The sequence below is a fragment of the Mugil cephalus genome, chromosome 9 (assembly GCF_022458985.1).
Source record: "Mugil cephalus isolate CIBA_MC_2020 chromosome 9, CIBA_Mcephalus_1.1, whole genome shotgun sequence".
Taxonomy (NCBI): domain Eukaryota; kingdom Metazoa; phylum Chordata; class Actinopteri; order Mugiliformes; family Mugilidae; genus Mugil; species Mugil cephalus.
In genome coordinates, this window is record NC_061778.1 from 19101796 (window position 1) to 19245974 (window position 144179).

The 144179-nt window shown below is 42.9% G+C and overlaps 6 protein-coding genes and 1 long non-coding RNA gene across 12 annotated transcripts; 4 read left to right on the plus strand and 3 right to left on the minus strand.

Annotated features, from left to right (window-relative positions):
• Window positions 1-12859: 12859 nt before the first annotated feature.
• Window positions 12860-15184, minus strand: kcne4 (potassium voltage-gated channel, Isk-related family, member 4). The gene is made up of 2 exons (XM_047593214.1): window positions 15052-15184; window positions 12860-14593 (listed from the first exon to the last, which is right to left on the minus strand). The coding sequence occupies exon 2, from the start codon at window positions 14553-14555 to the stop codon at window positions 14007-14009; it is 549 nt and encodes a 182-aa protein (XP_047449170.1). The 5' UTR covers window positions 14556-14593; window positions 15052-15184; the 3' UTR covers window positions 12860-14006.
• Window positions 15185-16629: 1445 nt separating this feature from the next.
• Window positions 16630-44441, minus strand: acsl3a (acyl-CoA synthetase long chain family member 3a). The gene is made up of 15 exons (XM_047594936.1): window positions 44266-44441; window positions 37423-37916; window positions 35177-35354; window positions 29929-30038; window positions 29140-29278; window positions 26376-26526; window positions 25915-26038; window positions 24969-25040; window positions 22073-22212; window positions 21781-21953; window positions 19997-20071; window positions 19315-19506; window positions 18748-18862; window positions 18359-18516; window positions 16630-18274 (listed from the first exon to the last, which is right to left on the minus strand). Exons 2-15 carry the CDS (start codon window positions 37795-37797, stop codon window positions 18117-18119), a joined length of 2160 nt encoding a protein of 719 aa, XP_047450892.1. The 5' UTR covers window positions 37798-37916; window positions 44266-44441; the 3' UTR covers window positions 16630-18116.
• Window positions 44442-48350: 3909 nt separating this feature from the next.
• On the plus strand, window positions 48351-64437 carry farsb (phenylalanyl-tRNA synthetase subunit beta). The gene is made up of 18 exons (XM_047593405.1): window positions 48351-48497; window positions 48935-48990; window positions 49382-49536; window positions 49871-49943; window positions 50058-50173; window positions 50860-51010; window positions 51103-51211; window positions 51352-51422; window positions 51501-51562; window positions 52124-52175; window positions 52289-52350; window positions 55561-55768; window positions 55869-55949; window positions 56048-56140; window positions 56717-56834; window positions 57124-57276; window positions 62947-63094; window positions 63494-64437. Exons 1-18 carry the CDS (start codon window positions 48440-48442, stop codon window positions 64272-64274), a joined length of 2547 nt encoding a protein of 848 aa, XP_047449361.1. The 5' UTR covers window positions 48351-48439; the 3' UTR covers window positions 64275-64437.
• A 313-nt stretch (window positions 64438-64750) lies between these two features.
• sgpp2 (sphingosine-1-phosphate phosphatase 2) lies at window positions 64751-77186 on the minus strand. The gene is made up of 5 exons (XM_047593406.1): window positions 76771-77186; window positions 74682-74843; window positions 69309-69488; window positions 66141-66230; window positions 64751-65767 (listed from the first exon to the last, which is right to left on the minus strand). Exons 1-5 carry the CDS (start codon window positions 77092-77094, stop codon window positions 65222-65224), a joined length of 1302 nt encoding a protein of 433 aa, XP_047449362.1. The 5' UTR covers window positions 77095-77186; the 3' UTR covers window positions 64751-65221.
• On the plus strand, window positions 76909-81200 carry LOC125013101. The gene is made up of 2 exons (XR_007113362.1): window positions 76909-76980; window positions 79953-81200. It is a non-coding gene; the product is annotated as an uncharacterized LOC125013101 (long non-coding RNA).
• On the plus strand, window positions 77438-81200 carry LOC125013100 (E3 ubiquitin-protein ligase rnf152-B). The gene has a single exon (XM_047593407.1). It carries the CDS (start codon window positions 78303-78305, stop codon window positions 79071-79073), a length of 771 nt encoding a protein of 256 aa, XP_047449363.1. The 5' UTR covers window positions 77438-78302; the 3' UTR covers window positions 79074-81200.
• Window positions 81201-85514: 4314 nt separating this feature from the next.
• On the plus strand, window positions 85515-109935 carry pax3b (paired box 3b). Of its 6 annotated transcripts, none has more exons than XM_047594993.1 (9): window positions 85515-85974; window positions 86490-86725; window positions 86887-87016; window positions 87454-87597; window positions 100173-100372; window positions 101019-101184; window positions 101678-101895; window positions 104647-104931; window positions 108204-109935. In XM_047594993.1, exons 1-9 carry the CDS (start codon window positions 85890-85892, stop codon window positions 108219-108221), a joined length of 1482 nt encoding a protein of 493 aa, XP_047450949.1. In that variant the 5' UTR covers window positions 85515-85889; the 3' UTR covers window positions 108222-109935. The 6 variants fall into 6 exon arrangements, with proteins under 6 accessions (XP_047450949.1, XP_047450946.1, XP_047450952.1 ...); XM_047594990.1 differs by having other exon boundaries at window positions 104647-104926; XM_047594996.1 differs by having other exon boundaries at window positions 86887-86944.
• The last annotated feature ends 34244 nt before the right edge of the window (window positions 109936-144179 follow it).

Sequence of the window (144179 nt, forward strand, 5' to 3'; positions counted from 1 at the left end):
ATAAGTTATGTGGAACTTGCCCAGGAGCACTGTTAAAGTTACTTTGGAGGTAGAGAATCAGATCAGTGCCAGTTCATCCTTAGACTGAACTGTGGGTAATGCATTTTCATAGTTTTAAGACCTATTTACCATTTTTGTTACCTGGTTTCAAGAAACTCTGACATTATTATTTATTTGCTTGATATTTTGTTGTTTATGTTATTTAATTCTGTCTGTTTTGTACAGTGTAAGTTATTATTGTTATATATCCAAGTAATTGTATTTGTTGTTGCACTTTATTGGTGATCTTGCACTATAAATTACTTTTGCATATTTAAGTGGTAATATTTTGTTGGCGATATTCATGAATTTCTTCGTCATATATTAGGTCAAATTCATTTAACCTAAAATATTATGTTATGTCTAATTAATTCACGTTGCCACACCAACCAGTGGTGCATAATGCAATCAAGCCATCAATAAGAGCTTTATAAGATTTGAGATTTAAGCATGAAATCTGCTGTAACCTCTGTAAGAAATACATCCTTTTTTTTTTTTGCTTCAGTGAGCATAACATCTGTCGTTCCATTTCAGTTTGTTCTTGGTGAAAAACCCAGGGAATTTAAATTCCTCAGCAGCTCTATCTCACAATCTGCTCCCGAGAGGAACAGCATCAGTTGTAGACCATAACAACGTCTGTCACTATCGAGCACAAAGTCAGCGCAGAGTGAAAGTCGGGGTGGATGGATGGGTCGACAAAACACCGTGCTTGAACAAAAAAGACAGCTGTTAAAATATTTTCTTGATTTCTAACAGCAGCATTGGCTTCCTTTTTTAGTCCTTACCACATTCGTTAACCCACATTACTGGGTCAGTATAACCACAATGACAACAAATCTCCCAATCTTCCAGGCTGTGAGAGTTTGGGACTTTCACTGTGTACATGTGGTGTTCTCTTTCAGATGAGCAACCTCCGGGGGCAGAAAAAATGCAGCTGGGAAGTTACTCAAATGACCACTGATGTTGACAAGTCAAAACTTGACCACAGCTTAATCACATGGTTGTTGTGATAAAACATTAGAGACTTTGGGAGGTGCAGATAATTGGTGTCTAATTACAAAAAGCTTTGCCATTTCACAAGCCATGAACAAATTTAGTGTTGTGTTTTTTCTTGAAGTTTGAAAGACTTATCTTCAACCAAAATGAAAGAGATGCAGATTCCACATGATTCTTGCTCATCAACATGTGGTTTCCTTCTGTTTCCCCTAAGTCTCATAAATGAAGTTCCTTTTTTGCATCTCCCTGCATTGGTTCCGTTGCTCTTCGTATGTACGGGATGGTTGTGGTGGTTGTTTTGTTTTCCTCTTCTGTGTCTCCTGTGTTTAATTTTCCTTTATTGATGGCCAATAGTGGGTATTGAATAGTGGGTGAGTGTGTGTTGTTTTTCCTCCTGTCTGTCCTTCTCCTCTGTTATGAGACTGGCCCGTTCATACAGAGTTCTCACCACTGACAGTTTGTGCGCTGTGGGGCGTTCAGAGGTCCGGAGCAGGCATCGATCGGTATGTGTTGCTTTCAGGTATATTGTTATTGTGATGCTGCCGTCAAGTCTATGATGTATTTTCATGTCCAGGAATGGTATGGTTTTGTTCTCCTGTTTCTCGTGTGTGAATTTTCCTGTTTGTGTCCTTTTTATATTTTCATAATTTTTTATAAAATCATATTTTTATATTCTAGGTTACTGGGCCTATGATGCTGGGTGTAACGGGGTGTCCTTTGTGTTTTTTGGTGTTCCATAGATGCAGGGCGTGATGCTCGTATTAGATTATCACATCACATCTGCCACATGACACCTCCGAAGAAGACTGCAGGTGACAGTCGAAACAAGTCAGGCGCTTAAAACAAATCGTACTTATTCCTTTTTGTCCCGATGTGTGACATCTTCCCTCTTGCAATTACTGCTGTTTTGTCCCTCTGTCTATAAATACACGGCGAGCATGAGTCACTCAGTGCAATCCATTCACCGCACGCCGAATCTCGCTCTTTCTCTTAAATAAACGCTGCACACAAAAGCTTTAATTAAACAGTTACAGCGCTGGCAACAGTAGTACAATAACCATGAAATAATGAGTCGCCTGTTCTGACTTCTCACTGCCACTTTCCCGTCAGACTTAGAGTTGCCGTTCGGGTTATTTGCATTAGCCTCTGAAGCCACACGGATAATAAAACCACAGCAGCAGCCAGTCAATTATCTGTCCAGACAGATGGAAGCAGCCAGCAGGAGGATATGCTGGAGACGCTCTGGAGAGTTCAACTAATAAGGCTGTTTGACTGTTGACGTTTAAAGCTTTTTATTTAATCACTGTTCAATAACTGATATTCAAATAGATGCAGACATGAATGGAAAAGATGAAAAGAGACACGCAGAGAGCAGGTCCCAGGTTGTTTTCATCATCTTTATTACGTCCTCTATCTACAGCTAATCGTACCAGCAACAGCAGCCGCATGTCTATGATGGATCTTAGTCATGCCATTTCAAAAGAGAATCAAAAGAAATTCCTCTTATTTCGGGCGAGTTTCTGGTTGTTCTGGACATACGACCTTATATAACCCAGTAAACCAATATGTTCCACATTTGCCTATGTAGCAACACTTAAGAACTGAACACATCCGAGCAATAATCGCTCCACTGTGTTTAAAGGATAACCTGCAGAATAATAGCTCACCATGACAGACACCTGTCACGTAGCTCGAAACAGGATCCCTTATAAATATATGCGCTCAGGAAACACTCCGCTGGAAACACCTGCGCTCTTGCTTATTCATGCAATAACCCAGTCAGCTGACCAGGTAGCAGCAGGGCAACGCATAAAATCCTGCAGCATCGCTGTTGTCGTGTCGCTGCCGTCGCGCCAGACGGCTGCTAATCGCCTGGGATTTGTCCGGGTGTTTACTCATTATTGTGTGAAACTGGAGTTCAGCCTCGAAGTAGATGAGTTACACGAGTAGGACCACATGTGGTTCCACTCCTGTCGGTCAAACGCAGAAACGAAAGGCTGCCTGTTGAAGACGGCATCCTTGTCTGATGAAATTTCATTTTCTATTATGATAGGGTCAGGGATCCGATCTGCCTTGTGTCATCAAGCGTTTGGGTGTTTTCTTGGGCTTTACGTCGCTCAACACCAATCATTTGTGTCCGAATGTTTCAATCTGAGCAGGATGTGCCAAATGTTCCTAGCTATAAGGCTTAAAATTTGTCATCTAATGGCTCCTTTCCTTCCAGCGGGATGATGCTCCACGTCACAAAGTGACAATGAGTTCAGCTGATTTACTGTAAGTGGCGTCCCCAGTGACGAGGTCTGAATCCAGGAAAACAACCTCCGGGATGAGGTGGAAGAGGAGAAATGATGTGATGCAACCTTGTCAACATGGAGCATGAATCTCAAAGGAAGGTCTCCAACGGCTTGTGGAATCCATAGCACCAAGAACCGAGAATAAACCCCTCCGCAATTTGCTGGGGGAGGGAAAAAAAAAAGAAGAGGAGCAATAAAAGGAAGAAGAAGAAAATGTGCGATTGGGGGATTGCGGACTGATTGAAAAAACAACTCAGCTCCTTTGCTGTCTTTGCTGTCAGGTTTATGTTTTCCTAGGTGGATTCAACCTTAGTACTCTGTCCAGCTGAATAAATGTGTGTGTGTTTGAAATGACTGGTGACTAAATGAGGAAAAGGGGAAATAATTAAAGCGTAAAAAACACGTTTGCCTTGTGAGAAACATATACGCTTCTTTCAAATGGAACCCATGAGCTGGAGGTTACCATATGGGAACTTATTAACACTGGCAACATTGTGAATAGCACTACAGAACCCCCTCTTGTGATACCCATAATCTTCTCTGTAAACATGACCCCATTTCAAGGCAGAATAAATCACAAGAGACTAGTCGAGCTACTTTATCAGATAAAAGTTATCTAGCAAATTTGCTAAATAAGCCCCTGGTGGAATTACAGTGGCACAAAAACATTTTTAAAACATCACTGGTTTTGAACTGACGCTGTATCTATTCAGCCTGGTGGACCTGCTTGATCTCAGGGTGATTGACTTCATGCAGCCACTATAAACGTCCACGTAACTGCAAGTCGCTGCCAGAGCGTAAACCAAAAAACTTTGACCTTCCGTCCTCAATTTAAATTTAAAAATGAAAGACTTGTGACTGAGAGCAGTGGGCGCACACTCAGACGGAACAACAGACTGGCATGCATAATTGTGAGTAACATCGTGAAAAACAGGCGAGAAACAGCTTGAAGGATCACACTGCATTACCAGATACGACACAGTTCAGTCGAAACTGGACCAACGAGCATGTGCACAGGCAGAGAGTCACGATGGGGACCATTCATAAGCTTAAAGAACTCCTTTTCAACGGCAAAGGGATATAAATCCAAAGAAAAAATACAAATTCAGTTTAGACGTAGGTGATGACAGAAACGTTGCGTGCAGAAAGCCAGGAGAAGGATTCCAACCAGATGCATGATGGAGAGTGGATAGTTGTGGTAATCTGTCATCTTTCTTATAATTTGTATTTAACTTTTTTTTTTTTCTGTGGTAAAATCAGTGAAGCAAATCAAATAAAACTGGATGTCAGCCTGAAAGAAATCTGCTGAAAATGTCTGCCAGTACCAGGCCGTTCGACGAACGAAGATCCAAAGCATGACAGCCAAGTGCTGAAAGAATATATTGCCCGGGAGAAAACCAAAGGTTTTCAAAGCTGTTCATACAATAACCGCCAGTTAATTGAAAACCGTCTCAAAACGTAATAGAACTCTTTTGCTAAACTTGTTCGCAGTGGTATAACATTTTCAGTTAATAAAATGCTAATCATCCGTTGATGAAATAATACGGTGTCATTAGGTGCATCATTCAAGATGTTCCCACGTGAACAGGCTTTATTAGATTCTCAACCGGCGCAGAATCAAATTGTGGCTTATAATTACTAATATTATAAGGCAGTTAATACACACTTTGTCGCGTCGTGCAAGGTGTGATTCAGAAGCTGACTGACGGAGAAACTCTGCAGAGGTATCGGAGCCATCTACTCACTCTGCAGGTGAAATATTTCCTGTGTGTGCAGTACGAGTCCTTAGGACACTATGTACCGGTGCGCGCCACAGCAGGCTACATGTGACTCAGACTCAGTGGAGAAACACCACACCAGGCACAAGATCTGATTTCAGCTCAGATCACTGACCACAGGACCCAACTCTTACTTGTTGCAGTTGTGTTTATTAGCGACACAGTGCAGCTTTCACACGGATAATGATGGAGAATCTCGCAATCGGTGTACGGTTGTCGTGGCAACAAGCCTATGGGGGACAGCTCCGTGAGTGCTTAATTAACCGCTGTGGCTCAATTTGCCATTCATTACACAGGTGTGTTCAAACAGCCCGTAATAAGCTGCGTCTTGTGCTGTCGTCTTTGTTTGCCTTCAAAGAAGGCGATGGCAGCGCGCGACTGCACGGATCGGTTTTGGTCCAACGAGGGGACGAAAGGAGGGCGCTTGCTTCTTCGAAACCTTGACAGTGAACCGTGACCGTGCTCGTTGGTAGTAACCCGGGAATAAGTGGCAGGAAGGCGCAACACCTCCTACTGACTTAATGGAGCTTTACACACAGCGCTTACAAAGCCGTGACCAAGTATTTTCAGACCTGGGTGAGACGGGCCATGTTTCGCTTGATGTCTCATGTGTCGCCACGCACGCGCTATGTGTCACATTAATCAGTCATTTATTAAGCGAACAGCTCATGCAGTGGGTGACATGATATTTCAAGGCGCACATGTACTTTTGAGAGAGATTGAAGGCAGAAGTTAGAAAACTACTGGTTCTAATGCGAGGCCTTGATGGATGTGATCTTATTAGGCATCAATAACAGAACGAGTACAACATCTTGTTAGATTGATACCTTATTGTTTCGGTAGTTGAGAGTAAATTGATCCAACACGAACCAACCGGACAGTTAAATGAGCTGAGCTCGCTCACATTAGGCTTTTATTTTTATCAGACAGATTTAAAGTAGTGTCATTCTCCTTGTATGACTTTTGACAAGAAGCGTGAAACAGTTCCTTTAAGTATTACCACATGTCATGATTCTATCATAACAGTTTAAAACACCTTTTGATGTGAGCGCGGGAGATTCTAGACACTGTGGAAACATAAACATGTCTTGACAGACAAAAACGTATTATTATGAAGCCAAACTCAGACCTAGCAGAAAGGGACACAAATGACAACTAGTATGTGGGATCTACAACTTTTTCCTTCCATGCTAGCAAAACAGGTACAGGAATATGCCACAATATCAAGTTCTGTGAAGCCTGTCTCAGATGGTGACTTCATCGCTGTGTGGCAAATTGAAGACTTGTCGATTGCAAGTGATGAGAGCACACATTCCCCAGACACCACACAGCTGTTTGTGTTACTGGGAAGTTGGCAACGACTTACTTTGCATTAAAGAAAAGTATGCTGAGAACCAGAAGGATCATTAGTTACCTCTGTCCTCAGCACTTCCACCAACAAACTTACGGCGCTTTTATAGTACTGCGGGACCTGGACACCGTAAAATACGCACTTAGCCAACACCTGTGTGAGCCCTTTATACTTGTACCTCGTAAGTCTGGCTCACTGTGTAACAACGCACAGCTCCTGCTAAAATATATTGCACAGATGTTCCTGTTGAAGTCTTTAGAACTGAAGGAGCTAGTTGGACGGGTGGTGAGACTCCTTCAAAAACCCCAACAAGTCCAATTGCCCTCGTTTCACCCTGCATGTTTTGCAGCCCCAAAGGTTTCTTTATGTTGCTCAGATGCCACCTAATCCCACACTGTTTGAACCGTTATTGAACATCCAAAGGCCCATGCAGTCAAGGCACCATAGCTGCACAATGCAATCAACACAAAAAGGCAATAAGCCACGGGTCCCTCTGTAGATTCATTAAAATTTTACAAGAGATTAACTGTATTTTCCCTTTTATTCAGCATTTCAGAGCCTCTCTCTTTACACGTCCAGTAGCCGTGATCCGTTCAGACTAGCAGCACAGATGCAAATTAGCCTTTGGCTCACGTTTCCATAGCAACCCTCATTAGGTAAAATGTTGACTCCTGACTGCTGTTTGTGTACAGGAAAACAAGGCTTGTCGTGCCCTGGAAGAAACGCATTTATTTTCCAGACAGGCCAATATTCAAGCCTGTTTGCTTTTTCCTTTTGTTGGGGCTGAGAAGCGCATGCGTGCATTTCCTAGATAAGGAGCCGCTGACGAAAAAATGACAGAACGACAGTTTATTCAAAGAGGAAGAGGTGAGCCCGGCACAAAACAACAATTATTGTGCTTCAAGGAAACACTGGAAGAAGCTTCTTGCCTTGAGCTGAAATCTCATTAATTTGGAGATGGTGAAAAAAGGAGAATGACACTTCCGACAAACACTGCATAATGAAAAGCTTTCTGGGATTAGACGCTAATGGTCTCTGAGATAAAGATCTAAAGGTCAGAGTTGATGTTTGATATCCAGAGAAAATTGTGGTTTTCGTAACAAGATAAGTACATTTCCATCGCTGCTGCTTCCAAAGGCCGTGCTATTAACTTTGCCACGAGGCTGCGGGCGCCGGCGTATTACGGTAGGATTAGGGTGACATGTGGAAATGCAACGGAAGGAGACTGAAAGAGCTTGGAACAGAAGTGTTAAGTAATCTTTTTAAGTCTCTCCACCCCAATCAGGTCAAAAAGGAAGGTGAAAAACACTTTATGAAAGGGAAGCAGCAGAGATTAACTGAACTCTGCACACACGCACGGACATTAGAGCGTCATTAAACTGTCAGACACTCTTGACCAAGTAAAATTATCTCTTGGAGAGATTTTCAGATTGTTCCCTAATAATACCTACTAAGAGCCTGGGTGACGCAGACCTGTTACATTGATGTAATTGCTTTGACTCTGTATTATAATTCACTCCGTCTCCATGTCCCAGAAAAGGTCTGGTAATTTATCACAGCCCGGGCAGGCTTGCATATCAGCTGAAAATTGATTTAGAACTCAGATATCAAGTGGACAGAGCCAGGCAACCAGCTTCACGTTAGCTAAAAGTGGATGTAGAACAAAGGGCTAGAGGTAGTTTGAGGTACTTGCTCAGTTGCTGTTGACAGTAGCTGACAACAAAAGCTGTAGATAATAATAATAATATGCCACATGTTCAAGATATAAGTCAGTACTTTGCTTTAAAGAAATAACCCTAAAATCCCGTCTGAAAGAGAATCACTAATGGTTGAAATACTTTTTAAAGACGTTTTAATAAATTTGCGACCACAAGGGGGCGACAAAATGCACTTGATTACAGAGCCGTACATCAGAGAGTCTGGCCAACTCAAATCATGGACGCCATGTTTGAGACCTCGGTCGATTAAATTTGTCTGTCTACATGGACATAAATTACATGTACACATGGGTTTCACAGTGTATATGGCGGTAGCTGCTATTTTTCTAAGCCTTTAGTCTAGCTTACTAGCTAGCATAAGGCTAGCATAAGGCTTGGTTAACTTCAAACTTAATTCGTTTGGAAAGAGGTGTTGGTTGTTTTTGAGATCAAGGGACATATTAATGACGGTGGGACTTTATTTTTCCTATATAATATCTTAACAAACGTCAAAGAGAGAAGTTGACATTTACCTCACATAACAGGGAGAATTCAGTTGCTATCCACTTCTTCCTTCTAATCCTATAACTTTCTCCGTTGTTTTCCCGATCCTGCACTGGAGCCATGAAACACGTGACCAGCTCAGAACCAATCAGCATTCCATTCCCTAGCCAGCCAGACTCTCTCTAATATATGGCTCTGGTTTATTATTCTATTTAATTATAATTCCCAAACTTTAGCTTTTAGCTTTGGTATCTGCTTTCAACATTCAAATATTTAGTTTCAAACTAAATATTTGAATGTTGAAACTAGCTGGAAACTAACTTAAGTATTTTTGGGTAATGATGTTTCACTACCCAAAATACTGAATTCTTTGTTGCTGTTTTTCATTAGTAGGGGTGCTCTTTGATCCTTTGTTAATGTTAATATTATGATTACAGCAGCTTTAAATCTGCATTGTTTTGTCTCTATTTGCTGCCCAGTTGTCTGTTGTCTCCACCAGCATACATTGTCACGTTGGTGTGGGGCAGGAGGTCAACTTCGTGGGCGGCTGATAAGAGCAGAGACCGAACTGCGTTGTTACACGCCAGAAAACTAAAACATTCAGCCACAACAGCCTCTACAGATGTCAGAGGACCTGCGGAGGTGGCTAATAATAGCTACTAATTGCTCACATGATAACTTATATATCTTACCAATTACTTATGTGAAATATATCCAATATTTTATGCAGCGTATATACATATACATATATATATATATATATATCGTGTAGTTCATACATACACTCATGTCTTGAAACTGATGTGTTGTACACAATATTATACATTTTATATTAAAAATATTGACAAGTGCAGCTTTTAATTTGGTGACATTTGGTTGATAACATGAATAATTACAGCGTTTCACTAGAAACACCGCTACTTACACTAATTTTGTAGATCTTGTAGCTGTTGTGGTTTAATGGCAACCTGTTTTTGAGGCGGCCCAATTACACTTTCTTACAAAACCCTATTTTTTGAAAATATCACTCCAAGTAACGAGGTTTAGCGAGATGACAGAAGGGGGACGGGGGGTGGAAGCAGGGAAAAAAAGCGGCAGCTTTCGAAATGACTCACTTCCAAACTCATTAATGGCTTGTATGTGTGAGGCAGGACGCAGGCCCCACCATCGACTCCCACAGGGGGACACTAATGACAAACATCCTGCTACACGGGGCAGGAGACGCTCCATGCATCACATCTGCTTCTTACGCTCTCCCTCCTCACTCTCACTCGTATGCCCCCTTGTTTCCCGTCCCCCGCACTGCTGTTGTCGCACCCTAAAGGAGGACATGCACAGTCCGGAGACATATTTCCGGATGCTTGTGCGTTGCCTTCAGCTTCCTTGTTGATAATAAATGAATGGTTCAGTATGTGGTCGGGTGTGCTTGTTGAACATGAATAATTCAGCGCCGTGTTTATGTTGTGTGAGAAATAAGATTTAAAATGCTTCAACAAGTCTGCATCCGTGTCAAGCCGACAGGAAGTTAAGAAGATGTCACTGCTCTGAGCTTGTGGGTATTGAAATGGTGAAAAAAAATCCCTCATATGTGTTCTACAAACCCAAGGAACGTGTCAAATACGATTTTCAAAAGGAAATGACATAAATATATCCCACTTGTTTGCGTGTATTTACTGAGACAGACCTAAATCACTGCTCAGAAGTTAGGATATTAATTAAATGTGGATCATTTTAGCGCACACCAACATTTGGTGAGTCAGGATTGAGTCAAAGAGAACCGTAACCATGACACACATCGCACTGAAAATGTTGAAGCATGGAAGTAAACAATGAAGCAGGTAGCTATTCCTCTCTCTCTTTTTTTTTTTGTAGTGGAGTTGAAGAAGGTGGGCGACGCGGAGGCAGACAGTTAGCAATCCGAGACGGAAACCGCCTGTCACTCAAAATTAATTCAAATGGGTGATTTGCATCCAGAATTTTCAACATTTCTAATCATAGAGGTTGTTTTTTGCCACTTCTGTCTTGGATTCATCTTTCATCCCTGGAAGTTGTCGCTTGCTGGCGCCTCATCCTCGTTTTATTGCAGAGTCAAAAATTAATTGACATGGTCTCAAGTCCATTAAACTGACCACATGCCAGTTGGACATGCTGTATATAATCGTGATGGCACCCTGAAGTTTACAGAATGGCTTTATGGTCAATGACGTCGTTTCCATTTGGAGCCAAATATAGAAAGCGGTGTGCGGAAGGACTGAAACATGATGAGGGCACAAACACTAACTGGCAGATACAACAATATTGGTAATATTATCAGTAAAATAAAGCAACATTTATTTGAACAGAATCTGCCGAGGGTTTGTGAGTACCATTAGCTGAAGCCATAAGAACTCTGAACCAAACCTGATTAAAGCAAGCTAACAAGAATCCAAACTGTCTGTGGAAAATATATTGTCTCCAGCACCAACAAATGATAGCAAGCAGTCAATATAGCACAACTAATTCAGTGACCCAAGACCAGAAAACCCAATCAGTGTCACCAAATAATCCTCCCTTAAAGGTCTAATATCCACATACAAATGAATTACTATCAAACGGTCCATCATCACACTGAACAAGAAGTAATGAATGGCACCTGGTTTCAAATTGTAGTTGTGGTTGTTGCCATTTGGACTAAATGACATTTTTAGACCCCAGTGCTGCTGTACTCAGAAAAAGCTTCAGACTCATGTCGATGTCCTGGGGTCAGCGTCAAAGTCGAGGTTTGTAAAGAAAAATCTGGGCACGCAAACTTCCCGAGCTTGAGCTGTTCAACAAAGAAAAAAGGATGAAAAACTGACGCCGGCCTCATCCTGATCTACCGAAGGCTATGTCACTGTCAATGTCAATTTATTTATAATGCCCTTTGAAAAACAACAAATGTTGGTCATAGTTCTGGAGAGGAAAAACATAGTCAAGGCATATAAATAATACATCAGGCATAATATTATGACCATCTTCCTAATATTGTGTAGGTCTCACTTGAATCCTGCTGGGGATGGCTGCTGCCATCAAGGAGTCTCATTGCCATGAGGTGGGGGTGCCTGGTCTGATGTAGGTGGGTGGTACATGTCTAAGTAACATTCACATGAATGAATTCCAGGTCCAAAAGTTTCCCATGGTCAGTGTTATTTACTTCTGCTGTCCTGTATATATGTTAAAACGCACTTAAAAGAAATGATTTAAAAACAGCCATGTCTGGGGAGAGTGTTGGGGCTGCAGCTGAAGAACAATGTGCCCTGTGCTTCACCCATGTTCGTAGGATAACCATAGGACAGTGGTCAGCAGCTCTCCAGATGACGCTCCAACTGGAGGGGTATTGCCAAGTGGTCGGCCAGGAAGCAAGGAATTGGGGTTGGGCCAAAGACTTTTACACACACATTCAAAGTCAGAGACCAGTGAATATACTCAGGCAGTGAAGTCACGGTTTACAAACCTTTTCTTCATATGAACTAAAAGAGAGGAACAAAGAAGAAAAATGACAATGTTACAGATTTCCTATCTTTCAATTCACTGAGATATATCTACACTGTTCCTGAAGCTGAACAAATGAGAAAAACTGACGCACACGCAACTGACCCAGACCCTTGCAGACACCTTTGGGTCCATCCGAACTGCTACACTGTCAATACACGTACGTCATCAAACCCAGTGCGCGTGTTCCCTCTGGCCGTGACTGTCGCTAACGTTGGCGTGGCGAGCTGTCACCGCAGAGAGCCCACAGCGCCACTGACAGCCTGTGTTTGTGTGAGCGTGTGTGCGTGTGAGAGGGAGGAAAGGTTGAAAAAAATGCACAAAAGTAGTGCATTAGGAAAACTTGGAAGTGCCTCTTAGCATATTTTCGGTTTCAGACTAATATCTGTTGAAGAAAAGAGAACGGCCTGGGTGAACCGTTTGCAGCTGTGGCCTCCTATGTCAAATCAACATGTGATGATCCAGTCTGATAGGTCTATATATGTAGTCCGGGGTCCCTCAGGGGGCTCTTGTATGAGATTAAATCTCCAGTTTTAGAAATAAATGAACAAACAAGCCGAGTTCTCATTTTAAGCACAGGAATTGTGTCTTTGTGTACTGTGTCCGTAAGAAATAGAGGATTAGAGGTTCAAATGAGGGTAAAAAAGATCAGTTAGCAGGCATTCTGTTAATCACATGACAACAATATAGTCAGGCTTCTCTCCATTTCATCTTTTTAATGTTCCTTATTTGTAAGAATCAAACACTACAGCACTGCCCTCCACTGGCGAAACGTCATAGCACAGGACAAATTGAAAAAACAAAAAAACAAAAACAAAGGTTGTTTCAATTCAAAATGATTGATTTATTTTCAGTAACACTACACTCTTAAATTACAGAGTGACAAATACAAACTATATGTACAGTGCATTGCTTTCATCAAGTAAACCTAACTCACTGATTGTGTATGAACAGAGTGTGTGTCCGTCATGAAGCTACAGCTAATACATCTCAACCTTTCAAGTGCTTTCCAGGTACGTTTTTTTTTTTTTTTTTTTTTTTTTTTTAAATACTCGCGACCGAGTGGGCAGGAGCGAGTCAAGTTCAGTTAGAGAGCAAACAGCTCAGGAAGCCAGTCTTCCGCTCAGTCCCCTGCAGGGTGAGTCATCAGCCCAGACCAGTGCAGTGGTTCTCAGTGCAGCGTCAGGAGGGGGCACCAGCAGGGAGGGGTCACCACAGAAAGAGGCAAAGTCATGGATATACAATCAAATTGCACAGAGTAATAGTAAATAATCTGCTTTACTTCCACCCTGTCTAGCTATGTTTAATATTTAGATCAACTGACCTGCCTGTATAGTGTCCTCAAATATAACATTTAAAATGACATTGTGACTTATCTTCCCATTTAAAAAAAACCTAAAATATCCATATGAGGCCTGACTGCATGTGTGGCTTCATACTGGGCACGCTGAGGTTTGGCACTGAGTAAGAATGTGTTCTTATTGTCATTAATGTGGAGAGCAGCGATTATTCAAAACACATTACAAAAAAAAAAAAAAAAAAATGATCTGAGCAAATGCCCCAACCCTGTCCAAGTCTTGGTCTTCACCCACGATCTAAAACATTTCACACTTAACCGTCTTTGGCAGGTTCCACTCTTTCGTGGATGCCACGTCCTTGATGACATTGTTTGGGGAGCTTTTATTACAGTTGGAGGGTTTAACAACTGATGGTTGGACTCTCTCAGATATGAGGACCTCGTCGTCTTCTCTCCAGGTGCTGCTCCTCTCTCTCCCTCTCCCCCTCTCTCTCTTTATCTTGAAGTGGATAAGCAACACGCAGTTTTTCGGGGCAAAGTTCAGCCCGAATCGTCTCCGCTGTTCTCAGGGCCCCCCTTCGCCGTCTCCTCCGTCCCCTCCGCCGTGCCGCTGTCCGACTCCTCCTCCTCTATGGTGATGCGCGTGTCCGCGGAGGAGCACAGGGAGCTGATGCTGCTCTGCTCCGTGCACAGCGCGCACGCCAGCGGGGAGGGCAGCGCGCCCTCGTGACGCAGGTGCCCGAAGTGGTTGCCGTGGTTGCCGCAGAAAGGCAGCGACACCTGCACCGAGCGCAGTCCCGACACGGCGGCGGGGAAGGTGAGGCTGTGCTTTTTGGGCAGCGCGCCCCACTCCCGCTGCTCCTCCTCGTGCACCAGGCGCGTGAAGATGTTGACCCTCCTCTTCTCCCTCCGCTTGGAGCGGAAGTAGCCCAGCATTATGCCACAGAGGAAGATTCCGTAGAAAGACATGACTATCAAAATGTACAGATACGCGTTCCCGTCGCTTTTGCCTTCCGCGGTGTTCTGTGTGTTCTGTGTGTGCAGGGAGAGGCGTACGGGTGATGACGTTGAGTTCTCCATGTGCTCCATTTGTAAGTGCAGGCTTTGCGGATGAACTACAAAGCGCGCTGAAAAAAAAAGAGAGAAGTACATGAATAAATGCTATGGTATTTGCGCCTTTACGCACGCTTTACGCACGAGGTTTCCAGTCAGTAGAGCTCGTCTTTACGCGCGAGCTTTACAGGTTTCCCCGAAGAAACTATTATAAACAATAAAAGAAAAAGACACATTTCGTGGAAAGACGAGCGGTGTAATGGAAAGCAAAGATAATGCAAAAAGAAAAAAAAGAAAAATCAGTTCTGGCAAGACATCTAGTCTAGTGGCATTCCGTCCAGACACGCAAAAGTTTACACGTCTCATTTATATTCTGGGATATATTCTTTTCCAAAAATCTATTACTGAGTTTATTTATGTGCTCAAATATTAACTTTTAATTAGACATTTCTGTTCAGAAAACACTCAAGAAGTTAAGAAAAAGTTATGGCAAATTAAATTAAACATCAAGTATCAGGATTTGTCAACTCACCGAACTGAAGAGCTGTGTCCACTGCGAACCCTTTACCACTTGTGTCTTCTCACGGCTCTTCTGGAGTTTGGCAGGGCTACTAAATGGATGAAGTTATTTATACAAAGACCCTGGAGTGTCATCATAAGTCACGTGGTGTGATTGTAAGACGATCCCCGAAGGGGTGTTATTTTGGAAAAAAAAAAATGTAATAAAGTACACATTTGAACATTATTCACACCTCTGGGGAATACTTATGAAATCATCACATGGTTATGAGTAAATCACAATACTGACTTGTTGGGGAGTCCAAGAGAGAGAGAAGTCCAGAGGGGACGTAATGGAAAAATACAGACTGTTCGAAACTGGTGCTGAATTCATCCAGTCGCCCACTAAGATTCTCTTTGTTAGATGGTATGGGCATTACTGGAACAGTCTTTTTTTTTTTTTCAAGCTTCTGGCCCACAAAGAAAACATAGATCTATTTGTTTTTGTCTATCACACGTGTTTTACAAATCAAGAGAGGCAGCGTTGCGACCATACCACCCACTGACGAACATCCTGACCTTTTGGTCTCAGGGCTGAATGAATTGTTTTAAGCCTTTTAGCAGGAGCACTTCGGTGGAATTACAGACACAGCAAAGTAAACATGCTCCATTAAAACCAACACACGTGCACTCAAAACCCTGCTTCAGCAAAAGTACATCTGTATTAGCAAGATGTTCTCAAAGCAACAAAAGAACACAGCCTTTTAGGGGGCAAGCTGCTGGCATTGCTACTTTGGACTTGTGTTATGCTGTTGTGGATACTGCACATTCATGCTCCTCTTGTGCACCCAAAGCAGCTGGAACTAATTATCAATCCCCTCTGCTACTGAACTGAACACAAATATCCCAAAAGATGATTTCATTTTATCCTATACTAAAGCTATGAGCTATAAATGTGCCATCCAGCTTGTTTTTACTGGTTGTCTCCTATCCGGTACCAAGATGTCTTCAGGCCTTTTTCCTCTGATAACAACATCCTGTTGTGGAAGAATGATGCTATGAATTTTTCGGAGTGAAATAAAACTAACTCCAGTGCTGGAGTTGGTTTTACTTACTTACTCAAAACCCAAACCACAAAACTATTCATTTATTAGTTTCATTTAATTATTGTCTCCTTGTAGTTCTGTGTCAATTTCTATCACCATTTCACTGAACTCGTCATGATTTTCTTTCTTTTTTTTTTTTTCTTTGGGGGTGGCTCTTAAAGTGTCTGATGATTCAACAGTCCGACTGAACTCCACCTTTTCAAAAGACTCAGCCCTCCCGACCCCGGGTATCCACGCCTCAGTGACCGCTGAGCTAATATTGATGAATTGAATTAGGCTCCAATTAGTCGCTGCAATTATTGAATCAGTGAAGGTTGATTTCCCACATTCACTGGCGCTCAGATATAAATGAATGTCATCATCGGCGCGTCTGCTGGTGAGACAGGCATTCATTTCACACCCAGTGAGGCTCACGTGCCCAGGACGAAAGAATTATGAGGCTTGATCCTTTCAGATGGACCGATTGGACGCGGTGATTGTGGCACAAACGAAAACGCTCTCACACGTAGACCAAACACAATCTTTATTTACTTCATTTGAGTACGTTTTCAAAGGCAAATTACAAATAAATAGTCGGATGCACTTACAGTATGTTACAAGGCAGATTTTCTACAAAGAGAAAGGGAGTGGAGCTCCAAAATTGTTCTCTGGTCATTTAGCTTAAGTTAAAATAGACATTACACAGCTGCTTCCTCTGCTGATCACAGCTCCACACGAGTGCGATTATGAAACAGATTAAAAATCGGTCAGAAATTACGAAGGCGCAGTTCGGAATCACAAAAAAGGCAACAGGTGTCACATTGTGAGGGATGCTGGGGCCGTGTTTGTGCTGTGTATGGACATGATGAGTCACTGTCATTCTCATGCAAATGACAGAAAATAGGCACGGAGACGAGGCTTTAAACAGAATAACTGATTTGTGCTCATTATTCAGCTACCGCACCACACACACACACACGCACACACACATTTGGAAAGTTGTGTTTATGTCCCGCCTGCCTGACAGGCAGAAATGGCACATTTTCCTATTGCGCTGTGATTTATCAAATGCCGCGATGATTACACTGTAATTTCCATTGTGAAACAAGCAAGTAAATGTGCACACAGAAAAGTCTAATCTGTCACAAGGAGAATTCGATAGAGTAAACAACAGTGCATCTCTGTTTCTTTTTAAATAAGCCGAGCAGTTGCAAGTGTTTGTCATTTTCCTAAACAAGACTCGCCGTCGAAGGGCGTGAATCATTCGAACGCAGCTCAGGATTTTTTTTTTTTTTTTTTTGACCGACCTGCCCTTATTTGCCCTCGAACGACTTTGCGCTCAAGATGTGCTGACGGGAGAGACGTCCCACGAGTGTGAAAGTCACACTCTTGACTGTGGGTGGGAGACAAAATAAACCGCTCGCGGAACTCAAAACAAGTAAAAGGCAAGAAGACGAAGAAGAAAAAAAAAAGAAGAAAAAAAAAGAACCATCTCCTGACCCGCAGGAAATGCAAACAGAACACGAGAAGGAATTTAAACGCTATAAGTCGAGAGCTCTGAGGGGAATGAAAAGGAGACGTACGCGCGTGAGAGCAAAGCGATGAGGCGACAAACCGACCTGAGCTTCAGCTGTGGCAATGACACGAGTTCAACAGGCGACTTCAGCCTGTTTCATAACTCACATCTGGAACAATAAAGAAACAAAAAAAAAAAAACGCAGGGGTCTCACACCTTGACAGTAAGCGGACAGGGACCTCGTGTGTTTTTCTATAAGCATTTTGTCAGCCTGCCTTTTTGTAACAAATTCAAGTAAAAGCCGCAAAAGCCAGTTAATCCTTCTTTCTTTGAGATTTTAGGATTATTTAGATTTACCACAGATTTTTGGGTTGCTGTGGCTCTTTCACTGATGGGGTAGAGAGTAGGAGGAAGGGTGAGAGAGCACTGGGTTTCACAGGAAAGTGTTGTTCAGATCTGTGCTCTGAGGGTAAACTACGCCGTGCTGGTCCTGGTTCTCTATTTCCCGCCGTACATCCTCTCGATGTCGTCCTGGTAATGCGTTTTCAGCTCCTTGCGCTTGAGCTTGAACGCGTCGGTCACCAATCCCGTCTCAGGGGTCCACGGGTCGGGGCTCAGGCGGATCTTGCGGGGGATCTCAAAGCGCTCTAGCTGGGCTACAAGGGAAGGAGGCAAAACGTTAACTCGGCAAAAGGCGACCCACGCCTGGGGATCTGGGCTGAAGTTCGACTCCGTCTCACCTGCTAGCGCAGCCTCGGTGATGACCTTCAGGACCAGCTCCTCCATGGCCTTGCTGTTGCACAGATCCTCCACTGACCCGCGGATCCCGTACTCACCAGCCAGAGCCAGCAGGTGCTTCTGATTAGGGACCACAAAGCCTATCACGTACGTTTCATCACTGGAAGAAAAGCAGGGAGAGAGGAGAAGAAAACTGAGTGCGGGAATTATGTTGAACTAGTCTCTAGCATCAGTTTTATTAGCTGGGAACACGACAGAGCAGAGGGGGAACAAACTGAAAACAGTGTCAGGTGCAATACGACAGAACTGAATAAACACTTCAGGCTGCAGTGATATGTTCTGATTTCTGAGTCAGAAAGGCAAAGCATGCCACCTCCAACACACCACACACCTGTTGGCATAGGCACAGATGTTGTCGATCAGAGGGCAGTTCTTCAACATGGCCTCCACCTTGCCCAGGGACACGTACTCTCCCGCCTGGAGCTTCACCAGGTCTTTCTTACGATCTGGAAACACAGCACAGTCAGCCCGCCTGCACAAACATATGGCCACGTGCGCACGTATGCGTGTGGAAGCGTGTGTGTACATTTCGAAACGAGAGGGAGGAAGGAGCCATTTGCTACTGAGCTGTACGCGTCTGACCAGTGTCATGGAGATAAAAGAGGAGAGCTGGGAGGTTCTGGCTCTGAAGTAAACAGGACAGAGGAGTCATTTTTAAAACTGAAGCACGATCTGATTTGTTAAAAGGTTTCCTGCCAGAGAGATGAATGGAAGTGGAGCAGAGAGGTTGGCTGGAAGAAACCCAAAAGTGAGAGGGACAATGTTGATAATTTGTGCTTTTGATGTATTGGTATCCAAACCAAGGTAGAGTTCCTGAAGAGCACTTTGAAACTGTTTATATAAACCGTCTGAAGCACGCTCAATCCACGTGTCCCCCTCCCCCCTCGTGCCACCTCACCAATAATCTTGAGGCACCCGTCTTCCTGAATCTCTCCGATGTCTCCCGTACAGAACCACCGCTGGCCGTTCTCGTCCACCAAGAAGTCGTCCGAGTTTTTGCCCTCCCTCTTGTAGTATCCCATGGTCACGTTGGGTCCGCCAATGAGGATCTCTCCTCGAGGATGGGGCTTGTCAGTGCTACGGTAACCACCTGAAAAACAGGGTAAATAATCAGCGCATCGCAGGCGAAAACCGCCATCAAACAATCCGTCAATCTTTTTGATTCTGCTTCACAACAATTTGGTGGAGATGAAGTCCAGATGGTGCGTTTGGTCGAAATTCCAGTTCTGCTCTGCAAGCCAAGAAAGCCATAAACTCAACTTGATAAGTATCAAGTTTTAACGGAGCGCAATAAAAATGAGTAATGATCCATTACGCAAAAAAAGATGGGAGTTGTACAGGAGTGGGGAGAAAGTGGGATCCTTCCCTTACAAGGTTATGGAGCGAAATCTCCCCTCAGCGTCTCGCTAGCCTGGGAAATGTTCAAATCAGCGGTGGATGCACTGGTGTTTGTGTGTGTGATGAAATATTACAAACAACATTTGCAACGATGCGTGTCCTGGCGAATCCATGTGACATGGTGCGTTTCATCGTGATAACTGTGTGTGTGGGGGTGTATCGCCTCTCCCGGTCTCACTTACCCTCCACCCAGTCTTTGAGCTTGATCTCACAGCAAACCAGCGGGCCGCCCACTCTCCCAGTGCTGTAATCCCACACTGGAACAGACAACACACACACATACGCACGATTAGGAAGCCCACTAGAATCGAGGCACGACATTTATTGCCTTAGCAACACGACCTCACTTGCTCCCTCGCCATGGAAACCCCATCCCAAAGGAGCGTTCACAACACAGTGTTTTCCTGGCTCGAATGACCGCAGCAGACATGACAGGCAGCGAGGCTCTGTCGGTTTAGTCTGCCTGGGAAAGACTGGGAGGACCGCTCCTATTTGACAAAAGGTTTGGCCATGAAGGCCCGATACTGGCTGCATAGTTCAAAATCTATTACCGAGGCGAACATCAGCGCCACTGATAAGAGAGGTTCTTCTGAGCACATTAATGGGAAAAATTGGTTTGGCGTTCTTGAGGAGCTCTTGGGAACGTCTGCATATTCCTTTCGGGGAGACATTCTTTTTTGTTTATTTTACAAAGAGAGTAACGCTAGTTGAAATCCAGATACTAATCGGGTTCTCGGCCTACAATGATTTGTTGCTAATGCGGATTTGCTAATGTGGATTTTTCCACACCGCCCTGTCTCTTTTGATGCAGATAACCCGCTATTTTCTGGGTTTTCTGCAGCCCGTGCACAGTAGATCTGCTGATTACTTTCCTCTCATCCATTCTCCGGTCCTGGCCCTAAACCACTCCTGACTCCCTTCCAGTTCCCCTAATGCTTTTATCTCTGCTGTCAGGTTTGGGGGGGGGGGAAAAATAATCGTTTTGGTAACTTCCCACAATTACTCAATAATGTGCGACTTTTCCATTAATGAATCTTCATATGGAGCAAAATAATATTTTTATTTCCTCCTAGCGACAAAGCAGCCGTTACTGCTGACGCAATGCTGAACTTTGTGCTGATCTACTGCAGATAAAGAAGTCCAACGGCTCTCAACTGTGCTAGTGACATCGGCTTGCAATATTCTCACATACACAAAGCTAACATGCTAATGTTTAGATGGTCCAGTGCTTATTTTGATCACCAATTGAGTTATTAACATTTACTAATTAGCATTTACTAATGTTAATTAGTTACTGTTAATTACTGTTTCTGTCATTTAGTGTATTGTACTTTACATAATTAGTGTGGTGAAACTGTTAAAAAAAATCAGAATTCAAATAAGGATGCTCAAATAGCGATGCTAACATTGGGCCAATACTGGACTATACTCATAACCAGCTTTGAAACAACCTCACCCGATACTTTACAGCAACATGACGGTATCTTCTCACGTGCCATGCCTTTTCAGTAAACCCAAACAAAGAAGGCAGTAGGTTATCTGGAGGGTTTCTTATGAACCACTGCTATAATTTCTCATTTCTCAAGTAGTGATGCTTTTGGGTACAAGTAGGAGCTTCTGAAGAATCTCAGTGACGACTAGTGGATACACAAGAAAGATGGCCTCTGCTCTGATCCACTTCGAAAAATAAACAGAGTTTATTTGAAGGAATCGCACGATGACTGTGCCATCGCAAGAATGAAGGCACTGAAAGCAGCAGAGATCAAAAGACAACTTACTGATTGGACCTGCTGCTGGTGCTAGGTCGAAGGCGAGGGTATTTATCATGAGGGATAAATGGATGCTTGACACATCGGTGATATGTAATATATTTCATTTCCCCCCGTTGTGATTTATAGGGATATTCTTAAATATTCTGCCTGTATGCCTGGTGTGTCCTACTAGAAACCTGTCATTTTCTGCTTACGCTCGCTGATGGTTCCAGCACCGCAGGTCTCCGTCAGGCCGTACCCTTGACCGACTGGGCAGCAGAGACACACATTCATGAAGCGCTGCGTGGCCGCAGACAGTGGCGCTCCACCTGACAACAAGACCCGCGTTCGACCTCCCAGCAGAGAGCGAATCTTCTTGAACACCAGTCTGCGCAGATAAACAAACGAGAATATCAGAGGGAGGGTTCTCCTACCACGTTGGGAATTTATACAACTTTCGAAACCTCTTCAGAAATGACATAAATGCGACCGCAACGGTTTACATACCTGTCACACAGTGGTGTGCTGTGTCCTTTGATGAGCTGCTCCAGTTTGTAGTTGTACGCCAGAATGAAGAGTGTTCTCTGCACGAAGCTCATCTCCTCGACTTTGGTCATGACGTTCTTATAGATACGGTCCATGATCTCCTGGAGGGAGGAGGCAGAGCAGAAGACACAAAATAAATGCATTAAAGAAAACTAGCAGAGGCAACGGACAAAAGCAAAATGACACGGTAAATGATGGTGAGGAGATACAGTTTTTATACTAAGCTACTTAGACGCAAGTCATGAAGCTTTAAAACTACAGATTCTGCTGTGGCCTCCTATAAACTCAGAATTTAAGTCAACGTCATACAATAATTTAAGTATTAATAACATTTGTGCCATTTTTCTGTAAAACTGGAGAATTTAGGTCAAAGAAGCTGAAACTAGGTCTGTTCTCTGGAGGTATTTATTCTGACCCAAGCTAAAGAAGACTGAATGCTATATTAGTCCACTGGGAGACAGTAAAACGTAAAGAGCACGACTTTATCTAAACACAAATGCATACAAAATGTGAAGAGGTGCTCATTAAAAGCTCCCCAGTGGATTTCAGACAGTGAGTGACCCACAAAACATCTGAGTTTATTCGAGCTAACTGCTGTGAGATTCAATCACCCTTTGCCTCCTTTCAATAATATGTGGTAGAAGGAAAAGGTACATGTGACTTGTGAATGTATCGTTTGGTCTAACCATTAAAACATCAGCTTCACAGCTTTTCATCTTTAGGCAATTTGATTCTTTACTTTATAAGTTCAGTCTATTTCATACTTGTTCATTCTTACCCACTTTTAGAACAGCGGCTTTGGCCACAGCAGGAAAATGTTTCAAGTACACACAACACATCTTTAGTGTAAAAGTCTAATATTTACACTCTGGTTAAGCTTCATTTCCACCAGTTTCTACCAACGTGTGAGAAAATGGCAAAATGTGGGAAAATATGATGTTGAACAGTACGAGTAAGACGTCAAACAGTTCTGGAGAGCAGCGGGGCTGATAATGGTGAGCAATGAAGCCTTGACATCACATACAAAATGTGTATTTAAGTTAATTTCCTTATTCATCAAGGCTAATGTAGATGAAATGGAGTGAGCGCAGTGCTGGGAAGAGGCATATTAATCATAGGAAGTGGTCATAATGTGTTCTGTCAAAGGAAATGCAATGGCTTGAACTGAAGCCCACAGATTATGAGGAATTCATCATCCACATCAGCAGAGTGTCTTCAAAAGCTGGACTAGGGGAAAGGGCGCAAACCAGAAAAAACAATAAGAAACAGCTGGTCCTGGTGGGTGCGTGTATGTGTGTGTGTATGTGTGTGTATTATGTGTGTGTGTGTTTGGAGCTAAAGCAGTGAGAGAGGAAGTGGACGCAGGATTCATGCAGCAGCCCGTTGTCATATCACAGCAAACAATTTGTATGTGTGTGAGTGTGTGAGTGCGTGTCATGGGGATAACCACATGGGGCTTTCTCACGTTCTGTTTACAGCTGTGAATGGTTCCAGAGACTGGGGCCCTCTGCCCTTTACCACTACGACCACTGGGAGATGGAGCGGTCGGGGGGGGGGGGGGCTGTTCTCGTGATGTGTGAGAGAGGCAGAGAGCAAAGAGGCCGGGATGCAGCGTCTAAAACTAGCCGGTCGAGCCAATACGGGACAAAGGTATTAAAGTATCCCATCATTTCAGAGTTCTTCGTGGAATTCAGTTCACTGGCTAATGTAGAAACATCACTCCAAAGTCTGGATTTCACAGTTTGTATAGGCCTTGACTTCGAGTTGATAAAGTTGGAAAATATTAGAAAATAAGATAATGGATGGAGGCAAGTTGTAAAAATATTCGCTCATTTTATTGCTAGCCAATCATAGGTGTTTATTGCAAATATTTATGCAAAGGCAAACTAACAGGCTACAGTTGATCTCAATGAATATGTAATTAGAATCGATGTAACTGACCATTTAAATGCAAACAAGCAAATAAACTTTATCACTTCATAAAACTGAAGACAGGCTCAACTTAAGACCCAACAAGCATCAGCTTTCATTCGGTAATAAACAAAAGTTGCTATAAAACCAGATCACTAAGTAGAGAGACACTAAAATGCAGCATTACGCTGAATGGGACTGTAGAGGTGCATGCTAAGTCCTTCTGTTGCACAAAAAGAGTTAGGGTTAAAAAGTTACTGCTTCATGCATTAACTGTGTGAATGAATGTAATGGTAATATACGCACAGTGACCATGTGCATTAAAACCCTCTGAGGTCATATTGTTGGCAACATTCAGAGTGAGTGCAACCTTTTTCTTTTCAGTTCACACTGCCCTGCTTTTTCAATTCCCTTAACTGTGAATTTAAAGACTAATAAAGCACTCGGTGGGAGGGTGGAACAACTGCTCTGCTCTTTCATTAACAAAATAAATTACAACAAAGTTCTGAGTTAAGCCAGTATTGAGCTTCCTCATATGCTGAAAAATTAAAACGCACTTCAAAGACCAGCCTAGGACAGGCCAGCCTCCAATACGCCACGCCAGCCTCCGGGCGTCTCACGATGTCTCGTGATAAAGAGCAGCGCTGCTGACTGGCGGCAAAACGCGCCGCCGTTAGTCAGCGTGAGGATGAGTATTTACGTCATAGTCAGTTCAGACACAAATCCAGCAGATCCAGACATGCTGGACTGTATCAGTGCTAATCCGCCCCTGGACCACGAACAAAGACGGGCGGAAATCTGAATTACTTGTGATGCGGCCAAACAGAAGCCGACAACACTGTCTGACACACAGACATGAGGGAGAGCGACTTAGTGAGAGATGCTGCACATGTCTAACGCACATGTCACTGTGTTGTGTTGTGTTGAGTGCACCGTCTTGACGTACCGGGACAGCTGCCATCAGAGTGGGCTGCAGGACGCTGGTGTCTCCCTTGCTTCCTGCCTTGATCTTGGTTGACTTTGGGTGGGAAAAAACAACAACAAACGTCACACAAATGACCACACACATTAGATCTCTAACTCAACTTTACTCTGTACAATACACTAATGAAGTGTATGAGTTTGACATTATGCAGAGGCACACGGAGTTAAACAGCATGTTTCTAGTTCGTGTAATAATATGAAACACGCTTCAACACTTTGGTTGTTATTCACTTTCCTGCCTAGAGTAGATCTTGTGTCTCTATAGTAACTTACAGGTGGAGGCTGCTGCCAAGTAGCTTAGCTTAGCTTATCTTAGCTTATCTTAGAGCATGGAAACAGGAGAAAACTTATTTGCTGCACATAAAAAACACATGTAAAACATTGTGCATACTGATGAGTTTTAAAACCCAGACACACCAAACCAATCATCAACTAGCGGCGGGTGGCTGCGGTGTCGTCTCATGTCCCGCGGGTCAAAAAAGTTGTACTTGAACACACCGCAGCCAACTGGCCAATGTACTGTGCGGCCTTTGGCTGCGCAGGAGGAAATGACTCCTCATACCAGCAGGTGGCAGTAGTTTGTATTTTTCATTTAAAGCAGTTGAGCAGCGGGGTCTTCAGTGCCTTCATTCGAGATGGCCATGTCATTTTGAAAATATTGGAATACATATACAATTCCAATACATATTGGAATGTAGATGAAAATAATTTGTGTGCATCTTCTTGATTTTGTCACTTGCTTACCACCATCCCTCTAGCTTGTCTTTTCTACCTAAGGTGTAGATGTGATGTATGTGAATTTATCAGGCTTCAGTAGGTGGATTTTGTTACCTTTGGACAGAACCACAGACACATTTCTTTGGAGTCTCCTAATGTTCATAGTCTGCTTCAGGTTTGGAGTTATTTACCTGGTCAGCAAGAGTTTGAGGTGAAGAGTAGCCGATCCTACAGCCGTGGGCAATACAGACGAGCTCTGCACTCAGTTCCAGTACGTGGGCAAGAGGCAGGTAGCCAATGTATGTGTCCTCCTCACTGTAAACACAAAGACACTCTAAAAAAAAACTCAGATGTGGAATATTAGGTCATTAAAAAGGGTGTGCTTGAAAACTGACTTTATTATGTAGGTCTGCACCCTTGACTTAATTTCATGTCCTCAAGCATCTATCCCATTCCCCAGAGAGATGCTTTTTGTTTCCGCGTTAACACTTGAGTTTTATGATGACACTGTCTGGCTGAACCAGTGTATTTTCCATGATGTCAAAGTTTGAAACTGACACAAGCAACAGCAAGAAATTTGCTAATGGAAACGTGTCCAGTCTTTCTGTGTAAGTACAAAAAAAGGCTAATATAGACTGTTTACGGCCTTTACCACAAGTTGGGTATCCTCTCCGCCATTCCCGTGATGCCAGCGATGATGTTGCTGTGGGAGATCATGACGCCCTTGGGAATGCCCGTGGATCCGCTGGTGTACATGATGACCGCAATGTCCGAGGGCAGCGGCTGCTTACGCTCACGTGTGGCTGTGACGGGAACAGAGGAAACACGCGCACGCACAAAAAACACACTTGAGCCGAATGTGGAAAAAAAAAAAAAAAAAAAAAAATGCATGACAAAAATGGCTGATAACATGACAATGTGATTTGTGTGCGTCTATATTTACTAACAACATGCACATACTAGAACGTAGACTAAACAGCAAAAAAGCGAAACATGCGCCGCTGTTTAAACACCGTCCACATTCTGGGACTCAACATGAGATAAACTGATTGAATAAATAGATTAAGTTGGATAAATTAGTGTTGCGATGTTCCTTTTGTTGCATGTGTACAAGATGAACACATTTGACAAGGGCAGAAAATAAACTGCGGTTAAAAATGCGAAAGGAACAGTAATTTACAACACATGGATGGATTACAGTTAACGCTGATGTCAAACAACCAGGCAGCTCTTGGCACGGTGAAAAGGTTGTCTCCGCGTCTAGTTGCCAAACACACCATTTCCTCTCCTTCATTCATCTCGCCTGCTTCTCTTATCTTGCACTTATTCTTTGGCATTTTGGCCACCCGGGTTTTTGGAGCCAGAATTGACCAGATTTGGCTCAGACAGTGGAATTAATTTTTAATTTTTTTAATTAGAGAGGAGAGTGGTGTGGATACATTATGTATGCTCATATGGTGGCATATCCTGCGTCGTTGTCCATTTTACTCCAAATGCGACCATTATTAAGAAAATTAAATTTATGCTGCATCAAAGAAGAGAACATACACTTACTAGGACAATGATTATTAAGGAAAGTGAGAGATTTTCTTGTCTTGAAGCCAGAGTTGTTGCCCCCTGCTGGCCATTGGCATAAACTGCAGGCTTAAAGATATTCTATGGTACTACTGAGTCATCTGGGCCTTTGATTTTGAACCCAAACTATGATTCTGCAGCCAACACTAAATGTTGGTAAAGGTGTGCAGGCTCCACTGCTGCTTTTGGGGTTTTGAAAGTTACCGATATGTCCATGAAAGTGTTTGTCCTGCGACTCCCAAGACTTCACAGCTTTAAAATGAGCAGCAGAGACAGAGTTTGTGCATAACTATGTAACATGCAATACTTGAGCCAGACAAACTATTTTGGGCACTGCGGTTTGTTTGTTTTTTGCTAGAGGCTGGCGCTTAGTGGGGGAGGTTTCAAACAAATGAATGCCACAGGGTTTTGGTGGAAATCATAGACATCGATGAGACAGTCTCTATCAGTCTACCACATTATATCATTTAATTCTTAACAAACAACAAGCAACGTTAACTAATTTGGATGATTAGACTACCCATACAACAAATTGAGTGCAGTGTGGTTATTCTTGGTCACTTAAATATGAAGAATATGCACTGACCTCTTAAAAATCTATAGCAACTACCAGGTGTGAAGAGGATATGACGCCTTTTACAGGGAACATAATTGCAACACATGCAAGAAAAATGAATAAAATGAACATTTTAGTAAATATCTGGTGCATAACAGTCGTCAAGGCCAGTTGGGAAACAAGTTTTATTTCCTGTCCAAGTAACGTGTGGAGTAAAAGCAGGGGACAGTACATCAGCGTGACAAAGGTAGGACCTGTCTCCTTTCCTGTTCGACTTACTCACATTGAAGCCGTGCTGGATCGTGTGCTTTGAGAGTTAATGTCATGTGAAGTTAAGAGCGCTGTGTATAAACATGACCCCGCATTGTATCCCACTGCTCCGTCCTCCCTTCCTAACCCTGACTCCTTCTTTCTTTATCTGCGCAGCACCAGCTAGCCATGTTTTGGGTCAGTCGGTTCAAGGGGCCTCAATGCAAAGCGAAGAGGGGGACGGGGACTCTTCCTCGGCTGAGTGTGCACGGCATCGACCTTAATCTCACACAGATGTCTGCACTTCCTCATTCTCATGACCTAATGGGACTGATACCAATCCACCCCCGTACAACATGAAAACCTCCATCATGACAATTTAATTTATTGAAGGAGTGGGACAGTCTGACGGTAAAGCTGAGGGCTTTTAAAATACTACTTCAACAAGCTGGTTCACATTGCATAATGTTTGACCTGCTGCCGTTTTGAAGGGTTGATACGTCGAAAACGCATAACAAGCTGCTAACAAATGTGTTATTATGACTTTCAGCCTATTTAGTTGACGGCTTTCAGTTTCTTTATGAGGAGTGCTTGAGCCAATACAGAGAATAAAAATAGTTTTCCAGGCGAATGAGCCATTTTGATGAAAACTAAATCCACAATCCACTAAATCCAGTCAGATGACGTGTATGGCTACGTTACTGTTGCTCTTTTGTCCATCACCGCATAATAGCAGCCCAAACGACTTGATTGGCTTGGCAGATATTTGCCAGAGGATAATCAGCTCCCAACGGACTCCAGACCACCTTTTTTAAATATTCAAGGTGTGGCTTTATTGTTGTTTGTACAGTTTGTATGATGAGAAATCTAGTTAGATATAGTTACATATAGGATAAGTAGCAAAATCTCAGTCTCAGGTTTTGTAAGAGCCTCAAACTATTAACTCTACTGAACTTTAGGGAGTAAAATTAGCAAACTAAATGACACTTCGCATTTTAAATTGACAAACACGCATTTGCGCACACGCACAGCTTACCATTTTCAGTCTGGGCTCCCAGCTTTCGAACGGCGGCCATGTTGTGGACAGTGATGCCACGTGGGTAGCCGGGCCATGTGGTCGGCTCGTCGTCCACTACGATGATATGCTGCAGCCTCGGTACTTCGATCAGGATGGCCTGAGGCGCACACACACACAGAAACACCAACAAATCTAATCACGGGCTAAAAAATGAGAAGCACATTGTGTTTACACTGATCCGGCATAAAAAGCAGGTTTATCTTTGATGAGTAACAGGAAGTCCCATGCACATCGTCACACACAATATTTGGGCTGAGAGGGGGGGGTGTGTGAGAGTGAGCAGACGGGCTTTGTGTTTATGTGACGGTGATAAAAGGAAGGAGATGAAACGCCAGGATGCATTTGTCTTCGGGGACTAAACCAGTCCAAAACTTTCCATAACACCCAGCATGTGCACTTATTATTCTTCCGTCTCTGCGGCGACACACTCGTCTAGTCTGTCCTGCCCTGGTGTGTTCTCACTGATGGCTAGCAGAGGCTGAGAAGTTGCCTTAATGTTCTACTTAGAAACCAGAGGCGTGCGATATCTGGCTACAGATATGTGATCATTCCCATTCATCACTGCCTAATACCACAGAGTTCATCATTCTGCTGCTCATCCTTGCGTTACAACTGTTGCTAACTCGACACATCTAAAAACTGTAGCTCGCCAAGACTTTGTAATGCACATCCTATTTCCCGTGAAGCTGAATTGTGTGCAAAGAGGTCTGAGGAGCATCTCTGCAGGAGCCTTTTGTGTGTTTTCACCTTGAGTCTCGTCTCCAGGAGCTCTCTGCTGGTGATGATGTGGCTAACCTGAGCCTCATTCAGCCCGTGGGCAATGGCGGGACCTCCCAGCGTGGAGTAAAGGGTGACCACTGCAACACACATAAAAACAACACATCATGTTAAGAGCAGGAGGTTCATATTGCTAAAATAATCCACTGAGAAAGAGGGTGAAATCAGCTCGCAACAAGACTACAGGAAGTTTTTTAGTTACTACAACTGTTGGAGGAAGAACCTCTTCTTCAGCATGAACAGCCGGCAGGAACTGAGAACGATCATAGGTCTTAGAACTTTTTGTGTATATTTTTTTAGCTCCTACTTTAAGATTGGTACTTGCCCAGAACAAGAGGTAATTGGATTGCAGTAAATTTATGTTGCTTCTTCCAGAGGAAAAAAAATGGACCAATGGTGACGTGCAGGTTTTATCTAGACTATGTGCGTCAATGTTGCATGATTCAACTTCCAGAGGTGGCGGTTATGTCACTTTAGTGTTCCCACTGGTGGTGTGAATGTAAACATAAAAACATTCCTCGCAGATGTGTAGATCTCGAGGCTGCTCCCCAATGAGTAGCTATGGGCGTTTTGAGAAAGATTTGGTCATGACGCACACATTATAGTAAATCTAATACTGCAACTTTACTATTTCAAAAAACGTACTCAATGGCCACAAGTTTCAGAAAATCAAGGTTCATTTAAACTTATAATGTTGCATTCACGATCTGAAGCACTGCAGGAATTTCTATAGAAACATCTGCAGACTCGCCGGGCCACTTTGCAAGTGCCTCTGGGCCGCATGCGGCCCGTGGGCCGCTAATTGAATAAGGCTGCCATAGACAGTATGAGAAATGGAGGCCATGACAGCTCCTCAAAGGTGTAGCCAAAGTGAGCAGAGCTCCCCCTAGTGAATGACTTCAGTATAGGTCATAGAGTCCACCTCCTCCATATTAGGTTGATGCTGGCCCACTTAACTGACTTTCAGCTTTCACTTTCACTTTCAGTGGGGTGTATAAGCGGTGGACGGGACAAGGAGGAGTATAAAGGACTGGTGGACAGATCACCTGCTTAATGTGGACACGACCTAAGACATGGTGATTGACTTCAGAAAGGGAACAGCTCATCAGCTCCTCAGCATCTTTGGCAGGGATGTGGATGTGGTGGAGGAACACAAGTACCTGCGAGTGACCATCGACAACAGACTGAACTGGAGGACCAACAGTACAGCTGTGTACAAGAAGGGCTGCAGCAGACTCTACTTCCTGAGGAAGCTGAGATCCTTCAAAGTGTGCAGTAAGATGCTGGAGATCTTCTACCAGTCTGTTGTGGCCAGCACCCTATTCTCTGATGTGGTCTGCTGGGGGAACAGCATTGCAGGCATTGATGCCAACAGACTGAATAAGCTGATCAGGAAGGCTGGCTCTGTCATTGGCTGCAGACAGGAAACGTTTGAGGTGATGGTGGACAGGAGGACACTTGGCGAACTGTTATCAATCATGGATAACCCTGACCGCCCTCTCCACCTGATGATAGACAGACAGCGGAGCTCGTTCTCCAAGAGACTCAGACAACTCTGTTGTCTCAAAGAACGCTGCAGGAAATCTTTCCTGCCTCAAGCCAAACGCCTGTTTAATTCCTCATCTGCATGTGACAGATAACACTCTGTACATTAATTATTTTCCCTCCTTGTATACACTTTTTTGGTACCAGTTCACTTATTTTTACAATTCTGTAAATAACGTGTATGTAGTAGATTGTGTTCTTCCTGTTATATATAGTATGTATGGTGTTGAGTGCCTGTACATTGCTGCTGCAATGGTGTAATTTCCCAGTTTGGGATCTATCTATCTCTGTCTATCTATATTAGTGGATGGGACTCGGGTCAAACTAAAACACTACAATACATGTCAAATAATGGCTTCTGTCATTTTAGATGGTTAAATCATACTGATGAATGTTCAAGTGTTTCTTTTAAGGAATTACATTTTAGTTCTCCACTCTCAGACAGTACTGTGCAGACTCACTCCAAACTCCCAAGAGGGCAGCGTTCATATCCTTGGAGTTCTAGCATCAGTTTGACAAATGGAAGGACAGGACCACATTAATAATAACAGAGTATACTAATATGTCTCACTGGCAAATTGCATCTCTGCAAACTAGCTTTGGGACAAGTCTGCACGTGGACACTGAGCGAAACACGTACGTGCACAGCCTACACCACTCAGCGGTTCTGTGTCGGCTCCTCCCGCTCACATGACATCATCGGGCACCTCCAGAGGCCTTGGTCGAAACTCTCAGCCAAAGGGACGCGAGCTCTCACTGCCTGATGAGCTCTCCGTTGGGGATATAAACACTACTGGTATGCGAGTGGGTCTGGTGTTGTGACTAAGTGCATATGTGTGACGGAACTCTGGTTACATCCACTCTGGAGTGTCACCAGCTGGAGCAATAGAAGGTTCCTGTTTCACTTTTTCTTTTAAAAACTGATACCAACAAGAACTGTCTGCATGTGATTAGTATAGTATAGTATAGTATATAGAGTTTGAAAACACTGCATTGTGCTTCTTTGCAAAGACCTGATCTGAAAAGAGAAAAGCAGTGGGCACTTGGATGCTCACAGTCTGCATTCCAGTTCATCTCAGAGGTTTTGCATGGAATTAAGGTCAGGGCCCTGTGCAGGCCAGTCGAGTTCTTCATACACTGGGCTCATGGACATGGAGGCCAAAGGCATGTTGAAATAGGAAACAGTTTTCCCCGATCTGTTCAGAAAGAATTGGTAGCTTCCTAAAATATAATATGCTTCAGTGTTAAGATTTTGCCATAATTACTGAAAGCACACGAGAGCATGAGGGGTTTGATTCAGTGGCAGCTGCATCCTCCAAAAATAATTGCTTTTTCCGTGGGAATTCATGCCTCTGGACATTTCATAAATGTGCTACATTTCAGTTCAACTTTCAGTCATTATTCATAGTTATTTATTCATTGTGAGGAGAGTTGGTTCTACTATGATGCATTACAGGAATCCCTGGAACATGAATGAAGTGAAGGCCCCACACTGTATTGGAAGTAAAAACTCAATCAAATATGAGTGTGTGTGTGTGTGGCTAAAAGACCAGAGCACAGGGACGAACGTCAGGTCAACTAAAAAAACAGACAGAATCAGGGAAAAGGGGACGTGAGTGAAAGAGAAGGAGAGCAAGGTGTCAGGGGGAGAAAGTGCACGGCGGGAGGAAGAGAGGGACAGGCCTCTGACCCCGTGTCCTCACTCTGACACAGACACATGTGTTTGTGGGACAGGGCTTTGCGCGACGTCACGTTTTTGCGTCACAGAGCCTCAATACTTCCTGCGCTGTCAACTGTGTGTGTGTGTCTGAGCGCGTGTGTGGATGAGGGCCGTGACACCTCTAGCCGTGAGATCTAAACACCAGATTGGGCCCCAGCTTTGCAAACATACACAGAGTCGCACACCACTTGCTAAAAGTCAATTTAGTACAGGAAACACAGAAAAAGTCTCCACTCAGCAGGAACCGACATGGAATTTGGCGCTGTGCTGATTTGCTCTTTAACCTTGACCGGTCAGATTTTTTGCTTTTTTCTTTTTGACCAATAGCATCTTAAAAGACTGCAAAAAGTCAAGACTTCTTGATTCCAGGTTGTGATTGTTTTCGCTGTGCAATAGCTGTTAGTTACAAGTCCTCAATTTAACACGTTAACGAGTGCAGACAACTCAATAAGTGCATCTTCCTTTTGACACTGAGCCAGTGTGCGGTGGACGTACAACGAAGTGAACACACACACCAAGCGGCTGAGTCCACTGGGGGCCCTTGGCTGACTCCTTGATGCCTCTGTCAACATCAGATGCTCCCGTAGACTCTCTCACTCCTCTTCTGACGCCATCCCAGTTTCATTCTCTTGCCTCCCCTCCGTTCCCTCCCCCGTTTCTCTTTCCAACCCCAAACTCCCCTCTGCCCCCCGTGCTATGCGTTATCCGCTGCCCCTGGCTTTTCCACTGTTTGCGTTTGCAAGGGAGAAAGATGCTTTATAAAGATGCTTTCTTGGCTCGCACTCGGTGGCGTATTTTAAAACGCATGACAGTTTAATGGAGCCCACTCTGAAGCACACGGACATAATGAAAGGTCCTTCGTGACCAATCAAAAAGATTTAATGGACTGCTGAGGATGCTTGTAGTAAATAATGTAGTAAATAAAAAGTGTAATATTTGCTACACAACATATTAAAGAGTAAATCAGTGCAGAATACCTCAGGGTGGAAAAGTGCTCCAGTATTACTCTCTATAGGCAGGCACATTGTACCAGGAGGTCATAAATCTTCGTGTTCCCAGAAACACTATAATCAGCTTTCTCCCAATGTTAAATGATTCATTTCATCCAAATATGTGAAGAACCATTTTCTGTTACACAAGGAGCCTTTTTTGTATGTGGCGTATGTGGTGTAAGTGGCGACGCCATACGTGTGGAAAAGTAAAAATTGAATTCTCTTGTCATATTTTCGTGTATTTCCTTTACAAGAGCATGAAGGAACATGGCGGAAAGAGAGCGGGAAGGGGGGGAAATGGGACACTTATGTAACAGCGAGGCAGCGGGGACAAATTGGCCTTCTTCTGTCTCAGCTGGGGCCCTGCATCTTTCAAATCGGACACTGCAACCAGCAACATGCGCACGCACGCACCAGCTACAAATCAGGCGAACTCAAACACATTCGGAAGCTGCTTAGCGGGACATACCAAACAGAAGAGAGCCTTCGAAGTTTCGGCACAGCACAATCTGTAAAGTACAGCTCAACTGTGGGTGCGTGAAATAAATTAAATCCATTCGTCCTTAATCTGTTCTGCGTCAGGCACTCACATTATTACAGTATAACGGGGTTTTAAATCCTCCAAGTTAAAGTATGACTTTATTATTTGAGAATGACGAAGGGTATACGAATGTAAACTGGTCTTGTATGTTAAAAAAAAGACTAAATGTGAGCCCATACTGCACATAGAAACTGCACTTGCAATATCATGAATGTTGAAAAAGACAAAAAGCTAAATATGAGTCATGGACATTGTAGAGAAATTGCAATTTGTAACTCGTTTTAATCTTAGTATGATCAACTATTACTTCACTTTTTGTGATACAATGTAGGAATTTAAGTATTTCATATGAGGCAGCATTTGTAATCTTCCTCCTAAGTGTCAGCTCTTTGTCAATACTCTTCCACGTCTACAACTTACATGGGAAGTTGTAGGTGAAGCAGGCCTGGGCCGCTATTATCCACTCTGCTCGTGTCTCACAGAAGATGGCGATGTTGGTCTTTGGCCTCTGCCCCAGCGATGCCAGACCGCTGCCGAGCTGCGTCGCTGCTGTGAGAGTCTCCTTGTATGAGAGCCAGTGGTACTCTCCTAGAACCACCTGCAGGGAGTAAAACTTTTGTTACTGATGGAGCAAAGTTTGAGTAAAAAGGCCGACGAGAACGATGAGAAGCAAACAAAAGGAAGGACTGATGCAAATCTAAACAAACTAACTCTGACCAAATCAGCCACGGAAACACGGGGGAACACTGTTGCTATTATGTGTCTGCTTCACATTAAGGAGTTACAGGAAGCACAGTTCGCTATTAACTACTTCCTCCTTTACTGTTCATGGTCATCCCCATGAGCAGAAGATAAGCACCGGCTTGTGGAAACACTCGCCAACACTCCTAATCTGACGACATGAGGGGAGCCTCCTCCACGTGTGTTAGTGAGGCTCTACCGACTCCTGATGGTTCATAAATGCCAGTGCACACAAACACACGGAGAGACGCACTGTGACGCTATCCACTGTATATGGTGCCGTTTCCCACTTGTTGGAAACAACATGCAGGGGCTAAATAGCTAAGCAACGTGCTCTTGCAGCAGTAAGTGTTTCAACAGCGTGCTTTAAATGGATTAGAAGGATCTGGTTTGCGGGATTAGTATAAGCAAATGAAAGGCAAAGTTGGCCAACTCCCGACTGAGCCGGCACTGTGCATACTGAAAATCATAAATAACACTGTAAGTGTTCTTCTTGGCTAAACCTTAAGCATGAAACAAATCATGAAAAACTAAAACTTTCCTCCACAAATCCCCGATATGCTGCTGATGACAAAAATCCTTCCGTCCTTTTGGTTTCCTTTCTGTGCTCCATATTCTTGTCTCTCTCGCTCCATCCTCCCTCACAACACTTGTAAGACTAATGGAACCCAGGCTGTCTACTAGACTAATGAGCTATCAGCTGAAACAGCCGAACATTTGAACATTTTTAACATTTACAAGTGATCTGTGGTAACAGCAGGCGGAAAAAAGGTCACAAACAATTCAAAAACCATTAAAGCAGCTTCCACCTTTGTATTGCCCATTACTTTTTTTTTTTTTTTTTTACAGCAACTTGTCCGTGACCTGCTGAAATGGTGCTCCTTCTATTCGTTTGCTCATTTCTGTGGACGAGGCTTGTTCCAGTGCATCCCACAGACTGTTTTGCACTTGATCATTTTGGGATTTTGTTTTAGTTGTTCCTAAGCAGTTTTTGTGGTGTGGCACATAAAGGGCCTCTAGTGTATTTAGTATCCTTCTGATGATGGCTGTTGTTGCCAGGAAGTGTTGTTGCTATGGGGTGGGGGAACCGTCTTATCCATATGAGTATCAGAACCAGAGTTTTCCCAGCACAATGTTGGAGATGTAAATACCCTCTAAAACAACAGTTCTCCAGAATTAAAAACGTTTGTATTTGTATTAAAAACTACAGAGGTCAGGGGCTTTCAGAAGCCTTTCAGCTTCATACTGACTGTATGTGAGTTTTGGCCTCAGAGACACTACAGATACTGTGCAGATGGAGCCACATTATATTGGTGACAATATGGTATTAACTAGGCTATCTGTTATAAGGTGGACTGCATTGTGTTCTGCTCAGGTTATTTTTCCTGTTTCTGTGACGCTTGCTCTGGGGTCTTGGGTTTAAGGTACAGTGAAGCACATTGAGGCAGTTCTTACTGTTTTTGACACAAAATAAAATTGAACTGAATTCAGGGGTGGCAGTGCTGCTCAGACTTAAACATTTATTTAGAATAATCTTTCTTAGAATGTTTGTTTATAATTAGCAAGTGAATGAAAAATGTCTTGGTTGAAGCGTTCTTTAAGTTGCTGGGGATTTTCCAGAGCCTACTTGGAGGAACTTTGCTATAATCCAGTCAATCCTTCCTTTTCTTTTTCTTGCCCAAGATCGCTCTGCTCTGTGTACATTCTCCATCCATCCTTACTGCACAATCAGTTGTTTAGTTTAAGCACTTCTACACAAGGAACCCTTTCACCCCTTGACTATAAGTCCATATATGAGAGTGGTATATTTCTTTTCTCAAATTGTCCTTAAAGTAACTTTGATATATTTTTATTTTCCCCTTTCATCCCATTTCCTTTTTTTTCCATGACGTAACAATGTTGCTGCCTTCCACGTCATAGCTTACCTTCTTATACACCTTCCCGTTGTCCTGTTCCACGTCCTCCTCACTTATCACCTCCCTCGTCCCGAGACAGTCTCTGTGGGGGAACCTTTTGGCCGCGTATTCAAAGACCTTGTCTAGAGTGTCCACTCCGGGGTGCAGCGACGCAACCAACCTCTTGGTGGCGCACACCGCCCGGTAGGGTCCCTCGGGACGTCCCAGCACCGATCGAGCCTTCGCCCTGTTGGCTCGCTCCTCCTCTGAGCCGTAGAAGCTCCTGTCGGGGCCGGAGACCAGGCTGAGGAGGTAGGAGGGCAGGAAGGTGACGACTGTGTAGATCGACACCACGAGATGGAAGAGGAGCAGCAGCAGAGGGTTCAGATCCTCTTTTAACTTCATCTTTGTGAAGCTACGACGAGCAATGGGGGAAGAGAGTGAGGAGGAAGCTCCTGCTCTTGCGGCTACAGTCGTATCCTCTGTTCCGTTTTAAAAAATGGCCACAGGTCTCCACAGTTCTCCTGGGGAAATAAATAACACCAGTATGTCATAAGAGCAACAACACTTTTAAAACTGGTTTTAAATTATCCTGGTGTTTATAACAATATGTTTTGCCGGAGAAGAAACCAGATTAAAACAGAACGTCACATGTACTATTGCACTTCAAAAAAGCAGAAGACACTTAGTTTAGGTTATTAGCAGAATGTTTTTTTTTTTTTTTTTTAAATTTCCCTTTACTTCTCTGCAACTCCTGTGTCCAGTGCACTTATGCCAACGAGCACAGCACAAACACAGCACATCAGTGTCACCTAGAGTTAGTATCAAGCACGAAATAAAAATGTCAAAGACAGACAGCGAGAGAAAGACAGAAATAAAGCAAAAAGGAAAATATAAGGAAAATAAAGAGAAAGGAAGGCAGGAGAGAAAGTGAATACGAGGTCCGTCTCTAACAGACGTGAAAGACAGTAAGTGTGAGAAGGCGTCTCACAGGTTTCTGAATGAGCTAAGGGAGCATGTGTGAGAAGGCACAAGCCACTAGACTGAAGAGGATGTCCAAGACAGAAGCAGATGAGACGCTGTAGCTCAAGTGTGTATAGTATAGTGTGTATATTACTTTATCCACCAGCTGCACCATACCCATTAAACCCATGATACAAGATTTAGTAACGGTGCTTCAGTGGGTGGGAAGTGTGTGTATTACACAGGTATTTAATAAAGTTGGTTTCATTCCAAATTTTAATTGTAAGACTCTTTGGATACACACATAAACCACCACCGTGGAGTTTGGGAGCTGTCCAGAGTTCTGAACAAAGATCAGCTTTAAAGTCATCTTACGACGTCAGGTTCCACTGTTGACTTTAGTTCTGTTAGCTCTAACTACTTATTATCAACAAGACTATGTACTGCCTAAACTATTTATTTTTTATTGCTATATTGCCATTTTTATGACATGTACCAAAACTGACGGACCCCCACAAAATCCTATAATACATGATTTCCAAGAAATACTTGGTTTTATTTGACAAAGAACCCAAATTTACTAAATAATGTTCAACGGCAAGTGGTCAAACAATAAGCAAGAAAGCATTAAGTTTCACTGTTAACCCTAAGAATACAGAAAGTAAAATGAACTTAACTCAATCCCCTTTGAATGTATGAACGGCAGATAGTACATGTTAAACAAAAAAGTGAACCCTCAGTTAACTTTACCATTGCTTGTTTCTTTTGTTGCATCTTGTGTCATTTTCTTATTATATATGGGATTCAGATAATTTACAGAAAAATGTTGTGGATGTAAAATTTTCATCTAAAAGTAATAATTAGAGTTGCACTGTACAAGACTTAACACAGACCTTATATATATATATTACATATACACATTATTATGTGTCTGTTGGGTATAGGTTTCTAAGCACCCGCTAACCTGCTAAGCTTCTGCTAACTTTCTGGTTTTACATTGGAGAATTCTGTTTCCACCAAGAACAGCAGAACCTATTCACCACTATTCCCCCCACCAGGGCCAGATATTACATCAACTCTGGATTATAGGATTATATGGTTGTGAAACTAGCCAGCGTGAGAAATAACCCTAATATATACACTACCAGTCAAAAGTATACATTGACATTTCTATTGAGGCTGAATGTATTTACAGATGTAAAACTTCACTTGTCCAAACACGGCAAGTGTACACATACATATATGCACATCATTTTATTAGCAGTTATTCATTATTCATATAAGGAAGAGTCTTGCTCTCCTGACGAATTATTTCCTCACTCCTCCAAAAACTGCCCGCTGACACATACAGTGTAGCCACCTCCCTGCTGTAAACTCTCATCCCTTAAGTTTCCCTGTGAGACTCATAAATAAATCAAAGATTCTACCAGCAGTGCTCTCCCTGGCTACCATCTGTTCCCTGTGGGATGTGGTCTCTCAGCTCGGCCGCGCTGTTGTTCTTTTCGGTGTCTTGTTACCCAGGCCGCCTTGCTTCATCACACGATGCTGCAGCTTTCTAAAACGGTGCAGTCTAGTGGAACAGATGTTTACTCCATCTACCGCTGGTATCCAGCGTGTGTTTACTGGCTTCGCGTCTATTTGATTTGAATTTTTGTCAGCAAGTCAAGGTCGGTTGAGTAGTGAGGCCACAGATTAGCAACGAGGTCAACTGTGTTGAAGAAATTACGAGAGAAGAGGAGAAGACAAAGTGGAGCAGGGAGCTGCTGACAGAACTTAACTTCTTCCACTGCTGCTATTGCAAAGAATGAGCAGATGTCTGCTAAATATATTAAGCATAAACGAACTGCGTGAATGTGCCAACAATTTTAACTTCCACTATCTTCTGCCAACCTTTTATATATATATAAAAAAAGAGAGAAATCACCTGATTCTGGCAGTAAAGTGAAGGCCTGTTTCCTTCCAAGCACTAAGTGACTTTGTGCGACCGCCTTCTTATGCTCGTTTGCTTTAGACTGTGGATGGTTATACAAACTTTAACCACAACTAAGTGTCACTAATACATCCATATTGCCACATACTGAACATATTACTTAAATACATCCGGTAGGAACCCGTCCTGAATCCGAACTCTCTGAAATTTTTTTATTAGATGTTCAATAAGATAATGATTTCATAATGTAACTGGAAACCTCAAAGATTTTCATTTAAAGAATCATCTTTTAAGTGATAGCCTGGTGTCAACAGACTGAATAAGAGTCTCCAGGTTCAAAATGCATAAGGTTTGATCTGCAGGGAGTTTGAAGGGCTGATGCCTAGAAAACACACAGCAGCAACTGTCTGCTAACAAACGCGCTCTACTGACTTTCAGTCTATTTAGTTGATGACATTACAGCAATTGGATTTCAATTGGATTATGGGGCGTGTTTGAACCAATGCAGAGAAAAAAAGAAACGCTTCTGCATGCAAGTGGAAAGTCCTACAACCAATTAGAGCCATTTTGTTGTAAACAAACTCCACGGTGATCAGATGACGTGTATGACTGCGCCACTGTTCTTTTTCTTTCCATTCTCACATACAGTCCAGACACACTACTGACATGGGCGCATCTATGCCGGAGCATGATCAGTTCCCAACAGGGGTACTCCTGCAAACCTTTTGTGGGAGGGGGAAGTCGGCCTGGCTTTCAGGCTAGTTACGTCACAATGGTCAATCACCAAATGAACATAATGGTAACAGAGCCTACAGGTCATTGATGGAAATTATTACAACCTGCTCAGCTGTGGTGACACTCCTGGGCAGGAATAGAGAATGCTCAATTGTCTGAACATCTCCATCTGATGCTGCTTCAGATTAACACATTTCCACGGGGGGGCATTGGCTTCTATTATGAATTAGTAATGAAATCCATTGTTTGTATGTGTTCTTTGCACAAATTGACGTTGTTCATCCAACATACGCGTCTACAAAACAAGTCAACTGTGAATGTGGGGTGAGCTGTTAGTCAAACAGCCACAGGAGATGGGGTGAACATCTCCAGCTTCTTTCACTGTGACCTGCTCTGTGTGCAACAGAGAATCAAACCACTGTCACTATTGAAAAAGGCGAAACGACTTCTCTTTATTAAAGTGACAATGTTTTGCCGCCCCCAGAGTTCATGCAATATTAAACCTGATTTGTTTTTATTGCCTGTGACTAGTGATGCCATCAAAACAAGCAGGACCGAACCCCTCACGACTGCTACTGCACCTAATAAAGTCAGACACACAGGGAGATTGAAAAGACCGGCAAAATATCAAAGCAGCAGAAACATTACACAATGGCATAAAAATTCAGTTACACACCCTGACTGGTAAACATTTGTATCTATTAAACACACCCATTCGATGACAACTCCAAAGTATCAGTCACAGATAAGCTATTGTTTATACAGGATGAGAACTACTCTTTTAAAACATACTGACTGTATTTATGTGTAAAACGGTTTGGGCACGCCTTAAAGATGTTAGGGAGTCATCAATATGTGTCCTATCTACCATAATATGATTCATTTACTGGAACAACAATAAACGTTGACTCATTTAAACTTTTTGATTTTGCAAATTCTTCCCAGTGAAATGCTCGGGATCAGCACATCTCGCCAATGAAAACGTGACGATATATAAAAGGTCTCTCTGGTTTTTCATTCACGTATTGCTGAATGAACTGTTGGTGGGCGGTGAAGACAAGGTGAGGCTGTCATAGGATGGGGGGCCACACGTTTCCACAAAAGCAGCTGTGAGAACAGAACATGACAGAACGTCACGAGCCGCCCTGATCAGCTACTTACTGACCAGATGTAACCAGTTCAACCTCCAAGCGGTTTAGAAAAAAGGTGGCTGGGGCTTTCGGAAAGATCCAACCACGTACGACCTCATGATGTGAACAATCTCGTTCTCTGAAAAAGATCAAGACCCCCAAATTGCACAACAGCGAAACATAAGCAAGATCAACACTAATCTACCTGCAGCAGCAGCAGCAAAAAAACAAAAAACAAACAACAAACCAAATCCGTAGCTGCAGAATATTGCTCAATTGTTGGCTTTATTCAACTAGCAGGCGCTTTGCATGCAGTTTCCACAGACTGGATTAATTGAGTAATATTGTGGCATGGTCGACGTAGCGGTGGGGTGAGCGGGCGTCTGTGTGCGTCCCTCTGTGTTTGTGTGTGTGCGTGTGGGAATCATTGCTTCCTCGAGAGATTGCGTGAATGGGGTCTTTTGTGTGCAGACGTCATCGTGCTTGCACCCACTCAGCTAAGCAGGCAGGCCGGAGTCTTGCAGAGGCTTCAACATGGGCATTGTGGTGAAATGGCGCACCAGCACACGACTCGGTCCCCGGGGTCAGGCCGATTGTGTGTGTGTGTGTGTGTGTGTGTGTGTGTCTGTGTGTGAGCGTGCTAAAAGAAAAGAGACGTATGTGGTTTGTTTGCACGTGTGGGCGCGGCGTGTAGGTGCAGGACACATGTGAAAACGGAATAACGTGAAATAATGACACGTTTGAAAGCCTGCAAAAAACAACTGAAGTGTTTTTAAGCGTGATTTCATAAAGAGTGAACGCACACAACACAATGGATTATGTGGATCAGACTGCAGCTTTGCGCTGCTTTTGTGTGCACGTGGTGACACAAACGGTTGGCATACACGCCAGTCACCAACATATTCCTTTCTTTGCGGGAAGCTCTATTTACAGCTTCTGAGTTGGATCTCGAGGCCCTAACCACATCTGATTTAGAAGGTGTTTGCGTTGGAATAAGAAAAAAACAAACAAGGTTTTACAAATTGCCCTTCCTAATGATCGGTTTGAATCACTGAAAACGAAATTAAAACCATAATGATGTAGTTTTGAATCCTTAGTCAGAGAAACACAGCTTCCAGGTACACGGAGTGTGTGTCTGCTCGTTAATCACATCTGACTGTGACAACAGCGTCTCTGTCTGTAGGTGCAGCAACACTCTAATGGACCTGAATCATTCGTTAACCATCGCCAAAGGCCTGTTCAATTCAGCTGTGCAAATAGATCCCAATAATTGTAGGCCCATGGTTGTAAAAGTCAGTGAGAGGTCTGTGTGGGGGTGACACAGTTTCACTTCCCGGCTTATGCGTTAAACTGAAGCCCTCAGAAAACCTGTTCCACTTGTCTCCATTCCCTAATTGGACGAACGTGCGCTAGTGTTCCATGAACCAAATATACACACTGCAATGGACGGGACTGTACAGAAATAGGTCTACTGAAAACTTGATGACACTTGTGTATCAGTGCGGTTTCACCTTAGGTGTGGGATACAACTTTATATGAAAACCTCTACAGGGAGAGCTCAACCCTGCATGTCTGACCAGTTTGATCAGTCTCAGCAGTAAGTGACACATGGTCTAGCTCCAACTTCCGGTTTTAAATTCCAAAATAAAAACCTCTCGCCATTGAATTTATGTTGCCTTCATTGTTATGTTAATCTTAACTGCCAAATTTAATCCACAAACATATGAAAGCCGAGCAATGTATACCCCTAAAGTAGCCTGATATTTCATGAAGCTAACTGTTAATTCTCATTTAAAACACAGTCACACTATGTATTTTCATTGCTCCCTGGTGAACAAATTAATTACACGCGTGTTACTGTTTAACACGACTAATTGTTTTTTTTTTTTTTACTTTGGAGCGACTCTCAGCCATTAATGCTGAAACGCATCATGTTACGTTCAACAACATGAAATAAACTTGGTGAAGTATGAGCCAAAAAAGTTTTTGATGACGAAATAATTACAGTAGCGTCAGCAACTTCCACAGTGTGCGCCGTCTCTTTGGGAGCAACTTGACGCTACACCGGCATCGCCTCCCAAATCTCGCGCGTCACGAAGCAATGAGGAAACTTACCGGCGAATGTCTCCGCCCGGTTGTCACTTCATCCAGGACCCAGCAGCGGAGAGACCCACAGTCAGCGTCGCTAGGTTCAAGCACTGCCTCAGACAGCTCCGTGCGTTCATTCATCCATCGGTTCTCAGTCCGGTTAGAGCCCGGAAGTAACACGCGCTTCGTGTTGTTGTAGGAGGATGGATGCGGGCAGGGAGGGAAAGCGCGTGATTCTCTGCGTTCTGATTGGGCTGATGGAGGTGGCGCGTGCGAGGGGCTGGGTCGAGGCGCAAGGAGGGCTCGAGGTGATTGCAAGCAGGGTTACTGACGGTCACGAGGAGGCAGAGGCCGCGCGCACATCCCTCCCCGCAAACACATGCACCCACGTGGCTTTTTTCCCCTTTAATATCACGTTGTATTTTGTATTTCCACTTTCACAAAGACGAATCTTATTTTGCACTTTCACTGTTTTTATTCACTTTAATAGCAGTAGCAGTTATACACCATGGCCGAGTCACAGGTAAAGTGCTTTACCTTTCTATCCTGAACAAACTGAATTTGTGAATAAATAAACGTTACTTCAGCATAGTTATTTATAATCTAACTAATTACTATTTCCATCTTTATAACGCCGTTTCCGTTACTGAAAATTAAATGTGGCGCGTTTTTTGGTTCTCAGCCACGGGAAGCCGCGAAGCTGTTTTTTGCGAGGAGAGGAGGGAGGGGCGAAACAACCGTATAGGTGATGATTGGCTAAGGTGGAGTAGGCTTTCACGATAAGCCAATCACAGACAGTGTTCAGTTTATACACAAATCATACCCAACTAGCACAGGTGAGCGGCAGCAATGCTGAATGTGGAGAGAAAGTTGCGAGCCGTCGCCGGTTGGACCGGGTAGACCTGGGTTTTTCGGTCTGGTTGTTGTATCTGCCTGTTACATTCTCACTATCATTGAAGAAGCTTCAGCTCAAAAACAGGTTTTGATCTACTCCCATAAAGACCGATCTCTGAAGAGCAGAGATTGTTGTTCCTTTTTTTTTTTTTTTCAAACAAATCAAATGTGTTGTTACACGATCGTTAATGGAAGCGCATAGATGAACGGCGACTGTGCGACTGTGTTTATATACAGTTTGTATAGCGATATCTCCCACTTTAACGATCATGGCAGCGCTCTGCATCCGAGAAAAGGGGATTTGGCGGCATTGGTCGGGCTCTGTACAGGACACAGTGATTTATTCTAAAATCAACAGCCTTTTGAAAGAGCGGGTGTTTGATAGGTCCATTCCTCAGGTCATCAACAATTGTAATTTTATCTGCAATGTACGCGATGACGTATGAGGGAGGAAAAAACAGGCACGCAGCTCTCACGGGTGGAGGTCCGACCCGGGACTTTTGCCTATGTGAAAGCGGTACATATCTACCAGTTGAGGTCTGAGGGGCAATAAATATTAAAAGTTCTGTGTAAGTATGTGTCTATACAATTCTACTCTATGCAACTGGGTTGTAAAACCTGCTGAGAAAAAAATCAAATTATTAAACGTATTTAAACTTAAAAAAAGGAAGAGTAACGCAATAGTTACTTTCCTTGGTAACTAGTTACTTTTATAGTGGGGTAATTCAGTTCGTAACTCAGTTATATAACTTAGGCAATTATGCTATTAGGCAAACAATATGAAGTTCTCTCAAGGATATAATAAAAACAACATTTTGATATTTTTACACATAATTTCCCCGTTTCTTGTTGTATGTATTCATATTGGGCTATTGTTTATTTCAGAAAAAAATCATTTAATAATGAACTACTTTTTTGTATTTGACCATGTGGAACAGGGCTGAGAGGATTCCTTTTCCAGGCAAGTTGGTTGCCGTCATCTGTGCATCAAACTATGTATATAATTTTTTAAACTGATAAAAATCATCTGCTCTACCCCCTGACGACAACAATACAAAATCTAAAACTTTAAAGATCCCTGTCTCAGTCACTACGTCTGTCGTGCAGATCTAGACAAAATCACTACAATTTGTTATATTTCTCACACTGGGAATCATGTCCTTTCACCCAGATAGTATGTAACAACATTCTCACCCTTCCAAAAGCCTACATATGTGCATGTGCATGTGCATGTGCATGCACATGCGCAGCTGAGATAACTACCTGTCAAAACACGCTGTAGCCGTTGAACTGGTAACTTCCTCATTCTTCCCTCATTTTCAGTTACACGTCTGAGAGATACTCAGGGCAGGGAGTTCGCTTGACAGTCAAGTTTTCTCAGGCTAGGCTATAAAAAGATTTGATCTGGCATCCTCTCATTGTAAGGCAGGGCATATAATGGTGATCCATCATGCTGCAGATGTTAAGAGTGGATCTGAAAGGAGAGCGTTAGTCTGTGTCTGTGTTTTTATTTTTCAATATGTGTTATGCATTATTAACTATGTTTTGTTTTGCCTTTTTTTACTGTCAGGAAATCATTATGGTTATAGACATAAAGAGTGATGACTCATTACTGCAATGCCATGCAGTGGCAGCATGATATATTACAGAGAGAGAGAGAGAGAGAGAAGAAGAGAAGAATCAGCTCTTGCTGGAAGATTATTGTAAATGTGAAATTAGGCTTGCTGATCACGGTCTCCTCTGTCTCTTACGGTATCATAATAATACTGCAATCCAAATCAGAATACTTTATTAATCCTTCAGCATATAACAGTGTACAAGAGTCCACTGTCTACCTCAGACTCATAAAACCTCCTCAACATTGTCCAGCAGATGCTGAAGGACCTCAGTCTCCTCAGAAAGTAGACTCACCTCTGCATGTGCCTCAGTGCTCTTTGACCAGTGTAGTTTATTGTCAGTGTGCACTCCCATCGAAAATGTCCGCACAGCCCTCCTAGATGGTAACAAGTCTTGTCTTTGTCACAACCAGCTGCAGGAAGTTGTCCTTGCACACAACAAAGTTTCCCACCACAGTTCTGTACTCAGCCTCCTCACCATCACTGATACATCTAGACTTAGACTTGCTTTATTGTCATTTATTGGTGCAAATGTTGTTTGGCTCACAGTGGAGTAGACACATAATTTTATTCGTCAAAATACACATATTTACAGAATGTAACGCTGGTATGAGCCATAGTATCACGGTGTAAGGTGCAGAGTCATCAGAAAATTTCTGAAGGTGGGAGGGCTCTGCCTGGTAGTTGAAGTCAGAGGTGTAGAGGGTGAAGAGGAAGGGGGAGGCACTGTGGAGCCCCATTGTGGCTGGGCACCCTGTCTGACACGGTATGTTGCAGCTGCACATGCTGTGGTTTTCCAGGGAGGGAGTCAACAATCCAGCAACCATTCTCAATAGGAGAATATAGTTAATCTATTATTTCACGATGACATGAATGTATCTGTCATCTGTTTAAACGCTACTCAAGAACATTCTTTCAAATTTATAATTCGAATCTGTTTTAAGCTGAGCATTTTTGTAGAATTATTTTTTCCATGCAAAACTAAAATGTTTAACACATTTGTATGCATATTTTACATAGTTTTCTCTTACAGGAAATTTCTGGCAAATGTAGGTGCTACTGATGATAGCTTGTTCTCCAAACTTCTGTATTCATGCAACTTCTTGAGATGTGTTGTGCAGGATAATGCCAATATATATTGCTGATTTCTTGCTTGGCCTTCACCGGAAACACTACAAGACTATTCTTCTGGATGTCACATACAATACATGCATGTTGATTCTTACCACTCCACTGCTCAATATTTGCTCTATATATGATCTCAGTGGAAGATTAAAGAATAAGAATTAAATATTTAAAGGAATTTAATATTTCAATGAATTCTTTGTAAATTGACAGTTTGTGACAGATTTGTTTGTTTTGAGTGACTTCAGATTATTAGATTATGTCTTGTACAGTGCAAACTCTTTGTGGAAACGGAGGCAGCAAATAATAATAATAAATAATTGTTCTATAAGGGAATCCTGTTCAATAGAGGGCTGTGTGTGTGTGTGTGTGTGTGTGTGTGTGTGTGTGTGTGTGTTGTATAGGACCAATTACATTCGTGTCATTTCTGTTGAAACTTTGAAACTGCGGAAATGCAGCGATGCGGAATGAATGGACCTTTATTTTCAAGCAGGCATCGCTTCAGACAGCTGTAAAGCGGTTGTTCGGGTCCTTATTCACTGAGCTGCGGAGGATCATCATTCAACATGCCGACTGTCGGGGTGAAACGAGATCTTCTCTTCCAAGCTTTGGGCAAAACTTACAGTAAGTCACGTTTATAGCGTTGTCAAATGATGGACAAATTATCTGTCCTTTCTTCTTGCTTCTCCTTTTGACTCAAATATACACAGGAAGTCAGAGTGCAAGCTGAACTCGGTGCATTGCTGTTAGCAACGCAGCAGCTACTCACTAATTTTAACCAGCTGCCCGATTTTATTTATAACCAGTCCGTGTTTTAATAAAACATTAGCTATTTGATAAGTCAAAATTAAATATCACTTTGTTTCTTATAGTTTGTGCCGATGTTTTTTTTTTTTTTTTTGGTGATGTTAAAGATGTCTCGGTATGACAACGTGATTGCATCAGACTGTTTTCATTTCAATCTGGACATATTTTTAACAGCAACCAATGAGAAAACAGGTGCACCTGGATGATGCCTTGTATCTAGGTACATTTTAATGACTGATGTTTGCCTATTTCAGCTGATGAGGAGTTTGACGAGCTCTGCTTTGAATTTGGCCTGGAGCTGGATGAAATTGTAAGTAACTGGATTCAAATGGGATTAAATAGGTGTTTACTAATAAATCATTAATGTGTGTATTTTTCATCTTTTTGTAATTGTGGGTCAAAATGTTCTAATTGTTCTAATACTGTTTGTTTTGATATTGTATGATTTGTTGTGTTTGCGTTGTGTAAGTACCTGCCTTGGGACTACGGCTGAAAATTTTGGCGCATTTACACTGATGCATAATGCACCAATGTTGATTAATATGCATTGTCCAATTTCAGTAAATTAATGAATGACGATATATTTTAGGAAAATAATGTCTGCACCCATTACGTTTGTCATGTCAAAATACCCTCTGCGAAAGGTCCAGTATCATTTTCTTCGACGCTTGTAAAAAGTCTGTCTTCTGTTTCTTTTACAGACCTCGGAGAAGGAGATAATCTGCAGAGAGCAGGGCGACTCTAAGGCTTCGGGAGCATCTGACGTCATCCTGTACAAGATCGATGTGCCGGCTAACCGCCATGACTTGCTGTGTCTGGAGGGGCTGGTCCGTGGACTGCAGATCTTCAAGAATAAGTGAGTTGTATTCAGTACAATTGGCATATACCGTAACACATTTAAACCCAGTTCTTCCACAACTCCTGACATTTAACCATTTCACTTAATAGCAGAGAGAGATTTATTTCAGATTTAATTTCCTTCATCAGATTCACAGATGGTTAGACGTTTACATACACTAGTATTGTAGATTTGCCTTTAATTGTTCTACTGGGTCAAACGTGATGTTTAGCCGCAACTTTGGAGGTTTAGAGATATTGTTAGGTCCTTTGTCTGGAAGGCTAATGTTTGTGCTTCTCCGTTCATACAAATGTGCTTCACTCATGACACGGAGATTGTGTATGTGTTTCAGGCGGGAGGCGCCACGCTACCGACGGGTCAGCCCAGTCAGCGGAGAACGTCAGAGACTGATCATCACTAAGGAGGTGGGGGATTGAAAAATGAGTTGTAACATGAAGCAGCCACTCGATTTAGAAATCAGGTAAATCTGTGTGTTTACCGTCATCATCACTTTGTTACTGTTTGTTTGTCCCGTGCAGACGGCGGCAGTACGACCACACGCCGTGTCAGCAGTGCTGAGAAACATCACCTTCACACAGGAGAGCTATGACAGTTTCATCGAGCTTCAGGAGAAGCTGCATCAGAACATCTGCAGGTCAGAGCCGATCAAATATGAATACCTAACACAATGTTGGGCGAAAGTACAGTCGGTCCTGAGGTGTACATACTTTCACTTTGCTTTCATAACGTTTGCTGGCACATCGTCAAATGTCAAACTTGTTCTACTGGAATTTGTTTTGTGCATGTGAATGGGCAATCTAAAAATGAATTCTTGACATAAATGTTTGTTGAGCCACTGTCACTTAATTATTGGGCACACTGACAACAGAACCTAACAGTGAAAGTTATGTATTTGCATTATTACAAAAAAAAATGTTGTGTTAAATTACTGCCATTGTGATCTCTATAAACTGGTATCTGGATACACTCAGTAGAGGACTAAATTGTCAATAAAAGGTACCTGAAGGATCAAATATTTCAGGGAGTGAAGGAACAAAAGGCAGCAGTCACAGTGAGCTGTCAAATGAAGAGCTGAGGGAAAACGGGCTGCACACAACCAACAGCTATTCACACACTCATGTCGTGTGCAGCATAAAATCAGATGGCAGCTGCTTAGAAAATGATGCAGTAAAGAACCATATTGTTACACCAGTTAAGTTGTGCTCTGGTTGGCAGATTTTAGGCCATATTGTCACCTCTTGTTGCTTCGTGGCATAATCATGGCAGTCGTGTCACAGTCATTAACTGTCATCCAGTCATGCGTTAACTATGTTTGCGTAGGAAGAGGAGCCTGGTGGCCATCGGGACCCATGACCTTGACACCCTCTCTGGCCCTTTCACTTATACGGCCAAACCTCCTGGAGACATCTTCTTCAAGCCGCTCAACCAGACCAAAGAGTACACTGCCACCCAGCTCATGAGCCTCTACAAGGTGAATAGCTGACTGACTGACTGGGTGTAGGTCAAACGAGCAACATGTCTTTTTGAGCAGTGATAACTGTTCTTTTTTTGTATGAACTCCAGGCAGACAGCCACTTGAAACATTATCTTCACATTATTGAGGACAAGCCCGTGTACCCAGTGATCTATGACAGCAATGGCATTGTTCTCTCCATGCCTCCAATTATCAATGGTCAGTACTGTCCTGTGATTGTGTCTCTCATTTCTGGCTTTATTTTCTGTTTTACACTGTAGACACTTAATAAGCTTTTGACCAACTGCACTTAACAACGTTTCAATGTCTTTTAATGGTAAAATTCACTACTCTTGCAGGCGACCATTCGAAAATCAGCCTGAAAACAAAGAATGTCTTCATTGAGTGCACGGCGACCGATCTGACCAAGGTACATCTCGGAGGAGAGAAATAAAATCTGTCACTTGTCACATTTATCAGAAACTGGCTTAAACCATTTTCCCTACAGGCTAAGATCGTTCTGGACATGATGGTGACCATGTTCAGCGAGTATTGTGCACAGCCTTTCACGTAAGTGTTTCAAATACTCACTTCTCTGTCTCAACACCAACGGTATCTAGAATACCATCTCGGCATATTGAGCTGGACTTTTAGATTTGTTATTGTATATATTGAAAAGCACATCAACTGTGATTCACATTCATTAGAAAAGAACTGTTTTTCTTTTTTCTTTTTCTTTTTTTTTACCTAATCCTACAGTGAAATCACAGGAGCTGCTTTCCATCAGCTGTCAAATCCATTTGTCGGAAATAATTTAAATCCTTGCTCCTGCAGTTGGATTTCCTGATTCGAAGATTTGCTCATGTTACTTTATTTCATTAAGTTCCTTTTTGCTTGGTCCTGCTGAACTCGAGCCTGCTTGGACTCTGCTGATGAGGGTGTATCAGATGCCAAAGTATTCTCGTATGAGAGGATATAGTGGTTTAATCTCATATCCTCCTATGTTAGAGATACTGATGTATTTTCTTGTAATTGAACTACACACATACTTTCATTTTAAAAGACCAACGACTGAGTGGGGGCGAGAGCATTATAGTTGGTGATAACGTCTTCTCTCCTCTGCTCTTTCAGGGTGGAGGAGGCTGAGGTTGTGTGCGCAGATGGCAAGACCTGCATATACCCGGTACTGTATCCACTAGAAGATGTCTTATACTCAAGTCTCTTTTCTTTTAAAGTGGCATTATATCTTTTAATGTCTCGTAATTCCCCACTGTGTTTTCCTTGTTCCTATTTTAGGAGTTGGCTTACAGGAAGGAGAAGCTGACCAGCAAGTTCATCAACCAAAAAGTTGGCATTAAGTAAGCCACGTGAACTAGCACAAAACGCGTTGCCATTCAAGTTTGGACACACACAAGCAAGATATATGGAATTGTGTAGCAAAGTAAAAAAAAAAAAATTAAATAACTAAATATGTTTTATATTTTAGATTCCTCAAAGTAGCCTACCTTTGCTTTGTTGTCAGCGCTGTAAACCCTTGGCCTTCTCTCAATGAGCTTCACGGTCTAGTCACCTGGAATGATTTTCATTTAATAGGTGTGCCTGGTCAGGGCTCATTTGTAGAATTTCTTTCCTTCTTAATGGGGTTGGGCTCACCAGTTGTGTTGTGCAGAAGTCAAGTTGGTACACAGCTGACAGCCCTATTTAACAACTGTTAGAATTCATATTATGGCACGAACCGATAAGTTAAGTCATAGAGAAACGCCAGTCCGTCACTCCTTTCAGGACTGAAGGTCAGTCAGTCTGGAAAATTGTAAAAAATTTGAAGTGCAGTCCCAAAAACCATCAAGTGCTACAATGAAACTGGCTCACATGAAGACCGCCCCAGGAAAGGAAGACCAAATGTCACCTCGGCTGCTGAGGATAAGTTCCTCTGAGTCACCAGTCTCAGAAATTGCGAGTAAACAGCACCTCAGATTAGAGCCCATAAAGTGCCACACAGGGTTCTAGTAGCAGACACATCTCTACATCAACTGTTTAGGGGAGACTGTGTGAATTTGGTCTTTATGGTCCAAAAAAACATAAGCAGAAGACATGTGTTTTGGCCATGAAACACAAGGAATTGACGTTAGACCAGTGGAAATCTGTGCTTTGGTCTGATGAGTCCAAATTTGAGATCTTTGTTTCCACCCGCCGTGTCTTTGTGCGACGCAAAAAAGGTGAACGGATGGTCTCTACATGCATGGTCCTCACTGTGGAGCATGTAAAAGGAGGTGTGATAGTGACACTGTTCGAGAGTTATTGAAAATTGAAAGCACGGCTACCACAGCATCCTGTACGACATGCCATCCCATCCAGTTTGCGTTTAGTTGGACCATCATTTATTTTTTAAACAGGCTGTTTAAGGGCTATTTGACCAAGAAGGAGAGTGATGGAGAGCTTTGCCAGATGACCTAACCTCCACAGTCACCTGACCTAAACCAAATCGAGATGGTTTGGGATGATGACAAAGGGGCCAACAAGTGCTCAGCATCTCTGGGAACTGGTGGAAAACAATTTCTTCTGGCCAAACTTCATGGAGCTCATTGAGAGAATGTCAAGAGTGTTCAAAGAAGTAATCAAAGCAAAGAGTGGCTATTCTGAAGAACCTAAAATATAAAATAAGCTTTGAGTTATTTCACATTTTTTTTGTTTACTACATGATTCCATATGTGTTCATTCATAATTTTGACGCCTTCAGTGAGAATCTACAATATACAGTGGGGGAAATAAGTATTTGATCCCCTGCTGAATTTGTAAGTTTGCCCACTTCCATAGAAATGATCAGACTCTGGTTTTTATGGTTGTTTACTGGTTATGGGTATAGACAGAATATCAGTCGAAAATGCATAAAAAACACACAATCTAAAAGTTATAAATTGTTATGTATTTTATTAAGGGAAATAAGTATTTGATCCCCAAGCACAACACAAGTCAGTACTTTGTAGAGAAACCTTTGTTGGCAAGCACAGCGATGAGACGTTTCTTGTAGTTGGTCACCAGGTTTGCACACAGCGCAGGAGGGATTTTGGCCCATTCATTTTTACAGACAGTCTCTAAATCCTTCAAGTTTCTTGGCTGCCTCTTGGAAACTCGGAGCTTCAGCTCCCTCCACAGGTTTTCGATCGGGTTAAGGTCTGGAGACTGACTAGGCCACTCCATGACCTTAATATGCTTCTTCTTGAGCCACTCCTTTGTTGTCCTGGCAGTATGTTTTGGGTCATTGTCATGTTGGAAAACCCACCCACGAGGCATCTTCAGTGTTCTTGCTGAGGAAAGAAGGTTTTTGTCCAAGATGTTACAGTACATGGCTGCATTCATTGGCCCCATAATGCGGTGAAGTTGCCCTGTACCCTTTGCTGAAAAACAGCCCCAAAACATGATGTTTCCACCTCCATGCTTAACCGTGGGTATGGTGTTCTTTGGGTCATACTCACGTTTTTTCATCCTCCAAACACGGCGGGTCGAGTTAATGCCAAATAGCTCAACTTTGGTTTCGTCAGACCACAGCACTTTCTCCCAAGCCTTCTCTGAGTCATTTAGATGTTCACTGGCAAACTTAAGGCGGGCCTGTACATGTGCCTTCTTGAGCAGGGGGACCTTGCGGGCACTGCAAGAGTTCAATCCATAACGGCGCAGTGTGTTGCCAACTGTTTTCTTGGTGACGGAGGTCCCAACTGCTTCCAGATCATTAACAAGCTCCTGCCGTGTTGTTTTAGGCTGCTCCCTCACCTTTCTCATCATCATCCTCACTCCATGAGGCGAGATTTTGCGGGGAGCTCCAGACCGAGGACAGTTGATGGTCCTTTTATGGGTCTTCCACTTGCGAATAATGGCACCAATAGTTGTCACCTTCTCACCAAGCCTTTTGCTGATGGTTTTGTAGCCTATACCAGCCTTGTGCAGGTCTACAATCTTGTCCCTGACATCTTTTGACAGCTCTTTGGTCTTGCCCATGGTGCTGTAGAAGTTGGAATGTAAGAAACTGATTCTTAGAGCAGGTGTGCTTTATATACATGACGAGTTAAGATCAGGAGTATTGGTAATTAGTTGACTGAGCATAGCTGTGTGCCACATGCGCACCAGCCAATCTGTAGGAGCCTGAATTCTAAGTGAATTGTTGGGGATCAAATACTTATTTCCCTTAATAAAATACATAACAATTTATAACTTTTAGATTGTGTGTTTTTTATGCATTTTCGACTGATATTCTGTCTATACCCATAACCAGTAAACAACCATAAAAACCAGAGTCTGATCATTTCTATGGAAGTGGGCAAACTTACAAATTCAGCAGGGGATCAAATACTTATTTCCCCCACTGTAAATATTCACGAATAAAGAAAAAACACGAAAAATGTTTTTGGCATGTTCTCCAGGCACTTTGTAGCTTTTAAAGAAAATGTTAACTGTTACTGTTTTTAAGTCCTATAATAAGATAGCATCCCTGACTTGCAATAGTTTCACCACAGCTCCTTGGAGTCATCTTCACGCCGTTAAATGAAGTGGTCTTTTTGTTTTTCTCCAAACAGCGAGTCGACTGAGAACATTGCTCAGCTGCTGACCAGGATGTGCCTGCTGTCCAAGACCACTGGTGTCGGCGATGAGATTGAGGTTGAGATCCCACCCACTCGTTCGGACATCATCCACGCCTGTGACATCATGGAGGACGCCGCCATCGCCTACGGTTTCAACAACATTGTCCGCACTACACCAAGCACCTACACTGTGGCCAACCAGGTATCTGGCTCTGCTCCTATGTATGCGCATATGTAGCATTGCAGTTACCAAATAATACGAAATCTAATTAAATATACTGTATACCTATGTGTTTCTACAGCTCCAGCTCAATAAACTGACAGAGCTGTTGAGACAAGACGTGGCAGCTGCTGGATTCACAGAGGTTCTCACCTTTGCTCTGGTAAGAGGGAAAAAAAAGACACACAATTACAACTGCTGTTTTTGTCCCCAAAATACTCAAAGAAATTTTTCCTTCCATTTTTCCTTCCTCTCATCCAGTGTTCTAAAGACGACATAGCAGACAAGCTGAGAAAGGAGATCTCAGATACGAAGGCGGCTCATATTTCCAACCCCAAAACTGCCGAGTTCCAGGTAACATACAGCACAACAGAGAACCAGAAATGTTTAAGGACGGGTTTTTCACATAGTAATGGTTAAACACTTGGGCAAATCCATTAAATTCATTGCATCACAGGCATTCTTCCTAGACAGTGAAGTGTGTGAAACAATAGTATGTGTTGAAATGTGAGATCCTATGCCACCTAGATGAGGCGTAGTTTGACTTTATCGTAACTAAGGTTTCTGCTAAGCACGTGGATATGACAGTATTACATCCAACTGTAAATGCTTTGTGGAGATAATAGTTACGACGTGTGAAAAATCTGCAGATGAAACCAGTTTTATGGCCAAAGAGAAAGATTTAGTGCAAATAATATCTATATAAAGGAATCTGATAACGTTTTCTGTCAGCATTATTTATTAAAACCCCAGATTAAAAATGAGGAAGATGAAGACATTTGTGTTGGGTGAACATGTTTTAAAAGTCAAATGAGTAGGGTAACCACCTGACTCGCAAGTTCTGTTGTTGTATGTCCATAAGAGGGCAGACTCTTCCTCTAATATACTGCCACCCTAATTCCCACTGACTTTTATTTTCCTCTCCACCAGGTGGCACGAACCACCCTGTTGCCAGGCCTTCTGAAGACCATTGCAGCCAACCGGAAGATGCCCCTTCCCCTCAAACTGTTTGAGATATCTGATGTGGTGCTGAAGGATGAGACCAAAGGTGGGCGTCTGAAAGTCGCTGTAACAAAAAAAAAAAACTCTACTGTGTATTTATTCATTGATACTGGCAGTTTTTTTCAACTCTATGTACATAATTTCTACACCAGAATTATTGCTCACAATGATTACATTTCTACACTTCTGAGAAATCTCAGCAATGTTATAATCAACATGAGGAACTAATTATAGACAGCCAGCGCAGTCTTAGTGCTTCCGTAAAAATATGTTTAAAGTAAATGAAACACAAAGCATCATTTTGATCCCTCACACTCCTTTGTGCCACCGACCAGATGTTGGGGCCAGGAACAGCCGCCGCTTCTGCGCCGTGTACTACAACAAGAGTCCAGGCTTCGAAGTGATCCACGGTCTCCTGGACCGAACCATGCAGCTGCTCGACGTGAAGTCGGCCCGAGGAGAGGGCTACCACATCCAGGCCGCAGACGGTAAGAAGCGTGGGCTAGAACCAGCAATCTATCGTCTCTATAGGAATGCTTTTAAGAGCTATCTTTATTGATAAATATCTTAAGACTGGATTTACGCAGCAAAGAGAAATCCCCAGGTTTTAACCCATGTAATCTAGGACATGTTTATGCACAAGCTGGTGAACAAATAAATCTGGGCCATGTAAGGTTGGAACGCAGGTTTTGTTGAGATTATGTAAATCCAGTCCACGATGAGCTGTGATTGCACTGCTGTGATTGTTTGCTTTATTGAGGGGGCAAGGTTTCCATGTTAGCGATGTATAGTTCTGTCTTAGCTCAAATAAAAAATTAAGATCATTCATTTAGATTACTTCTACAGAATGAAAAGGCACAGAAAACGTTAAATATTATTGAGGGTGTTCAATACAAACCATTCCATGTGTTGTTTGTATTTTACAGTTAGATAGTCGTCTTACATGGTTTCGAAGATCCTAACACCATCTGCTTCATTGCTTTGTCAACGACTTAACTGATCTCATTTTGATTTTCTTGAGCGTTTGAACAAATACATCTATATTTGAATCAAAATGTTTTAAAGATGGGTGTTGTCTGACGCCCTGTTCGGACGTAGGAGTAGCAACATGCGTTTTAGGGACCTGCACAATGGCCAGATTATAAATGGAATCCCGCAAGCTTGCACAGACTGAATAATCCCCAGTAACAAAGGCAAATGAATACACGGGCTATTGTAGATTAACTATTATTATAACCGATTACTAACTTAACTCCACATGGCCACTTGCCACGCAAAACATGAACACACTGATAATTAACCACAGGCAATAGATATTTGTTGTGCCAGAGTATTGTATTTACTCATGAAATAATTTTGCTTATGCAAGAGCACACCAGTTGAGTAGGTGGTTCTTAATGTGACTCAAGGTGCATTGTGCGTTCACACCCACTTACTCCTGGGTTAGAATGTCAACATTTTGCCATGGAGGCCGGTAGGATCTCTCTGTTAAATCAGGGTAGCTCTGGACTCTGTCCTTCAGATGATAAAGTGACAGCGAATCGCATTGACCTAAAATGTTGATGTAATATCAGTGTTATTGCTTCTTGGGCTGTGGCCTAAGAACATGACTTCACTGTGCCTCTTATGATGACATGTGTCTGAGTAAGAGTGCAAAATTTCAAAGGGTCGTCATAAATTAATTGAATGAAGTCACGTTACATCAGCCACTCGACGTCTGTTAAGAATTTTGAGGAACAGTAATCCTAAAGGCAGCTTCGCCTCCCTATAGAGAGTGCAATTTAATTAGAAAAGTCTGGTTACATTAAGCGCTGATTTATTTGCAGTAAAGGTGTTTTACAACGGCATATAGAGGCATGACTCAGTTGAATTTCATTTTTCTGATGCGGCAGGTTTGTTCCTGTAAGACTGCGAATCGGAAAAGGTTGACTTCACTGTCTGAAGCTTTTCACAGTCCAGCTTGTGTTTACCCAGAGAGACACTATAATCGTTTGAGTTTTGAATTCCTCACGCTCTTCTTCCTCTTTCCGTACTTCCTCCCTCAGTCTACCTCTCCACCCACCTCTTTTTACTCTCTCCGTGGCTTGCACGCTCCAAGGTCACACTGTAGGATATCTCCTCTGCGTCTGCTGGCCCGTTCAGACTGCAAATCAATGGGCTCAAGTATCGGTGAACGAGAGATGAGAGGGTGAAGGCAGACAAAGGAGAAGAAGAACGGATGAGATGAGAGTAGAGAGCACAGAAAAAGAGTGGGCGGAGGAGGGTGACAGGAGAGCCATAGCAAGAAAGGGTATTAGAGTGTGTAAAGTCTGCGGTGTTGGAGACTGCATGGGAGGCACATCAGCCACTGCAGTGCCGAGCAGCGACACAGACTGGCACATACGACACCCACCCACGAGTACTCTGACTAGCCATCTGACAGGCGCAAAAACACACTTTAAAAGGAGCTGAAAAGAACATCTCTCATAGATATCTCACAGTGTGTTCTAACACACAAGATGCCGGACACACACACACACACACACAAGCACCCACCAAGTCCATCGTCTCGGCTGCTTTTTCCACACTCTGCACCATTAGCCTAATTTCCCCCACATATGTCAGCTCGTCTGTAACCCCATTACAAGGTCGTGACCCAGTCTAAGAGCTTACCTGACGCAGACACACATCCTCAGGATGTATCCATCAGCAGGTTGAGGCTAACTCACCGTCGCTCCCTGGGAATACAAGTCAGCTGTGTTTCCGCCACTCAGCGGGCAGGATGGGTGAAATGATGAGCCAGGGGATCAGAAGGGGAAGAAAAAAAAACACTTAAGAGACAGACGTTCACGTTTCACTTAACAACTGTGTCCAATGCAAGGTCTTGGTCCATTTGTTAGGGAAGAGGCTGTGGTCATGTGACTTCTTTTTGTTTTTTGTCGGTTTTAAACCTTAAGTGTTTAGTTTGTGAGTATGGTGGAAGATTAGAAATAATGTTGAGAAATTAAAGTGATAGTTTATAATCGTACTACTGTAGTCACACAGACACTCAGACCCAGGAACAATATGTTATTCCTAAAATTGATTCTGCTACAGAACACACAGAGAAAATTGAGCACTTCACAGTTTGCGGAGCAGCTTCCTCGTTCAACCCGGATCTACTGAATAGACTGTTTACTTGTCTAGTGAGGGATTAATACTGACATTTTATGAGTTCCTTCTTTTTGGGTTTACCTCAAAATAAAACGTTCTTGTTAATCTGGCTTTGAACTGCTCTTCCATTTACACATACTGATCCATAACACAATAAGCCATTGCGCTTAGCTATTGTCATAAGACAATGTAACACAGCACCGTGTTCTCTTGTTACAATGAACGTGGGCACTGTAGTTTTTGTACAAATGCCACATCCACCATCATGCTATTATAAACACAAGAACAGAATAGTCCACGCTGAAAAGAGTGCCCACAAAATTCAGTTGCATTTGCTTACAATCTACAGTCCCCAGCCGTCTTAGGAAATGGTTAAGTCTTCTGTGTAATAATGTGTTCGCAAAATAATGAGATAAATAGTTTATCGGTTCGAGTCCACCAAATAAAGGAGGAAAATATATTTTGTCATTCACCCCACACTGTTATTGCATATTGCCAGCTTTATCTGTAAAAAGTCTCCCAACTGACTTCATTTTAGATGCTTCTGCCATCCTTATCTATTATTTTACGGCTGCAACAATGCTGTAACTTTGTTTACATCCCCAATTATAGCTGCTCTTGCTGTCAGGCTGCAAAATTATGGTAAAACCCGAGCCTGAATGTTAGTAGTTTGAAATTTGTTGTATAAAAATGGAAATGCTTGTATCATCAGCACAAACCCTATGAATAACATCTCAACATAGATGATCTGCTGCCTTTCCAACTTCCAAACACAGAAATCCCTACGTTGTTTTTCAGACAAATAATCCTTGGAGCAGATGCTAATGGTTAGCATAACAACGCAGCAATAACATGGGTGTAGGCAAATAGTTGTGGTTGTTTATTAAGTGGTCACTTGGACAAAGAATTAATTGACTACTTGGAAAATAATCAATAGATTAATTGAAAAAATAACAGATCAAATCACTTAATCTATTAATCAGGCCAATCTTGTTTTTAGTGAGCAGCATTTTCTTATAATTACCAGAAATGATGTAGCAGTGTAAAGTTGATCTTTGCTTTGAGAAACAACAAAGATCTGCCAGACCAGTCAAATTCTCTGGACGGACTTAATGTTACAGTAGAGTAACGTTGACATCATTTACAAATTCAACAACACGTTTGATTGGTTGCAGAACGACCCAATCGTGTGCAGACATATTTTTTCTCTATGAAAGTTGAAATGTGCCTCATAATGAAATCCAATTTGCATGTTACTCAACCTGTCTCCTGGTAAAATATTGAGCCTGGCCATGCTATACTAGAAACGCTGTCCAAAAATACAAAAACAAGCCCTGGAATTAGAGTTTTTCATAAAACTCCTCAGGAAAGCGTCCAACACCAAAAACAAAGCCCTAAAACTCATTGAAAACGAGATCCGTCCTCCTGGAGGAAGTTCAGATGTGGTCACAGCTGTTTGCAGGATGAGGCACTGGTGTGTGTGTGTGTTTGTATTTTTATAGCTTCATTAAGAGCTTGAGTGAATATTTCGTGCGCCTAAAATAGTGGCGAATCCTATGGCACAATAAGCCAGGATAGTGGTGATGATGCATCGATCCGACGCTCTCTTCTGCTGAAAGTTGGATGCGAGTGGGCGGAAAGTGGCCTGGCTCAAGTGTAGGATTTTCATTGACTGATTGGTTATTTAAGATGTACTGGAGCTATTTATACAGTTGCCATGGCATCGCACTCATGGTGCAAGTAGATGACGTGTGAAGCGACGCAAGCACATTCCACCTATTTAATATACCCAACAGACACACACAAAAAAAAAAGGCAAGTGAAATAAATGGTAGGAGTTTCCTGCTTTAGTAACCTCTTAACACACACTTAAAAATACAGCGCATGTGTCTTGTAAGCCTTCGTCCAGGGTGATGAGTGAACATCTAAACAGTGGGCTCTGGAACTCATTAGCTAGGCAGCGTGGGAAGCAGCAGTGCACTATGGGAAAATGCCATGTCCGTGTGTTTGTACAACTCCTGTATCTCGTTATTTCCTGACGAGTCCGTCTTTCTGTCTGTTTGCATGTTGGTGTTTTTTAACAAACGCCTCTCATATTGGCAAGAGTGTTTTTTATTTCAGTATTGATGGAAGCTTTTTTTTTAATTTTATTATTATTCCATCTGGAGTGAAGTGACCTTTACTCCTGACACTGGCAAACGTACAGCACCATCAGAGTCTAATCAGGACGAGACTTTAATCAGAAAGAGGAATGAGGTGTGTGTGTGTGCAAAAGTGACCGAGACAGAAAATCCAATTATGGTCAAATGGCCCCCGGAGGTGGATGCTTCAGAGTAATCACCTGTGACATTTTCACATAAATGCTGTTCCTTTTTCTGCTCCATAAGTGATTGATATCAAACAGTAATGGTTCCGATTATAACCAGGCCATGCACGAACTTAATTTTTCCACTTCTGAAAGGGCTTCTTTCTTGGGAACCCAAATATTTGGTGTGCAGGAAGTAGCTCCTCTTTGGGTTTTGGTCTTGTTTGAATTATGTACTGTAGACGTGATTGTTGATAATGAACATGGGTAAACAAATGATAATCAAGGGACAGGAAAGGAAGCGCAGCATTGCCTACACTGTACCACTGACTGTCTGTCTGTGTGCTATCTGTGATGTGTACATAAAGCTAAAATCAAGCAGGCATCAAGACTCAAAAAGAAAAAAAACAAAACGCCTCGAGTAGATTTGTGGCAACAACGTGAAGTGGCAGAAACCCGATCCAATAAACACCCAGATCAGATGCTTTGTTGGATAGTAACACACTGGCAAGAATAATTTGTCAGCATACTCTTGTGTTGCAAACAAGCTTGTGGAGATGATAACTATTTACTTTTTTTCAAAAGAAAGAGCTCTAGAAGTCTTGGCTTTGGTGCCAGGTATAGTATTTAACAGCCAAGTCTTTCGTCTAATATTAGTTGTTTGGTTGTGCGGCCAAGCTCTTCTCGGAAAGTAACAGCTTTTTTTCTGTTTCCCTTTCAGATTCCACCTTTTTCCCTGGCCGCTGTGCTGAGATCTTTGTGCACGGAAAGAGCGTGGGGCGCCTCGGAGTCCTCCACCCAGACGTCATCAACCGCTTCGAGCTGACCATGCCCTGCTCCGCGCTGGAGATGGACATCGAGCCTTTCCTGTGATTGCGCCTTCCTAAACCTAAACGCCTGCTTAAAGCATACATAACAGTTATAATCTAAGAGAAAAATGGAATGATATATCTCAGGATTTAAATTTGTTGTTTGCATGCTGATTGTAAGTTGATTTGGTGAATGGTAAAACCCGAGGACCAATCTTTGCAGTGATTTTGTGTGAAGCCATTGTTTAATACCGGTAATGGGGCTGTTTTTACTCAAGTCAGAAGAATTAAAAATTAACAAGCCTTCATTGTGTTTGTGACGTGAATTGTGCGCATCTGTGTGTGGGCTTGTGCATGCATGCCTGGTCTTGATTTAGACTGCTCATGCCTTGGGGTTAGTGCATGATAATTAAACTCAGTGACTCATTACCTGTTGCTTTGTTGCCTTGGTTCTTCCAGTGGCCGCACCGCTGAAATCACCCTCACACGCGACGTCCCCATGCAAGAAGTCATCAAGCACAAGTTCCCCTCGCGAGATGAATCCGAGCTCGCCCCGCTCACATGCCCTCCTTCTTCCACAAACACAGTGTTTGGGGACTTGAGCTCTCAAGCCGGTCTGAAAGCCCTCAATAATTTTCTGGCTGACAAAAGCTACATAGAGGGCTTTGTGGCCTCCCAGGCCGACACGACCGTGTTTGATGCCATCCCGTCCCCTCCCTCGCCGACTTTCTGCCACCTTCTGCGCTGGTACAACCACGTTAAGTCCTTCCAGATGGAGAGAGCTTGTCTCCCATCAGCCAAGAGTCAATTTGTCTTCCCGGCTAGTCCCACCGCCCCGGCGGAAAGCACCAGCGATGACGACATCGACCTTTTTGGCTCGGACGACGAGGCCGAGAGCGCGGAGGCGGCCCGGATCAAAGAGCAGCGTCTTGCAGAGTACGCCGCCAAGAAGTCCAAGAAGCCAGCTCTCGTCGCCAAGTCCTCCATCCTGCTTGACGTCAAGCCATGGGACGACGAGACGGACATGGCCAAGCTGGAGGAGTGCGTTCGCAGCGTCAGCATGGACGGGCTGCTGTGGGGGCAGTCCAAGCTGGTGCCAGTGGGCTATGGCATCAAGAAGCTCCAGATAGGGTGTGTGGTGGAGGACGAAAAAGTGGGCACAGATCTGCTGGAGGAAGCCATCACCGCCTTCGAGGAACATGTTCAATCTGTGGACGTGGCTGCCTTCAATAAGATCTGAATCGTACGGATGGAGAATAGCTCAACTGAATCGGACTATCCGATTTTTTTCCGGTCTTAGCTTAAACCAGGTGATGCGTCCCAACAGTAATGTAATGAAACTCAGGTCCTTTCAGAAAGACTCTTGCCCTCAGACATCAAATAAAGCCATTCTAACTTTTGAATGAGTGCTTTGAATCTTTATTATTCAGTTTAATCAGGTGACTAGAAAACAGACTTCCACATTTGACGCGTTTTTTGCAGTTCAAAGGGGAAGAGTCAGTGGACTCTCCTATGAAAGCGAGCAATGCAGATAACAAGGCATCATGTAAATGAAGTATGACAGGTGCTCCGGCATTCCTTCGAACTCTCTAGCAAAGTGAGCTTAACTCTTTCCTGTGTCAAACATTCAGTAACCATGTCAGTATGTTGCAACTGGTGGCCTGCTCTAACCTGCTGAGTGAAGTCTCAGAGGACAAAGACAAGTAGTTAGGAAAATAAGTTCCCAGGTTTCAGTTGAACTGGTTTTATTTGGATTTCCATGACTGGTATGAACTTGTCGTTGCGTTTATGTGCCTTAGTCCAGTCTCAAACACCAAAAAGAACACAAAACTACGATTTGGACATGAGTTTGTTGTTTAAGGTGGGGATCACTGACTTGACTAAGTGACAGGAAGTTAGGACACATGAGCTCTGAGCACTGAGAAGCTGCTCCAACCTTTACCACACAATTGCAAGACGAATCAAACAGAATTAAGGCATAAAAACAATTATTAGAAGCACAGCATTTCTTTCAGCTCTGTTTCAGGTCAGTCACAAGTCCACTGTTGAGAATCTGTGAATCATTCCTGTGAAGAGCTCATAAAAAAAAAAAAATTATTATAAAAAAAAAAAACAAGATCCTTTGATGCACATTGTAATAAATATGAGGTTTGTTTTTGTTCATACTGTAAGTCTCGTGTTCGAAAGTCATAGCAGCCCCAGGAGAATGAAAACTCTGTTGACCAATATAGAATTAACAAGTCCTATAGTTGTGTATGTGGTAAATTTATAAGGTACTTCAATCTCTTTCCTCCTCCTGGCAGTGCTGTCATTTTTTGGCACTCTGTACCAGGAATACAAAAAATGCAGGCTTGCTGTTTTCATTATCTGCCGAGTTCCCACCAGGGCCGCAACTCCCAAGAGGAAGCGGGCTCCGCCCAGCAGCAGTGCACTTGCTGTGAGTGCGGGCAGGGGAACGGGCAACGTCCCCTGAGGCTCGAACGTCTCCCCGAGCTGCTCGTTCACCCAGTATCCAACGGAGCACCCGGCGCAGACTCCCAGAATGGTGGTGGTATCCCCCCGCGTGGTGGTGTAGTGGTCCAGCTCTGGGTACGTGTAGCTGAGGAAGAAGAGCAGCAGCAGAGCCACGACGGGGGAGACGCGGCTGGTGAGCTGGAGGTGGTCGAAGGAGTCCCAGTAAGGGTAGGTGAAGAATATGAGGGCAGCAGAGATCAAAGCACCACAGATGACATCCTGAAAGAAGAATAGTGACAATATTTTGCAATGGACACGTCCAAAGATTCATTTTGTCGTCAAAGTTGATGTTTGAAGCAGGAATAATGGGCAAGATTTTAGCAACTTTGATAAGAGCCCAATGTTGATGGAAAGGTCAGGGCATAAGGGATTCAGTTTGAGTTTTTACACCATCATTTTGAGGAAATTTGATCAAAGAGCAAGTACATTTTGGCCGGTCGTCACTTCTTTATGAGGCTACACTCCGTTTTAGGGTAAAGGTTACAATTACGTTAGGGTTAAGGTTAGGGTTAGGCATTTAGTTGAGATGGTTAGGGTTAGGGTTAGGGAATGCATTATGCCAGTGTGCGTGTGTGTGTAGAAAATAGCTCACCAAAACCGAGTGCATGCCAGTGTAGACACGGCTCAGACACACCAAGGACGACAGCGTCACTGCGATCAGGAGACCCACCTCGAACTGAAACTGAGATACACAAACACACACTTCTGCCATTAGGACGCGCTCCCTGATTGAGGGATTAAAGATGAGATCTGCCGAGGCGGATATATCTGGCTTCTTACAGGTCGTCACGCACAATCCTTCCACTGGGAAAACACAAGAGCAATTTTCATTCGGTGCTTCTTTCCTGTTGGTTTGCCCTTAAATCATCCGTTCGTCAGTCACACTCATTTTGGCGTCTCACTCCTCTCTCATTCTCCCTCCGTCCTGTCTGCCTGGTTGACGTACCGCCTGTCATCACCTCACTGCTCCTTTATTACTCCACTGTCTCTCCATCTTCTGTCCCCTCCCTCCTTTACCTACGACGGCAGGTTTTGTTTTCCCCCTCTATTTCAATAACAGTGAGGAGAGGCCTCGTGTATTCATTCACCTCCTCTGCCCTCCCCTCCTGTGCCCCCCCTTCCACTCCTCCTCCCTGTGTCTTTTCCTGTCTTTTGCAGCTGGAAGCCTATTCAGTAGTAGTTCATGAAGAGGTTTTTTTTTTTTTTTTTTTTATGAATGGCCACAAAGGATGCCAGGGACAGGAGGGGGTCACTCTGTGATTGACTGTCGTGACCTCCGACCTGCTTCGGGAACAGTTGCCCTGAGGCCTTGAGGCTATTCAGGAGCCTTTGCAACTGCCTGCTACTCATCTATAGCTATGCATGCTCTTTTCTTTTCGGACCACAGTTAAGGGCTCTACTGTACGTGTCTCTGGGTTTTTTGATCTGACCATGAGAACGAACCCCGCAAGGAAACGTGACAGCCGACACGATCTCACCGCAAATCAGCGTGACGGCTCTAAAGGCCGTAAACCACTCACTGAAGGGTCCAGCATTGACTCTCTTCTTCATTAAAACACGGCGCTTGATTAAGACAGCCTATGATTGAGCCACTGACTGTTTTATTGACTTGGCAGTGGAGTGGAGGAGATAAAGGGTCGGGAGGAGGAGGGAGGTGGAGACTTGGCCTGACAGTCATTGACTCAGTCGAGTCCATCAGAAGACCAAACAGCAGCTCGACGGGTGTGGCTGATGGTGAATGATGGTGACTGCTGGCCCCGCCCCTCCCTGCCCATTGTCCAACGGCTCAGTCGGGACCCGTGATGGACAGCGGGGCCACTCCCTTCATGACGAGCAGCCGTCCACAGGCTGCCAGCGCCTCGATTTCAACCTCATTTCGACAGTTTGACTCAGGAGAAGCTGCTCGTTTGGCTAGACTAATTTAACCGGCGCTTGCCAATCTCAAAGGATTCCATAAAATCCAATGGCAACTTTATAGCTCATCTAATGAGACACCAAGTGTCTGAATTACAGTTCAACATCCACTTAGCCTACGCTGCCTAGCTCTAATGGAGGCTGAAGTACATCATCTGCAGTCAGTAATGGCGTTAGTCACATTTTTTCAAATTAATGAGCAGTAAAACGACTCACTATTACAGTGCCAGTAATGATATCACCGTTAACAGGCAAGAAAGAATTCCCAAGTAATTGTTATCACCACTTCTGAATATCACACCGGTGTAGCTTCTTCAAGCTGAAACTTGTCACATTTCTCTGTGTGAAATAATTCCATCTTATCATTTTGTTGCCGCAAATAAATTATTGATATTTTCAGCCATGGCAAACACACAGCCTAAAATATGTAGACTGTTGTTGTCAAAAAGTGTCCTTTGTCCTTCAGGTGTAGGTGGACAGCTGTATCCTCACCTGGACAGGTGACTCTCTGGTGTTGAGTACTGTGTGTACATTCCTCCATTCTGCAAAATTCAAGATTCCAGTTTGTCAAATGAAATGCTAAAACACGAGTTTAAAAAGTGTCCTGTGCTACAGATCTAGTCAGTGGGTGTGATGGGGAAATGAGGCAGTGTGTGAACTGTTCAGGAGGTGACTTGAGGGTAGAAACTCTTTGTGTCTAGTCGTCCTTGACTTCCCACTCCTCCAGGGTCTCCACTTAGGAAAGAGTGTGCAGAGGTTGTGTTGTGGGTGTGTATTGCCCTTGATGGTGTTCTTCTGATAACCCTGCCCCTTGTAAATGTCCTGCAGTGACTGGAGGGCGTGTTGGAGAAGTTCCCAAGCAACACTGTGAGTGAGATAATGATGACACTCTCAACCGTACTGTAAACTTTGCAGAGAAATTTGGATGATTTGCCTCAGCCTTCTTAGGAAGTAGAGCCGTGGCTGGGATTTCTGGGTAGTTTTTAAAATGAAAGGTGAAATGTCCTCAAGAAGCTCTACAAGTCCAGCTAACCATGTTTCAGCTTGTTTTTTGAACTGAACTGCAACACAATAAACTGTGTCAAAGGCAGCTCCGTTTACAGCCTCGCTATGCAACGCACAGCATCTTCATCATGAAATAACTGCAGTTCAGTTGTCACGATTGACGCAGAAAATAATGATACGTTTCCACAATCTGGATTTACTGCTCACTACAACCTTCTTTTGCACAGCAGCTGTCTCGACTTGTCACCGCACGGAAAGTCCAGGCGAACTGACGATGACTGCGTTCCACTTATTGCTGCTGACCTTGAGGATTTACAGTAATGGATTACTGGGACACTGAGTCATCATTAACGGTGCTTCCCTGCAAGTCGAAATGGGAAAGAGGCTAAGTTTATAAACTATGAGGCAGCACGTGAGTAATTGTTTGCTGTCTTCAAATGGTGTTAACATGCTCACGAGTACACGCCTCCATCTTGTGATATTCACAACCCCGCGTGAGTACACAACCTCCTATGACGAGGACCGCCATGTTTGCATGTTAACATTTGCAAACATGTACAACATGCTAATACGTTAGAGGCTGATAGGTGGTAATACGCACACCACAAGTGTGAGGTAAACTGACACAAAATTTAAGGCAATTTTTACTGAAAACCAATCAACGGTTCTCGAGACACCAACAAAAACCTCAAGATTTAAAATTTCACTACCTCAGGGACCTGAACCAGCTCCATTTTCTAATGGAGACTGAGGGACGGAGCTCAGAAAAGCTAGCCTGAGTGTAGATTCCTTTGTTAGATGTGACCTTTTTTGTTTGTTGTTGCTCTGAGGCCATGCTCACCTGAATTCTGGAGGGGGCGCTGAGTAAAAACGTGAAGAAGATGGCGGTGGCGGCCATTGCGTGGGTGGAGGGCAGTCCGTACTCCGCATCGACGCGCGTCTCCAGCTTTACCACGGGTGGGGAGACGGGACGGGGCAGCTTCAGGACGTCTTTCATCACTTGGCCAATGTACATCACCAACTGGAGGAGAAAGACAAGACAGGCTTTCTTGTGATTTCAGGTATTTTTCAGGTGCAACACTGAACCTTATCATCTGCTTCTCACTGCATCGATTTTGTATACATGACAGAAGAATACTGCAGTGTAATGGCCATGAATGCAGAAATTAGAGATGGAGGAGGAGAAAAAAAACTATGAAAGTAGGAGGAAGTAAAAGTCTGATTATGCTGGAGGTTTTGAAACCAACCACATACTTTCATGAATAATTAATCATCGACCCCACTCTCAGAAGAAAAAAATTAACAAAAAAGTGCACGGGAGTGGAGACCCACCCTGGTATAAAGTGCAGATGCTGCAGATGTACCGTAACAAAATCTACAATAAGAAACCGAGAAGTGAAGAAAGCGGAGTTTGCAGACACAGCGTCTTCAGATGTTGGGCTGAGACTGAGCGCACAATGAGACACAATGACACAGTCAGTACAAGGTGTGGGTGTGTGCGGTGGGTGGCGCATAGGTATTTGTGTGTGTGTCCTGCCAAATGTGTGGCCTATTCTCTTTCATGAGATCCCCAGCGGCCCTCGGAGAGGGGCAGCCTGCTCCAGCTCCAGGTTTATTTAAAGCTCTGTCGTGTATATTTAATGAATGGCTGTCTTAGCTAGGAGCAGGGAGGCGAGGGCAGAGAGGGAGCAGGATCCTAATGTGTGTGTTTAAGGGGGAGAATAGAGAGGGTGTTATTACCATCTCCATCGACACTGTAATCAGGACGCACTTGTTACCATGGCAAAAGAGATATAAAAGTACGCCTGTTGACCTGCTGTTAGAGCGGAGACGTGGCGATACAGTTGGTGGGAGGGGGTGGGCGGGGGGCTTGAGTCTGAAGGCACCACACGTTGCCTTCGTTTCATTCTAAGACGACCTGAATTCGTTTTCCTGCCAGCCCAAGGTGTTCGCTGATGAGCGCAGACAAAGAGAAGAAAAGATTCTGAAAGTAGGCTGCAAGGATTCACTCACTTTCAGCCACGAGAGCAAAAGTGCTGCTCGACGCTGATGCTGGATAATGAAGACACGACTCGAGTTCAACACAGAGGTACTGTATGGATTTGAGTGACCTAGTTTCTATATGATAAACGGGTACAAAGCATTCCTTATCAGACTTGCTTTTCTACAAGGGAGGTATCGTCACCCTGGAGCCCAGAAAAGGCCTCCCCTGTTTAATCACCGCACCAATTATTGAAATATAATTGCATGGTGTAGCATTCAGACCTCAGTTAAAGACATAGTGCAGTGAAGCATCCATTCACTTTGTAAGTAAAGTTGGACAGTTTATTCAGAGGAATGATTTATGAAGAACTAGAATCCTCAAGGAAAAGTACTTAGTACTCTAAGTGGTGCTCCAACAGTAGCTATGTGGCTATAATTGGTAAAGCAGTGCTCTGGGCTAAATGCTAACGTCAGCTCACTAACTTGGTCAACACTGTTCACCAACTTAAACAACTCTACAAGTGTACATTTTTATTTAGCAGATTAATAGTAGTAGAGGTCACTTACTGTCTAAATATTTTTCTATTATCCAGGAGTTAGGTGGTGTAACTGCCAAGATGGCAACAGCCCGAGCCACCACACTGAGCTTCAAAACCTCTCTTATTGGAAAGCAGTGGTGGACATCACATCCATCTTTATAAAGTATACAGGCAATGGTAACATGGCTAACAGATTTAGCATAGCAACTTCACCCTACGGTTAAAAACTAGGAGCATGCTGTACCCTGCTTTGTTCTCCAAGGAAGAGTTAGCCCTAGCTTGAGAGACTAACACTACACAAACATGCAGACATATAGCAGGTTTCCAGCTCCACATTAGCCACAATGCTAGTGCTGTAGTTATATTTCAGATGACTAAAATTACTTTTTTCTTTTACACAAAAGGCCAATTTATTAATTATGGAAATTCAAAACCGTGGCTTGTCATCCATCTTTCAGTACAAGCGGGGGTGAACAGTGGCTAACAATGTTAAGAAATAGGACAGAACAAGATAAATGTCACAGTAACTGTCTTCTTGTACTCTGGGCATGCCTTAGGTTTATTATTACAATGTTTTAATAGAAATACATCCACTTCCACTGACCTACACACAGTCAGAGTAATTGGACAATAATCAAAAGGACAGGATATGGTAAACCCGTTTAGCACATGTGACCCCATTCATCCACCATGACTGTGTATTCATACAACAGTCCATGCTGTGTGCATACCACACACTGCAACCCCACCCCCGTCTTCACACAATGAATCTGCCTTCCAGTTCAAGTGCTTGCGTGATATGATACCCCTGCCCCTTGCGCTCACCATCAACACAAACATCACATTCAGCTGCCTCCAGCAAAGCCGTCGCTCCAGCGTCTCGATGGTGCCTTTGAAACGGTCGCATCAAAAGGGGCTGACTCAGGGACAGTCTGGTCACAGCGAGGGAAGAGTTACAGACGGGTCAAGACACACACATAATGTGTGTGATCTCGTGAATGGGCATATTGATCGAGGCTAGCGCAGCTTTGGACTTTGATCTGTCAACACGTGGATGAGACTGAGTGTGTGTGTGTGTGTGTGTGTATATAGAGACGAGGGGCTATCTCACAGGTCACTGTTTGTAAGGATGTTTGATGTTTGTTTTGTTCCCCGGAGACGTGACAAATGGCTGGCCTGGCTACAAGATCATAGTTTTGCATAATGCATAACGGCTCAGTGACCTCCGAGATACTGCAAGATAATGTTATCTCAACAGAATTACACCAGCAATAACAAATGACGACAGGTTTGATTCCGTTTATCTGTGCACACAGTAAAATGTGTGCTTGCAATCTGAAATGTCTAGAATAACACATTTTACATTAAAAAGCTTGTAGCTTTTTATAATAAACTTATGAGCAAGTAATAAAGCTTGATGTGTGTAATAGGTGTTTTAATAGTTGTGTTCCCTCATAATGTGACCCTCATAACTTAACTTCTCAACTGAATGCTAATATCAGCATGAGAACATACTAGAATATAAAATAACAATCAGACTCCAAATTGATCCCAAACTGATCAAACACCTGTAGGATGCACCGGAACAAGCCTGATCCACAGAGGCACCTCCCATCAACCCACAGGACCCAAACACCCCCACTAACAACAAGCCCGTTTCCAGACACCCTCAGAAGACCCATGTCCATTCTCTGATGAGTCACAACTGTTTTGAAGACAAAAGTCAGGCCTTCACAATATTATGTATCAAATTTGGTTGGACGTTAGAATGTTCTAATGGCGTGTATGTTAGCTCTAAATACGTTGTCTCTACAGCCCAACAGAGCTGCTAGCATGGTTGAAGTTTCTTCAGGCTAAATCCGACTAGTCTAAACCAACACAGACTGGACAAACCACATGAGGAGTGTTTGCAACAGCTTGAACAAATTTTCTTAGTCGTAGTCATCTAATGACCCCAAGAACTCCGCTTGTCATGTGGCAAAGTGATGCCACCCAGTCTTTATGTGCTGCGAAACCCAAAAAACATTTTGCAGATGAGATGTACATTTGAGTTACAGTGTACTATATCCAAAAATGTATTTTATTTTTTATTTTTTTACTCGTTTCTCTACATCTAGTGGCGCACACTTAAAACCTGTCATCTGTTTCTTGGATTAAGTCACAAACATCAAACAATGTCTGCGTCACTGAATCTGAAGGCGTCTAAATTAGAATTTTTACATTTCAGTCACGCTATATTTGTCTGCCCACTGTCTGCGCTGGTTGACCCAGGGTGGAACAGAGCCAGGCCGATGAACACTGTCATGACGTTGGCCCTCAATCTTTAATCTTATTCCATTCATGCGAGTCTTTCTGGTCCCAGACAGACATTTTCTAATGTTGGGCCTCATCATGAGATGGGTGGTACAAGATTGATAAAAAGACATCTAAGTTGACAATAACCTGTCATAAGTACTGAACACCAGTATTTCCGAATTGAGAAAGAAAACATACCCCATTTCTTTTTAGAGTTTGACCTTTATGTTGTTATATAACAGTACAACTTGAGATTTGGTATTCTAAATAGCACAGTAGGCGTACAATTTGCATAACACTGTGCTACAATAATACTACACTGTAATGTCATTCCATTGCACCATATGGTTATGAAAGTTGCTGCACTGCAAGATGGCCAAAGTCACCCAGCAAGTAAAGCCAACAGAGGGTATGTTGTCCTTCGCTGCCGATTGTATGTGCGTGCGTGTCATGATGGCGTGAGGATCCGCCAGACAGAGATGACAAAACGCGAAAAGAGAGTGAACAACCCCTTGTGAACCTTAGATAACTCGGGCAGCACAATGGCAGGGTGCTGTGAGGAGTTGGAAGTGCAGAGTGATGTGCCCCGAGGGCTGACAGACCAAATGGCGGGTCCAGAGAGAGAGAAAGCTCAAAGCGCTGATGAGGCCAATAAAACACACTGCTGGTGGGGGGAGGTGGGGGGGACACAGAGTGAAGCTGGTAATGTCTAACTAGAGGGAGGGCAATGAGTGTGTTTAGCAGGCGAGATGGAGGGGAGTACGAGCATGTGTGTGTGTTGGTGTTTATGTGTGCGCTTGAAAGGAGTTCACGCAGGGGCATGGTGCAGTCAGGATTCCAGAAGAATGGTATCTCTTCCCCTGGGGGGCCAAACAAGGGGTTCAGACACAGGGCACCCACCAAGCGCTCGGGGCAGGGACACAAAGGGCACAAAAACACACTGCCCATCACACACAGTGCGGGAGTGAGGTTATACGACTGCCTGTGTCTCTCTGTGATCCTCCGCAAATGTCACGCAGACTCCTTCTGGGATCATGTTTGACATGTTTTCAGGGACTCTGGCCACAATGTGCTGGATTCTGTCAGAATAAACATCTAAGGGGAGTCTCTAACAGTCTCTTTCCACTGACGTGTCCTCATGTGTGGCCTCTCACCGACCAGGATGGCCCCCGTGGCCTCCTAAGGCCCGGGGATATATGGACTTGGCGGTGTCAGAGACAGGTCACTGGAAGGGGGGGGGGGATGAAAGGAGGTTGAAAGGTGAAGAGAAGGAGACGGGGCAGCAGCGAAAAGAGAGGTGGCATTGTGCAGGAGATGGACATCAGACTCTGGTTTGCTCATGCCGAGGTGGTCAGTCAGACGCACACGCTCGGATTCTCTCTCTAGCTGCGACTTACGGTCCAAATGTTGACGAGGCGACGGCACAGGAAAGGGTCCAGGTTCCAGTGCAGCCAGGGCAGACAGGTGATGTAGAAGATTTCGTGACCGAGGCTCGATGAAAACAGGAAGAGGTAGTGCAGGAAGCGGTTCCTTACCTCGTACGGGGATTGGTTGCAGTCCTGCAAAAGTAAGCAAAGATGCGCAGAAAAGTCTTAGAATCAGGTGGTGAAACATACCGAATTATTTGGACAGATGAAGCTCTCATCAAACTGTACCACAAACAAGTGTTAAGAGGGCCTGAAACAGCTCATGATCTGGTGCCTACAACATCATCTATAAATCAGAGTGGAGCCAGTGCCACTGGGTGACTATTGATTATGTGACTGAAGCAGCCAGATGAATTCTGAAGTGCATCGGAAACATGCTGTCTGCTCAGATTCAGCCAAATAAAGCGAAGTTGAATGGAGGGTGCATCATAGGACAGACGGAAGTGATCCAAAACAGAGTATGTAGTGGTTTTTGAAAGTAAAGAATTGAAATACTCTGCAATATCAGAGTCAATCAGTAAAGGCCTCATCACCAAAGAGGAAACCCATTCTTCAGTGATCATCATAGGCTCCAGACTTCATTCAGTCATCGCCTGCAAAAGATTCTCGACAGTTAAAATTTACCTTTTTATTTATGATTATCTTAATTTGTCCAATTACTTTTCAGCTCCTGAAAACAGAAGACTACTTAAAAAACTAATTGTAGCTCCTTCATCCCTCCTTCAGTTTGGATGTGAATACCATCAAATTAATAGCGCACTTTAAGACATATTGATCCCGCGTATGGTAAATTACCTTAGCACAGTAGTGCAGAATAAGGTAAGAAATATATATATATAAAAAAAAACAATAAAAGACCATATTAAATTTGAAAGAATGAACAAAATATACAAGAATATAACAGACATTCAGTATGCACAGTGTGGGCTGGAAATCAAAAAATGCTAAAAAAAAAAAAAAAAACTTGAATATAATATAATTGCTAAGATTTTAACTGTGAACAGTGAGGTAGTTGGTGCAAGATAGACAATGCAAAAAAGCAGATTATTGTGCAGGTCTCAAAGACATGTCTCAGGTGTGAGTTATTGTTAACTCAGGCTGGTGTTGTACAGCCTCGTGGACCTGCGGTAGCGTTCCTTCTTGCAGTGTGGATGCAGCAGTCTGCAGTCTTAGCTCCCCTACGGTCTGATGCAATGGGTGAGAGGGGTTGTCCATGATTGATGTCAGCTTGGCCAAAACCCTCCTCTCGCCTCACCCACCTCCTCCATGAAAGTCCAGAGAGCAGTCCAGGACAGAGCCGGCCCGTCTGACCAGCTTGTTGAGCCTCTTCCTCTCCCTCTCTGAGCTCCCCCTCCCCTTTTTAGAATATATTCATTATAGTCTTAATGTGGTAGTTAAAATAACAAAAATGTTTGCCTGTGTCTAAAAGCGTACAGACCTAACAGAAGATCCCGCAACACTGTTTTTTAATCTGACTTATATGTTAAAACTGGTCAGCTAAAGAGGTTGATACCGACTTACAGTCAATCTTATGGGTCAGGCTCTTAAAAATGAAGGATCTTAAAAATCCCACAATGCATCTGTTAGCCTCTTTCAACAGACTGCCTCTTAGCTGGCCCCTTATTTTAAACCCTGTATTTCCAGTTTATCGTGCGCACTTTGTGTTAAAGAAATGAGTAGCCTATTACTTAAATAAACATTTGCGCTATAACACATTCTTAAGTTACCGAGGCTGATTGTAACTTGTCCACACCTTCCTCTGAAAAAGATTAGGTGAAACTACAACCATCCAGCTGAACGTATCTCTGTGAAGATGAATATCTAGTGTTGGAGGGAGACACCCGGACAAACGGGAAAAGCCAGTCACCAGTGGGTTTGCATAATGTTCGTTGTAAATAGGTATATTATTCATCTCGGCAGAGTTTTAAAATAAGGCACGGCCCATTCATTACTTTACATTTGACCTCTGGCCAAATGAACCCGGCTCCAGTGGACGGTCGATTTTCTCTGTTTAACGTTTCACCCAAACATTTAGCAGAACATGAAGTGAAGGACTCACACCAGCAGCACATCCTTTCTCCTCGTATTTGTGGTTGGAGTTGTTGTCACGCTGGTCCCACCTTCCATTCGGTCGTCCACGTGGGTTGCCATCACGGATCGGGGCTCCAGCCTGAGCCGGGGTCCTGTGGCTGCGGCTGGGATGCGAGGACTCGACGAGGAAGAGTCCGCATCGCCTCTGGAACCGGGCCACGAGCTCGGAGTCATGGAGGTAAGCCAGGAGCTCCAGCGTGTCAGGTAAAGGGGGACGATAGAGATGGAGCTGGTGCGAGCTTCTGGGCCGGGAAAGTAACGCAGGGTGTGGATCTGCCCGTGGAAGGCGCATCCCAAGTACAAGGTACAGAGTTGGGGACAGGTGCGGCTCCTGTGCGTACAGGTGTGCGCAGAGGGGCGGGGCTACAACGCCGCTAAACCCGGTAGTCTTGAGTTGTAGTATATGAGCGGTCCGACCTTTAAACTGTGATTATTCATATGCCACCATAAAGTAACAAATATAAAGTAACCAATCCGGACAGGAGAAGCAAATAGCGCCTGTGTCGGTTCAGACTAGTCACTAGGTGACATACACACCATTAGTACATTTCCAACTATTCCAAATTTTGACGTGCAATTCAATGTTCTCCTGGACAACTTTTGGACCTGATGAGTCACAACTGTCACAATCTACACAACATTAGGAAGGTGGTCATAATGTTTCGCCTGATTGGCGTCTACTCCGGCTTTGCAAACTGTTGCTGGTTTGTGTAAAACAATATAAGACCCACGAGATGGTCGACGTTATTCACTTCTCCTGACAGTGGCTGATTGGTTTATATTATAGTATAGGCATGTGAGCTGGCAGATGTGACTTTAATGTGCCAAAAGAGGGAGAAAAACTGTTGCACCCTTCCCCACTCTCCCCTAGTAGCCAATTTAAATGAACATAGCGTTATGTTATCCGGTACATTGTGTGCGTTTTGATGTTCTTTGTTACAGGAAACAGAGAACTGACTGACGCCCCCGATTGACCAAATTAGCGCATCCTATTGTCCGTCATGGGTCTACGTAATTGTGATGGAGCATGGCTGTCATATGCTGCCTGTACACCACAGCACTGGAAACAACAACAACACACTCTCTCTCCCTTTAATGGGACTTTAAGCCCACACGTCGTCTCTCTCTCTCTCCCCCTCTCTCTCTTTCCCTCCCTCTCCCTCTCTGCCTCTGTGTTTTGTGGGATGCTCTGGATGGATGAGTCCGCGCACCGGATTCACCACCATTACATCATCGATTCCCACACAGCCGCCGAAGAGGGGAAGGAGCGCCTTGCGATTTATTTCTTTATTTTTTCGCATCGTTCGGTCTGACCGCAGACTCGCCGCGCTCTCCATAAAGGACGTTGAGGGGGGATTAGAAAATAACACACGCCAACAATATCTGCGGGGATGATGGCGTCTCAATGAGAGGGGAGGAGAGGAGGGGGAGAGGAGGAGAGACGTGCACCGTCATCAGCATCTGTCCGCCAGCTCCCTTTGTGTTCACCGGAGAATGTGAATGGCGAAAGATGACATGGCAGAGGTAGATTTGGCATCAAACGGAGCGGAACCCCCCGGTGAGCCCCCCTCGGCGTTCCCCTACGAGGAGTACGAATGCAAAATCTGCTACAATTACTTCGACCTTGACCGGCGGGCTCCTAAGATCCTAGAGTGCCTGCACACGTTTTGCGAGGAGTGTCTGAACACGCTTCACCTCCGGGAGGAGCGGCCATGGCGCATCAGCTGCCCCGTCTGTCGCCACCGAACTCCGGTGCCGGATTATCGGATACAAAACCTGCCCAACAACACCAAGGTGACGGAGGATTTCCCGCTCTACATCGACTCGGACCCCCTGCCTCAGGACGCTTTGCCGCCGTACCCTCCCCCGCTGCACCCAGCCCTCGTCGCCCTCCGCCGGGAGGAGGCGTCGGGGACGTCCAGCGTCAGCCAGGCGACCCCGTCCACCACCGTGTCCACGGCCACGACCCTCTCCCAGGACTCGGTGCGCTACGACAGCTGTCAGAGCTGCAAGAGAGTGGCGCTGACCACCGGCTGCGTCTGCGTGATCTTCTCCTTTCTGTCCATGCTGGTGTTGCTGTTCATGGGCCTGATCTTTGTGCACAGTCACAGCATTCCTCCCTCGCCGGCGGGCCCCATTTGCTTGTCGGTGGCCAGCATCCTGGCCATGTTCTCCGTGGTCGTCACGTGGCTCATCTGCTGGCTCAAATACAGACCGGACCATGAGACGGGCCGCGCGTCCGCCACCAGTAACTCCCGGAGAAACGCCTGACGGGCCGCCGGCTCTGACTATTGATGGAGATGTTGTGCTGTGGGTGTGTGATTTATGTACATAGTACTGGCAACTGATACTCCTGCTCCCTTTACTTTTTCTAGGAAGAAATCTCGCCCAAAATGGCCTTTTATCAGTATAGCAAACACCCAAAGGCCTTCGTGTTGTTTGGAGCAATAGGCCAACATGATCCTTGATAATCTTTTCCTTGACCTTATGCACTTGAATTTGCAGCAGGCCCAGCTGACCGGGCATCTTGATAGGAGAGCTTAAGGCTAGGACCCCCTGTTCCTGGCCTTAGTTGTTTTTGGTTTGGAGGCTGATTGTGAAGTGCTTATTTCCAGGGTGTGATACCCTCCCAACCTACCCTACTAAATAATATGCATATCCCACAATGCCACTCACTGTATGATAACTGTCCATGATGATTCACTCATATGTCAACAAAGCACTGTTGTACTGTACAGATATTTGGCTATGTTCACTCCTGATATTTTAGGTGATGGGTTTCTTTTTATTTTCATGGAGGCTTACTGCGTGTTTATGAGAGGAGCCTCTAAAATGCCATTCCGTTACAAGCAAATTGTGTCCACAATCCAAACTTGTAAATAGTCCACAAGGGTTGAGGAGTGGTGAGGATAGTGTGATCAGCCTTTCCTGAAGACCTCCCTAAACCTCGTGCTTTAACTTCGTCTTACAAGGCGGCACCGTTCCCATTGTCCCAACAAAAGCTGCACCTGTCCCAGGCAGAGTGGTATGAAGAGACAGCTCGTCATTTTAAACCTGTGTTTTGCTACTTTTCTGCATGCTTGACTGCTGAAAGGTCAAGGCTTCCCCCCTGTTTTTATACATGTTTTTTTTTTTTTTTTGTAATGGCAGAGACAATGTTTTTCCTGACTCGTGTGCCTCACCTTGTTGCTGACTGAAACAAAACTTCGCTGTAACCACGATCAAACTCCTTCACCCTCTCCATACCGGTGGCATCCTGATGAGGTGCCAGCAGGGAGTCCTCCTCCTCCTGTCACGCCATTTACACAGGGAAGTTGAAAACAGGGTTTCCATGCAGTTAGCACTTTTTTAAAAAGAAAAAAGAAAAAAAGAAAGAAAGAAAAAAGAAACACTCATTGAAAAATGACAAATTTTCACATCTTTCATTGCAGGAAAGAGAAGTGTGTCCATACGTGCTCAAGAAGCCATAAGTGAGAATACAGTGAGACATCTTCACAGACATAGTGAACAGGTTATAAAAGGATGTAGTGTCACTCCGGTTCCTCTGAGATCATCGGGAGTCACACTTACCTCTTGAAAAGGAAGACAAAAAACAAAGCCTGATAGAGTTTGCGGTATTCTACCTGCACTAACACCAATCAAACGCTAAGCTATGCTAAACTAAAACTCAACCGTATGGGCGTTGTTCCTCTGATAAAGCATGGACCTGCAAGAAAACACTGAATTAACATTTCAGTGGAATCAGTTTCAGGCAATTGAGTGTAACTAAATATTTGAAGCTCAAGTTCCTAGAGTGCGCAGACTTCTTCGTATGATTATTACTGTGAACCAAGTCTGTGAATGCTATTGTTTCTACGATCTATACAGTTATTTATTTATAATTATTAAATATGACAGAAAGTGGTCCCTTGTTTGTGGTGCAGACCCCTCGTACAGACTAATAAATGTGGTCCAGGGAGCATGTAAGCTAGAACAGCTATCGGACACCGAAGTGTTGTTGTTTTCTAAATCTGAGCACTTTTTGTCCTTGCACACTTGTGGTATCCCCTACCTCATTGCAGGGAAGAAAAAAACATTAAAAAAAACATGGTTATTAAACTATACTCCCCTTAAATCAGACGCTCATGCTTGCCTCAATCAACCCTCTCGACCTTTTTGCAGACTTCTATATGATGCACTTTCACCCTCTTATTTGACACAAGTAACGGGGTACATCGTTTGACAAAATGTTAGCCTACATTGTATTTATTTCAGAGGACCTAGAAAAATGTCGTGGGTTTTTATGAGAATATGTGGTTGTTGTTAAAGTACCAAAATGTATTTGCACAGAGAAATGTTCTTTTATGTGCTGTTTTACATACATAAACACATTTCAGTAATAAAGGAAACATGAACATGCACCGCGTTCATCGTTTGGCTCACTGGGGAGAAGGCAACAGCTGAGGGCCTGCTTGCTCTTACGTAATAACTGGTAATATCCTGAATAACATCCAACTCACACACTTAGCTCCCTGCTGTGCTTCAAATATGCCCCCTACTGGCTCGCAAAGGATGCTACAAGAAATGTTCAAAAAAAAAAGAAAAAAAAAAAGGGAAATCCCACCCCTCAGTGTCAACATGCTTGCATTTCTCACGGAGGTCTAGTTGTGTAAACTTATGGTGGGTAAAGCTTGATTAAAAGTAAATACATTTTTCAATTTGGCCTAAATGCTGCTCAGCCGTTATTATTTGTCTGTTCGTACAGAGCGCCCTTTTAGCTGATATAAATTAAACCATTCAGCAATAAGGTTTCCCCTCGTAAACAAACAGCAGAACAGATAAAAACAATGTGGAGTATTCACCATCTAACTGCTGCTTACTGTTTAGTCCATACATACTCCACATCTTCAGCTAACCAGAAGTTCCATGCCGCATAAATTAGTGCCATACAGTGTATTTAGTCAAATAATATAGCCTACTGTGCGTCTCTTTCATAATCTAAGCATCATGTAAACAAGCAAGCACAACACTAAGACCTATTGTATATCTGCGTTCTCCAATTAGATGATCGCTGGAAATAGTTTCAGGCAAATGTGTGTGTTTATACAGATTAGCCATTCGCAACAAACAAAACCGGATGACACGTTTTTGTAAAGATGCTGAACTTTAATGTCACCCATTAGATGTTTATCCCAGTGCACAACTAGATTTAGGTTTTAACAGCCAGAAATTTCCGTTCACTGGTTTCGTGCGACATCGCGCGATCTGCCAATAAACAACAACAACAACAACAAAACACTTTGGAGAAAACATTTTAAAATACTGAAAACGAAACGTTGAACTTTTCTTTAAGCTGCATTTAGTCTATTCTAACTGTAGATATGTAAAGAATAATTAAATATATGCATATAGTAATATGACATAAGTCAAAAATAAGCTTATTATTTTTCTATTTATTTATTTATTTATTTATTTCAATGTTGAATGTCAGCTTCATTATTGCACATACAATACAATACAAAACAATACTCCATTAAAAGTGCGTAAAACTTCTTCTTATAATGACTAGCTATATTTATTATAGGAAGCAAAAACAACATATGCCTATTTAAATAATTAAAAATGAAAACGCCCTTTGTAAGGCATCATTCTGAGCACTACATTTCTAACATACACTTAATGGAATATTTTTTATTAATATTTATTTATTTGTTATACTGCTGCATTGACTTGTATACATGTTAAGTCGCTGCAAGCTATTTCTAATTAACTGTAGTTTGATTACTTTGATCAAGTGCTTTGCAAACCTTAGATAATGCAAAGTCTTAAACATTAGTAAAGCTATAAAAGTGTAAAAAATAATAATGATAATTTGGAGTTGAGGCATTAGCTGAAAGCACGTCCACCCTGTAATTATTACCCTAACAGACTGATAGACAACTAATTGATTTGACAAATGCATGTTTGCGAATGGCCTCCATGCAAGCATGCGATGCAACTAATTTATTTCTCATCAGGAGAGATTTCTGACTTTGAATTTCATCCCCCGGTAATGGATTGGACACGGAGATTCAGTGTCGCTTTAAAAGAAAGGGCCGAGGTATGCATCGTGCCCCTCTCTCTGTTTTCCATTTGCCCCCTCTGTTTCTTTTAAAGTCTGTAATATCCAATTTCAATAAGATCACTTCCAACTCGCGAGTGGTTGTTCACCTTTAAGACGCAACGCAAACATAACGCGTAACTTTTGTAGCTCCCAAGTTATATTACAATTTACTCGGCGCGCTTAAAGTGTTTGCACGCATTCATTTACACATCAACACGCGCTCATTCAATTTTATATGAATAAAAAATAATAAAAAAATTAAAATAAAAATAAAAAAAGATACAGCTTATTTTTTTTTGATGGTCAGACTGAAAAACAAATCTATCTACAGTAGGGCAATTAAGCAATCAATTAAAGCCTATCAGGTTCATCACAAATGTAAAATCGGCCAAAGACAAACTCACATTTCCCCCTTTCTTTGAAGCCGTGTTATGAAAACCTTCGGGATTCATTCATTTCACGCATGATAATCATCCTCTGCCTGGAGATAATGACACCCTCCTTAGCAGGTGAAAAGACCCCCGTTAGTCCTGCTTACTTTAAACCCAGCTTCCAGTCATTGTCCGAGCGCGTTTTTGACAGTAAAGACAACTTTTGAAGTGTGTCTCCGCTGAAAGCCACGAAAAGAGGCGAATGTTAATTGAAACCTCCTTATCCTGTGGGATATCTCTCCCCTGCGCAAATGAAGGCAAATGACAGTGGCCTCCCGCCGAGGCCCCGTTATAGCTCCTTATGGCCCATGGGTAAGCAGACTGAGACTTTAAAGGGACGGTCAGGTGCTCGAGGTGCTTTTCAGCTTTAGTTTTGCACGAATCGAACGAATTTTAGGGCAGAGGCGGTAAACCAACTCATCAAAAGAATCCCTGTCTCCACGGATGTTTTAAAAACAAGTTTATTTATCGTCTCGGACGCTCTGATCCAGACGAGAGGGATAAAATATATAAAAATCAGTCTTATCAACTCGGAGAAGGGTTTTCTCAGCAAGAATTAAATTGAACGAATGAGCTTTGTGGTTTAATTTCTAATCAGAAAGTCGTGCAACAAAGCAAGAAGCAGGTTTAATTCAATGATTAAGAATACAAATTTAAAATAAAAAAAAGTTCCAATAATAGACTTTTATTCTCAGTGAAGAGTTGCTAAAGATTCGAAAGATGCTCGTCAGTGAAGCAGAACCAGCTTTTATTTTATTTCAAAGGTCTAGCTCAGTCTTCGCTTCAGTGGTTGGTTATGGACTAAACAGTCCCGTGACCCGCCGCTGTCTATATTGGGTGTTGACTCCATTGATTATTAGACATTTGGGCATGAAAATACACCCACTTCTCTATAGTAGTGGCGCAAAGCTAGACTGGCTTTACGGCCGCCCTGGCGTCGTATCCTGCTGTGGCGCACGTCCCCCTTCAGACTGTTCTCGGATGGTTGGTGCTCAGCCTGAAAACCACAATAAATTCCTTGAGGAGTGCACACTTTAGCGCCATTTGTGCCATATATGAGGCCATGGGGCGGAAACAAATTAGAGGTCGAGTGCAATTGCGCGAACACTTTGGAGATGATATTACGCACGGTTGGAATCTGATGGATATCTATTTTTTGTTTCTTTGTTGTGTCTTATTAACTCCTGCTTAATTGTGTGCAAAGTCTGGGCGTTGACTCATTAGGCTACTGTAGATTTAAATAAGGCTACAAAGCCGACTGCAGACCGAGATGAAGCCCAATTCACTAAAATTGTAGCCGAAAACACAAAATAATCCCAGGAATATTGTGCGTAAATGTGACCTACATGTGATCTATTTGTGCAATAAACAGATTAAACGTGAAGATCTGGTGTCAAATCACGGACTAACAATTGTACAATCCAGCTATATAATATTGATGCATTCCATTAAACAGGCAATAGTAATAAATGTTTATCATTCGTTTGGACCGAAACTCGTTTTGTCATTGTGTAGGCTATTGTTTTGAACGTAGTTTTAGTTCTGGTGCTGTATTGGACTGAAAGGAATTTCTGATATATTGTCCATCTGATTCACAGTTAAAGAGAAAGTATTTCACAGACGAAAGTTACAAAAATGTTTAATTTATTATGAGTTGCAGGGGACTCCATTAAACCATTTTCTGTATGTCAGTCTCTGTAGATAAACGAGCTATAGGCCACTGTGTGTGACTGCATGTCTGCCAGATATGTCATTAATTATTATTAGTCTTGTTGTTGTTGTGTGGGATGATTAATCGTCAGTTAATAGCAATTAATGCAAAGTTATTTGCAACATTAGGACCAATGTGCACGTCTGCACAAAGTATTCTTCCTAACAGTCTAATGATTATACCTCCATAATTACGCGTTGTTCTACTTTCCATCCAACAGCGCATAAAGAGATTTTGAGAGTTTTCGGTGGTCAGACAGCACAATCAGCGACTCTGCCATAGCTTTGCTTTTTATGAATTGAAGCCCCTGTCCTGTCCGAGAGGCACTGTGACAGCGTCCCTGATAGGTCGAAAGTTACCATCCTCAGCCAATCCCCGCACCCGCCTGCGCACCGGGTGTACCGGCTCGACCAATCGGAGCCGGGAGCGCAGACGGAGAGAGAAGTGCTCCGCTACTTTTGACGCTCTTCTCTCACTTTGAACGGGTGTCAACAAACAACAACAACAGTTTTTCCTTTCTTTGGCAACCACGTCCCCTAAAGCCTTAACACTGGCGAATAAAGCCGAGGACACTCAGAAACTAACTTTTTCATCACCCTCAAAGCCGTTTTTATTTTTTATTTTATTTTTATTTTATTTGCGTTAAATTTCCCTCCTCGGAGGTTTCAGGCTGTCCCGGGACGCTGGTGCTCCTGCTGTAGCCCGGACGCGGCTAACCCAGACCGAGGCTAAAATCCAGGAAACTTCTTCACACGGGCAAGGCGATATTTTTCTTTACAACGTCCTCCTGCTGCGTAGTCGGCGTTGGGGGAGAAGCCTCCGCGTCAGGAGGAGGTTTCTGCAGTCGCTGGGGCGGTGGAGGTATGACTGCGTTGGCGGGGTCAATACCCAGGATGATGCGACCCACGCTGGCTCAGAACTACCCCCGCAGTGGCTTCCCACTGGAAGGTAAAGCATCGTATAGAAGGACGGTTAAGTGCCCTGCATGGGTGTTGGCACGAGACATTTGGGTTTGTAGAGTTTGTAAAAAAGTACTTTTATGAAGCTTTCCTTCAGCCGTGTCCCAAACGTCCTCTCAGAAACAAACAGCAAAAAATAAATAAAGAGCTTCACGGATACACATGTATTTGTGATTTTATTTTTCGTCCAACTTTGGTAATTTATCTGCTCCTTTTTCACTATTTCTGTCGCAGTTTTGTACTCTTATTATGTAGGCCATATCTTATGTAATTCAACACTGGCCTATTTTTGATTATCATAAATAATTTTCCTTGTACAACAGAATGACTAGCCCGTACCCACAATATTTGCGTCGCTTATTTATTTATTCATTGATTGATTGATTTTGCGCAGTATTGCAAATCCTTACACCTCACCCGCCCGTGCACTCATTTGTGTCAGTCCGCTCAACTTGTGGAGTCCGGTGGTGACAGGTTCCTCTCGTATTTTCATTAAACGTCTAGTGTCCACCCCGCTGGGTCAAGGCCGAGTCAACCAGCTCGGAGGGGTTTTCATAAACGGCAGACCTTTGCCCAACCACATCCGGCACAAGATCGTGGAGATGGCCCACCACGGAATCAGACCGTGCGTCATCTCCAGACAGCTCCGGGTCTCCCACGGCTGCGTGTCCAAAATCCTGTGCCGGTACCAGGAGACGGGCTCCATCAGACCCGGGGCCATCGGAGGCAGCAAGCCCAAGGTATGGACCAGAGAGAGGCTTCTGCAGATAATGAAGGATTGCATGGATCTAACGATTGCACCTTGATACGCTATAGTGACTTGTTGATTTCTAAGTTAGAATAACCTCTGTGTAGGACCGAAGCACGTGAATAAACTCTGCCACTTTTCTGACCTTTGAAGCAGGGAACCACGCCGGACGTAGAGAGGAGAATAGAAGAGTACAAGCGGGAAAACCCGGGTATGTTTAGCTGGGAGATTCGGGATAAATTACTGAAGGATGGGATATGTGACCGCAACAACGTTCCTTCAGGTAAAATAGGGCAAAAATGAAATAATGTTTATCAGGCTTACTTTATTTTATTTTACTGGAAATTAGTTAAATTAAATATATATATTATATATATTTTTTTTTTTTAAAAATATATATTTTTTAAATTATTATGTATTTGGAAAAAAATATAAATAAAACAGGCCTAATAAAACTTTTTTCTTTAATACCAAATCTCACATACCAGCAATTTATTTCGATGTATAGTTTTCTGTTTTGTTTTTTGTTGTTGTTTTTTTCATGAAATGTCGGTTTTTACACTTTTTTAAATCTAAAAATAAATACTATTCATTCATTTTATTTTGTAGTATTTAAAATGTAATTATTACACCGTGGTTATTAGCTGCTGTATTGGACATTCGTTGACGTTTTGCATGTGTAATCAATTCGTTGTTCTTTTGTTGTGCGACCTTTTCCAGTGAGCTCCATCAGTCGCATCATGCGGAGTAAGTTCGGGGGCAAAGGCGACGAAGAGGAGGACGAAGATGAGATCGAGAAGAAGGAGCTGGAGGACAGTGACCGCAGGGCCAAACACAGCATCGAGGGCATCCTGGGAGACAGATGTGAGTGAACTCCTCGGGCTGTAAAAGAAACAGAGCTGCCCTGTTAACTTTTTCACATGAGTCACCTCAGTAACAGAGCGGAGTGAAATCCTGTTGATCAGCTCCTGCCTCGGTGGCTGCCCATGTGGTTTTTAATTACGTGTTCAGCCGCTGAACAGTCAGTTAAAGATGTTATTTGGGAATGACTGGTGCAGTGAAAGTGAATACCCGTTTATAATGTGTAATTGGGAAAACTGGAGAGTCGTTTTGAAGACATTTGTGGGATCGGTGAGACGTCCCCCAACCTGTTGACTGCTTTTGAGCTGGGTGTATAAGAGAATGTTTTTTTATTTCGTGATAGACTACCGTGTGTTTGAAGTTGGTGCATGCTGTAAAGTTGCTGGAGAGTGTGCGCGGCTCTTTGTTAGGAATTCTTTATCGACCATATCGCTCCAGCTAATGTTTTTCCCATGAGGCCGAACAGTAAATCAAACAGCAGGTGATGCCTCTGTGCGGGAAAAGGGTGTGTGTGTGTGTGTGTGTGTGTGTGTGTGTGTGTGTGTGTGTATTGATGCGTTTTTAGTAGGCGTTTTGTAGATGGACGACCATGTTACAGTAAGACAGGGTATTGTGATGCATATTGTGACGCATATATATATATATATATATATATATATATATATATATATATATATATATATATATATATATATATCACAATCAGCGACGTTATCCCCCACAAATTACGCACAATTTACAATGCGCTTTGCATATCGTTTGATCATTATCTTGTGCAATCCATCCATTTTTATTGGTGTTGAAATCTGCTGCAAGTGAATACACGTGCAAGTTCCACTTCCCCAATGTGATGAAACAAAATAATCAGCTCACTTTTCTTTTTTATTGCAAGTCGAAGAATAGATTTTAATCATTTTAAAACAATTAAAAAAATTAATGTAAGTTTTAAATTTGTATTAAGTAAGAAGAAGTGTGTGAGACTGTATAAAATATTTTACAGCAGAAGAAGGCCCAAGTCAAACTTTCTGCTGAAAACGCTGGAAAGTGGCACAGGATGTGTCCAAGAAATAAAACATGGCATGTTCTCTCCATTTCCCCCCCCGGTCTCTTTCAGTAGCCTAATTGGAGATGTGTTATGTTTGAGGTTTTAGGCTCATTACCTCGTAGCTACATTAGACCCAATTAGCCTGTTTCGAATGTCATCACTTAATTTCTTTACTTACGTCATTAGAGAGGAAATGCGTAACGCGTGGCAGCCCTTTCTAATTTGGTACTTTCCAAATTAAATATTACACCCCCTGTGCTGTGAGCATACTGTACATGTTTTATATTCAGCTCATTGTGAATTATGTACGTGACTCTGGGGCTAATGTGTCGGAATATATTCGATTACGCGCATTTAAATATAATAAGCTGCTCCAGGAAATGTTAATTATAATTTTCAGTATAGATCTTACGGGCTCGGTTAATTTGAAATAAATCGCATAATTCAAGGAGGAAACACAGAAAGCGACGGCTGTCGCAGGCGATACTGTTAGCATCTATTTTGACACTAAAAAACTACAACTATCCCACTTTGACATCAAAGCCCAAACAGCTCAAAAAAAAAAAAAAAAAATGCGTCAAACAGTTTCTAAGTTTCAGAGCCAAATGTTAACACAGCGTTAACACTATTTCCCTTGCGAGTGTTCCCCTGGTCTCCGCCTCGGTAAACTAGGGGAGGAGAGGTAAAGGACTCTAGCTCGAGGAGACAAAATGTCCCACAGATGAGTTGATCAAACATTTGTTCAACGGTTTCCATCTCCGCACAAAGACACGCCTCGCGCGCACAACGGGACGCTCGGGGATGAACTTGGGAGACAAAGGCGCGAGAGTCTATTTGCGACTCACGCTTGGGCTGCGCGCGGACAAAAGGCCAGCTTGGAAACAGCTTTGGCCGCCGCTAAAGAAGAAGGCGACCTGTTTAGAATTCAGCCGAGAGAGGAGAGCTTCTCCGCTGAGAGAGAGAGAGGGAGAGGGAGAAAAAAAAGGCCCGAAGAAACACATTGTGAGGGCAATGAAGGATGAATTATTCAGGGAGCGCTCCGGCATGGTTTAGAGAGCCCGTTCACCGAGAGAAAATGGCCGTTTTCACCTACAAAATGTTTCCTTTTGCGGTCGGCTAAAGGAGCCGACTGCCATTCAGAATGACAATTGAGGCCTCTGAAATCTACTCACGTAGTGCCCGAGGATGCGTGCTCGCCCCCCGATAATGCGCACACGCGGTTACACGCGTGCACGCGCAGAAAACACTTGATTGCTGCGCAGAGCGGGGTGTCGGTGTTTTTTGATACATCACACATAGTGGCATAACTTATCAAACGGCACAATTTTAATCGCGGCGCACACATATAAAATAGCACATGAAATCGAGCGTCAATGAGAAACATTTTGTCTAATCAACATAATCTTTCTAAAAGCCAATTTAAATAAATGCGCCTGTATAATGTATGGAATGCAGTAGAGTGTCGGCGTTTGTTTTTCTTTTTCTCCCCGAAGCCAGTAAACTTTGGATAACTTGTTGTGCCGCGCTTGTAACCCAGAGCCTTAAAACTTTAAAAGCAACATTGTCCCATTAACTGCATTTGATGAAGCCTAATTGCTGTGTTTGTCATAATATATAGAATATATCTGGGCCAGCCAAACAAAGCGGCCTTCTCCGCCTCGACGGATGACGCTATTAATTCCGAGCCATCTCCAGCCTGTAACTCATGATCTGTTATTGGTTCTTTGATGAGTGCCGGCCTTGCCCCCTTGAACATTAATAATGTCTTCTAAATGATGTCGATATTGTGCCATGTCACATTTAATGACGGAGGGAGTGTATTAAAGAGCGTTTTCGGTGAATGGGGACCAATGTTCTCCCCGGAGAACCCCGGTCTGGCCCGGAGCGCATGCTTCACAATGGGGGCCCCCCGCCACCCGTCCTGCGCTGGATGCGCGCACAGCACCGAAAACTCAGCCGCCCGCACCCCCCTTTCCGCTCCTCCTCTACCCCCGCTTGCTCCCCAAATCTCTTCAAGCAGATTAAATCGACTCTTTTATTTCATCGCACTTTCATCTCGAGAGCAACACCGCCCCTCTCCCTCTGTTTCTCTCTGTCTCTCTCAGCCTGCGGCGCTCAGCCCGTTTCATATCAGGGCCGCATCCTCCGGAGCGCACAAAGGAAAGTCAGCTAGTCAGTCTATAAAGTTTTCTAATTAACTTCTCTGCGAACCTTTTGTAACTTTATTATGCACATGTTTTGTAGAATTTTCAAGCACAATTAATAAATTCAAATTTGTTTTTAAACTTATTTCATCTCACTTGTGACGCAGTGGAAGAACTCTTTCGTTCTTCCACCCTGGTTGGATACACTGTATTTTTGTTTCACCCAACATAAAACCGTGAAAATAACGCCACTGAATTTTAAACGTCAGATGAATCATATAATGTGCAAACAATTTTGAGACCCTACATCCGTTGACTGCTTTTCAGATTACTTGCAGCTTCCTTGAATTGAACCACTTACGTAAACCTTGCAGTCGCAGGCTCAAATGTGAGGATTAAAAAAGCGCTGCACACTGTGTGCACAGCTTCAATAATAAAGAAAACTCACCCTCTTTACATTAAAATATGTAAATAAACACGTTTCCTCACAATTCGTGTGCATATGTTAATACCGAAAGAAAGTTTGCCAGTAATATCCCAGTCCATCCTCCATTTTCACTCAGATAATTCTATACCTGCCTGTATTACAGCCCTCCAGGCCTGTGGCTGGGCTGAACCAAACTCCCAGCTTCATGGTAATTAACCCTGGAGACAAAGTTAATGATTAAAACCTTCATGGTGTCCCCGCCTCCTCCTTCCTCCTGCTTCACATGTTCACAGTGTATCTTTTAGAGTCCATACTTAGTTAGGTGAAATTAGCCAGATAATATAGAGGAGCCTTGTTGAGGCCCAATACATTTCCATTTAGGCCAGTCGTACACACACACACAAACACACACGCACACACACACACATGCACATTCCACTCTGCAATGCAAACAGTCAAAGGGATAACTTTATTTGGTGAAAGGGGATCCTGGAAAGGGCTAATTGAATAAGCCCGGGATCTTTGAAAAACCCCTACCATGGTGAGCGCAGTCATCATGTCATAATTAGGTTTATTGAGGCGCATTCCTTCAATCTGCCTCCATTCTGCCGGGCTCATTGTATCCACGGCCCAGGCCAGTGGCCGAGGGACAAAAGGGAACCGTGAACAGACAATACATGAAAGAGCCATAAAGATTTAGCTGGCTTTGTCACAGAAACGGAGCAGGACTTTGTTTGTGTAAATAATGCGAGTGAATGAGGAGCTCGGGCTTCTGTGCCACTCAGGGTGAAGGACGGCGTGCTGCAACTGTAATACGTGGGCACACACTGGATCGGCGCCACGGCCAGAAGAGGAGAAAGGAGAGGAGGAGGGGACAGTGAGTTGGTGGAAAATGAGTGATAGGAAGAAAATGGGCTGTGAGCAAACAAAGTGGAATATGTTTGGCATGTGGTAATGACAGTGTTATCAGAGACATTTTACACATGTCCTCTGATTAGTCAAATTACACATTTCTATTTAAACATTTTTACATGATTTTTGCTCTCCAATCAATGTGGCAGAATTGATTAATTCCATTAACAAAGATAAAACTATATTTTAATGTCCCACACTTTCTGGTTTCAGCTTCTCCAATGTGATGATTTGGATGTTGCCAGATGCCACATTAGATTTCAGGAAATTCCCAATGAGCGTCTTTTATATTTTATGGAGCAAATGACGATAAGCAAATAACTGAGGGTATAAGCAGCAGATTAGATGGAAATAACAATAATGGGCCAAATAAGTTGCCAGTTGCTGCTTTTTCATGAAGTCTGACAAAGACCGAACCAATAAGCTCTTGATGGATCCTATAATAGCTATTGGCTATTACTGGCCTGAGCCAAGTGTCTGGTGAAGAGGGCTCTGTCTGTCCATTGAAAGGATGAATGTGTCACTCAGTAAGTCCCTGGGCACGAGGGCAAAGGGGGGCACGAGGGCCAAGTGGCGAGCACCAAATCACTCTCCTCTACCCTGGGGCTCTCTCTGTCCCTCTCTCCTCGTCCCGCTCTCCTCCCTCTCTCGTGAGTTTTTTCTAATAAGCCCATGCATGATGACTATCCAAGCATGAAAACATAGTTATCTGCAAATGAATGGCTGCTCTATGCTTCATTAAAGCCTCTTTTTCCTTTCACACTCTTATTGTGACCCTCTGATATCAATTCAAAGGGCAATTAATGAATGCACACCAACTTTGAAGTCAGGGTGATTTCTGAGAGGGCGGGGCTTTCGAGTGTGTGTGCGTGCATGTGCGTGTGTGTGTGTGTGTGTAAGGGGGAAGGGGCAGGGGGTATTTGGGGTATTCCCCCTTCAAGACTCGCTGCAGCGCCTCAGCCTTCACCCATGATGGACTAGCCACATTGAGCCGAGACTGAGCGAGGCCCAAAGACGGTTTGAAGGGAGTGAAAGAGTGAAAAGGCCCGGCGAAGGTCAAGTAGAATGGCTCGCCTTAGAATAAGGCCCCTCTTTATGTGCTGCAAGTATGCACTATAGGCACAACAGCTGGGGGGGGGAGTGAAAAGGGGGAGAGAGGTTGTTTTTTAATGTGCATGAGCGTGTTTGTGTGCGTTTCCGAGAAAGCGAGGAAGAATGTGAGCGCATGTGTTTTCCTCTCGCGTATCTGTCCGTGCGCTTGCGAGCATGATCGTTTTTAATGTGTGCGCGTATGCATGTTGGGGTCAGGGGTTGTGTGTCAAAGTTTGCGGAGGCCAGCCAGGGGCCAGTAAACGCGGCATCCACACAGCCGACGGGGGACAGGCAGCTGTCAATCAGCTGACTGATGAAGCCTGACTTTCTTTCACAGCTTTGTTAACTAATTAGCAAAGAAGCCTTTGTGTCGTGTCGGCAAAGAGGCTTAAAAATTGTGTTTACGCTGTTGTCACGCCACGCGGGAATAGCTTTTGTGATGGCCGCTGTGCGTGCTCTCGGACTTACAGACACGGAACTGTGTCACCAGAACTGTGATTCACGTCTGATTGTATTAATTTTTATGGCACAAGGTCCAGTCATGATGAATTTAGGGTATTTGAATGATGGTACCACTGTGTGGAAGGTGATTACACATACTTCCTTGTTTAAATAGCGATTCTCTGCCAAACCAGGAGTTTGTTGGTAATGTTTCCCATATGAGGCTTGAGGAAAAAGGTCGAAAACTCAAACACACCTTCAGCCATGTAAAATGAATGTGCCACTAAACAGTGCGTCACTGCTGTTCTAAAACGCCCCACTGCACTTTATGTGCATTAAAAGCAGCGGCGATGTGCATTGCTTTTGTGAGATCGTGGATTAGCAGCTGGTTTAGTCAGTACGGGCAGCCTGCCGGGGGGACGTCGAAGATGAAACTGTCAGGCTCCCTCGTTGTCGGTAGAAAAAACTGGAAATGACAGCGGACCCGGCTCACGGCTCACCTTGTTGGGTTTCAACGCTGACTGGAGCTGACAGTCATTTCCAAAAGTTAAAAGGCACAGAAGAACTACAGGGTCAGCAGGCCATGGAGGGTCAGTCTCCCCCAGCGCCACACAGGAAACAAGGTTAGGAACACATTTAGCTACAAATGACAGGTTAGCACTTCCTGGCCCTCGACATCCCTCGACAACTCCCATAAGTCTTTACTGACAGCTTCAGACCAATTTACGCCTTCAGTCTTGTCACTTTTTGCACCGTTTTGAGAGTTTGATGGATGAGACTCTGCTCTTCTATGTTATATATATATTTTAATCAACTTTCCAGCAAAAACACACACACACACACACACACACACACACACACACACACACACACACACACATACAAGTATATCTCTGGCACAGTCTCTTTACAGGGCAGCTGTGAAGGTTGAAACTCCTTCTTAGCAAGTCAAGTGAGTTCACCCTCCTACCGCCCCCCCCCCCCCCCCCCCCCCCCCCACCCCCCACCCTCACACACACGCTCGCTCACATACAAAAATTTACATGCGCCTGCACATGCACCCACACACCATCTTTTTTTCCCCGACCCGCCAGAAAGAGTTGCAGATGGGTCCGTAAGCTGTCAGTAAAGCCATTATCCGGCCCAGCATCTGCCTGCCTTGACTTCTATATACTGTTTAATGCAGTCGGCCAGTCACTTAGTCCCCCGGCTCCTGAATGGGAGCAGCATGGTCGGCCCGCCCAAATAAATGCTGCGTTTGTCTCCTCTGCCTTTTGTTTTGTGTTTTTTGAGAGGGGTAGGTGGGGAGGAGGAGGAGGGGGGCTGGGGGCGACGTGTCATGGACTCAATTTACCCTCGCTATTAACCAAAGCCCCAGAAGAGTTACTGGGATGTCCGAAAAGGGGTGTAAAGAGCCCGCATATGGTCGACCAATTCCCCCAAGTCCCGAACTCCACGCGTGACACATCCCCATTTGTGCCTTCTCCCTCGCTGTCTCTCGCGCGTATATTCTCAGTGCTCACTGTCTCAATGGACATATTTAAGCCTTTGTGTGCACATCCAACCCCCCCGCCTTCCAGAAATTTAGCAGTGCTGAAGTCTTTACTGTCCAATAGCTAAATCCTCCCTTCTCCTCCTCCTCTTTCTCCTACTGGTTTTTCCCTTCTGGGATGGCATTGCGTGGTGGGAGCCATTTTGGGCTTTCTTGGCTCTGGAGAGGTTGTTTTGGCCTGTAGTCCTCAGCACTGTGCGCCTCTCAGGGCTTCAGTTTGGTTAAATTAAACAGTTTTCTTTTCTCCTCTAACCCCCACCTCCCAGCCCCCCCCCACACACCCCCTCCCAACTGCTTCTCTCCTATTTCGCGGCTTAATGCTCCCCAGCTCTCGGACAAGCTTTCCGAAGTGGCTTTTCCAGGCCTTCAGATAATTTTACCCTTTTAAGGCTCCTATTTTCTCATATTTCGATGAACTGACAAGAGCCAGGACCACATCTGCAAACCGCTGCTCGTTTAAGATGAGGTGGAGCAAATGTATACAAAGAGAAGTCAAGTGTTTACAGGGGCATTTTAAGATATAGCATATGTCGATATGCAGCGAGAGATATGAAAGGCTAGAGTGGATAATTTGATTGGCCAAGGCTATTTGACGGTGCCAAAGCGATATGATCAGATCTCGGGGATAGCGAGGCGATGACGGCAAACGGGGCACTCTGAAACCACAGGTTTACAAGGCTGGGAAGGATCTGGGAAGCAGGGGAAAAGGTTTCACCATCGTCTTTCCATCTAAACGTAGCCCTGTTCCTCTGTGTGTCAGTAACAGACGCAGTGGACAATACGTACGAATTCTTATTTGGCATTATATTTCACATCGAAGGCTGTGGAAAGTATGTGTGTGTGTGTGCATGCGTGTGTGTGCGTGTGTGTGTGTTGATCACAGTTAAAGCCATGTGAGAAGGGAGAGCATTAATGGACGCTAAAGCAGAGATGCCTCCGGGCTGACAAGCTCGATTAACGTAGCCTTAAAATGCATTTAGAATGAGGGGAAGCCCAGCGCTCCGCTCCGCACGTACGTCCAGTCTTTGTGTGCATGTGTGTGTGTGTGTGTGTGTTTATGGGAGCGCATTTGTGTGTTTGAGCTCCTTAATCAAGCTGTGGGGAGTAGTGAGCTTTAGGGGTGACTGGGTAGCTGCCCTCTGTCCTGGCACAGCTTTGCTACCAAAACTCCCCCTCACACCCCATGAATCTATGGCACCAGCCACTTCCATTTGCACAACATAATATTTTAGAATTGCAGTCTTGCATGCAGCCTGTGAAACAGTGTTGCATTCAAATGCTGAAATTCAATTTAGTTTTTTTGTTTTTTTGTTTTTTACAGCAGTCTCTCAAAAAATAATCCAGGAGGTTATTGTCTGTTTTATGACAAATACAGATACATCCTATGAACAACAGAAGCAGGAGTCTGTCTTTGAAACAATTTTGGTTTATTGGAAACTTTTGTGCTGCTTTTTGTTATTACGCATAGTATCATGACTTTCAGGTTTTTGTAATATTTTCTATAAAATCTATTAAACACAGCATATCAGTATTAATTAATTTCCTGACTTTATGTCTACATGGTCAAGTTTATTTCTATTGGAATAGGCCACTATTACAAATAATAATAAAAAAAAGTCTTTTTTTATAATCAAACATTTTTTTATTTGTTGTTTTTAATGGATTGGATTTTTTTTATTTTATTAACTAAATATCACTTTAATTTTTTCTATTTTAATTACTATTTTTTAATAATAAATTTATATGGTACATGTTTTCACAGTCAAAGCACAGCCAGGATTTCTTTCTGTACACAGGCTCCATTATTTATTTATTTAAAAAAATAAATAAATAAAACTTAATATATATATACTGACTTTGTGGTGCATAAAAATGAAAAATGAAATGAAAGAAGAAGAACTGTGGGAAAAGACAGAAGAGATTTGAATATTTTAGAGGAATATATAATACGGAGAAATCATTTGGAGGGATGTATACTGACTCTCACTTTAGCTTGTGTCCATGCATTGAAAAGTGGCCGCAAACTGTTGATGTACAGCTACAACCAACACAGATGCCCAGACAGACTATCCCCATGGGTACATTTACAACCAAAACAACAGCCCCCGTGGCCCCCGCTTCCCTTCTCGCCCCCTCAGGTGCTCTTACAGTTCCCTCTGGAAGACGGGGGAGTTGCGTGTGTGTGTGTGTGTGTGCGTATGGGGGCTAGAGAATGCCCCCAGCAATGCCCCCATCCACCCCACCCCAACCCCCCAAGCCCGCTGCGGAGCCTTTTTATGCCCCCCCTCCTCTCCCCTCCCCTCCTCTCCCCCAAACCCCTCCCAAGCTCCCCCGTGGGGCAGGTGACAGCCCTCCACTGTGAAGGGCTGAGGGAGCCATGACGGATTCCACAGATGGAGCGTGGAAATCGCCGGCAAAGACCCCAGCTCTGTGGAGCAACAAAGAGCCCCGAGAGTCAGGGAGAGAAATATGGGTGGAAAAGAGAGAGATGGGGAGACAAAGGGAGGCTGAGGAGGAGGGAGAATGAGAGAGGGAAGAGGAAGAGGGAGGAGAAGGTGGCGCTTGTTTAAGGAGGGTTGTGTGTGCCAAACCGCAAGAAGTGTGTGTCTGTTGGGCGAATTAGCAGTTCGCTATAGTTTGAAGTGAAAAATGTGCAAGTCCGATGTTTTTCTCTTTTCAGTACGCGCTGTGAGACATTTTTATTCACCCAGTGTTTTACAACTTGTCAATGCAATACATTTGCTGCCTTGTTGTGATTCTGTTGCACTGGACAAGCCTCCCCGGGGACATCGTTATCACTTCAGCCCATCTCCTTATCTTGTTCGAGCTTAAAATCAGCTGATGTGGCAATTCCAGCAGGTGGAACGAAGCTGATGAGCCAGCTCCAACGCGAAGGCCCATATCACAACTAGAGACGCCTGGGACTTTAGGAGGTGCCACTCTGTCGCTTCTTTTGAAAATTTCCTGAAGCCACGGTAGCAGTCATAACCAATAGGTAATTCCAAAGTGATTAAGGATTTCCCCGGGCCGCCTCAGCTTTCCCAAGGCCCAAATCCCTGTGAAATGCTGAGGAACGTGCATGCTGGGGTGGAGTGGGGGGGTGGGCAGGGGGAGGCATTCCTCGCGGCCCTCCTCCGTGCACGAACTGGAGGGGGAGGCTACAAAAGGCCTCATCTCTTGTTTTTCAGCCATCCTGTCCAAAACTCCAAAGCCCCAAACTACACACCCCGAATTCCTTTCCTCACCATCTGAAGCGCGAGCCACGCTCGTCATATAAAAAATGTGGACTTCAAATCCACAAGTTTCCCCCTGCACCGTGATGACCAAATGTAAAAGTTAAAAAAAAAAGAATTCTTGAACTGCCAACTAGAATTATATTACCCTTTCTCTGCTTCTCTTTGGAAAGCCTCATGACCTTTTTGCGCCATTAAATTGCCGAACACACACACACACAGGCTAGTGAAGAGCTAACAATCTAAAGTGTAAAATTGCAAAATATTCTGCCGGGGCTTAAGGTAATGTCTCCATTTCTCTCACTCCCCCTTTGAAAATATTTTACTTATTGCCTCCCTCATGCTTGAATGTTTCTTTACCAATTTGCTCCTAATGCATGTTAAGTTGACTCCCACTGCTATTGGTGTTGTGAGGAGAGAAATCGCCAAAGGGGGAGAGAGGATCAGTTTCACATGAGGGGCCCTGAGCTATTTGGATTCCCTTGTATTTTATTGTTGCTTCTGAGGGGGGAACTAATACAGTGTTGCACACAAAACTTCCCCTACGCTGAGGGGGAATTAATTAAGTGTAACACAAAAAGTGGGTGCCTCGGCCTCGGTGAACTTAGAAGGGAGCCAATGGAGTGTTTGAAGTAGTGAGTTAAAAACCAAGCGGCCGGCTTATAGAACACAGGCCACAATAGTGTTAATACTGATCTGAGGTAGATGAAAAGTAAAAAAAAAAAAAAACACAGAAAGGCTGTCAAGACGCATAATATCACGGCAGAAATAGACTTAAAAGTAAAAGTTAAGTGTATTAGACGCTGAATTTATTTGCTGATTAGTGAATAAACAGAACAGGGCAGAAACGACCAATGAAAAATGATAAACTCCAAGTTTATGGACAAAACAGTGTGTTTGTTAATGACACCTTAGGTTTATTGATATGTTAACGCTGTTTTTCTACTATTCAAACATCTAAACAATAAAATTAATTTAAAATCAATAGGCCGATTGATATAAATAACAATTCCTTACTCAAGGTGTTTCACTTTACTTCGGCTGCTATTATAAATATCCCCAGACCAATTTACAGCTGGCACAACAATGACTTGAGACAAACAGGGCTCTTGGTCACTTGATCAGCTACTTTGCATGGTCACGTGAATTGTTGCATTGTTTTGTGAAATTGCGGAAAGGAAAAGAGAGCTGCTTTCATGGCAGCTCTTGGATCCCTTTGGCTCGCACGCCACGCCGAGCATCCACCTGAAAGACAGTTATTCCTTCATCGAGCCAACTGCTCCGGGGCGTCCAGACAACTGTCCACGCACACTCACACCCTCACACATGCTCAGAGAATGGCCCCTGGATCCAAATTAGCCTTTTGTGAGGCTTTTAGTCCACCAGTCCCCCTGTGGTGCCCTGGGAATCTTGTCTGATGGGATTATTCCTTAGGCCTGGAATATTCCTTCTGAATGGAGGTCTGTTTGGCCGATCGAGTGAGTGTGTGCGCTCGTGTGTGTGTGTGTAAAGAAAGTGGAAAACACCATCCGTAAGCGTTTCAAGTGAAGATTTGCTCTTCCTTCTGACTAGTCATTAATTGTGAAGTTGCTGTCATTCCGTTCTCACCAAACAACAAGTCACCGAGTGCACAGTAAAGGTTTTGTTCAAGAGAAATATGAATTTTGGGTGGTCGCTTGGAGTGGAGCAGAGAGGCTGCCGAGTAACACCGAAGTCTCCCGTGTTTGAACAGCGAGTCACTCAGACGAGGGTTCGGACGTGGAGTCGGAGCCCGACCTGCCCCTGAAGAGGAAGCAGCGTCGCAGTCGGACCACCTTCACCGCCGAGCAGCTGGAGGAGCTGGAGAGGGCCTTCGAGAGGACGCACTACCCCGACATCTACACCCGGGAGGAGCTCGCTCAGAGGGCCAAACTCACCGAGGCCAGGGTGCAGGTATGAGCGGGCATCAGTAACAACGTGAAAAAATTCTCAGTCCAGTTAAAACTGATTCCAGGTTCTCGGACGCAGGAATGAAGCGTTTTTACACGCTCAAGTAAACACAGTCCCCGAAAGGATCATGAAACCCTTGATCTAACGCACACTCGTTAACCCAATCTTACAAGGAACGTCCTTCCAACACACACTTTCAGCCGTAAACGTGGCCTTATACACCCTCCGACCATTTAAACTCAACTGGCTGATCCGTGTTCGCTCCATACAATAGCACAAACCCACCCACACATGCATCTCTCATCCTCCGCTCCCAGGGGCCCAATCTGGACTTTCCTGTTTCTGATGTGGAGTCCAGTAAATTTTCCTCCACGGGCTCCATATGGGGAGTGTAAACAGGCCCAGCGTGAGCCCCGTCCATATGGACACAGCATGTCATTTCGCGCAGCCGGCCGTGATACCCGCACACATACATAGGCGCACTCTTTTTTTTTTTTCTCACAGCGACTCTCACTTTCCTTTTCAACTTACACTTAGAATTTACGGCTCGCATTGTAATTACACACAACGTGAGGTTTGACAAGCCCTTATATAGTGCATGGGTTGCGTAAGGTGTCAAGAGTTCAATCATTGTCATCGTCTTTTCTAGGTGTGGTTCAGCAACAGGCGAGCGAGGTGGAGGAAGCAAGCTGGAGCCAATCAACTCATGGCATTTAATCATCTGATCCCAGGGGGTTTCCCACCATCAGCCATGTCCAGCATCCCACCCTACCAGCTCTCCGACAGCAGCTACCCTCCCTCATCTATAGCGCAAGGTAAAATCAGTGCGAGTGTGAGGTTTGGTGTTGAAGCAGTTTTTTATTTATTTATTTTTGAAACTAATAGAGATCTTTGTTCTGTTTTTGGTCTTAGTTTTTTTTTAAAAAACTATTGTTCAGTTGTTATTGTTTTTAAGACTTTTCGCAATCTTTTTGTCGCTGCATAACGTAGAATCGTTTTATAAAAGTTGAAAAGTTTAAAGTTTAATTTCAAAAGTTGGACCAAAAAATAGCTTTTCTATTGTATTGTGATTTTGTTTAAATTACAACAACCAACAGCATCATTTGATGAAATAATATATTATTTACAATTTATTTATATATATATATAAAAAAAGAATTTCCCTTGTCATACATGTTAGTTTCAAATTGAACTTTTCATGCACTGTAGCAGTACTGCATTTACTCAGGTGTAATTTTAACACCTTAAGACTGTGCTTTAATGAGAGCTGCTAATTTGTGCGTCTCATGTCCTCCGTCCTGTCTTCAGTGGTGTCCGAGCCTCCCAGCACGGTGCATCGCCCCCAGCCTCTGCCTCCCTCCTCGGGCCACCAGTCCTCCGGCGGAGGAGGCCAGGGCGAAGGGGGCTCTGCCTACTGCCTCGCCTCCGGACGCCACTCCTTCTCAGGCTACTCAGACAGCTTTGTGAGCCCCGGAGGACCAGCCAACCCCATGAATCCCGCCATAGGAAACGGACTCTCCTCGCAGGTGAGACGCAAAAGGCGAAAAATCAGGTTAACTCAGGCGACGAAAGTTCAACAGTGCACCGTAATAGAAGTCATTTAACCTACTCAACGCAGGCACTTTACATAATTTCACCTCTTTAGAAATCTGTTATAAAATTTCTGATTTGATTTGTGCAAATACCCATGCTCCAAAAACTTACAGTAATTCACACTGACATTTCATTTTGAATTACTCCAGGAAAACTTCCTTAGGTTAACTAAGATAAAATTACACGTGCATTTACAGAACGGAGTGTTTCATGGACATGTGTGTTTGGCAGTTCCTCTGCCTCCAGAGACAGAGGCAGTTTCACTACAATGAATAATACCCAGAAAATAGAATGTCATAATCAGATATCAAAGAATTTGAATGGCACAGAACATGAAACACACACACACACACACAAAATTAACCTTTCTTCAAAAAAATATGTCACTCGGTCTGTTCTGTTTTAATTCACTGAGTTAGTCAGCTGTGGGCCAGTGAGTAAGATGACTCTGGAAGGACAGAGGACAATTGAGCGTGTGACAAATGAGAAGTGAAAAGACAATTACAGTCAATTATCCGGGCATGAAGTCCCAGCGTCTCCTCACCTCTAGACAGACGGTGCAGCAGAGGAGACAGAGGAGCTAGGGACCCTAACAGGCAGAAAATGAGATTTCAGCCCAGCGCAGTCTGACTCCTCAGCAGTGCGAAGACGCACACGTGCGCTGACACACGCTCGCAGGGTCGCGTAATTGCACACGCACACTGTAGATAATTGATCAACTCCACATAACATTCGGAGGATCAGTTAAGGATTTTGCAACAACTTTTACACAAATGTGACATGACATGGTTGAGCGCCATGCCTAAATCAACTTTTTAACCTTCTGTTTAGATTGGAAGATTGATTACTGATTTTCTTACTATTCCAAAATTCAGCAGCCGGACAAGTTTTCAAATGAGTTCATGTCGATTTGAAAGTTTTGGCCGTTCTGTTGTGTGTGTGTTGTGTTTAGCCCCAGGAAAGTTGGTGCACATGTTTTTTTTTACAATAGTGTAGACATGCAGAGACACACTCCTGCATGCGCATACATACGCGGGCAAAATTAATAAACCTTACACGCAGCGTTGTGCAGACGCAGAGAGCTAGACGTGGTCATGTGTACTCACACAAACACTGTCACACACTCGAAGCTATACCGCAGCCCCAAGGGAAGCTTCTTGTGATTGCATTCTTAAAATGTTTGCCTCGACATTCTTCCACGTGAAAGCAAAGATTCTAATTTATTTGTATATATTTCATACGGCGGGGGGAAGGAATGTCCCGTCTCAGATGTTTTCCTCCGTCCCGACATTCTTCCCCGATAACTCCTGCGCGCGCTGATTTAGGCCGCCGGCGACGGCAGCGCTCCAAAATGAAACACCCCGGACAGGGGCAGCCAGCAGCCATGTCATGAGGCAGGGAGTGAGAGGGATGTGGGTTAGGGGTTTGGTTAAAGAGATGTAAACAGAAAACAAGGACGAGCACAAAAGCACCCAAACTAGTTTGCATCATTTAAAAAAAAAAAAAGGCGTGTATTAGCGCTCGCTGCAGTTTGTTTCCTATTTTGTTGTACCCGCAGTCTCTTTGTGCTCAAACCAAATCTTTCAAAAGCAGGTTAATTTTTTAGGAAAATGTTACCAGGCATGGGAGGAAACACAACTCTCCTCTCAATATCAACATGGACTCTTCCACTCACCTCCCCTAGTTGGGAAATGATTTAAGCAGGACCATGTGTGTGTGTGGATGTAGAATAATATGTCACTTATAGGGCCAAGAGGACACAAGGAGCAGTGTACCTGCTTCTTATTAGGACAACTGGAAGAGCCCTGGGCCTTTGCTCAGTTGAGGAGGAGGTGGGATATGATACATTTAGAGGTAGCAGGTTCAGTCATAGTTACTTTCTTAAGTGACAAAGCCGGTCTGAATTCCTTATTAACAGTTTATCGAGCGCTTTGATGGGGGGCAGGTAAACCCGGCGCATGGAGATGGGAGGGGGGATCGAGGGGGAGGGGTTGGTAGTATCAGGTCTGTTTTGGAGCCAGTTGAAACACTTTGCCCCACGGCTCTTTTCCATCCTTTGCCGGCCAAGGAATATTCCCCCAAATTTGATTATCTGTCCGCTAATAAAGACCAGGTCAAGAGCTAACGGACTCCTCAAGCCGCAAACCTATGCTGAGGTAGAACAGAGCCGAGCTCACACAGACTTCCCTCTGTGTTATCTTTGTCAACATATCTCTCTCGGAGATAAGTTGTTATCTTGTGCCATGGGTTTGTTGGAGCGGTGTCAAGGAGGAATTTTAGAATAAGTAGAGCCGTGGATCAGAGACAAATTGTTTAATTCTTCCTTTCTGGTGTTATCTCTGTCTGGTACTGGCTCGCTGGGAGCCTTTTGATGTCTGCGACGGGGGGATTTCCTTAGTGGGCCTGACTGTGTGCGTTTGTCTCAGATACATATTACACACTCCTGGTTATATCCTAAAAGAATTACATATTTAACTCATTATACAGGCTTGTTAGAAACTAAAGGCACATCTGAAAGTCTTGGTTAACAGAGCAACATGTCTTCCATTTTAGATTCTCCACCACTCCGGTTTAAAATAGATCACCACCAACATTAGAGACATTCTCAGAACTCTGACACAACAGATTACAGAACGTAGCCCCAACTTAACGCCCATTCATTTCTGTTTCTTCCTTCCAATCAGGTGATGGGTCTGCTGAACCCAGGTGGTGTGCCACATCAGCCCCAAAGCGACTACGCCATCTCCCCTCTAACAGGCGGCCTGGAGCCCCCCGCCGGCATGGCCGCCAGCTGCAGCCAGCGCATGGATCACATCAAGGGCCTGGAGGGTCTGACCAGCGTTCCCTCCATGTCGGCGCTGCCCTCGCTGCCTAGCTCCCAGTCCTACTGCCCTCCGTCCTACAGCTCACCGGGCTACACCGTCGACCACGTGGCGTCCTACCAGTACGGCCAGTACGGACAAAGTAAGGTCAATAGACTTCACCTTTTTATTCTCACCTTTTACTATATACCAATTCAAACAATTGAATTTGCACAATTATTGAAGTCATTAAAAAACTACCAAGAGACAATACATATAATGAGATATCTATATTTAAACTGCTCTTTATTTGAGCAGCAGTAATAATATCTCTTTAAAACATACCAAAGACTGCCACTGGATTATCATCAGAATGTGTTCAAAGTAAAAGTACTCATTATTCAAAATGTATTGGTATTATGCAAGTGTACTACTTGAGCAGTATTTCTTTAGATATATACTAAGGGATGGTCTAATATATAACAACCTTTTATAAACTAATCATATATGGAAAAATCTTGAAAGTACATTTATAAGTAAAATTTTTCAGTAAAAATGAATGAATCTATTTAAAGTTGAATGGAAAAAGCAACGTCCAGTTGCAGTTGAGTGTAGTACTTTATTAAATTAACATGGTTGAGTTTAGGTTTACCACTGTCACTAACAATGCACCCTGACTGCAGTTTGTATTTAATTATCATTTTGTATTTTTCTTTTGTCAGTAATTATTCTATCGTGAAACCTTTAACCACAACGAATGAGTAATGAGGGTCTTATCTGAAAACATGTACAGTCAGCACACTTTAGGTTCCTGAAATAACCGCTCAAAAGGAAGGGACGTAACGTAGGGAAAAGACAAATGAGTGCAGTGTATCTCAATTTACTAACGATGCAAAGCTTTCGTCCAGACGACTGATTGCTGCTTTTAAAGCTTGAATCAGTAATGAATAACAATCAAACCATAGTGCTGATGCACTTAATGCAACTTGTGTGGTCAACTACAAAATATGATGTGTTTTTGAGACATGTTGTGTGGCTTGAAAAGGGCCACGAAGCCTTGGATTTTCTTTAAATCTCTGGCCTTCAGCTACTTTTCAGTTTTATAGCTGAAACCGCAGTTGGGCCGTGGACCAGTCAAAAAATCAGAGTAAAACATTTGAGTGAAATCAGGGGACACAGTGTATGATTATCGAGCATTCCTGAAGCCCAGTGCTCTAATTTCTACACTTTTACCGCAAATTCCTTGCTTCCTTGTGCCGATTCCACACGTGGAGGGAAGAAAAAAAAAGTCTCTCGTACAAGCAGCACACAGGTAGCTGCAGCGCAGCTTGTTAGAGGCAGCTAACGTTTTGCAGGTCCAGTCGTGCCGTCTCAAGTGTTGGGGTTAATTGTGCAGATCTGATTCCAGCTGTGAAGCGATTGGCCCTGCGCTGATACCGAGCCCTGCCGTGCTGTCAGGTATACAGCGGAGTCAGCTCCCATCAGGGCAGGGCAGAGCCGCGCTAGTGTCTGATAGCCCTCCTCGGATTGTTTGCCTTCAGAGGATCGCTGTAGTAAGAGTCTCTTTTCACTTCGCATTACCGTTACCTCACGGGTTAAGATCCACTTCAAACAAGCCTCCGTCTGACTCTGGAAGGCAACGTCGTTTTCCGTCACAGCGTGATTACAGCGGCCGCCGTTTCCAATTTTGGTCCACAGGGGGTTGACCAATCAGGTTCATCCACTGACCTTGAGGCAACCTCGAGACGACCGGGCCCTTCAAAGAGCGTGGCAGCGGTCCAAACGAGTCCGCGCGGCTCTGTGGGGCGGCAGGTATCAAATGAATATCTAACTTAATATCCGAGAGCAGCAAATGTCTAATGAGATATCTCGGTCAAATATCTTGAGGTGGACAGAATAAAGAATTAGGGCGACACACACGATGAACCACCAGCACGTGGCCGCCGCCGCGCACGCACGCGCGCGCGCGCACTCACTCGCACACACCTCTGCAGCGTTGCGAGGCCAAGCGGTCCATCTTGATGTGATTAATCAGTGCGACTGGATAGCTGGTGTGCAGTTGGGTTTGGAGCTGCAGAGGAAAGGTCCTTTCAGGGGGTGGACGGATCTTAATAGCCTCTGGCAGGGCGGCTATTAGAAACAGGTGCTAGGACTGAGGTCAGCTGGGGAAGCAGTGTTGAGCAGCGCTGCTCCAGGTTTCCAGCGCAGCGTCGTGAAGAAACCGCTCCACGCTGTCGCGCACTTATAGGCGACACATAGCCCTCACAGGGCTAGCTAATGTACATTACAGCCACAATCCATGAAATACTCGTTTGTTTTTATTTATGTGACGCCTGCGCGCAGGGGCAGATATAGCCGCGGCGCTTTGGCGCGGCGCTTTGCAGAGGTCACCTGTCAGTCAGAGATTTCCTGTTGACGAAGTCTCCCTTGATGGAGCACTTTTCTCTACCTGTTCTGCTAGCTACTCAGGTTTTCCTGAAACCAGAGTCAATAAACACGTCCCTTTCTCTGACCACAGCTGGTAAAGACCCGCGGCCCTCGTTGAGCCGTCATTTTTTTTTTCTTTATCGGCGCAGCGATCGCGATTCTGAACTGATGACATGTTTTCAGAGGTCCACTGCAAAAAATAACACGTTGCTTCTGTTTTGGATCTGAAAGACCGCAGCTGTAAAACACGGTTTCAATACAACAGCTACGCACGTGCTGTTCTTGTGATTGGGGTTAACATTACAATTACAAAAAAACAGCACTTCTGATCTATTAAGATACCATTTAATTTTCAGATTTTCAGCACTGTAAAAAAAAGAAAAAAGAAAGTAAGATCAGTTTGTAGTAAAGGCAGAGTTAACTTTACTACTTTTTTTTAAGAAGAAAAAAGTGTGTGCACATACAAAATTAAAGCCTTAAACAATGAGGAAGTGAAGCTAATATCAACAAGAGTGACTTGAATATATGAATTTCTCTTGTTTTTTTCGTATATTTTGTGAGTTTTTAATAAATTACAGACAAAAGTTACGTACTTAAAAATTTATACAAAACATTTTGATAGCAGCATGGAAAATACTATAATATATGATAATATGGCAGCACAGTCTTGGCTGTAACAGGTAGAATTTGACTTACGTTATGCGTCTACTAGCATATGCTGAATATGTTGTACATTTGTTCACTCTGCTGATTTATGCAACTGAAGTTTCATTTCTTCGCACATCCCACATCTCCCTGCCCTGACCCGCTCACCCTAACCACTGTTATCACATGCTAAGCTAACAACGGCCACATGTTAGCGGGATGGAACGCTAAAAACATGTGCCCAAAATTTATTGCGGCCATATATCTCTTTTTATCATCTTTCCACCTCATTTTTGAAATCTTCTATCGCTGGAAATAATTTAACAACTGTTCTATCCCCCCCTCCCCCTCCTTTTTTCTTCTCCCAGGTGCCCTTCCTTATCTGAGGCCTGAAATCACCTGATCTGCGGCTTCACACTTCATAGAGGGACGTTTGTGTGTGCGGCGGTGGAAAGTTCTTAAAATTCTGGACCAAAATGTTCTACTATTTACCGGGATACATCCTCCACTGCGGGAGAAATGGACAAAAAAAAAAAAAAGAAAACGAAAAAAGAGAAGGGACCAAAAGAAGGAATATGAGAGCGAAAGCTGTCGACTTACTGTAACCGTTGCTGCGTCAGTAAAGCAGGCGGACGGGGGAGATTTCAGCGCTTAGCGCGGTCGGTTCGGGGGAGCTGTGACCGTCCGCTGTGCCACGGAGAGGCACTTTCCAGAAGCGACTCAACACCATCTCTGTCTGTGGCGTTTTTTTGGACAGCGAACCCAAATCTATCATCGCAGACTACCTTTAGGCCAACGGTTGAAGGATCATGTTTACATATCTTAGCGCCACATGAGCGCATATAAAATTCCATGTATCTCCAAATGAATCCCCAAATTGTAGGGGATAAAGAAAAGGGCTTTGTTGATTTTATTGCATTTATTTGAGGTCTCTGCATCCCACACATTCCAGTGAGAAGGAAAACAAACGTGAGCTAACGATTCTGTGGGTTTTTATTGTATCAGAAACCCTAATGTACACCACAGCTGTACGACAGAGAAAGTCCATTCAAACATTCCTCCTCCTCGTCCTCCCCCTCCCCCTCCCTCTCTTCCCCTCTCTGCTCTCCTGCCTTTCTGTCCTCCTGTCTCATTGATGTTGCAGACGGTGAGGCAAAGATCCCGGCCTTTTGTAGTTTTAGAGAAGAACTCCAAAGAGGTCAAGGGGCGACTTTAGGGAAAGTGACAGATGAGAGCACGGCAGAGGAAGGCGGCAGAGAAGTGGCTTTAAAAGGAGGGTGGGGGGACAGGCAAGATCGATCACAGGGTTAAAGAACCCTTTAAAGACTCTCTCCCGGTGAGAGAAAGGCACCGGGTCACAAGTCACGACCAAGAGACACTTGAGAAACCGAGAGAGAGCGACAGAGTTTAGACTAAAGCCAGCCAGCTGACCAGAAGTGCAATATCATGTGTCCTAGAGTCAACTTCACCGTTAAAACTGTTAAAAAGTCAAATGTGCCTCTTGAAGTCTCACTAAACACTTTGGATTCACACTCTGGATTCTAGTGTTGGGACTTTGTAAAGGAACAACATGTGTGCCTTCAGCGGCTACTGGGTCCAAAACAAATAGAAATCACTGTTATATTTTGCTGTAACAGCACAATGAGGGGACCACATGGAAGGACTTGAGTCAGCATGGTGTCACAAGAGAAAGACTGAATCATGGGAATGCCAGTGTAAAGAGAAAATGAAGGAATGACGAAGCCAAAATTGTAATTTTTAATTTTTTTTTTGTTTGTTTGTTTTGGACCTTTTTCTTTTACTTCCATTTTGCAAAAGCAGGAATTACTGATAAGGTTTCTGATGCATTCCGGACATATTTATTTGTGTCAACATTGAGAACTTTTCCACACTTGTGCAAGTGAGTGATAAAAACAACAACAACAAAAAAAAATGATGTATCCAAATGTTGTTTGGTCCATCTGTCTATACTAGAATGAACCAGCCCTTTCATTCCTCTGATATATTTTTTGTATTACTTGACAAAGCGATATGACATAATGTCATGTGTACAAGCGCATTATCATTACTATTTATAATAAAATAAAACTTCTGAAAATAGCTGTTGTTTCGGTCTGTTTCGTTGCTGGTAATTGCTAAATGGGGCCTTTGTGTTTATTTTTGCCGCAGTTTGAGAAAAAAAAAGAAAGAAAGAAAACAAGTGACTGTGATTCACTCGGCAGGAGAATACAATTGCACTTGGAGACAAATATGTACTTTTGAAGGGGCTCATGTGAACCCTCCAACCAAAATAGGCCTGGCCAAATGGGGATCACCAGACATTAGATTTGACATTGAACACAACAGGCTTTCTCACGGATAGCTGTAAATGCTCAGACATCTGCATTGGTGTGTATTAATACCCCCGCTGGCCCCCCGCTACTGTAACAAACTGACTTTTGTTTAACAACCTCTCCGATGAAGAGAACAAGCCTTAAAGCGTTTTGGACAAACAGCACGTCCAGCCCCTCCAAAAGAAACCTCTGCAACCCATCCACCCTGCTTACATACACAGGGCCTCCTCTGTGTGTGCGTGTGTGTATGTGTGTTTGTGCACCACATGCATTCATACATTATGTTCATGTTCGCTTATAGTGTTGTTTCTGTGCGTGTGTTCATGTGGCCTGAGGGTATTAAACCTAATTATAACATTCTTCTGATTAATCGTGTCTGCTCGCAGGCCTCAGAGGGGTGGTGCTGTGTGTAGATCATACAGCGGGACCACACACTCTATAAATAAAGTCTGAGTCAATAACAACGTTATGGATCACTCATAGTCTTGTCAGCTCTGTTTGCTAAGCCCCAATAATTCAGCCAATGAGAGGACACCGAGACACACATGCCAACACACACACACACACACACACACACACACACACGCTGGAAAAGTACAAACAGTGGCGCTCTAATCACCTGCGGTGCGCAGAAACACTAACGCGGACACACACTCGCTGCATGTAGGTAGTCACACACACACACACGCACACACACTGTTTGCTTTCTTAATCAGTCCATACCATTAAAGATGAAGACAAATCACACCTGCAAAGCTACTAAACTAAGACATTACTTTTATTAATGAACGCTCCTCTGCACTGAAAAGGCTATTATTTCTTTAATGCACCCCAGAGTGTAGTTACATGGAACTATTTTAATGACATTTCATACTGCCGGGTAATGACACATTTTTGGACAGGTCGTTTTGCTGCACACGAAAGGCTATGCTCGAAAAAATCCAAATTGAATAACTTGATTTTTCCCTAAAATTATTACTTTTTTCTCTTTCTTTTATGAAAAAAAAAAAAAAATTCACATGTGTTCCCAGAATAACACAAAATCAAAAAAAAAAAAAAAAATACTGTTAGCTCACTCGGTTACTACTCATCATATTACCACTTTGCGTAACTTGCACTACACACTGTTGCACTAAGTTGCACAACATGCTGTAGCTATTTATTTATTCACATTCTTGTATTTCTTGTATTTTATATTACTATAATATAGTAGTATTAGTATTATATATATATATATATTGCATTTAATACATGTTTTTTAACTTTTTTATTTGGAATATCTATCTATCTATCTATCTATCTATCTATCTATCTATCTATCTATCTATCTATCTATCTATCTATCTATCTATCTATCTATCTATCTATTGTTTTATTATACTGTGTATGGGCGGTGCAGCTGTTTGGGTTCTAGTACCTTGATCTAACCACATCCTGCACAGTGTGAGTTAATAGTTTTACAGTCTCTCGTGCTGAGACAGTAAATAACAAAGTAAAATAAAGGATGCCTGTGATACAATAATTCCAACGTTAAAACCTCCATCACACACTGTCAGCCCCTCTTACTTGTTTTCACACACACACACACACACACACACACACACACACACACACACACAGAGGCAAACACTCATAGTCTTGTATGACCATGTGATCCAGTAACTCACATCTTAGACAACCCCCCGTGTTAAAGAATTTGTTTTTGTGATCTAACATGACCTCCAGATCACGCCAGCAGCTGCTTCTGTCATTCTCACTGTGTTAAATGAGTGAATGAGTGTGTGTGTGTGTGTGTGTGTGTGTGTGTGTGTGTGTGTGTGTGTGTGTGTGTGTGTGTGCGTGTGTGAGCTTCTTTCTGATTTCTATGTCTCTACCATGTGTTCCTGGATCTTTCTTACATTGTTTGGGCAACTTTAAAATTGTCAAAGACAAACCCGTTGGTTCACAGGCTCAGCGGTTAACACAGAGGGGTTTCAGTTTGAATCTGATGACCAGCAGGCTGCTGTTGACATGGTCTTACTCTGTCTTTACGAGTTTGGCCTAGATTTTCCGGCTAGATTTTATTATGGAAAGACACACGGCGTATTGTGAACGATAGTAAAGTATAGCAGGCAGCAGACGTGAATGGGTTAATCAGGTTCCTAAAAAGGCAGTTAAAAAAAATACAAAATTTGGCGAATCTCTCAAAATGTAACAAAGCTCAGAGATATATACCACAAGATGATGTGACTTCTGATTGGAAAACATTCAGTTCATAGGCATACAAACACACCATTTGGATTTCATTATGGGGCGTGTTTCAACCGATACAGAGATTAAAATACCTCTGCAAGCAATTGGATAGACCTACACCCAATCAGAGCCATTCTGTTGTAAACAAATTCAGCTGCATGGCGCTCTGTTGACATGTACGACTATGTCATCGCTACTCTGCTGTCCATCACCACGTAAAGTTCTGGCTGGCCTCCATGCTAGTAATGACCATTTTATTCATTTATTTATTGTCATTATTCATCCATTTTAATTGTGTCAAGGCTCAGATTTGTGCCTAGTTAAGGGTGTGAAGGCTCTGAGTGGCAGTGTTGAGTTAGTGCCTTCGGTCAAACTGTGGGTAACAGTTGCCTTACAGCGGCACCCTCATGACTTAAAGCTTGGAACACAAGCATTTCATCCACATGCAAAGATGGCGTCAGCCAGAACCTCCACTCTGAGAGTCAAAACCATCCTCCACACAGTAGTGTGATGGTAACAGCTAAAGAGTAAAATTTAACACTAAATCAGTGAACATATGGTCCTAATCTACACAGCATAAAAGTTCACTGAACATAGTGGTGAATTTTCAGAATCAATTCAACTCTGGTTAGAGTTAATATTTTACTCCGGACTACTTTCACACTACACCAGTGAGTGTTAACCAAGTTTTAGACAGAATCATTTCGGCGGTAGTGTTGAGAGTTACTCCCAGTGTTGATTTTTACCTTATCCTAGCAGAGTATTCACACCTTGTGAGTGTAATTCCTATTCAACACTCTGGGGGAAAAATGCATTGTAAAAATATACTTTACCACGAACAGCTGACACTTAAAATATTTAACACTCAAAATGTTTGAAGAATGAAAAAATAACACCATATGCATGTCTACACGCCCCTTTACAAGTCACAGTATTACCGACGGTTTAAAATGTTAAAACACATTCATGAAAGACATGAAATCTTGTTGTATGTTTAGCAAAATGTGCAAATAACAATATCATAGAGATGTGCTATTCTAGATAAGCAGCAAATATGTTGCCTACCTTCTACGTATTCATTAACTAGCATAGTAGCCAATATCTGACAGTGGTCATTGTGAAAGTTTAAATATAAAATGTGAGAACTGGTTGAATAGAATGTTAGGACTTATTTGTCCAGGACGATGGTGATCCAAGGATGTTGCCCATCTTCATCCCGATGTCTCGTAGAACAGGCTGAGTGAAGATCGTCATGTTACTGGAGGCTTGTTCCACACTGAAGAAAAAACGAGGCTGTGGAAGCTACCTACAAATACTTTAAGGCTGAAAAAGAAAAATGAAGAAAAAAACTACAAACATCAAACTCCTATAAGTCCTAGGGGGAGTAAGTTAACAAACTAGAGGAAAGTCCATTTCTTCTTCATTAGAGATGATGTTGTTAAAAAAATAAAAAATTCAACTAACCACATATGATGCTGTATCCCCATACGATAAGGTTTTTGAGAAACTTGGGGTGATATTCAAATGCCATCTATATTTAACACCTGGTTTCATTAGGCTACCTGTCAGAAACAGGACGAGTTTGTCATGTTATGTTAATACGTTATTGTTGTTTTACCGAGAAACAATGTCAAGTTTAATTTGGCTAGCTGGAGCCAAACCCACAGCAGCTAAAGCTACTTTAAAACTTCAAAACACCTCGTCTTGTGTAACTAGCCAAAATAAACTATTACTTAGCTAGTAATTAACTAGTAAGCTAGTAGTGAACTAGTTATTAATTCATACAAAACTAACCGGTTTATGCCGTCTTACCTGCTGCTGACACTGTCTCTTCTGATTAAATAGTAATAACGGCTGCACATTTAAGCTACCTGTTGTAGCTTTCTTTATAATTTGATATATCAAGACGCAAAACTCACTGAAGTGTTCATAACGCCACACAATGATTAACACATCCACCGGCTACTGTGATGTTCAAATAGTTAAATAAAAACTAAAAGTAAAAACTTACCACAAGCTTTTGATGGCTGGAAAATGGCGTAGTAAAAATCCTGTACGATTTCAAATGAGAAGGAGGTGAGTTCTCTGATGAGTAAACATCCCCACTAACACTGACGGAAAGCATCTTCATCTTGTATTGACTCTGAGAGGGTGCATGTACGTTGACACTGCATAGTTTACACTGGAAGAGCAACGACGAAAACAACGTCTTTTAACTCTGGATATCACCACCAACACCGGGGGTCAACTTACCTTTGCTATTGTTGGAATAACTCTGAAAGAGTCCCAAAATCTTGGGAAAACTGGGAAATCTACTGTGCAGGAAGCCTACGGTTGAAGCCACAGAGAGTTTCCCCATGTTTACATACAGACCACGGTTGTGAGTAAAAACAGTCTTTGTCTCATAAGATGTCAGCAGAGCTGTGACTGTTGATGGCAGATCCAGCGTGAGTTTACTGCATTATGCTACTAATATAGCTAGAATATGATGGATATGAACACAGAGGAGAAGTTTTTGAAAAGTTAGTTGAAATAAATGCACTACTTTGGTTTATGAGTCAAGTAGATAATGCTTGTACACACTTAACACTCTCAACATTAACCGGTGGTTAAGTTAAAATACGCTGCCCCTGTGTTGCAGTTTCTTTAACCAACACGTCAGTCCCGTCCTTTCCACACACCGGGTGGAAATAAGGGTTTCGGGGTGTCTCCTACATAGCTTAGGAACCCTTGTACACACACTTAACCCCTGACTCTCCCCGGCATTCACACACTCTGTCATCACAGGTCTCGGCTGCTGCTGACCTGAGCACTAACACATGCTGAGGACAACTTAACCTCTGGACCTCCGGACGAAAAAACACTCTGACAGAGGAGAAGGAAGGCATCTGAGACGAGGGAGGAGGAGGAGGAGGAGAAAGGATGAGGATGAGGGATTGTGTACAAGTGTCTACCACTTGGTCAGTCTGTAATACTGTGTACTATATGTAGTGTGAGTAAAAACACGCATCATATAACTTATCTCCCTTTTCCTTTAGCGCCATCATGACTCGTGAAATTTCCATCAGCCTCGGTCGTAGTTTGAGTTTACTGCTAATTAGCTTGATGCTAACTCCAGCTAGAATCATTTACTGTTTACTGATAAAGTTACACTTTTTTTTTTATTTGTTCTAAAAATGACACAAAGAGAAATACATTGGTCAGAAGATAAAGCTGTTCCCTTTGTTTCCCCCATTTCCAACCCATATTCTACTGAAGTAATTTTTCTTTGAGCTAAATAGTAAAAGTAGTGCTTTTACTGATGCCATCCACGTTGAGAAAGTAAATATTTATCTCCAGTTCATTCATTCACCAGTTTCCATTCATATGTTAAACAATCTGTAAACACTCCTGTAAGTTAATGTGGTAACCATTTCAGCAGTGGAACTTTCCATTTTAGGATTTAGCGCCTAAAATATTTACTTGAGTAGCCAGAAGAGCACAAAAGCAGGTACATCGTTCACTAGCTCGGGCCTGAAATGTTGTGCATAGTGGGTTTTAGAACTGCTGGTGACAACTACGCCAATGTGAACAAACCCTAATGATCGTGAAATCAAAACAGTGAGCTAAAACGCTCAGCAGAGGTGAGGAAAACCGTGTCAAGTGATTGTTCTGTGTTAGCTCATAGCTATGAGTGGCCCCTTGTAGTTTAAAGACACGGAATATTGTTGCTTGAAATGTCCTACTTTTTTAAACCATTTCTTCGTCATGGAACATGAACAGATTTGTCATTACTTAAGTCCAAGCTGCTTTTAGATACAAGTAAGGAACTTATAAACCTTCAGAGGGTTCTTTTTAAGCCAACAACTGGTCTATGTTTTATACTCACATGAAACATTCTGTGAGGAAAGTCACTTTAAAGGTAAACTCCTTCAGCCAAGAGACTGTTTTGACAGCAGTGGAGCCGAGCAAATACAGGACGGATTTGATTTTTTTTCTTCTTTTTTTTTTTTTTAATTGAATCACATGATGACAGAGAAATGACGTGAGGGAGGGAGGGAGGGAGAGCGCACAATATGCGCAGTGTTGTACGGCGAGGGTCGGCGGAAGCTGCATACAGTATGTGTGTCGCTGCTTGCATGTGTTTCTCTGTACAGGCAAAAGACAATTGGCAGACAGTGACGCAGATCAGAAGGAAAGGGCTGGGCGAATGAAGTCAGACAGGAATTTTCTAGGAAATGATGGCTAGCAAAACAAGAGCAACGTGACTGCATCAATAAGAGAGCCGTACCACTCTTCAGCTGTGCACTGGCACTGCTTTCAGGGGCTTACTTTGCCCAAAGAAAATCACATGTTCTGTCTGTGTGTGTGTGTGTGTGTGTGCGTTTGTGTGTTGGTGCTTAGGGTGACCTCAAGTGTAACACAAGTAAGTGTTAATATGATATTATAACATGCCACAAACTATTTGAATGTGACTAGGTGATGTAACTGAGTGTTGATCGCGAGCTCTAAAAGAGTGTTGAGCTCTAAAAATATAAGAAGTTAAAACAGACTTCCTGGCGGGACTTATTTCTGTTTAATCTGTCCTGACAGTCATCTGGACTAATGTGGAGACATCTGTTGGCACAACATGGTATGCTTCTGCCTAAAGAGTTCACCTCAGAGCAAAAAATCTGCAGTTCATATTTGTTTTTCCCCATTTCTCACTAGTCATTCCATACCTAGTCTGTCATTCACTATATTTTTATATACACGTTCAGACATAATATTATGACCACCTTACTAATATTGTGTAGGTCTCCCTTGTGCCTCCAAAACAGTTGTCACTCATCGGAGAATGGACATGGTCCTTCTGAGGGTGTCCTGCGGTGTCTGGAAACAGAATATTGTTAGTGGGGGCCTTTGGGTCCTATGGGTTGAGGGGAGGGGCCTCTGTGGATCATCCCACACATACTTGATCAGTTTGGGATCTAGTGAATTTGGAGGCCAGGTCAACACCTTGCCATGCCGTTCTTCATGGTGCTTCTGGTGCTAATGTCCTTATTAATACCAGGTCCAAAAGATTCCCAGCAGAACAGTGAATGGTCACTTCTCCTGTCAGTGGCCATAATGTTATGCCTGATTGGCGTGTGAGATGAGATAAGGAGGTGATGCATAAAGCGCCCCCACCCATTTAATTGACCTGGCACATATCTCTGGAGCAGAAAAAAATCTGAAGTGCATTGGCAGCAAACATTTCGGTGTAGAAAGTGATTTAAAGGAATAGTTTTGAGAAACGTGTCCAGTATTTTGCATTGAGATTAAGGATGACTCACAGCCAGCAGCCAGTGACACTAAATGTTACATTTATTTATCTCTTTTCTACTTATTGGGACTCAAATCACTTTACAGTTATAATGACACATCTCCCCATTTGGTCACAAAAGCACACACATCCACACACTAGTGCCAAGCACTGTGACAAATCCGAGTTCAGTTTCTTGCTCACGGACGCTTGGGTATGTGGTCCACGCACTGGGGATCAAACTAACACACTGGCCCACGGACAACTCACTCTATCCACTGAGCCACAGCTGCCCATTAGCTTAGTGTAAAGGAATCTGTTTACCTGCCCCTCTTAAACAGACAGGGCTACGGGACTCCGTGAAGTTGCTGCTTCAGCCCCTGTTCTGCGTTTTTTGTTTCAACTCTTGGCCGAGTCAGGCTGTGTTAAGCTAACTGGCTGCATGTTGCACTTTGATATTGAATGGACAGATGTGGCAGCGATATAAATATTGTCATCCAACTCTGTAGAAAAGGGAATAAGCATCTTTCCAAAATTGACCATTATTTTTATGAAAATTGACAGAGGGGGATATGATGCCAACAAAGCAGGAGGTCTGCTCTCCTCCTGGGCTCTCTCTCTGACATATTGGATAGCTTTGTATCAAATATACCGGTGGTTACAAAACTGAGGTCCCCAGAACCCTCAGGGGCTCTGACACCTTGCCAAACAGTCCACATGATAAAACATTACTGACATATAAATGTAATTTATACTTGTAAACACCACTTGTGCTGCGCTGTGCAGTAATTTGGTTGCTATAGCAAACAAAGCCATGAGACCAGCCAAGCTAAAGCGCCATTTGACAACATAACACCCGGCACATGCGAGTAAATCCAAGTACTTTTTCCAGCAGAAGAATGAGGAATTCACACACCACATAAAGCAACTGGTTGACCTTACAAGCTTCAGAAAAAAAAAGCACAGAAGATTTCCTATTTATCCATTTAGTGGATTGTAAAAGGCAAGAAGCCGCAAACAATCACCAGCTGCCGGTTGAAGTGTGTGAGTCATCTCTCAGTGTTTTTTTGCGCTGACTGCCGTGAAGAGCGTCGACTACGGCTCCAAAGATTTGTTTGAGATACAGCTCAAATATCTTCTCTTTCACAGATATTTTTATGTAATGTGCTCTAAAGACTGGCAAAAAAACAAAACTAACACATGAATATCTCACACAGCATATGTATATGTTTTATGTATGCATAAAGGTATATTTTGCCTTTTTTTTCCATCATGAAACAAATTGCCATGACCTGTTTAAGACCCGTGAGGAAACTATAAACATTTAACAGCTACTTTTTAAGCCAACACAGGGAGGCTGCACAAATAAGCCAAGCAATGACTTGAATTCCCCTTTTTTATATAAAGGATAGTTATGTTGTGTGTGTTTGCTGGGTGATGGTGTTACAATCTGCTTTGCTTTGTGTCAAAAGTTCAAGGCAACTAATTTACCTAAATAAATCCTAATACATCGTCTCAACTTAATCACACATTTTCACTTGTCTTAATATACAAACAATTAAAGTAAATGAGGGTAAATCTATAAAATGTATTTGATTTCAATTGATTGATTTACTGGATTTAACGTTTCTGCATAACCCTGACTGAATTATATAATAATATAATTTATAAATGAGGGTTCTGTTCATTGTGACCAGGGCAATGATCGCTCTAGGGTACATCAATGGAAAAAAAAAAAAAAAATTGCTAAGAGGACGTGTTGTTGGCTCACTAACTGTTGCAGCCCAAAAAAACAAGTAGCTGCCGCTAACTTTTATCACAAAACTCCAACAGTTAGTTCACGTATTGTTCTTGATCCGCAGCGGCATCACCGTATAATTTCTGCATTTTTGTCAAGTTAATGCAAAGAATTTGTTGCTCAACACCACTGCTCAGCTACTGCTGGTGTCAAGAAGCCACAGAGGTTTCTCCTGCGTTATGCTGTGGCAGAGATTAATGGCAAGACACGTCTAAATGTAAGAAATGAGTTCTGACATGGATGTCACAATTTATCTTTTACAGTAGAGGTGTCAAAGTTAACACAATAATGATGAATTAATTAATATTTGAATTTATTTACATTTGATGTTAAAACTGATTTGATGTGCAGACCTTGCAGTACATAGACATACTTTGTTATACTGCTTAAGACGTGGCTTAAATGCCTAAAGAGTGTGTGGGGAGCTTGAAATGTGTACCAACATGCTTAATGTCTAAGGGGGTCTTCAACAGGGCGTCCCCTAGGGGATTCACGGAGGTACTGCATGGGGTCGCAAAATCTTTGCTTGTTTAGACATTTTATATATATATTTTTTAATTTCCCCCCACAAATTTAAATTTATTTAATTACACATAAACATGAATACAACATATTTTAGTAAAGGCATAAGGGATAGCTCAATATTGAATGCAAAATGATAATAATAATGTATATTTATAAATGGAACAAGGCTGAGCTTAATATAGAACACATATAGTAGGTAGAGGGTCCCTACTTATTCTCTCTCTGTGAGTTTGGGGTCCTTGGCCTGAAAAACGTTGAAGACCCCTGGCTTAAATTATTATAAGTTTATGTAATCAGTCTATGTGAACTTGTGTGACACCACAAACTGTGTTGTATGTAGGCTAAATGTCCTCAAACTGAAATAAACCTTTCTGGACATTTTGAGAATTAATCAATTATAATCCAAGTTCATTTCAGGGCTTTATGTATTTAAAGTAACAACACTCAACTCATGACTTCAGCCATTAGCTGACCTGACATTACACTATCATGAGATCTAATTACACTGAGTTAATAATGAAAGAACAGATTATTTAATATAACATCATAAGATTTTACAGTGCAGAAAAATCAAAGCAAGCAAATAGTGAATTCTAAAATGTCCCCACTAAAAACACAAATTAACAATGTAATGATGCTTACGATTAAAGTCCACAACTTAAATGTTTACTTAAACCCTGAAACCTGATAACCTAATAACATGCTGATGACAACAGTTTTACAGTGTGCTCACCAAAGCAGCAGAAACGTAAAAGAGAAATGTATAAAGTGACTTGAGAATAACCAAAAACACCAACCAAACCAAAGGAGACCATGATACAGCTTGTTTGATTGTTTCACTCCACTTGACAACAGTTAAATGTAAACTGTATGCTGCCTTGGATGTAGTGCAGCAGAGGTAATACACTCCTCTGTACTGTATGTCAGAGGTCATAAGCTGACATGCTGTCACTTCAACGTCGGAGTCGAATCTAATTCAGCTGTCAATATCCACACATAATTCATGGCATTTACTTGCCTTTTTTCCCCTTTTCTCTCTGTGGTATTGCTTTGTGATTGACAGTGGAGCTCTTATGAGTGCACATCTGAGACTTTATGAGAGCCTCGTGGCTCCGGATTGTGCAACAGAATCGCTATGAGCTATGCAGCCAGTGCCGTGAGGTTTGGCCGGCAGTCTGAGGACAAACTGGCAATGCCGCGTTTGTGGTTACATCATGTCGATGAGTGTGAAAGCTGAAAAGACAAGAGAAAGAAAGTGACCGATTAAGATGCAGAGCGAATTAAGAGGAAGAGGAAGAAAAAAAAGAAAACAACACACACAGGAAAGTTGGTTGTAATTTGACACATCCTTTAATTAGGGCGTGGTACCGAGGGTTTACGGCATTTGAGGTAGAGCTGGTAATCCCCAAGAGAAAGCACAGGGAGCGGAAAAGACAAAGACGGCTTGGCAGAGGAACTCCCAAATCAAGAGCAAGTTGAGATTTTGTAACATAGACGGACAGAGGCAGATGTTAATAATGGCCAACTAGAGATTCTACCTACTCAGAAACCTAGCTTCTCGGCAGACTTTGTGTGTTGGTGGGAGAGTGGTGGGAGCTGGGAGGTATGCAGAGTTTTTTTTGGAGACGTATGTGATGTAAAACGGTGGAAGTGGGATAGCAGCTGAAGCTGTCCATTGGCCATGAATCAAGCTGAGGCACCGTGAAGCAGTGGCCCTCACTGGAGCCAGATGGGCCCTTGGCTCAACACGGGCCAGGATGAATGAACACACATGCGCGCGCGCGCACACACACACACACACACACACACACACACACACACACACAAGATGGGAACAAACAGGCTCTTATGAGCTCTGCAGAGAGATGTAGAGAGGCATACGTGAGCGATTGAACTCATACACGCAACATTTAATGTGAAAAGGTTTTAATTCATGTGCTGAAATACACAAAAACTTTTAAATGCTACGGGAGCAACTAGGTGGCAAAGAAAAGCTCAGAACTGACAAAAGGCAGTAATAAATGATCACATGCTTAAAAGCCATCACTGATAAAATCGGTCAATACAATTGAATAAAACACTAAAAAAAAAACAAGTCATCCCTTAGTCAAACATTTATATGTAACTCCAACTGAGTTATTTGATAATACCAATAATGTTTATTTGTGACCCAGGCAATGATTGTTCTAAGGTGCACGTTACATCAGTGAAAAAATCTCGCTAGCTTACCCCAAAACACTGAGGGCTAGCTTTCTAGCTTTTTTTTTTTAGTCCCTTGTAATACTTAGTTGCTCCTAACTTTTATCACAAAACTACGCAAACTCTACATTAACAGAACAGAAAGAATTTGTTGTTCAACACTATTAAGCAACTGTAGGCATCTAGAAGCAAGCTTAAGCTAACTCATTGTTAGTGTGGCAAGAAGTGGAGTTTTCTACATTAAATAATAATAAAAATAACTAAGAGGGGACCAACAACTACCACCTGGGAACTTGCACCCCAGGATATGAAAACAACATAGTACAGATTCAGAATGAAAAGAGGAGCTTCGTCGATGGCCTATGTTCCTTTGGGTTTTTAATGGAGTAGTAATAAGTATATGAAAAGCAGAAAAATAACCTAGTGTGATGTATAAAAATAATCATAATAATAAGGGCACAGGGTCGTGACTGATGAGGAAGAGGCAGTAGATTAAGAAGATTTTTTTTTTTTTTTTAAATAACGTAAATGAATCAGAAAAAAGGGAACACACACACACAAAAAAATTACAAACACAAGGTAAGTATGACAATAATGTTATTAATAGGAATAATCTAAAAGGCTGGCTACAACAAGAGTAAAACTCTAATAACTATAACAGAAAACTAAAATCAGTGGGCTGAAGCCTCAGGAGGTACAAAAAAAAAAAAAAAAAAAAAAATCACTATAAGTTCCCCCAGAAAGGTACTTAAACTAAAACTTTACAAACCTGGACCGAAGGGACAAATCAAAAGCACAGGAAATGAACAAAAATGGCCAAATTAAAAAGAAGGCACTCAAAACGAACCAAAGAGTGGAGCTGGTCCAAAAAGAAAGGAAATAGACAAAAAAGGCAAACCCAAAAAAACAGAGCAGAGCAGCAGGTGATCCACCTTCAGAGGACACCACCACCAGAGACTGGCAAGAAACTGAACTGAGCCACGTGAAGCCTTTTACGCCACACCTGGACAGAGGGAGGAGCTAAGGGCGGAGACTACCTGGGGTGCGTTCACAACCCTTCACTGAGTTTCCCTACATTAGCAAAATCTCTTGCTAACAGAGGATCCTTTTCAAGTTCATTAGCCAACAAGAAATGTGCACTAAAGGTGCTGTCCGTCTAAACTTATTTCATCCGAAAGCATCATAAAACTTTATATTACCTAATTGCGTATTTACATCAGTATACCTCCTTGTGTACACTTGCGCAGTACCTTGCAATTTGACCAGGTACTGTAGTTTCAAGTTGAACAAGACATGTTCCCCAGAAATGATATTAACATTATCTGTCACAGTGTGTGCTGCTAAATTGTTGCAGGGCACCAAATGAATCCAATAAACATGCAGATGGCTTGTATTGAGCAACAGTTGTCTGAGTAGATGAGTGTAACTTAACGTCTGCATGGTGTTAATCTTTCCAACTGCAAGAGCTGCAGTTCCCTGACCTGTCTGTCCTTCCTTTCCATGGTCTCTCTTATTTTGCTACACAGCCAGGACGGCTGCAATAGGTGTGCACACAACTATTTACTCAAAACTGAGTAAACCCACTTGTAACTTCTAGATTTAATTGTAATTTTACCAAGAAAAAACTCCCGAAATAACTTTTTTCTTTGATGAGTGATAGATTCAAATGAAGCATAAACTCTAAAAACGGGGGTTAAAACCACAAAAACAAAACGAGAGAGCAGAGCTGTAACAGGAGCGTATGCTCTGCCCTCGGATCATTTGAGCAGGTCACTGGTTTAAATGGGGCCTGAAAAGTGTACGTTCGCTGCAATGAATGGCTTCCTAAAGCCCATCATCCCTGTCTGGCTGACTTAAGTAAGATAGACTGTGACTGATTTCAACCCATAGTGAACCCATACGATCCCCGTTTACAGGCCCCAAAGAGATGAGCTGTGGAAAAAAAAGGCCCAGTTTATGGACTCACGTAATTACTGATCTTTGAGCGCTGGGTTTTTCCTGAGTTGTTCCTGGAAAAGGATCCATGCTAATGGTTGTTATTTGTAGATTTGAATCACTTCAATCAATACATTTTAAAATGTCCAGACATTCATACCATCACTCCTTTCTGTGGTTGAAATGATAAAATAAACGTTTAAGCGAACAAGCCATAACGCACGTATATTTTAAATGAGTGCAGATACATTTGTAATTGTTTGGAAAGTTTTGGGAAGTATCTTTTCCTGCAAGGTATTTAAGCTTCCATATACTCGAATAAACACCACTGCACCACTGACCACTGTTTGTATGTGAAAAAATAATCTCTCTATAAACATCTGTGGTCACTTGTGTTAACGTTCATAAACATTTCCATCATTTCATCCACTCACAAATGTCCGTGTGCATGTCCAGAGCAGTGGGCTATGGTCTCATGCGCCGCGTCTGCTAATTAAAAGCTGCCTTTGACAAACGGCCGCATTGACATCTATCGGATTACTGTGGCAGGATTTGGTTTTTGCGGTGTCGTTGAGCCAATAAATCCAGTCCTCGTGAAGGCAGAACAAAGAGTGATAATTATGAACAGATAGAAAGCTCAACCTTTCAGACAGAGGGGGCCGGGTCACACTGAACAGATGCGTAGCCTCAAAGATATCCATAAAAAAAAAGAACATAAAACTGTTTTACTGTCTGCAAACAAATGGAACTCTCACCCAATCACTCAATTCTGAGGTAGGTGTTTAGTATCAGCAACAGCGTGAGCAGAATAATGTCTAAAAGTTCTTTCCAAATCTCGAATTGAAGGGAAAATGATAACTCTGAACAATTCCCCAACTGAAGTTTATTGAAATTACATCCAAGATGAAAGATTTCTCTTCAGTCTGTCTTTTCTCATAGTGTGGTGCCTTCAAGTCCAGATGGAAACATTACACAATTCATGCCAGTGAATGCTGCAAAACCAAACAAAGCAGAATATCAGAGCGGTGTTTCTGTAATGCCTGCTGTTGCATTTTTATTCTGTCTTGACAAAAGTTTTTATTTTATTTTTGTTTTACATATGTGTTTTTGTTTTCATGGCAGCGTTTCACTGGGTGATTCAGGGAACCATGCATCACAGATTCACTAAGAGGAAATAATTCAGCATTTGGCTGGTCATTTAGAGTGGATTGAGTTAGAGAAAGAACATTACAATAACAGTAAAAAATAATTTAAAAAAAAACTCCACTACAATGCCCATTTTCAATAATTTCCATTTAGGGCACTTATTGTGCAACATATTTTTTCTCTGTTAAACTTTGGAATACTCAAACCAGCAATATCCATCGCATTCAGCTTTGCTGCGCTCTGAAGGACATTCGCTGCTGAACACAGACCTCTGCTGGCTACTTGGTGTAAATAACTTCAGCTCTATTAAATTCACAGCAGCCTTCATTGACACACACAGTCTGGATTTGATCAAGTTTGTCACTAAACATATGACTGTTTTGCTTCGTTTTTACTGCTGATGTTTAAAATTATCTGAGAGTCAATAACAGGAAGGCTAATTGTGATAATCCTCCATTCATGGCTTTAGCAATCACACACAACTGTGATGCAATCTAAATGCTACTGCTGTCAAAGAGGTACTTTACCATTACACTCCCAAGCTGTTGTGAATCTCTGATGGATTGAAAAAAAAAAGGTTAATTTGAAAGAAGCAGGCGTACTGACTCATTGTCTCTAATATTTATCAAGTACTAAAAAGTCTGGATGCTCCTTTTCAGTTTAGTGCTAGTAGCAATGTTCAAGCATTAGGTTGTGTTTCTGGTATTTGCAGCCTATTTTCATAGTTTGCATGCGTCTTCTTCATTTGCATGTTCTTTCTTTCTTTCTTTCTTTCTTTCTTTCTTTCTTTCTTTCTTTCTTTCTTTCTTTCTTTCTTTCTTTCTTTCTTTCTTTCTTTCTTTCTTTCTTTCTTTCTCTCAAGGACACAACTGGTTGTGGAGACTGATGTATTCCAACATGCAGTGGGGCACAGTGCATCATGACCCTTAGCTATGTTTCAATATGGCAGCGCCATCTAGTGGACATATGTTGACTTTTGAATTTCACAAGACAGTTCTGTTCAAACTATTGGTCACCCTTACTTTAATTATCATTACTGCAGGAGATAAATGTCATCTGTTTTAAACCAAACCCTGATATCTTCCTAAACCAAGCTCTTTCTGTATGCAAAGCTGGTCAAGCAAAAGTCCTTTCATTCTAACCTGTACCATTACCATACCCTATATTACTGTTCAGACTGCATGACTTTTTAGATTGCGGGTTTATCACACCTAACCAAGCAGCAATGTGGACATTGTGTTTATGTGGCATATATATGTAGGCCATCAATACATTTTCCCCCACTGGATGACATTTGGATTTTCTCTTTTATCTCTTACACTGGAAGTAAACTAAAAATGAATATGACAAATGATTACAGCAAGTTTCAATGTTCCAATTGGGGCAGCAGCAGCCTCAGCAGGGACTTACAGAGAGCCCTCTCCCCAACCACTTCCACCAGCTTCTCCGAATGAACCCCCAGGTGCTCCCAGGCCAGAAGAGACATATAATCCCACAGTCTGACACGCTGCATCCAAATCTGTCATAGGTGTTAAGTTAGGTTGAGCTAAAATCTCACTCTCCTTTGAATGTTCATAATGATGTGTCGAAGCACCTGCATTTGTTGCTTTTATGTAACATGTCAGATGCTTGTGTCTCAAGCAATTAGGATTTCTTAAATATTAGTCACATTACATCACCTCCGCTAGATGGATGGATGTCCCTCCCATCTCTGTTTACGGATCCTCCGAGTCTTTCACAGCAGGGTTTGGCAGATCTTTACCCTACAAGCCCATTAGGTGGCAGTGGTTGCCTGCTGTTGACTTGACTTGATGAACCCATTAACCCCCTCTTTGCAACCCAGAGTGAGAGAATCCTCAACATCCCTGAGCTGTAAGAGAGATATGAGCCGCCTCTATGCTCTTTAAACTCTGACATGCTGTGCTGCCAGACTAGGCTCTTGGATGGTCATGTATGTATGTACATGTCTGTATATAGCCTAAGACTATGTCTGTTGGGTGAAGTAAGTTTCCTCTTCCCCACTCCTTAAAGCATGCATGCAGCCACACCTCCTCTCTGCAGTCTGCTGGTTAGAGCTGCATGTATGTGTGCGCTGCTGCGGTCTCCTGGGCACTGCCACCCTGCCCAGACTACTAATGCACTACCTGCTCCTCATTAGAATGTCCCGTTTGAGTGCGGCCATCTGCACCAGCTGGTTGGCCATCCCTCTGCCAACCGTTTGATGTCGACGAGGAGCTTGTGACGGTGTCCCACCGCCAAACTACAAAGCTAAAAGACCTCTTTGCTTTGCATTTTTTTTTTGTCTCTATAAAGCCTGAAAAGTCCTTATGTTTTTCTCTAGGATGGGAAGCTGAGAGGAGACCGAGGCGGGTTTAGATGGCATCAGACGAAGGCACTTCATCAAGGTTTGCACAGTTTGAGCATCTTGAGACGTGCTGGATTTGTCTTGGCAGGCGCTTAAACAGAAAGCAGAATAGGTGAGGGTGGTGGTGGTAAACAGAGAGGAGGGGAAATTAGACTGAATGTACAAAATGTTTTCCTGTCGGTGGGTTGCAGCCTTTGCAAAATCCCAAAATCACTACAAAGGGGAGGCAAAATAGAAAATAAATCAGTAAGAAATCATAGCAGATTTTCAGGTGAAGGGGTGTTCAGTAGGATTTTTTTTCCATTTATAAATAAGAATAAAATATATTTAAAAAATGCAATACTGTTTAAAGGTTTTAGGCAGGTGTGGAAAAAATGCTGTAAACTAAGGATGTTTTTACAAATGGAAGTTTTAATACTTTATTTTCACCAATTTACCAAATGCAGTGAACAAACAGGAGAGAAATTTAAATCAAATCAATACTTGATTTGATTTTAAGACAGCATCACTCCTTCTAGGTATACTTGCACACAGTTTGCGAAGGAATTCAGCTGGTAGGTTGTCTCAAACATCTTGGAGAACTAACCACACATCTTCTCTGGATGTAGGCTTCCTCAAATCCTTCTGCCTCTTCATGTAATCCCAGATACACTTAATAATGTTGAGATCAGGGCTCCGTCGGGGCCATGCCATCACTTCCAGGACTTCTTGTTCTTCTTAACGCTGAAGATATCTCTTGTCAGTATGTCGTTGTCTGTCTGTTTGGGGTCTTTGTCATACTGCAGAATAAATTTGAGTTCAATCATACGCCTACCTGATGTTATTACACGATGGATAAGTATCTGCCTGTATTTCTCAGCATTGAGGACATCATTAATCCTGACCAAAACTCAACTGCATTTGCAGAACTGCAGCTCCAAACTTGCAAGGAACCTCCACTATGCTTCACTCTTGCCTGCAGACACTCATTATTGTAGCGCTCTCCAGCCCTTCGGTGAACAAACTGCCTTCTCCTACAGCCAAACAGTGCCACCTTTGCATCAGGGGCTTGTGCATGACCCTGCGAGAGGGCGATGCTGTGCAGGGGAGGATTATAAGCTTTTATACGGATCCCTGTGTCAAACATGTTGTTGCGCATAGGTAATAAATAATAAGTTGTCCCCACTGAAATGTCTGCAGTTTTCATTTGATGAACATATTTTCCTTTATAGATACTTCTTGAACTATAGTTATGCGTGAATAATTTCACGTTTCACGTTGTGCCTGACGCTGCATCTCTGTTTCCGCTTGGTGGGGCACAGCTGAGATGGGCCTGGCTTGTAGTGTTGTGGACTGGTGAGCTGCTGTGTGTGAATGCATGTGTACAGTGTAGTCTTCAGTTTGAACAGTGGGGCCAGAAATTCAGGGCCCCAGAGCACTTCTCAAGCACTTCTCATTGGCAGATGTGGAGCAAGGGCAGGGACTGCACAGGTGCTAGCTCAGCTAAAGTACATAATATAACATAGTGCGAGGTAATTCACGTTTCATTCATTCATTGCATGTTGAAATGAGTTGACCAGAAGACCTCTTCTGGCCAGACTTCTCCAGACAATAGATAAGTGTATCTGGGTCCCAGTGGTTTCTGCCAGTTCTGGACTGATGGCACTGCTGGATATCGTCAGATTTCAAAGGGAAATTATGTGTTTTTCCTTGAACAACCATCTACCATCCTATGAAATCCCTTACTTCATGCAAGTGTCCCTATAAGGATTGATGCTGGTTTGAAGGCAAAGAGTAACACTAAATATTGATGTGACTTAGATTTTTCTTTTGTTTGCTCACTTTGCAATTTGTAAATTGATAAAAATAAACATCATTTATATTTTTGAAAGCATTCTTGGTTTACAGCATTTTTCCACACCTGCCTAAAACCTTTACACAGTACTGTAAAAAAAATATAGAATGTGAAAAAAAAACACATATGAACGACTTCCACTGTTTTTAGATTTTGGTATATTTCTCATTATGCTGTTACAAGGTTATGCACTGCAAATATCAGTATACTTTAAACAGATAATCTCTAGACAACACATTTATGTCAAATAAGCTAAGTGTCAATATAAACCAGATTCAGTGTGTTTACAATACATTTTCATTTCATGTTAGTAGTGGACTCCACTATTTACATTTACAATCACTCAGCCTTCACTTGAACACAAGAGCGTATTGTGGATGCATTTCAGTAGGCAGCCTACTGTTATATTGGAGGTGAATTGAACTTTGTGGTACTCAGCACATTGAAAAAAATACATATGGAAAATTCAGCAGCTCCACCACTTTCAGTAACACTGTCCTTCTTACTCTGGACAATTTATGGAACACACGGTTCCCCTTTTTTCTCATGAACTATTTCTTCAGAAGTAAACAGTGTCTTTGTAAACTGCTCAGTGGGAAGTTTGAGGATTATCCAAAACAGCCGTTTGAGTTGGGTGAACTGTTCCGTTAAAACCAAATAAAAGCATTATTGTCAACCACTAATCATCTGATAAGAAATGTGCATTATATTGTAACTTTACTGCAAAAGAAAAAAAAATGTCCCCATTATGACTTTTTAAAATCGTGTGTATTTACATCAGTGACCCCTCTACCCAGAAAAAGATGCAGTCACTGAGTATTCTGGCCCGCTCTGATGTCAGGCCGCCCTGCGGGGCAGGCAGAGTCATCTGCTGAGGTTGCCTTCGGGTGTCTGTGAGGTGGGTAAACATGTGTCCAGAGATACTGGATATGGGTAAATACATCCACAGGCGCAGGCAGACACATGGTCGGGCTAATCCTGCTCTCAATCTCTTCATCTACTTCGCTCTCTCTCTCTCTCTCTCTCCTCGCTCGACTCTCCTTCATCGCTTCATCTTTTCCCACACTTTGAAAACTAAACTGCATAAACCTGAGGATCTAAATGAGGAGATGGGGAAGGGGGGTGGGAGGAGGGTTTGTGCTTTAAACATGGTAATGGTTGCCTCTCCATCATGCAGAGCCTCTTAGGGCCGGCAACTGCCAGACCAGGGCTGCAAGTGGTCCACCGAAACATAAGGATAAATTAATCATTTACTACTCCCCCTGTTCTCTCCATCCCCACGGTTTCTCACACTCCTACAAACACTTTTCTATCCGTCGACATTCTCTTTCTCTCTTTGCAGCATCCCTTTCTTTTTGCACTTTCTCTTACCTCTTCCCATCACCCCATCCATCTCTCTCTCAGCTTAAATCTCTCCCCTCCCGCGCGTTGCACTGATGTGTAATGCTGACCCACTTTATCTGACGGGAAGAAGGAGGCGATGACTTAGGGAGAGGGAAAACTGGAAGGATGGAAGGACTTCCACATCCCTCCTCCTCCTCCTCCTCCTCCTCCTCCTCCAGCTGCTCATGTCCCACAGTGTTGTGTTTTAGGTAAATATTTTTACAGTGCCACTCATCGTGAGGACTTCTGGGGCCGCCCTCTCACCATCTCCCCAACCCCTTCCTCAGCACGAGTTCAAATATTCATGGGTCTCTCCGTCATCTCTCCATTACTCTGTGTGTTTAACCCCCACATCATGTCATTTCTCGTTCTGTCACTCCCACTCATGCTTCTCTGCACTTCAACTCCCACATCCCTCTGTCTGTCTCTCTGGTTACCTAAGCTAATAAAGGAGCAGAGTGTCTCTTTCCTTTCCTTCCAGCATGATATGAATGAATGATAGCAGAACAAGGCTGATATCTCTAAATGGAAGCTAAGAACACATCAGAATAATGAACGAGTGAAGCGTGCTGAGCAGGTGCACAGCTTCTGCTTGTCCTCCTCACATTCTAACTACTTTCCTCATCGCTCACCTTTCACGCTCCAGGGGAGAACATGCACCTGTAAAACCACCTAAATCAAACCAAACCATAAAGGAAATTATATAATTTAGTAGTATGTTGCAGCCCTACAGCATTTATTAATTTAGATTATATTGAAATTATCTAAGATTAAAGTTTTTAAAGTAATTTTGTTCAACAAAGTCACGTTATTGTCCTGTTGACCTGAGGAAACCCTGTGCAAAAAACAAAACTCGAATGCAGTCCCTAAACTCAAATATAATACGTTGTATTCAGTCATTTAGATGTGGCATTAACATCTAGATTCATGAGGTGTCCGTGAACAGTGTGACCTCCAGTAGATAAGAAGCATAAAGCAGATCTACACTGTGTGTTCTGTGCTCATTTGCCACCGTTCGCCAGTGTTTGGATTTCTTATTTCCCAACAGAAATTCCCGCCACAGTAACATATCATCTGAAACATTATACAGTATTATACATCATATTATACATATATTATATATATATATTTTGTATTTTGTCATTAAGCCAGTAAAATAGGGTAATAACAAATAATTAAGCATTAATAGTGACAGTAGAGCAGTACTAATCCTTATTTCATATTTTGAAAATGACTATGTGTAATGACGACAGACATTTATTATTTAGTTTCTCTTTTAGTGTCCCTGAGCTCTATGTTTTGGTTTAAATTTTTTCATTCAGTTAAGTTCAAAATGACAGATAGGACAAATTTACCCAACTAGAGAGTGAACATACATCAGCAGATCATCTCAAGCAGTTGCCTCAGGTGTTGGTGGAGACCTAAAAGAATTTAGCAGAACTATTGAAAGGAATATTAACTTTCTCTGTATCTGCTTCTTTTTGTTTTAGTGTTGATAAAGGGTCTGAATTCGCCACAAAACACGCTGTCAGACTCAAAGTATCTCAGATAAAAAATCATGCAAATAACAGCGTGGTGTCATAGATCACACACTCACAACAGTGCATCACAAACCCATTTGGAGTCTGCACAGAGAAATCACAAGAATATTTTAGTGACGTTTCTTACTTTCCTTTCCATCTCTCTACTTCAAAGTGCTTCTGATTGATGTCAGAGATTCAAATGTGGCTGTGGACAACAACGAGAGGAGGAGAGAGGAGGAGGAGAGAGGAGGAGAGGGAGTCTGGGAGATTTAAGGGGCATTTGAAGAGAGGGATGTAATCCTGATGTTTGGAGGAACAGAAAAGCACGTGGCAAACCTGCCTCCCCTGTCTCTTTCTCTATGAATATTTGATGTAAAGGACTAAAACCAGCGCCGTGAACTCTGAAGGAGTGTGACAGCTGGAAATGCTCGGAGGAGAGCGGCTTACAACAGCCATCCAGAAGGGGAATGAAGGGAGAACTGCTACTCCGAGAAACGCCTGAGAGAGGGCAGGCGGAAGATTGGAGGGAGCACGTGAGTGAGCAGAAGCATGGCAGGGCTGAGATGTTTTCATCATCAGGTAAAAGATGCAGAACAATCAGGTAAAACTTAAGAAAAAAAGAAAGGATTTTTTTCCTGAAAATTCAATTGCTGTTTGTGTGGTAATTTGCTTTACATATACTGTATATATAGTTTTTTTTTTTTTTTTTTTTTTTTTAAAAGGTAATTAATATCTAGTGTTCATTCTAACATTAAAACAAATGCATGCTTACCTTTCTCTACCCTTGTGGGGACACTTGCACACTACAAAATGTACAGGAACACTCACAGGGGCTTATCCACACTGACACACTGTGGGCAGGCATGAAATATTGATGGAAGCTCTGCCCTTGCCGTAATGAAAAATTGTCCTCCGATAAATGTTTCATCCCTCCAGATGCGTCACCTACCCACTTTTAACAGATGAAGCAATTCGCTCCAGAAACACAAACATAGGGAGAAATAGGTTTCACTGTGCTTTGGTGCCCACGGCGTTCAACGGGGAGGGACGAGAGGCCCGAGATTCAAAGAAGGAAGCGGAGAGGAGGCGCAGTGTTTTACATAAAATACTCACCCCTGTTGCCCTGACGCTTATGTCTCTTGAATAAACAAGGTGTGGGTCACTGACTGCGTCTATAGGATTGTGTAGCATTTACGCTTTCTAGCTTCAGATTGTTAGGAACTATGATCCTGTAACTTCATGTCTGTTCCAGCTCTACTCCCCCACAGTCTTCAGATACTGTTGCTCCTTTATTGACTCAAGGCCTAGTGTTAATGTGTATCAACTGCCTGGATCAAAAGCGCAGTAGTAAAGTTAAAACAAAGCAACAGAAGCTGAAGGTAAAAAAAAAAAAAAAAAGACCAGTTACAACTACCATGTTGATGTCTTAGCAGATATTTTTGCTGTGTCCACCTTCTCTTGTTTAGGACATTAGCATGCTAAATTTACTAGTGAAACAAAATAAATGACTAAGTACATGGACTTAATGTTTGCGTTCATTTCCGATGAATGGGTTATATTTTATTAATTCATCCAAATTTTTAATTTTATAGATCGAGCTGAAAAATGAATCCAAAACAGTCTCCAAATCCGCAGTTCCTAAAATGGCCACTAGAGGCTGGCTCCAGAAACACCCACTCAGTCCTCATAGAGCCTCTGAAGCTAGTTCATGACAACACTAAGTTATGATTTCCAACTGACCCATTTAAATCATGTTAAGGCTTGAATTTGTGCACAAGTGTTAAGTTAAGTTAAGCCAAGTTGTTAGCTGTCTGCTTAGGTGTTGCTCACCCACCTCAGCTCCACTCATGCCAACTCTTTGCTCATTTTTTTAAATTAAATTAACCAGGAAAGCACTTAAAAGGAGTCAGGCACTGCCAAGATGACAACAGCCAGGACCACTCACACTTAGCTTCTAAACCGCTCTGTAGAAATGACATCACTGAGATTTCATCCATCTTTATTAAAACCCAGGGCACAACATCTGGGTAGCAAAAAAATCTGTACAAATACTGTTCTTAAGCAATATACAAAATATACAATACACAGAGATGTTGGATAATTGAAAACTTCGATACCACCAGATGAAGAGTCAGTGGAGCATTGGAGGCAGCAGGATTTATCCCCTATACTGTCTGAGGTGCATTCTTTGAACAGTTTTACACTTGTTTTTTTCCACTCAGGCCTTTGCACGGATGTTCAGTACTCCATTGTAGAGTAAAAGGAGACATCAATTTTTTCTAACAACAGAACATCTTTAAACCAGACCGCAGGGCAGTCAAAGAAAGGCAGTCAGCGCTGTGAATAGGAGGTGTGGCTGCGTTTTCACAGCTAGGAATTCAGCTACAGGGGTACAAGTAGAGGCAAGGACTCCGAAGAAACGTTACCTGTGTTTCTTTAACGCGGACTAACCTGCAAAGTGCAGGGTTTCTGATGGTAAGGCTGTAATACTTGGGAGCCCAAATCTCCCAAGGCTGCATCCAAACCTGCCGACCTGTGTCGCAAATTTGGCTATCCCAATCCTTATATCCTCCTTAAACATGCACGGGACACTCCAGCTCAGTGTATGTCCTTGCTGACTAGGCTTCCATATAGCATCTGATCATTTACCCCTGAGAGTGAGTCAGCAAGAACCTCTGCTCCTCCAAACCACAACAGTATTAAAAACACTTTGTTTTGTTGTTTTACATAGATTTAAGCTTGAGTCATAAGTTGAACATGAGTCATATAGATGTGTCTGATAATCTTTTTAAATGTTGCATTATATATGTTGTTATACATACTCTTACATATTCATTACCCATGTGAAAACTGTCTTTTCAGAGTTGGGAGTCAGCTTTGAGACTTGAATTTCTGTCCCATCATTGTGCTGGAATGTTTTATTACCCCTTGGACGCTGTACGCTGACTCAACAGCTGAGGCCTGGGGTTAATAAATAAATCTATACTGGCAGCCAGTGTGCGTGAAAAGTATACGTTTCCCATCAGCGTGAGCCTCCAACCCACTAACCCATTTGTACCATACCAGCGGCCCTACGGTTTGGCCGTGCAATGCAGCATCTGCCGTTTAGCTCACGCCACCTGCTTGCCTATATTTGGCCACTCTTCATAAACTATATATATGTATCTTGCATGCCACATGTCATAACTGCTGGAGCGCGGGTGAAAGTTTGCACACAAGCTGTTTGTACTGTCCAACCGCGGCAGCATTAATAATTGAGTGCGCGATGAATAAAAAAAGAACATGTGAATAGTTTCACTGGAATAACAGCGGCAGCATGCACACTCTCCCCTTCGCAAACACAGAGCCGCACGTGATGTACGGGAATGATTGATTGTCCGAAGCCTGGTACGTCACTCACAGCGTGCGAAATCCCATGGATGTTTTGATTGTTCGTGCATGAGCTGGGTGCGGCCGCTGTGGGTCATATTACGGCCGAGACTTGTTTTTTTCCTCCTCAGCCACTGTAATTAGAAAAGCCTTTCCCTATGCTCCCTCGCTCATACGGCGTATACGTACTGTAACTAGAACTCCTCCGGGGCTATTTCCTCCAAACTCTTTCCACACTGTAAATGACTTGCAACTTCTTTGAGTGACAGGGCACGAGAGCTCGACGCGGAAAGAGGACTTACGTACGGTTGTATTAAAATGCATCCGTCCTTATTAAGATTCAGGAAGGACTGACTGATTCTGTCTTTACGGTACTCTCTGTGTCTTCATTGTTATTGAGCGAAAACCCATTAAAGCTGGGCTAAGACTTGGCAAGCTCGCAGGATGCTGCCAATACAACTCCGCTGACATTGTCTGTACCCTTGATGCCTCAGCCGTTTGCCGCTGAATGATAGGAACATTGGTATTCAACTGATTTCCCTTGGCAAAGTCGAGAGACTTTCCTATCTGCAGTTAAACACAATTCAAAGGGTTAAACGGCTAAATTGAAATGATAAAACAATTTCCGCAGCTGTTTCTTTGAGACAATGGCGGCAATCAGGAAGGGTCCTAAAGCCACGAATGAGGAAAGAGAGATGTCAGTGAATGTTCCGACAACGTGTCTCTCTGCGCCAGGAGGTTGGGAGGAGCACGGCAACAAAATGAGTTAACAGCGTTCCTTTTAGCGCTGGAACCACGCTTATCCTAATAATCTCTGCCACTGTTGGAGGATCATTATGACGGGAACTCTAGGGAGGATCACACGGGCCTCGACAGGCTCAGAAGTCTGACTCTTTGTGTTGTGGTGCATTAGTGGTGTATTAACAACCATACTGCTATTCTTGTCCAACTGCTGGAGCTTTAACCGTTCACTGAGTCACCTGCTCTTTGGCTGAGCTCTGTGCTGCTGTTGCAACCCAAGTTGTTGCAGTTTACACCCAGGCTGTTATATAATAAAGCAAATACACTAATCAATGGCACTTATGGTCCTTTCTTAGCCCGGTCAACAGTCCTCTAATGGCACCCTGGTTAGATGTAAATAAAAACACAGTGTTTTCCCATGGGCACCACCTGAAACTGAACTGGCTTTCTACACCTGTTACAAGAGATTTTTAAATTGAAATTCTTAATTTTAAAGCAAAACTTTAACTGGCTTTTAACTGCCACTATAATAATGAAAAGGCATCTCATAATTGTGACTTTAAATCTCATAATTATGACTTTAAATCTCGTAATTATCACTTTAAATCTCATAATTATGAGAAGCTTTCTTGTTATTGTGACATACCGTGTGGTTCCGTTTCTTTTTCAAGTGGCAGAAATGGTTTCCCATAGACTACACATTTAACACATCCTTCCGATTACCGCTGCTCAGCTTCACCCAAGGAGGAGAACACAAGATTTTTTTTTTTTAGACTTAGACAGACTTTATCTGTCTTTTAGATTTCCATCAATTGAATTTGTGGTGCAGTGGCTCAGAGCACAGCAGGAATACTAAATAGAATCAGTATACACAGGCATACAAATAGAAATTTAAAAACTTTGTATAAAAAGATAAATATGGGACACAAGATAAATATGTTGCAGAGTACTGCAGGGAACACAGGGAAAGAATATTCGACAGGAACAGCACAGAGGTGGAAGTGGAACAGTCCTGTGTGGATGAGGAGGATGGAAATATTATAGTGACTTGGACAAGACAGCAGATTTAAACTGTCTTTACCTCTCTTGACCAACAGAGTTGAAAACCGGAGCCTGTAACAAAGACTTACAGACTCCTTGGGTTTGGAAGTGTTCAAAACTGTGGAGATACAGTACATAATTACAAAAACTGAAGAGCTGCACTCCCAAAATTCGAAGATGTGACGTTGTTATAACTTTCTCTCTGCACTGATTATCTTTCTACTGCACTGACTGACAGATGATGAATGAATACGCTGTGGGGTTTCACACAAAGCCAGATGGCGCTTTACTATCTGACTTTTTTGACGTGCAAAATTAAATTGACAAACATTATATGCTTTCATTCTTCCTTTCACATTAGAAGAATCATGCACTTCAATACTTGTAACAGGTTTTTGAAAAGAAATCACTTTTTTTATTAAATATTTTATTTAATTTTATTTAATTTTCAAATATTATATATATATAAAATGTAAAATGTTGTCATTTCAAATGTGTATGTGTAATGTGTCATTTCATCATAAACAAATACGCAAAAAAAGAATTTTCTAAATTTATTTTGTCTATTGTTGTGTATCCTTTCCTCATGTTTTATGTGATTTTTCTCATGTTATTTGTGATTTTCACATAGTAACGAGGAAATGGGAATCAGACATGCACACATTTCCTGGCTACACATAAAGCAATGTCTGTAAATGTGATTTGGAATGCACTCACAGGTCTACTGACTTTTTTTGTTGTTTTGCTACAATCATGCATATTATTTTGTCTTGCTATCGCAGCTTTGTGAAGCACATTCATTAAATATTTGAAGTAAATACATTAAAAAAACGTATTCCACTGATTAAGCATCGTGCACTAATATATCACTGCATTCAAGTTTATTTTCATATCAGAACCTTCCCCTACTTTACATACAATGCACCATGGTCACTGAAAGTTCAGCCAAAGCTCTGAGCTACGCCAGCAGCAGCTGAAGTGGCCTCGAGGTAAAACTTATTTGGCTCACCACTTTCTTACTTTTCACCTCTTGTCATTTTAGAAACTTAAAAACTTGTAAACCCACTCATGGCCACTACAGTACATAGATCTCAACACCGTATGGGAAATTTTGAAGTCACTTGTTCAGACAACTATCCACCAATATATTATCAGTACACTAAATTCTGTTATGCAGTCTCGAAGACACCATGAGAAGCAGCCCTGAGACATAGGCTCCTTTGAACTTTAAAACAAGTGTAGAAGAATAATATCATTGCAATCAAGGCTCTGGATTACTAGTAGCTACAAGCACTTGTGATTAATTTGAGTGTTAAGACAAATGTGTTCCAATAATCCTCTTAGGCTCATTGTGTTTCCTCCCCTGAGGGTGGATTTACAGTTGACCAGTCGGTGTGTGAGATGACCAAAGTGGCCTCCAGGGGGTGACAAGCAACAGGTGAGCGGCGCAGTGATGGAGATGAAGAATAATTGGACAGTGCCTGTGAGTTTTTGGAGAGCTGCAGGAAGATGGGCTTTAAAAAGAATAGAGGAATGTGACTCAGAGCTGACCTCCTTTTCCATGGTTGGAGGCTGAAAAGGAAAGAAGCACAACAGCGTAATGGGGAAAAGTGGGAATGGCAGTAAAAGTAATTGTATTAATGAGTTTGTATGTATTGATTGTGAAGGTTATAGGTTTAGAGGGACTTTTTGCCAGTCATCTACCATTTCACTCTTAGATTTTAAATGCATTATTGGACTCTTTCCTATTTCATTAAAACGGTTATCACCCAGGTACACCATTTAATGTACCATAATAAAACAATCCAGGTAAAAGCTATTGAGCTTATATGCATTACTAAATTGTACATTCTCATATCTTTAATTTTCCACTTTAAGCTGCGTCCGTCCAATAAACAGCAAACTGATGCAGTCGTTTCCTTTGCACATGGCTCATGCAGATGAACTGTGCACAGAAGCAGTGGTTCAGGCGTACACTTTCATGCCTCAGCAGAAAAAAAAAATTATATGACTACTCGTTCAGTGAGGGTTATGCTTTTAGACACTATTAAACCTGCAGCATCTTACCCGGATATTTAGAAGGGAAGGAAAAGTGATGCAGTCTCAAAATTTTTATGAACCGCGCACCTCTGATTATGGCTTAAAAAAATACTGTTATAACATACAACGACACGAGTCGTGTCAAAACATTGTCACTTTACTCGTGGTGATGTGAGAGACAGATGATGGGAGCAAACGTTACTCTGTGAATGATGTTAATAAAATGTGATCAAACATATTGTCAGTCATGGCCTGTGAGCGTACCATAAATAGACACTTCATCGAACATCTCTGCCTATATGCTTCTTCTAGTTATTCTAATAAGAGAAAAATAAAAACACATGTTGTAACATGCTGAATTTGCTGCGTCAGATGCTGTTTTTTAAGTTGTTCCTAAACCATTTTGTGTGTGTGTGCCAGGCTGCATCCTGCTGGGCATGACTGCCACCATCAAGGAGCGTCATTACTATTGGGTGGGGGGTGTCTGGTCTGGTCTATGTGAGTGGTACAAGTGTAAATAACATCTACACGAATACCAGGTTTCCCAGTATAACACTGAATTGTCATCATTGTTATTTATTTCTCCTGTCAGCGTTTTAATGTTGTGGCTGATTGGTACTAGCTAACTCACTGTCAAGAACACCAAGCTAGCAATCACGTGAAAAAATGTCAGTAGTATAAGCTCAGATGATAAATGTCACTGTGATATGATTTGACTTTGATAAAAGGCATATAATAAAGATATTAAAACATTTCAAATATACTATTGCAGTTGTTGTATATACTTTATCACCCTTTTTTCTAATTGCCTTGGGCAGAGTGTTTAGCTAATTAAGCAAACATTCATACATGAACTAGCTAGCTTAGCTACAACTGAAAACTTGCTGTTCATTTTAATTGTAAAAGCAAAATTCACTTAATATAAATGCCCAGCCAATTATGTGTACAGTACACTGACTGTTATCCATCAGGAAGAGGGGTTAAAGGTTATCACTGGCTTCACTGAGGCAGCCGTGGGAGGTAAAGGTAGCTTCAATTGTTGTGTGATTTGGCCTTTTGTCATCCTCTTATTCTCACCTCCTTCCTGCACAGCCCCTCTGTCCACCGACCTCCAGGCTTTGGAAAGAATTCAGGCTATTACTGCTGTAGCCAAGATGTGTGCCTAACTTGCAATTCTGAATACAGCCACTGGGGAATAAACAACATTTTAGTGTTTTTAAGCGAATACCCCACAAAGAAATCCCTTTTACTTTTACATTACATATACACATCTCTGTAAATTAGAAAAGCCAATCGTGCTGATGATATCCCATCGTTTTGTCGTGCATTTCTCCTGTCATGCAAACATGCTGGCAGGCAAATGAGGATGAATAATCACAAGTGGTTGGAACAGCCAGTGGCATTCCCAGAGGGCTCTTATAGCCTGAAAGCACTGTTGTGTGACAGCATCAGACAGCACCCATGCATCATAACAATGCGGCATTGGCACGCTCAGGACATATTGACACAGCAGTACAGCCAGGTTGGCGAGTCGGAAATCATGCCCACACACTGGCAGGCCCTGGCAGAAACATGATCTAGAAGAGCTGCTGACTGGGGCCTTGGGCATGACTGCTGGCAAGCCTTGACATTTATAGTGCTGATGTAATGAGTGTGTGATTGATTGGGACCACAATAGGGGCTCATGTACTCTGAGTGGTGTACAGCACACACCGGGCGGCTGGCTCTCCTGGATTAGAGGCCCCCTGGGCTCCCACCCAGATTAAAGGGTTACATTAAACAGCATGAATAAAAGATTGAAATTATTCTCTTTGGAGCGCACCCGCAGGAGAAAGGATTGGACGGTGTTTACATTTGTGCCTGCGGGGGAAGGATGCTTTGGATGGAGCTTTTACCATTTTCAATTTCTTTTTGAAACACACAACTAAATGTCTCCATCCTTATGTATCCAAGGGCAGGCAGAATTTAAATATGTAATTACAAGCTACAAATTGTACAAATGGGACACCCGGAACATGATTATGGAAATGTTAAAGGTTACCTCAGTCATTAGGATAATTACATTTACATGCTTGGGGCCAGGCTCTCCTTGAGGACGGGAGGGCATGAAGGGAACAGCAGTGCCACCTCAACTGTTTGGGAGGATCCAGGACCTTAATGTGCTTTAATGAACACATTTACAACCATGGTCAACAAAAAGACATGAGGGATGAATGCAGGCGTTTTTTTTTATGTTTTTAATCTTTCTAATTGGCCCCATAGTTCATAAGCTTATGTAACGAAGTAGGATGGGGCACCTTAATCAGCTATAGGACCTGTGGGCAAACCAGTGGGCAGCAGGAGCGCCTGGCAAGGTCTCCCACCCCTGTGCCGCACTATTTCATCTTCCCCACCATCACTTAACCAAATGAACAGGCTGCTCACATGTCGCCGTGGTGATATTTCACACGTCTTTACCAGCACAGTAAATTTTACAGCCATTTGCCCCGCTCTTCCTTACTGCGCTTTGCTAATTATTTATTTATCAACATTACAGCTCAAGCAGTGTTTTACAGTTTTCTCTTTTTTAAAAGCCGTTCATACGAAGCCTTGCCAAGACCGAAGGGGATAAAAAAAAAAAACAACAACGATGCAATAAAAACTTAGATTTACCACAGCATCAAGGGGAATTAGGAAATAAAATCTGCATTCTGCGCCGTCCTGATCAGGGATTTATCAAACTGTTCCTATTGATCTGCAATTTATCGTTCAATCCGAAGCAACGGGCTAACGCAAGCGGAACAAGAGTTGGCTCGGGCCTCAGATGATGACTCGCACATAATCAATGGCTGATAATGAAGAGGCCTCGCTGGTTATTGACGACCGGAGCAAAGTTTCCCTCTGCTTTCCTATTTATTCACGCAAGGGTCAATTAAATAGCCGTCTCGGCCTCAGACGCAGGCTGCCCAGTTAGTTAGAGCGGGCTGAGGTCCCATGGGAGGCATGAGAGGTGAAAAGGTGACACAGCCAGGGATTTGGGGCCTCCGAAGGCGCGGTGATACACAATTGGTCCTTCTAAGCAAGGAGGGATAAGATGTGGAGAAGATTTACTTATCAGTCAGCTCATCGGCCAACAGCCGCTGAATCACAGGTGCAGCTTGGCAGGAGACGGGCTTAGATCGCAGTCACAAAATCAACAAAGACTTAAGGCAGCGTTACAGTCTCCACCTCTAATTTGGTCTTGTTCCTTAGCTCCTGCTCGAGGTTTGTGTGTGTATCCTGAAACCTTGTTAAACTGCGGCATGCTTTGTGGTTTGTGGTGAGTTTTCATTATTTTGCACTTGGCGTACTGGATAAAAAAAAAAAAGTCTGTCATCGCAAGCATTCCCGACATTTCTCCGTCTCACTGCTGAGAAGCAGCTAGAACCTGGACGGGAAGAAAGCCAACACATATCGTCAGCTCTCTCCCACACGCTCCAGCTGGGCCGGTAGGTGAAGCTCGCGGTAACTTGGGAAATTAGGTCTGGTGAGAGAGGGTGGGCTGACATTTCTTCTTCCACGTTGCTAAGACGCTGAGACAAATGCACCTCATAAAGCTGTGGGAAAATGAATTTACCTAACGACAACTACTCTCCCCTCTCAAAACTACAACAGCCACCTCTCACCTTTTTACCTAACCCAACCCTGTCCTGCAGGTATCCCATTTCTGCACCAGATGACCCCTGACCCTCCAGTGCTGTCAAGTGATATCTTAATGGAACAGCGTTACCAAAACACTGATATGAATGCTAGTGTCAAAACAATATATGGCTGACACTGATCTGACCTGGTAACCCCAGAAGTTTAGACCAAGCTAATTGTCATCAGGGCAACTCGGTTTGAAAAGGAAAGGATTCTGTAATCCATCCCTTAAAGGACACTGGTCACATGGAAGAGTTGAAACACACTATAACTGGTTAAATATTAAAAAAAACAAACAGACAACTTTGCTTGCTAAAGACACCCTGGACAGAACTTGTAAACCTAAAAGATATAAATAAGTTGTTTCTTAATGTTTCGATTTTTTTTTGTTTCTCATCTCAATTCTTATCAGAATTAAGAGTCTGGTAACACACCATTTGGATTTCATTATGGTGCGTTTTACACTCCAAAAAAATAAATAAAAAGAATAATAATTCTGCACAAAATTAGATGCTCTTACAACCAGTCAGAGGGATTTTACCCTAAAAATATTGAAATCATGACGCTCAAATGACCTGTATGACTACATCGTTGTTACTCCTCTGTCAGTGACTGCATAAAACCCGCCCAAACAGTTTGATTGATCTTAGTTCGTAATTAGTTCAAAATGGAATGTGTCCAGACCAAGTTTCCACCGCAACATTTTGTGTACTATGGAAGTCAGACTGGCTTTCTGGATAAAGCTGTTTCATTTAGGCATAATAATCCCTGGCTACAATAATAGCAGGTCACAACTGAGCTCACAGGAAGCATGAGTGTAAACTGTGATAAGGTACGGTATTATAATCAACAGTATTGTTCTGAAATGTATTGTTTCTTCTTCCAAATAAATTGCCTGATGCTATTATTATTACCATTATTACTTATTAAGCAGACCGAGGGCCTGGTGGTGAATCA

What these genes read in the sequence shown, in the direction of transcription:
- kcne4 (XM_047593214.1), bottom strand. Translation starts at nt 14,555, where the DNA reads ATGGAGCACATGGAGAACTCAACGTCATCACCCGTACGCCTCTCCCTG.
- acsl3a (XM_047594936.1), bottom strand. Translation starts at nt 37,797, where the DNA reads ATGAAGTTAAAAGAGGATCTGAACCCTCTGCTGCTGCTCCTCTTCCAT. An exon ending in ACGGGAAGGTGTATAAGAAG is followed by an intron (nt 35,355 to 37,422) that starts GTAAGCTATGAC and finishes TACTCCCTGCAG; the next exon opens with GTGGTTCTAGGAGAGTACCA. An exon ending in TGCTGGAACCATCAGCGAGC is followed by an intron (nt 20,072 to 21,780) that starts GTAAGCAGAAAA and finishes TGTCTGTTCCAG; the next exon opens with TGTGGGATTACAGCACTGGG.
- farsb (XM_047593405.1), top strand. Translation starts at nt 48,440, where the DNA reads ATGCCGACTGTCGGGGTGAAACGAGATCTTCTCTTCCAAGCTTTGGGC. An exon ending in AGCTCATGAGCCTCTACAAG is followed by an intron (nt 51,011 to 51,102) that starts GTGAATAGCTGA and finishes TATGAACTCCAG; the next exon opens with GCAGACAGCCACTTGAAACA. An exon ending in ATGGACATCGAGCCTTTCCT is followed by an intron (nt 63,095 to 63,493) that starts GTGATTGCGCCT and finishes TGGTTCTTCCAG; the next exon opens with TGGCCGCACCGCTGAAATCA.
- sgpp2 (XM_047593406.1), bottom strand. Translation starts at nt 77,094, where the DNA reads ATGCGCCTTCCACGGGCAGATCCACACCCTGCGTTACTTTCCCGGCCC. An exon ending in GCGCCCCCTCCAGAATTCAG is followed by an intron (nt 66,231 to 69,308) that starts GTGAGCATGGCC and finishes TGTGTATCTCAG; the next exon opens with TTTCAGTTCGAGGTGGGTCT. An exon ending in CTGGCATGCACTCGGTTTTG is followed by an intron (nt 65,768 to 66,140) that starts GTGAGCTATTTT and finishes TTCTTCTTTCAG; the next exon opens with GATGTCATCTGTGGTGCTTT.
- LOC125013100 (XM_047593407.1), top strand. Translation starts at nt 78,303, where the DNA reads ATGGCGAAAGATGACATGGCAGAGGTAGATTTGGCATCAAACGGAGCG.
- pax3b (XM_047594990.1), top strand. Translation starts at nt 85,890, where the DNA reads ATGACTGCGTTGGCGGGGTCAATACCCAGGATGATGCGACCCACGCTG. An exon ending in CAGTGGCTTCCCACTGGAAG is followed by an intron (nt 85,975 to 86,489) that starts GTAAAGCATCGT and finishes TTAAACGTCTAG; the next exon opens with TGTCCACCCCGCTGGGTCAA. An exon ending in TCCCTCATCTATAGCGCAAG is followed by an intron (nt 101,185 to 101,677) that starts GTAAAATCAGTG and finishes TCCTGTCTTCAG; the next exon opens with TGGTGTCCGAGCCTCCCAGC.